At 48.6% G+C, this 121,896-nt stretch overlaps 1 protein-coding gene across 4 annotated transcripts; it reads left to right on the forward strand.

Moving 5' to 3' along the window:
* The first annotated feature begins 13,498 nt into the window (after window positions 1–13,498).
* On the forward strand, window positions 13,499–121,623 carry CARD11 (caspase recruitment domain family member 11). 4 transcript variants are annotated; one of them, XM_082429108.1, is made up of 26 exons: window positions 13,500–13,744; window positions 26,416–26,484; window positions 83,849–83,970; window positions 91,558–91,770; window positions 93,342–93,479; window positions 94,558–94,883; window positions 97,725–97,904; window positions 98,854–99,006; window positions 99,479–99,604; window positions 100,178–100,375; window positions 102,199–102,375; window positions 103,321–103,372; window positions 104,961–105,043; window positions 106,097–106,197; window positions 107,217–107,269; window positions 109,387–109,519; window positions 110,067–110,268; window positions 110,686–110,812; window positions 113,109–113,349; window positions 113,991–114,087; window positions 114,472–114,567; window positions 116,081–116,216; window positions 116,995–117,174; window positions 117,520–117,644; window positions 119,098–119,213; window positions 121,084–121,623. In XM_082429108.1, the coding sequence occupies exons 3-26, from the start codon at window positions 83,964–83,966 to the stop codon at window positions 121,286–121,288; spliced, it is 3,465 nt and encodes a 1,154-aa protein (XP_082285234.1). In that variant the 5' UTR covers window positions 13,500–13,744; window positions 26,416–26,484; window positions 83,849–83,963; the 3' UTR covers window positions 121,289–121,623. The 4 variants fall into 4 exon arrangements, with proteins under 4 accessions (XP_082285235.1, XP_082285234.1, XP_082285232.1 ...); XM_082429109.1 differs by lacking the exon at window positions 26,416–26,484 and having other exon boundaries at window positions 13,499–13,744; window positions 106,100–106,197; XM_082429106.1 differs by lacking the exon at window positions 26,416–26,484.
* Window positions 121,624–121,896: the final 273 nt, after the last annotated feature.

The following is a 121,896-nucleotide window of genomic DNA, read 5'->3' on the forward strand; positions in this document are numbered from 1 at the left end:
GTCTTTCCCTTCCAAGGTGGGCAGCGAAAGGGGGAGGGGGCCAAGGTGGTGGCAGCAGGTCAAGATTGCACTTTGATCCCCATTTCACAGAAGAAAAACCAAAAGAGCTGCAGCTGTGGGCCCAGGGTCACATGGTGAGTAACAGCGGAACCACGTCGTTCTCACGTGCCCTTGCTCCCCCCAAGGGGGTGCGGACACAGCCCCTACAGCACTGTCATCTCGTGCCCTCTGCACACAGGCCCCCGAGAGCACTGTTGAGAGAGAACAGAGACTGCCACTCAGCCGGTCCCCAGCCCATCTCAGTCGACTCAGCAGGCAAGTGTGAAGGGTCTTCTGTGCACAGGGAGGGGAGGGAGACACAACTGGATAAGACACAGCCGTGCCTCTGTGTGATCTGCCGTGCACATCAGAGACAGACCTGTGTCAAAGCAGGGTTCAGACACTGCCGCTAAGTGAGGCGGGCACTGGTGCGCCAGTGGTGGGGCAGTGGGAGCCGTCCGCCCTGGGTGCAGGCAGTAGGGGGCATGTTCTCCATGGAGAATTGTAAAGTAACAGAAAACCAACTGAAAGTCGGTCTGTTTCTATTACCAAGGTGCCACCAGCACAATATAATGCCACAATTATATTGTGTATAATTCTACACAATACCAGTGATAAACTGCTCTCCCCCGAAAAGTATCTTTGGTTGGTCTGAGTTCTAAACAATGACTGCGGTTACTGTTGGTGTTTGGGGGTTTTTTTTGATATTTTTATTGAAGTATAATTGATTTACAATATCATGTAAGTTTCAGGTGTACAGCACAGATTCTTTTCCCTTATAGGTTATTATATAATATTGAGTATAGTTCCCTGTGCTATATGGTAGGTCCTTTTTGGTTATCTATTTTATACATAGTAGTGTGTATGTTAATCCCAGCCTCCTAAGTTATCCCTCCACTCCTCTTTCCCCTTTGGTAACCATAAGTTTGTTTTCTGCATCTGTGAGCCTCTTTCTATTTTAGAAATAAGTTCATTTGTGTGTTTTTGTTTTCATTTTTTTAGATCCCACGTATAAGCAATATCATATGATATTTGTCTGTCTTTATCTGACTTATTTCACTTAGTATGATAATCTCTAGGTCCAACCATGTTGCTGCAAATGGCATTATTTCATTCTCTTTTAGGGCTGAGTAGTATTTCTGTATACATGTACTACATCTTCTTTATCCATTCATCTGTCAATAGACATTTAGGTTGCTTCCATGTCTTGGCTGTTGTAAATGGTGCTACAATGAACATTGGATTGCATGTACCATTTTGAATTATGGGTTTCTCTGGATATATGCCCAGGAGTGGGATTGCTGGATCATATGGTAGCTCTATTTTTAGTTTTTTAAGGAAACTCCTTAAATTGGCTGCACCAATTTACATTCCCATGTTGGGTTTTAATAATATATATGTGAGCTTCAGATTAGCACATTTTTATTACTTGAACTTTAACAAATATTGTACTCTCCTAGGGAGTTAATTTAGTTCTGCAGTCTGCCCCCAATACACACCAACCCAGCTACACAACATGCTCATTTTAAAAGTAAGTTCCTGTGGAACAAGACAAGGATATTTGTCTTGGGTACTTCTATCAGAGGGACTGGCCAAGGCAATTAGGCAAAAAGAAAAAGAAATAGAAATAAAGAAATGAAAGGCATCCAGATTGGGAAATAAAAGAGTAAACCTATCTCTATTCGCAGATGACATGCTCTCGTACATAGAAAATCCCAAGGAATCCACTAAAAAAAATTAGAAGTAATAATCAAGTTCAGCAAGATTGAGAGATACAGGATCAATATAAAAACCAATTATAATTCTATGCACTAGCAATAAACAATTTGAAAACAAAATTAAGAAAACAATTCATTTACAATAGCATCAACAGGAATAAAATACTTAAGGATAAATTTAACAAAAAAGTGAAAACTTATACACTGAACACTATAAAAACATCATTGAAAGAAATTAAACAAGATCTAAATAAATGGAAAGACATCCCATGTTCTCACTTCTTAAACTGATGTATAGATTCAACACAATTCCTAACAAAATCTCCTCCTTTTTTTTGCAGAAATTGACAAGCTGACCCTAAAACTCGCATGGAAATCCAAGGGCCCCAGGGTATCCAAGAATATTTCAATATTCTTGAAAATGAAAAACAAAGTAGAAAAACTCACACCTCCCAGTTTCAAAACTTACCACAAAGCTACTATAACCAAGAAGTGGTGGTTCTAGCATAAGAATAGACATATGGATAATGAAATAAAATTGAGAGTCCAAAAATAAACCCTAATTTATAGTCAATTGATTTTTGACAAAAGGAGTCAAGACAATTCAATGAGGAAAGAATTGTCTTTTTAATTATGGTGTTGGGACAAAAAGATATCCAGGTGAAAGAGAATAAATTTGAACCCCTACCTCATACCATATACAAATATTACATCAAAATGGATCACAGACCTAAATGTAAGAGCTAAAAGTATGACATTGTTAGAAGAAAACATGGAAGTAAATATTTGTGATCTTGGGTTAGTCGATGATTTCTTAGATATTTCATGAAGTACACAAATAACAAAAGAAAAAAATTAATTGGACTACATCAAAATTAAAATTTTTGTGCTACAAACAATACCATCAGGAAAGTGAAATGACAACCCACAGAATAGGAGAAAATATTTACAAATCATAAATCTGATAAAGGACTTGGATCAGAATATATAAAGAACTCTTACAAATCAATAATAAAAAGACAGCCCCACTTTTTAAATGGGTAAATGATTTGAATAGACATTTCTCCAAAGAAGGTATACAAACACATAAAAAGATGCTCAACATCATTAGTCATTAAGGAAATGCAAATCAAAACCACAATGAGATACCACTTCACACCCATTAGAATGGCTGTACTAAAAAAGACAGACAGTAACAAGTGCTGGCAAAGAAATGGAGAAATTGGAAGCCTCACACACTGTTGGTGGGAATGCAAAATGGTACAGCTGCTTTGGAAAAGAATTTGATAGTTCCTCAAAATGTTAAACATGGAACTACCATATGACCCAGCAATTCCACTCTTAGGTATCTACCCAAGATAAATGAAAACATATGTCAACACAAAAACTTGTACATAAGTGTTCATAGCATTATTCATAATAGCCAAAAAGTGGAAACAACCCAAATGTCCATCGACTGATAAACAGATAAACAAAATGTGGGGTACTTATAGAAGGGAATAATATTTGGGAATAAAAGAAATGGCATACTGATACATGCTGTGACATGGTGAACCTTGAAAACAATTTGCTAAGTGAAAGAAGCCAGATATGAAAGTCCACATGTCCACATGATCATAAGCTATAATTTTTGGGGGGGGGGTAAGTACAAATTTTGGTTCATATATGAAATATTTTCCTGAATTTGAACACTATCTTTAATATTTAAATTCATCCTTTTTATAACTGATAATTGTTTCAAAACCAAAACACAAACAAATAATGATTGTTACTGATTCTAGTATAATTATTACTGAAAATAATTCTGAAATATAGAGGAGATTGTTAAAAATGATCTGCTCCATGTGTCAGATAAGCTGGTGCTACTGGGAGTTGTACATGTCATAAACGGTTGAAAGGACACACTTTAAAGAAACTAGCTGTACCCAGAGTAATATATGCAGGCCCAATGGATCTTAATAGTTATCAATAAGATATTGATATATTTGATATATCTAGTCATGTACTTTAACACGTACTTTAACATTATGGACAATTTCATAATTTAATCTCAGCATCCCCAAGTACAAAAACCAATGCTAAAAAAAAAAAAAAAAGTGTATGTATGGAATACATAACTGGCACATGTTGTGTGTGCGTGTGTGGTTATTGGTTGTTCTCGTTTGGTTTGGTTTTGGTTTTGCTCTGCGCGTTCCCCTTCTTACAGCTCTCAGGATGGGCGGCTCACTCAGTATGCCAGACGAAGCCCTTCCACCTCGGCAGTGGTTAGTGTATTTATTTGGTGTGTTTATCTCGTGGCCTCGGTTCTTTGGGCTGAATAGTTTTGAACCTTATTGGTTCTTCCCAACATTTGCTTCTGTATGATCAACCCTAGAGTGGTTCATGCTTGCTCTCACTTCCAGTCATTCTTTCCTTTCTTCAAAGAAAGAAAATTTCTTTCTTCCTCCTTGGAACATTTCCTCCCCTCCTATTTGCTCTCTCAACTAACCTTTTATTAGCAGTGGTGCAGTTTCTCCATGTTCTTACACAATGAACTCAGCCATTTCTGTACAAACATTTCCAATGGACACAATTCTTTGATTAAGAAAATCAAAGGTCAGAGAAACAAATCTTCCAAACACTCTACGCACAGTTAAGTTCCAAGTAGATAACAATGCACTTAATTTTATAGAATGTAAACAATTCGAAGGCTTAAGCTAAAAGGATAGCATATATGCATGGGCAGAAATGCACATAATTCTTCTAAATAGTCGTAACACAATTGTCACACGCTGGTGTCGAGATTGATAAAGTGACAGGTGCTTTTCACATCATTCATGGACGGCTGACTTCTCATTGGCTGGAGTGGTCTTGTGAATGCCGTGCCCAGCTGGACCTTGGGGAAATATACTGAAGTGTGATATGCAGATAGATATTGAGAGATGCCTCATAAACACCCCGACTACTATAAAACAGTTGGAGAACCACTGGTGTGTAGACGACTGTGTTTAAAGCAGCCAATTCTATAAGTTACAACATTCGTATTTTTAATGAGCCCTGAATTTCCTGCTCAAATCGTTGTGTGCTTGGGTGCTTCTAGTTGCTCAGAGCCATTTATATTGCTTAGGTGTTTCTAGTTGCTTTCTCTAAAAGCAAGGGGAAGGGGAAAAAAGCAATTGGCAGGCATGGTGATGGATGAGCAGAGCTAAATATTTTCCATTTTCAAACAGGGGGACCTAAAGCAAATATTGGGCCACTCTTAAGGTCCGTGCAGAGAGGAATGGACTCCTGCTTAATGGAGCACCTTTCAGGCCTCAGGTGACTGAGAGCGTTTCAAAGTTACATGCTGGTAATACAGTCCGTGAAGACAAACAAAGCATCCATTATGTGCTCGATGCCATCACTCACACACATTTCTGGTCATTACTGAGATTATTCATTATTTATAGAGCGCCGCCAGCACATACACCACACTGTAAAATGGATGTAACATGCCAATTACCCTAACGCTGACTAACTGAGAAAAAAAATGGTGGTCAAGTTTCAGAGACTGTCACCCATCCCCTTGGAGAGGAAAAACGTACAGGATGCAGGAGCGTGCAGAGACTGGGGTGATTCTACATTTTCTCGACATCCGCCTCCTGCACAAGATGGCGCCTCCAGGGCCCATCCTGAACCCGCCCTCCTGGGCTTAGACCAAAAAGCCCTAAGCTCATTGCAACAATGGGCCCACCAACATTTTGCACATTTCATGCAGACATGTCTCCCCACCAGTACTGTTTTTAGAGTGAAATTCAAGGTATCTTTCCCCCATGACATATTTAGATGGCTTTCATCATATTTCATAACTCAAGCAATTGAAAACTACATTAGCAGCCTACAGATGGGGGACATTTTCCTCCTGGATTTAAGCCATGCTTAAAAGAAGAAAAGTAAATAAATATGATCCTCATTTTAGAAAGAACTATGATCTTTGCTGTTAGCAGTTATTTATATTTGTTGCTCTTTTGTTCTTAAAAAATAAAACTCACATGAAGAGGGACACCCAACAAAAAAAGAATTAAAAAAAAACAAGTCAAGGGCCATTTAAGGTGTTCGCCAAAAGGTGGACCTTTCGGTGGGTTGTCTTTTATTTGTGTGGGATAATGGATACACTGATGTTTTTCTGGAATCAGCTCTCTGTAGGGAGGTGGCATTAAAAAAATCCGGAACTAAGAGGAATGAGCTTGAAGGGGCAGCAAAAACAATAAGAACATTAAAGTATGTAAAACATAATTAAAGGCCTGGTAGGTTCTGCTTTGCTCTCGATGCTACTTTGCGGTAGGGGTGGGTTGGGGGGGGGTGTGGTATTAATACATAGAATGGCAGTAAGGGGTGGCATCGGGGGAAAAAGCAATATATTCTCAGATCAATAGTTTGTGAAATACGTTTTTGCTGTCCCAAGCGTGTGACTGTTCCCCCGATAAGGAAGGATTTTCTGGGCGGTGAAGGCAGCCTTCACGGGAAGAGAGCGCTCTCTGGAGGGGAGGGGTGGCCGGAGGGGGAGGGCCAGCAAAGGAGGGGTCATTTAAGAGAGGGGAGGACAGAACCGCGTCCTGCCCTGGGCTCCTGGTCTCATTCCATTTTGCTTTCAATGCAACACAGAAACGTCTCAAAATACAGCATTGTGACTGGAGCTAAGATTTGGCTCCGGGTAAAACCCACCTCTCATCTTTCTCGTTTCTGATCTCCTGCTGGGGCTCAGAGAACTCTGAAGCCGCGGTGTACAGCGAAAATTTTTCAGTGGGGAGGAAAACTGAAGATGCGGAGCGTTTGGCAGACATATTGAGACCTACAGGGGACCAAGAGTGAGAAAGCGGGGCACAGCAAACAGAGCTGACAATTCCAGGAACGGAACTAATTTCGTGACCTTCCTCCAATTATGCAGCTGTGACACGGCTCCCTGCTGTTCTGTCCTTTCCGTTTCTGAGAGGCTGGCTCAAGGTGACCCCCTCTTGAGAGAAGCCCTGTTACACACACCTCCCCCTGGCAGCCCTCAGGCAGTGGTTAACCAACCCCGAGCTCCAGTGCTTCCAGAGGGAGCAGGCTAGACTCCAGCTGGGATCACCTTCCCCTTCAGCACTTCCGCCCCACGTTTGGGAAAGTGGGGTCTCCTGGAACTCTCCCAATAGTTGCACAAAGGGGACAGAGAGAGGATACTGAAAGGACATCTCTCTCAGGCGTGGGTGTGGGTCTGCCCCTCGCGAAACCTGATGGCCGCAGCCCGTCCTGCAGAGAGAGACCTGAAGCCTGGGCTTTCCCAAGCTCGTCCCAAGCTCCCCGGTGACAGGTGACACGGATGGCGAGTGAGAGCCTGCTACAGCACTCGAGGAGACCCCAGAGCAGAGGCTGCAGGGGGCCTTCGGGCTGGGTAAGACCATGGCAGATGCTCACCCAAGTCAAGAGGGAAGCAGACCAGGACGCTGCTGGAGCTGGAGGTCAGCCCTGAATTCCCGCAGGGTGAGGGGCACCCAGGCCAGAAAGAGACGTCTTCCTCGCGGTCCTCAGGTCCTCCAAGCCACTTTCCTCCCTCACACTCGGGTGCATCTTGTGGGGAACACAGAGGGAGGGGCAGCTGTAGGAGAGACTAAACATTTTTATTCCAGAAAACCTAAAGGGACTGTTAAGTTACTGGATTGGGCTATATTTTAAGGCACATAGAGCTACAAGTTTTATTTCTGCTACTGACGTGGAGGGGGGCCCAGAAGGAAGACAAGATAACTTCCAGATACAATAGAGGTTTTCTCTGAACGTACATCCGGTGGTGTGAGTGACCCTGCGACCCCAGCAGGGGCTCAGATCATGATAACTTGAACGCAGGGAGACATGGGAACTAAACTGATCGGTTCCCTCCTGGGTTCTCCCACCCCTGTTTCTTGTACACATGATTTATTTTGATTATAAAAGAATTACACAGTACGGAAATACACGGTTTCTGGTATAGAAGGACATCCAGTGAAGACCCTTTGACCCTCCTCGCTCCTTCCTAGTTCAATCCCTTAGAAATGACCATTTTTCACCAAATATGCCTTTCAGATCCATCTGACGTCATACTTTGTCCAATCCAGTAACTTCACAGTGCTTTCCAGTTCTTCGGGTGGCGAGGATCTGACTGAAAGCTCAGCTACATCCTGACTTTTTTTTAGGCCTCCTGCATAGTTACTATTCCTTTTCATTATTTTCATGGATTTATTTTACTCTTTCCTGGATCCCATGTCTTCCTCTTCCCTAGATTTCTTTTTCATTTCATTGTAGTACCTTCTCAAGTAATTGTTCTTCTCCCCTGCCCTGCCCCCTGCAACATGCACAGCCTCCCCCTTTATCAACATTCCCCAGCAGAGCGGTACATGAACTTGCGTCAACAAATCATAGTCACCCAGAGTCCACAGTATACGTTACTGTTACATTCTGTGGGTAGTATACATTCTATGGGTGTTTTTTTTTTTTTTAACCTTTTTATTTTTATTTTTTAAATATTTATTTATTTTATTTTGGTCTTCGTTGTGGCACATGGGATCTTTGTTGTGGCATGTGGGATCTTTCATTGTGGCGCACGGGCTTCTCTCTAGTTATGGTGTTTTCTCTTCTCAGGTTGTGGCGTGGGCTCCAGAGTCTGTGGGCTCTGTAGTTTTCAGCATGCGGGCACTCTAGTGGAGGCGTGCGAGCTCAGCAGTTGTGGCACGCAGGCTTAGTTGCCCTGTGGCACGTGGGATCTTAGTTCCCCGACCAGAGATCGAACCCGCGTCCCCTGCATTGTAAGGCAGATTCTTTACCACTGGACCGCGAGGGAAGTCACTGTTTTGTTTTTCAAGTATCCTTTTCTTTTCATATATATGCCTATATATTTACAGATGAAATTATATGATATTTGGGACGTGACTCAAAATAATCTGGAAATGGAGGGAAGTGTGTTGGAGCATAGACGAGATTGGTAATGAGTTGATAATTGTTGAAACTGACTTAGGGGTACGTGAGGCTTCATTACGTTACGTTCTCTAGTTTTGTTTATTTTTGAAATGTCCCATAACAAACACTTTTTTAAAAGTTAAAAAAAAAAAAGAAAAGTAATTGTGTTTCTGGAGAAGTGCTTGGGGGATAAATTTCCAAAGCCCCTGCATGGCTAAGAATGTGTTTATTTTGCTCTCACACTGGATCAAAAATTTGGTTGAATACAGGACTCTACACTTAAAGTGAGTTTTCGTGAGAACGTTGAAGCATCACTTCATTATCTCGTGGCTCGAAGATAATCCACTGCTGCTGATGAGAATTCTGAGCCCCACCTGAGCCTCGGCATCAGTGTGCTTTTTTCTTCCCCCGCTACAAGGTCTCAGAATCTTCTCATTATCCATCTTTCCCTTTTCTTTCCTGAAATTTCATGAGAATGTATCTAGAGGCAGATCTTTTTTTATTTATCACATTGCTTCTCACTGGACCCTCTCATGGTGGAGAATCTCGTCCCTCTGCAGCTCTGGCAAATATTATTATCATTTCATGATTAAACTCCTCCCTCTAGTTTCTCTTTTCCTGCCTGGAACGCTTTCTAAGCGGACAAGGAACTTTCCGTGTTGATGATTTATGTCTCAACTTTTCTCTCGCACTTTTCCCGTCTTGGTGGGTTTCATTTGTTTTGGCTTCCAGCCTAGGAGACACACTCGACAGACATCTTCCTCCAGCCCTTCTATTAAATTTTATTTATTTTTCCTATGATTTTGGCAATTGTATCTTTAATTTCCGTGAACGGTCCTTTCTTCAGGCAGCCCGTTCCACGGCAATCTGTTCCCGTGTTATGGATGTGATTTCTGCTCGCATCTCTCCGAGGACGCTCATTAGAGGGCTTTTTGGATCATCATACTCTGTTCGCTTCCCATTTCCTCTCCACCCTTGGGAGACAGTTGTCCTATTTGTTCATCTAGATCCCTCACTTTCAAGCTGCTGGTTTCTACCCGTCTCTGCGAAGGGCCAGGGTCACTGATGTTTCCCGACCTCCTCGTCGAGAGGCCGGCTGGGCTCTCAGGGCAGATGCGGTGCCCCAGCAGGCTGCCTTCCCTCCAGGGCCGCACCACGCAAGATCTGGCCCGTGGACCCGTGTCCTCCTGCGCTTTAGTCCTCGACAAGTGCGATGAGAACAGAAATCAAGACTGAGCACTCAGAAACCTTTAGAGCATTTTGACATTGCCACGATAACCAAGCGTGATCAGCGGGCCTGTACCTTGAGCATCTGATTTGTAAATCGATTTTCTAAATTCATTTTTATTATATTTTACGAAAGTATCAGTCTGTAACAGATCAGAATTTTTTTTAAGGCTGGGGGATGGAGGATGTCTTTCACTACAGACAGTTCAGAAAGCACAGCCCTAGGGGGCCCGGGCAGAGAGAGGTCTAGGCAGGCTGCCCTTCTGCTAACTGGGGAGGGGTCTCCCTGGGACACTGCCCTCATTCCAAGAGCCCTTGACCCTCCCTCAGAGCAGGTTTCCTTAGAAATACTTCTCTGGCTTCGCCTGGGGGAGAAGCTTAAGGCGCACAGTGGAAGGTCAGAGGCGGGGAGTGCCCAGGGAACTCTACACTCAGCAATTCCATCCATCCAACATTCAGTGTCTGCCCCTCATTCCACCCTGCCCTACGCTCAAACCCGACAGATCTGTGGGGTTCCCAGTGAGAGAACCACTCCCATCTTTGCTGCCACCTTCTCCCCTGCCCACTCTGAGCTGGGGCTTCTGTTCACCTGCCTTCTATTCACCTGTCCACTCGCTTACTTTCCTGGCACCTGGATTAACTCATCGCCCACTGTTTTTTGCTGTCATTCCAGCAGGTTTCCAAAAGAGGAGGTGAATTTTGCATTTAGTTTGTCATCTCGAACCAGCGTCCTTCAAAGATGTTCGAATCACCTTCGCCCTGGGGTCACAGAAGAATCAAGTTTTAAAAGGGCATGCCTGGGCAGGAGGGAACTTTCTGGGTGATGGTAGTGTTCTACATTATATCCATACTGTCCCATAAAAATATCATGGAAAATTTAAAATTTTCTAGTGGCAACATTAAAAAAGAAACATGAAATTCATTTTTTTTTCACACACACACACACACACACTGTATTTTATTTTTACAAGAGATAGACTGACCCCAAGCATTGTAAATGGATGACCACAACAAAAGCAACAATGATTGCAATTACCAAACACAAAACACACTCATATTATGTCATAATATTGACATTCAGTCCAGTAATCCTCCACTGTAACAGCTCCTTTACTTTGCAGTGAAAATTGATTTGTATATTCTTTGCCTCTGAGTCCTTGTGGGATTTTTTTTTTGAAATTCATTTTAATAATATATTTATTGAACCCAGCATATCCAGAATATTATTATTTCAACATGCAATCAATATCAAAATTATGAGTGAGATGTTCTGCATTCCTTTCTACATACCATGTCTTCAAAGCCTGGTGCGGTTTTTACACTTATAGCACCTCAATTTTCCTTGAAAATACTTCACCTGTATTTAGCTTTCATACAATTTACAGTTGAAAAAGCAGATTAATATACTCAAGATGCTCCCAACATACTTAAAAGTTTTCCAATAACAGAATTGAGTATCAGTTTTTAGATTTTAATTAAAATTAAATGGAATTTAAAATATGGTTCCTTATTCACACTACCCACATGTTCAACAGCCAAGTGTGGGTAGTGGCTGCCATACTGGACCACACAGTTCTATATCTTCACAGGGATTGGGGTTACACGGTGTATACACTTGTCAAAACTCATTTCATGATATCATTAAAATCTGTAGATAAATTTCACCTAAAAAAATCTGTCTAGTTAATGATATGCATGATGAAGTATTTAAAGTTGAAGTATGTTGATGTCATCAACTTTGAAATGCATCAAAAAAACAAAAAAAACAAAAAAGAAGGATCGATGGCTAGAGGAGACAGATGGGTATGCATGTGATAAAGCAAATATAGCAAAATGTTCATTGTAGAATTAGGTGGTGGGATATATGGGTATTCACTATACAATCCTTCTAACTCTTCCGAATGTTTAAAAAGGTCTAATAAGGTGTTGGGGAGGAAAAGAGACAACATGTCTTCAACAAACCATACCTGCATGTAATCCCATGGCTAAATCTGAAAAACATAATATTGAACGAAAGAAGCTAGACCCAGAAGGGAATCTATGGATGGCTCCATTTATATAAAGTTTCTGAACTTTAGAGACAAGACATCTGGCGAAACTGACCTATGCTGTTGGAGGTCAGAAAGTGATTTATCCTTGGTGGTGGGGAGGGGCTGACAAGTAGGGGTGTGTAAGGGGGAGTTCTGGGGTGCAAAATTCTCTGTTTTGGTAACTTGGGCGTGTTCACTTCATGAAAATTCATCAAGCTTTTTTGCAGAATTTCTATCAGTTTTTGTTGTTGATTTAAGGCCTGCCTGCCCTTCGTACCCTGCATGAGGAAAACCAGAGTTCCCCTTCAAAACTACACGGGCTGATTTAAAGGTTCACCAAGTGCAAGAGAGATTCCACCCTGGTCCCCAGCGAGTCACTGGGGATGAAGGACCCGCATGCTGTGGGCCTTGGCATTTATTTTAGGAACTTTCTCTCTCTGCGGTTCCTGATTAAGTTTTTGAACATGCTGTGCAGAAAGCAAACTCATGTCTCCTTTGGTTCCTGGCCCATGTGCATCCGTCAACTGCACTCCTCAACACCGCCAAGATTTTAGTCTCCTGTGCTTGGACCACAGCACATCATTTATTGATCTTCGTGCTTAATTTATTGAACGCCTTTCCCTCCAGGAGCTCAAGGAACTTTCCTCAAAGGACTTACAACACGAAACAGGAGGGAATGTTCTCCAGCTGTAATGGGGGGGTGCAGGAGGGACAGAAGTCAGGGGTCACTGAGGCAGAGTAGAAGGAGAGGTGCACGGGCTGGGGAAACCGGTACATGCGCAGAACCCAAAGTTCTCTGGATGTGCCTGGTTGGCCCAGATTTTTAAGTTCATGATTCAGAAAAACCCTTGGGACCTTCCCCCCCTTGCAGCCCTGTGAGAGAGTAACACACCCAGGGGCCTGGGCCGCAGCTTTGGGGCCAAATTATTAAACCGATGACATCCAGAAGTCACAATTTCCCCTACAGGTGTTGAGTCTGAGAGCACCGGGCGGGGGAGGGTGGGTGCGGAGGGCCAGAGGCAGTGGGGTGACAGACTCTGTCACCATCAAGGGTCAAGGAGGGGTGAGTGCGGCCCTCGGAGGTGTGCTGACCGCCAGGCAAGCCCCAGGAAGCTTCCAGAACAGAGGCTGCGGGAGAGAAGAGCCCTGGGGGTGCCCAAGGCCGCAGGATCCCTTGCTTCCCACTTCTATGTGGGAAAAGCCTCCCCCGCAGGTCGCAGTGACGCCTCCGGGAGTTCTTCAAAACGGGGCCAATTCCTCCTAGAGGGCAGCTGCTCCAACCTCCGTCCCACGCAGAGCCGGGAGCGCCTTCAAGGGGGTGTCCCTTCCCACGGCCGCTCCGGGCCGGGCTCGGGGGCGTCGGTGTCGGAGCCGGCTGGGGACTGCGGCCCGGGCAGGGGTCCAGCCTCACGCGGCGCGGGGCGGGCCCTCGCGGCCCCGGGCCCGGCGCTCCCGCCCCGTCTGCTCGCCGCGCTCCCCGCCCTCCCCGCGGCCGGGACGCAGGCCCCGCCCCTCCCCCTCCCCCTCTTCCTTATCTCTTTTTCGAACCTTTTGCATTTTTTTTAGTCTCATTTCCTGTCGGGTTTTGCATTTCCCTCCCCCTTCCAGCCTGTGACACACTTTCTCTCCTTTTTTCTCTCTTTTGCCTCCTTTGGCCTCCGGACTGCTGCCCGGGTGGCGCGCGGCCCCCTACCGGCCCTGCAGCCCGTGGGCCGGCTGCGCCCCTCGCACGGTCCGGGCGGCGGGGACCGAGGGCCGGGGCCCCGGGGGGAAGACGGCGGCCTGCGCGGAGCATGAGCGGCCCAGGTAGGCGCGGCGGACGCGGGGGTGGGGACACGGGGGACGGCGGGGGCGGCGCGGTCGTGGGGAGGGGGGACGCGGGGGGCCCGGGGTCCTCGGCGGGCGGCGCGGAGTCGGGGCGCCGTGCGGGGGTCTGGAGGGGCTCGCTTTGCTGGTCCCGCGCTGCCGGACCGCCATCCCTCTCTCACCATCTCTTTCCCCCTTTCCCCTCTGGTTCCATCTCTATCTCCCTCTCCCCGCCTGCCTTTGGGAAACTTTATCTCCACTTTCCATCTCCCCGTATCCCGCCTCCGAGTTCCTCTCGGACCGTCTGTCTCTGGGTGGCCCCGCCTGGCAAAGTCCCCAGCCCCTCAGAGAAGAAAGGGATGAAAGGGGGGGGCCGGCCCGGCAGGGCGCCCCTCGGTGCCCCTGTCCCAGAAGGAGGAAAAGAACTTTTCTAAGACCTGAAAGGACAGGAAGTTTCCAGACCACAGCCGGGCCTGACTCGAGGCTCCCGAGAAGGTGGAGCCCCTGGGAGGGGAGGGGAAGGCAGGGCAGGGGGAAGGACAGCCCCTCCCATGGGGAGAGTGTGGAACCAGGAGGGGCCCAGGCTCCCCGCAAAGCCAGGATGAGGTCCCAGTGGCCTCGTGCCTGAAGTCCCCACCCCAGGACACTGCCCAGGCTGGAAGGGGCCCCCGTGGTCTCCTGAACTCTCGGCGCAGGGAAACGAGAGGGCTTCTCTGTCCCTTCAGAGTTCAGAGCACAGTTGGAGGGGCCCCAGGGAGACAGTTCTGGTGCAGGGAGCAGGGCCAGCTTGACGGGTACGTGCGTCTGAGCTCCCAGCTTCCTGGCACCTGGTCTGGAGCGTGTCAGCAGAGGACCATCCCCACAAACCTGGTCTTGTGGACCAAACCCACCTCTGCCCAGCCTGCCCCCAAACCTTTGATTTGTGGTAGGAAAAAATTTCTCCTGACATTTACCACCTCTCCTGAAAGTGTAAGGCTACCAGCCTCCCAAGGAAGGAAAGAAACGTTGGTCCATCACTGGACAATTATTGGGTGCCTCCTCTGTGGTTATTGGGTGCCGGAAGTCCCGAGCTATAGGTTAATGCGAGGACAGGAATTTAGCTACAGTGTTCCACTTCTGTCCTTGCCCTGTGTCTCCACTTCTCTCTAACCCCCAGGCAGCTGTAAAGAAATGATGGTCCCCACTGTGGGCCGGGGCTGATCAGGGGGCAAAGGGAGCCTGGGACTGACTCAGCCTCATCACATCCCAGCAAAATTGTCTGGATGTCTGTTCATTTTATTAGCACCCATATCGAAAAGGAAGTCTGTTAGCCCCACCAGCCCCTACAGTCCTGACTCTGTGTACAAATGTTCCTTTGTGTGATTTTTTTTTTAAATTGTGGTAAAATACACATGACATAAAATTTACCATCTTAACCACTTTGAAGTGTATAGTTCAGGGGTATTAAGTACATTCACATTGTTGTACAACCATCACCACCATCCATCTCCAAACCTTTCCATCCTCCCAAACTGAAACTCTGTCACCATTAAACAACTCCCCATCCCCTTCTCCAGACCCTGGAAACCACCCTTCTACTTTCTGTCTTTATGAATTTGACTCCTCTAGGGACCCCATGTAAGTGGAATCCTGCAGTATTTGTTCTTTTGTGTCTGGCTTATTTCACTGAGCATAACGTCCTCAAGGTTCACCCATGTTGTAGCAATTGTCAGAATTTCCTTCCTTTTTAAGGCTGAATAATATTCCGTCGTATGGATGGACCACAGTTTGTTTATCCATTAATCCTTTATGTGATCTTTTATTTATTTTTTATTTTTTTAAAGATTTAATTTTATTTATTTTTGGCTGTGTTGGGTTTTCGTTGCAGTGTGCAGGCTTCTCCTTGCGGTGGCTTCTCTTGTTGCAGAGCCCGGACTCTAAGCGCGCTGGCTTCAGTAGTTGTGGCTCGCGGGCTCTAGAGCGCAGGCTCAGTAGTTGTGGCGCACGGGCTTAGTTGCTCCGCGGTATGTGGGATCCTCCCAGACCAGGGATCGAACCCGTGTCCCCTGCATTGGCAGGCGGATTCTTACCACTGCGCCACCGGGGAAGTCCTTATGTGATCTTTTAAAATGACTTGTAAACCTAACTCTTCTTCTAAAGGTGGTGGCCCTTGTTTGAATCACTCAGTGGGCACTGTCTGGGTGACACTGTACCAGCTACCATCGGGGACACACAGAAGGAACGAGAGACCCAGACATCCTCCCCTAAATAGTTCAGGCCCTACAGTCGTGTTGCCATGACCAGAGGGTGGCAGAGACTCAAACTAGAGGAAGGGATTGAGGGAAGGAAAGATGGCGGGAGGTGAGTGTGGGCGATGGTGGGACTCAGAGAGCCCAGCAGTCAGTGGAAGGTTCCAGGCTGAGACTGTGCTGGTGGGGCAACATCCCAACTAACTTCACTTTCCGACATGCATTTCTCCACCTTTCCAATGGAAACCTTGCGGTGCCCGGTTTGCTGATTATAGCACTTCATGTAAGAAGGGCCAAATCGAGTCCCAGTGCGCAGGTGATTATGGTGAAAACGGACACCAGATGCTGATAAACAGAGCTCCTCCCATCAGTTTAAAACTGCCTTCCGTCCTCTCTTGCTTTGTCCCCACATTTGGCCTTGAAGACAGTGAGTGCCTCCTGGTAATCGGGACGATGGTGAAGTCCCGTGAGGGCCAGAATGCCCAGATGACCACCCCGACGCAGAGCGTGACCAGATCTGTGAAACTTGGGTTAAAAAGAGGTCAGATCAAGGGGGAAAGGCCTCAGGAGGTCCACGGTCCGCCTTCTGGGTCGGAGGCCGAGGCGGGGGCTGGGAAGGAGCCTCGGGCTATGGCCCAGACGCAGCGTCCAGCCGTGACTGCCCACCTGGGCCGGCCTGTCATCCCTTCAGCTCTCTGGGAGTCATCTCTCCCCAGTGAAATCGGGATATTAATACTGATTATTTTCAGTCTTGTCAGTTACACCAAGCATAAAATGAGAAAACTCGAGACGTGCTATACTCTTCCCGTTGCTGTTATTCCTGAGATCCGGGGAGGATGAGAGACGATGGACGCTTAGGTCCGGACCTGGGGCTGGAGTGCGGCTTTCCCCACCCCGCGCCGGGTGGACTTCCTTTCTTAGTCTCCTGCTCTGCAGTCCTAATCTTCCAGGGCAGCCGAGAGGATTGAAGGAAATCTACCCTGTAGTTGTACTGCATTATCCAGGAGGTCTGGAGCATTTTGAATTGATTTAAATACGGGAACAGAAAGAAAAGGAAAAGACGACTATCAAGGAAGCCCCTGAAAACCGCTTTTCTGCTAAAGAAAAATTAGATTGGCAGATTCCCAGGTGCCAGCCTCCTCACCCGTGCCACGGCGCATGGGAAGAGCATGACCTGTGCACTTCACATGCAAGGAACACGCCCCGTACACCTTCCCCCAAAGTCTCCTTGAGCAGCTCCTGCTTGTGGGTCAATGGTTTTAAGGGGGTGACTATTTCCAGGGGAGGTAACCTTTTTGGTTGTGATTTGTTCAGGGCTCTGAGATTGTAACGGTCGCTGTCAGATGGGTGTAATGGGCCAGTGCCGCGGGGTAACGAAGGGTCCCTGCTCCTGCCTCTGGCAAAAGCGCTCCGTCTTCGCTGGTCCAGTCCCGCAGTCAGGCTCCCCGGGCTCATCTCTTACGTCACGGTCCTCTGGTCCTCCCAGCTCCTCACAAGTGGGTGAGCCAGGGCAAGGGCTCCGTCCTCCCCGGGTGGTTTCTGTGTCAGGGGTGTAACCTTCCTTCTCACCCCAAATCCAACTCTGGAATGTATGTCCTCATATTCGAGTGTGGCGGTGACAAAGCGGGGCCCCAGGCTCTGTCCACATACCTCACAAATCCTGCAGGTACCACAGCAACACCTGTCAGACTCTGCTTTGTACAGTCAGCGCCATCCCCCGGTGCTGGACCCGTCCCCTGAGAGGCAGGTTCCTCCAGGTGGAAAGATCTACGGACTTCTGGAGCCAGGCAGAAAGGGCGTCTGCCCCGGCTCTGCCACGTACTAGCTGTGTGACCTCGGGAAAGTCACCGGTGGCTCTGAGCCTCAGTGGCCACGTGTGTAAAATGAAAGTACCACCCCTAAATTAACATAGACCAAAGTGTTTCCAAATGAGAGTGCTCTGCTTTTAAAGGTGCTTCTGACTTGGTTATTTTTGACAGAGTTGGGGGTAGGAGGTAGAAAAGAGTGACGAATTTGATGCAATACTGAATTTATCTGAGAGCTATTTCCTTAATTTACAGAGAACTCTCAAAATAAATCAGTGAGATGCAGGAATCGGCACACTTCTTCTGTAAAGGTCCAGATAGTAAACACCTGAGGCTCTGAGAGCCAGGAGGTCCCTGTGGAAACGACTCTGCTCTGTCCTTGCCATGTGGCCGGATTTGGCCAGTGGGGCACGATGGGCAGTGCAGGGGTGGGCCCTCCACTGCAGTTTGCTGACTCCAGAATTAGGGAACTCGACCCAAGAGAAAAATGCTTAAAGGATGTGAACAAACAGAATATGAACAGACCAGTCAATTTACAATGAATAAATGCGAAGTAATACAACAGAGAGATGCCTTTTTTTCACTGTCCGACTGGCAAAGATCAAAACATTTGATAAAACGTTATATTGGCGAGAGAAACGGGAAGCAGGTAGTCTGATACGCTGTGGATTTGACAGTAGGTACCAGCATGATAAGTGAATCAACCCAAGAATTCCACTTCTAAGAATTATCTCACAGATAGACTTGTCCATCTTTTTGTGCACGCTAATGTTAATTGTAGCATTGTTTTTTTTTATTTTAATATTTATTTATTTATTTATTTATTTATTTATTTATTTATTTATTTATTTATTTATTTTTGGCTGTGTTGGGTCTTCGTTTCTGTGCGAGGGCTTTCTCTAGTTGTGGCAAGTGGGGGCCACTCTTCATCGCGGTGCGCGGGCCTCTTATTATCGCGGCCCCTCTTGTTGCGGAGCACAGGCTCCAGACGCGCAGGCTCAGTAATTGTGGTTCACGGGCCTAGTTGTTTCGCGGCATGTGGGATCCTCCCAGACCAGGGCTCGAACCCGTGTCCCCTGCATTAGCAGGCAGATTCTCAACCACTGCGCCACCAGGGAAGCCCACTGTAGCATTGTTTTTAATGGGAAAAAACTTGAAACCACACAAATGCTCCTCAAAAGCAAGATCCATCCATCCAGTGGAATTCTGTGAGGCCATTAATGAGACAGGGGCATAGAGGGAGTTTCTGGAAGAAAACACTAGCACATATAAGAAACTGCTCTAGTAGGACGTCTGGGGAATGGTGGCTAGGTGGACGAAGGGGAAAATTCTAGTATTCTTTTTTTTTTTTTAACATCTTTATTGGAGTATAATTGCTTTACAATGGTGTGTTAGTTTCTGCTTTATAACAAAGTGAATCAGTTATACATATACATATGTCCCCATATCTCCTCCCTCCCGCATCTCCCTCCCTCCCACCCTCCCCATCCCACCCCGCTAGGTGGTCACAAAGCACCGAGCTGATCTCCCTGTGCTATGCGGCTGCTTCCCACTAGCTATCTATTTTACATTTGGTAGTGTATATATGTCCATGACACTCTCTCACCCTGTCACATCTCACCCCTCCCCCTCCCCATATCCTCAAGTCCATTCTTTAGTATGTCTGTGTCTTTATTCCCATCTTGCCACTAGGTTCTTCATGATATTTTTTTTTCCTTAGATTCCATATATATGTGTTAGCATACTGTATTTGTTTTTCTCTCTCTGACTTACTTCACTCTGTATGACAGACTCTAACTCCATTCACCTCATTACAAATACCTCCATTTCATTTCTTTTTATGGCTGAGTAATATTCCATTGTATATATGTGCCACATCTTCTTTATCCATTCATCCGATGATGGACACTTAGGTTGCTTCCATGTCCTGGCTATTGTAAATAGAGCTGCAATGAACATTTTGGTACATGACTCTTTCTGAACTATGGTTTTCTCAGGGTATATGCCCAGTAGTGGGATTGCTGGGTCGTATGGTAGTTCTATTTTTAGTTTTTTAAGGAACCTCCATACTGTTCTCCATAGTGGCTGTATCAATTTACATTCCCACCAACAGTGCAAGAGGGTTCCCTTTTCTCCACACCCTCTCCAGCATTTATTGTTTCTAGATTTTTTGAGGATGGCCATTCTGACCGGTGTGAGATGATATCGCATTGTAGTTTTGATTTGCATTTCTCTAATGATTAATGATGTTGAGCATTCTTTCATGTGTCTGTTGGCAGTCTGTATATCTTCTTTGGAGAAGTGTCTATTTAGGTCTTCTGCCCATTTTTGGATTGGGTTGTTTGTTTTTTTGTTATTGAGCTGCATGAGCTGCTTGTAAATCTTGGAGATTAATCCTTTGTCAGTTGCTTCATTTGCAAATATTTTCTCCCATTCTGAGGGTTGTCTTTTGGTCTTGTTTATGGTTTCCTTTGCTGTGCAAAAGCTTTTAAGTTTCATTAGGTCCCATTTGTTTATTTGTGTTTTTATTTCCATTTCTCTAGGAGCTGGGTCAAAAAGGATCTTGCTGTGATTTATGTCATAGAGTGTTCTGCCTATGTTTTCCTCTAAGAGTTTGATAGTGTCTGGCTTTACACTTAGGTCTTTAATCCATTTTGAGTTTATTTTTGTGTATGGTGTCAGGGAGTGTTCTAATTTCATACTTTTACATGTACCTGTCCAATTTTCCCAGCACCACTTATTGAAGAGGCTGTCTTTTCTCCACTGTATATGCTTGCCTCCTTTATCAAAGATAAGGTGACCATATGTGCGTGGGTTTATCTCTGGGCTTTCTATCCTGTTCCATTGATCTATATTTCTGTTTTTGTGCCAGTACCAAACTGTCTTGATTACTGTAGCTTTGTAATATAGTCTGAAGTCAGGGAGCCTGATTCCTCCAGCTCCATTTTTCTTTCTCAAGATTGCTTTGGCTATTCGGGGTCTTTTGTGTCTCCATACAAATTGTGAAATTTTTTGTTCTAGTTCTGTGAAAAATGCCATTGGTAGTTTGATAGGGATTGCATTGAATCTATAGATTGCTTTGGGTAGTAGAGTCATTTTCACAATGTTGATTCTTCCAATCCAAGAACATGGTATATCTCTCCATCTATTTGTATCATCTTTAATTTCTTTCACCAGTGTCTTATAATTTTCTGCATACAGGTCTTTTGTCTCCTTAGGTTTATTCCTAGATATTTTATTCTTTTTGTTGCAGTGGTAAATGGGAATGTTTTCTTAATTTCACTTTTAGATTTTCATCATTAGTGTATAGGAATGCAAGAGATTTCTGTGCATTAATTTTGTATCCTGCAACTTTACCAAATTCATTGATTAGCTCTAGTAGTTTTCTGGTAGCATCTTTAGGATTCTCTATGTATAATATCATGTCATCTGCAAACAGTGACAGCTTTACTTCTTCTTTCCCAATTTGGATTCCTTTTATTTCTTTTTCTTCTCTGATTGCTGTGGCTAAAACTTCCAAAACTATGTTGAATAATAGTGGTGAGAGTGGGCAACCTTGTCTTGTTCCTGATCTTAGTGGAAATGGTTTCAGTTTTTCACCATTGAGGACAATGTTGGCTGTGGGTTTGTCATATATGGCCTTTATTATGTTGAGGAAAGTTCCCTCTGTGCCTACTTTCTGGAGGGTTTTTATCATAAATGGGTGTTGAATTTTGTCGAAAGCTTTCTCTGCATCGATTGAGATGATCATATGGTTTTTCTCCTTCAGTTTGTTAATATGGTGTATCACGTTGATTGATTTGCATATATTGAAGAAGCCTCGCATTCCTTGGATAAACCCCACTTGATCATAGTGTATGATCCTTTTAATGTGCTGTTGGATTCTGTTTGCTAGTATTTTGTTGAGGATTTTTGCATCTATGTTCATCAGTAATATTGGCCTGTAGTTTTCTTTCTTTGTGACATCTTTCTCTGGTTTTGGTATCAGAGCGATGTTGGCCTCGTAGAACGAGTTTGGGAGTGTTCCTCCCTCTGTTATATTTTGGAAGAGTTTGAGAAGGATAGGTGTTAGCTCTTCTCTAAATGTTTGATAGAATTCGCCTGTAAAGCCATCTGGTCCTGGTCTTTTGTGTGTTGGAAGATTTTTAATCACAGTTTCAATTTCAGTGCTTGTGATTGGTCTGTTCATATTTTCTCTTCCTTCCTGGTTCAGTCTCGGAAGGTTGTGCATTTCTAAGAATTTGTCCATTTCTTCCAGGTTGTCCATTTTATTGGCCTATAGTTGCTTGTAGTAATCTCTCATGATCCTTTGTATTTCTGCAGTGTCAGTTGTTACTTCTCCTTTTTCATTTCTAATTCTATTGATTTGAGTCTTCTCCTCTAGTATTCATTTTGAGTCCTTTTCTTTTCTTTGTTTTTTAACCCTGAGCAACTGTTATCATTCTGATTAAGAAAACAAGAAGGAAAAGCCAGGTTCGGAAGAGAACAGCAAGGGTGGTCCCCATGAACTGCTGTCCCGCTTAGTCTTAGCTGTCCTGATTCCCATCCTGCTGGGTTGCAGGAAGAGAGTTCCTCTCACAGTGACTTCTGATTTCAGTTGTGTCCCAGTAAGAGAAATCACAGGGCCTCCGTGCTCCTGTGGAAAGGCAAAACTGATTGGTTAAAAAAAAAAAAAAAAAGGATTTGTTTTAAATTAAGGCATAGCACACACACAGTACACGTCCCAAATCTGAAGTGCACTATGGGGGAGGTTTCACACCCACCCACGTAGCCCATCATCCAGATCGAGACACGGGTCCTTTCCAGGCCTCCAGGGGGTAGGGGTCTCATGCCCCTTCCCGGTTGCTAAGCCCCCACCCCTTTTGCCTGTCCTTGAATGTCACGTAAATGGCATCACACAGAGTGTGCTCTTGTGTCTCCAACTTGACTCATCCATGTGTGTAGCAGTCATCGGGGTTTTTTCCTTGCTGTGTAGTGTTGCACTGTGAGCGTTTACCACAATTTATGTATCCATCCTACCGCTGATGAGCACGCGCGTTGTGTGCGGTTTGGGGCTATTGTGAGAGCTGCTGTGAACACTCTTGCAGAAGTCTTGGTGGCGATGACCCACTTTTTTTAAATCTGAGGGCAAACAGAAACCTTGTGCCAGCATTACTGGAGGTTTAGCCAATTGTTATTTCAGTGGATGAATGCTGATACGAAGTAAAACTGCGTTTTATTGACATTGCTGCTTCGTTCCCTGCCTCTGAGTAAGGATTCGGTCATTCACTGAACTTTTCTAAGAAGAAATGGCTTTTTTGAAAAGGGATTCAAGTGTGGCTGGTTCGGGGGGTGTGGGGGAGTGTGCGGTTGAATAATAATGATACCTTGCACTTCTCTCCGAGTCTCCTGGCTTCAGTTCTCAGATGCTTTTCAAAATCAACTTGTGAAGTTCCGTGGCGCCTGGGGAGCTGAGGCCACGGCCATGCCGGTTTGCGGGTGGGAGGCAGAGACGCGTGGCGATTCCCAATTCCTTGTGGGAGGTCTCCATCCTCAAAAATCGTGTCTTCTGTACTCTTAGAGGAGGTTCTGCCACGGGGCCCTGGAGACGCAGGCGTTCTGAGTTTTGGGAGGTTTTAGGCTGTAAAGGAAAGTGGCCCTAGGAAGGAGAGGGTGGTTTCCTATAACTGCTCCGAGTAGGGTAGACCACCCGACTACAGCAAAGCAGAGGGCTGTCCCCAAGGAATGGGTCAATCTCCTTCCCCCTCAGTTTTGTATAGAAATTCTGTATAATGTTGTATCTTTCTTAACTGATTTAAAAATATGCTTTTGAAACCCAACCATTTATGTCGGACTACCTGGGCCCAAGAGGTTCCCGTGCCCTAAGCTGATGACCATCCTTCGTCCTTCGACCCACCAGCCGCCCCCGGCCTCCCCTGGCCCCCGGCCTCTCCGGGCCCCCGGCCTCCTCCTCCACCCGCCTGGTTCTGCCTCCACGCAGGCACCAGAGCCACCTTGTACATGCAGAGATGCTTCTATAGCGGTTGTCTCCTTTTTCTCCAGTATCATCAACTTTTTTCCTTCTCTCCAAGGATCATTCCGACCAGAGTACAAATATGCTGCAGTTCCCCCCATCTTTAAAGAAAAAAACCCAAACCTGCCTTGATTTCATATTCCCTTGTAGCTGTCACTGCCTTGCTCTGTACCCCTTTTCTGTTAGTCTGTCGGGGCTGCCGTAACAGAGTACTGCCGACCGGGGAGCGGCACGGGGGAAGGGGGGTTAAACAACTGAAGTTTATTCTCCCAGTTCTGGAGGCTGGAAGTCCGCGATCAAGGTGTGGGCAGGGCTGGTGTCTCCTGAGGCTTCTCTCCTTGACTTGTAGGTGGCCGCCTTCTAGCTGTGTCCTCACGTGGTCAGCCCTCTGTGTGCGTGCACCCCTGGTGTCTCTCTGTGTGTCCAACCTCCTCTTCTTACAAGGACACCAGCCCCCCTGGATTAGGGCTCACCCTAACGGTCTCACGTTAACTCAGTCACTCCTTAAAGGCTGTATCTCCAACTACAGGTAGTGGGGCTAGGGCTTCAGCATATGCATTTGGGGGGGTGCAACTCAGCCATCACACCTTTACAGACGGTCTCTTTGAAAGTGTTGTCTACACCGTCTGTCCCCATTTCCTGTCCCCGCATTCTGTCCTGGACCCATTTCAGTCAGACTTCTGCCCCCAGAGTCCCCAGGTCCAGGTCCACTCGTAGTCCTCAGGGGCATTAGCTCAGTCTGTCTACCTCTCCTCCTCGGAATGTGGCGTGGGTTCCCTCTCTTGGTTTCTCCCGCCTTCCCGGCCACTCCTTCCTAGTCTCTCTTTTCTGATTCTTCTGTGTCCCCTGACCTCTGAGGTCAAAGGGCCTCGGCCTCTTCTCCCTCTGCACTCCTTCCTGGATGGTCTCATCTAGTCTCATGGCTTCAAAGCCACCTCTGTGTTCATGACTCCCAAGTTTATACCTCCTGCCAGGCCTCCCCTCCTGAACTGTGCAGTTCAGTAGCCAGTGGTCTTGACTACCCGGACATGGAGTTGATCCAAAACCAAACTTCTGATTTCCCCATCCCTAAGTCCTCTCTTCCATCCTGCCAAGTGCTCAGGCTTTGAAACCTTGGGGTGGTCTTTGATTCCTCTCTTAGAAATAGGAATGTGTCCACTTGCTCAGCACAGAAAACCCAAGTGTTCTGGCTCGGTCACAAAGAATGTCATTCCCATGCCTTGTTGGTGCATCTTTCAGGGGACTTGTACCCCTAGCAGTTGGGGCACAGCGTGATGTGCTGGAGAGAACCCGGGGCTCAGAAGGCAGGGGTGAGATTCGGGTTCTGGGCCACTAACCCATTGGGCCGTCTTGGCCAAGTCCCTTCTCTGCTCTGGGCTCAGTTTCCTCATATGTGAAGTGAGACAGGAGACGGGGCCGGGGACGGCAAATGGGTTTCACCTTGAGGGCCAGCTCCGCGGAAGAGAGTTCTGTGATCGATTGCCCATGTCTGCTGTGGGTGTGAAACTGACAATCGGAGCCCGGGTGCCCCCCATTAGTCATCCCTGCCCTGGCTCCTCACCACCAAGAACCCTTCCAGCTTTAAAAATCTGTGATCGCGCCCTGACCTTGAGCAGATCACTTCACTGTCCCAAGATTTTGTTTCTTCGCAAGCGAGGTGGGGATAAATAATCCCTGCCTTCCTACCACACAAAATTGCTCTGAGGGGCGTGTGAGATAGTGGGTGAAAAATTGCTTGGAAAATAACAGAACGTTATATAAATGCAAGGTTTCGTTGTTATTAACTGACCTCCCTGGTCGTGATTTGTGTTAGTCATGACTTCCTCTGAACCGTCTTCTAGGGCTGGGCAAGAAGCCTTTGCTTTCATTTTTGCCCCTGCCCCCCACCTCGGGCAAGACAGTGCCACTTGGATTTCCCTGGTGGTGATGAGAAAGGGGATCAATGTGGATGTTGGGTGTGGGGGTGATCTTTCTGTGCTTGGAAGATCTCAGCATCTTTCACAGCCCCCGGGGCAGGTGAAACCAGGAAGCCTTCTCCAGAGCCTTTCAGCTACTCAGCACCGTCTTACCCTCCCACCATCACCCCACCACTTTGTGACACTTCTGCACAACAGGTGGGGAAAAATCTTCCCAAAGTAAATTTTTGTCTCCCTCAAGGGTTCATCTGTATTATCCAAATGTCTGGAGTTAAAGTAATTCTCCGGTTGGGCAGTTGGGAGCGGTGGGTCTCCCCGGAGCACTGCTGAGCACAGCTCTGGTTAATTTCTGGAGCAGGCACCTGCCCTGCGGCCTGTGGGAATCCAGGGGAGATACCCAGATACAGCTGTTTTTGTTACCTGATGAAAAAAGCATCCCTTCCCTCAATCTACAATTCTCCCCTCTTTCACCTTGAATGTTGTTAATGCCCCGTGTTTTCTGCCAAAATCCCAAAGAGAGTCTGTTTGCAGCTTCCTGTGTGCATTAACTTGTCCCAGAGACCCAGGGGAGCCATCTGTTCTTACATTATTTGGTGTAAGCAAAGCTTTGGGGCATTTCTTCTTGCCAGTGGTGTGTTCTGAGCTGGTTTCTTTGCTCAGGCTCTTATTTATTGGCGAGCGCGTCTCATTTCCTTCTTCCCTCCTGCAGCCTTTGTCGTGAACAGTGTTCGGCACGGTGTGAAATGAGAAGCATTCAGAACCCTTCTAAGACATAAAGGTTTGATTTCTTTTTTCTTTTTTTTTTCTTAAGTGGCAGAAAAATAAAGGACTTGAGTTTCCTGTAGGACTGGAAACAGTGAATCAGATTTTTGTTTTGCTTAAAACCTGAAAATCTCAGGCAGCAGTTGAGAGTCTCTGGACAGGACTGAGTGCTGTGTTTGGGGGTTTAGGGTGATGTCCCTTCCCCACGGGCCATTCCACGGGAGAGGGGCTGGCCACCCACGGAGACTGATTTGAGAGGGACCAGAAAGGCTACCTGAGTCACAGAGCTGCCCAAGGCAGAGTGGGCACTGACACTTCCTGCCTCGCCTTTTCTGCTCCGTGAGGCATTTCAGTGATTCAGTGCCTGGTGTTATCCACAGATGAATGGGTGCAGTGAGCGTGAGCTCTCCCTCTCCCAGCAGGCGACCTTGGACAAGTCGCTGAAGTCATTGGTGAAGTGGGGATAAGACGGCACCCTTCCCACAGGAAGTTAGATGAGATACCACCTCCCAAGTGCCATGAGGCAGGCAAGACATCCAGGGAGGCACGGTTGGGACAGGTGCACACTCGTGATACAGGTGTGCCATGCTCGTTAGCAGGATGCCCTGGAGAAAGTTCAGAAGGGCCCCTGACAAACCTATAATCTAGCATGAGCCATTTGCTTACATCCCTTGCCTGATCCCCGTTCGTTAACATCCATTGCTACCATAATCCTTTTATTCATCCCTTAACGAGTACCCAGTGCCTGCCACTCCCGGGCACTCCGCTAGGTGCCAGGGATAAACAGATGTAAGCGTGGGTTCCTCACCCCAATAAGCCTGTACTCAGGTGAGGAGACAGTCAGTTGCAAGATAAAGGAGGCACGCATTGAAGACGGGTGTGAGAGAGAGGGGCACCCGGGTCCGCCCAGGGAGACAGAGACCCCCAGGGCCGATAGAAGCTGAAATGAGACTTGGAAAATAACGAGGCTTTTGCCAGGCAGAGACATGGGAAGGGCCCTCTAAGGAGAGAAACCGCACGTGCCCAGCCGTGGAGGTGTGATGAGTGTCAGTGTTGGCAAAAAGACGGGAAGATGTGGGGACGGGGGAGGAGGGGCCACGGAGAGCCCCCAGATGCCTTGCCGAGGGGGCAGATGCTGTCCGGTGGGTGAGCACCAGGTACTGGGGCGACTGAGCCGTGACTGGGAGCCAGGATGGATGCGCAGGTTCGAAAGGTCACACACACCGGTGCGGAGAACAGATGGGAGACTGGGGGCAAGAGGCACGGAGGGCCCCCTCTGACGGGACGTGGGCCAGGATGAGCTGTGTCTTTAAGTAAACTTTGTGGATGCATGACATTCACGCAGGAGGCGTGCACACATCCTAAGTGTGCAGCACGACGGATTTTCGCAAAGTGAACGTACGGTGTCCCCAGTACCCAGATCAAGAAACAACGTGACCAGCTGAAAAATAATATTTTAATGAAAAACAATAATGGCTTTTCATAGCATAGTAATTTTTAGTATAAGTCTGTCCCAAATACTGCACGGGACATGCACGTTCTTCAAAATGATTGGTTATTCAAGATACAAGTCTAACTCAGCGCCCTGTATTTTATCTGATAACCCTGGATGCATCCACGTTGTTGCAGGTGGCAGTAGTTCTTCCATGTTTTTATTGCCAGCAAGAGTCTGTTTTATGACTGTTGCACATTTTATCGAGACTACCACTGATGGATCACTGAGTTGTTTCCAATTTGAGGACATCATGAATGCGGCTGCTCTGAGCACTCTTACACTTACCTTTTGGAGACACGGGCTTGTATTTCCACCCAAGAGTGGATTTGCTGGATCTTAGACTATGTTTATATTCAGCTCTAATAAATACAACCAAATAGTTTTCCAAGAACGTTGTTGCAAACTACACCCCATCAGTAGTGGAAGAGCGTTCCAGTTGCTCCACATCTTTTCTCACACAGCATTGTCTGTCTCTTCATTTAGCCATTCCAGTGGGTGTGCAGTCAGAACAAAGCATTGTGCAGTTTTAATTTGCGTCTCACTTGTGGCTGGGCCGAGTGCCTTTTCATGTATTGATCGGCCATTTTGGCTGTCCTCCTCTGTGAAGTGTCTGTTAGCGTTTTGCCCACTTTTCTGTTGTCGTGTCTTTTTCTTATTGAATTGGAGCAGTTCTTTATATATGAGGAGTCCTTTGTCAGATAAACGTACTGCAGATATCTTCCTCCAGTTTATAGCTTGCCCTTTCGCTCTCTTATTAGAGTCTGCTGATGAACAGAAGTTTTAAATTTTAATGTAGTCCAGCTCGTGTGGGTTTTTCCATCTTGGTTCACTCTTTTTTGAGTCCTGTTTAAGAAAGATATGCCTTATTAGTTTATCCAGTTTCATTACATTTTTTAATGTGGCTACTTAAAAATTAAAATTATATATGTGTGGTTCAAAAAAACAAAAAAGAAAGAAAGATATGCCTACCCCAGAGTGTGTGTTTCCTCCTAAAAGCTTTATTGTTTCATCTTTCACGTTTAGATCTATAACCCATCTAGAATGGATTTTTCCTTTAATAAAGGATAACGTACGTACAATAAAACCCATTTTAAGTACACAGTCCAGGGAATTTTGATAAAAGTATATACCCATGTGACCACAACCACAGGCAAGATGTAGAAGATTTCCATCACCCCATAAAGTTGCTTTATGTCCTTTTGCTTCTCAGAGTGTGGTCCATGGGTGAGCAGCATCGACCTCACCTGAGAGCTGGTTAGAAATGCAGACTCTCGGGCCCCACCCCAGGCCGGCTGAGTTAGAATCTGCATTTTAACAAAATCCCTAGGTACTTTGTATGCACTTTAAAGTTTAGAGACAATCTGAGTTCCTTTGAAGAAAGGTGACAAGTGAAAAATGCTTTTTCTATTGTTATTAATGACATCGCCTGAAGCAAGGCAAGGTAAATGATAGATTATTGAGTTTGGGGAAAAAATGAAAGAGAAGAGAAAGACAAAGTTGGGAAGAAATTTTGAAGTCATTACAGGAGCATCCTCTACTCCCTGGACCACTGCCTCTCCTGGAGACCTGGCCCCGCTGTTGTCCTGCAAAGCTGAGGGACAAGATTTGCCGTTGGGGAGGCTTGGGCTCCTGGGGCAGTGCTTCCTGGTCTGTGCCCTGGACCAGCATGGAGAAAGCCATCCTAACGACCAAGTCCAGAGAGACCATAATTTTTGGTTTGTTGTTTTTTTTTTTTTTAACTTTTCTTTTTTTTTTAAGTTTAATTTTTATCTTTATGTAATACACGTATTGCTTTAAAATATCAAATACTTTCACGTGGCTTATAATAAAAAAATAGCAGTTCTCCAGCCCACCCCTCCCCACTCCTCCGACATTTTAATCACCTACTTTTTGGATGACCCCTTATCCCTCACACTGGAGTCCGGTTTTCCAGTGAGTAAACGTTCCTTCTGCCAGAGCTGGGGAGAGAGTCTGGGGGTTTAACTGCCCCTTTTACATATCTTCAGCCCATCCTCCTGGTGTTAATCCCACCCTGGTTGTCCGCCTTCTGTGGTCCAAGGTACCTCTATTTTCTGGGCTTTTCTGGGATTCTGCAGAGCAAATTGGCTTTTGTTCCTTCCAGCTCTTCTACCATTAAGCACTTAGGTTTTCTCCTTCTCTACTCACATTAGACATTTTTACATTATAAATTAAATTTCTTTTTTTAAAAAATCAAACAAAAGAATATATACATATATTATAAAGAATACTAACAAAAAGGCTTCATATCTCAGTCTGTGGAATTTATTTTTGTGAGTGGTTTGAAATCCAATTAAATGTGTTAAGTTAAATTAAATTAATTTCCAAAGGGCTATCCCAGCCCCATCCCTTCCCCTCTGACCTGCGGTGGCGAGTTTCTCCTGCCATTATATCCCTGGCTCTAAATCTGAGCTCACATTTCTGTTCCTTAGATCTATTTGTCTTTTGCCAAAAAAATAAAATAAAATACCAGGCTATCTTTTTCCCCCTTTGTTTTCTGCCTTCTCAGGTTTTAAATGAGCATTTCATGATCCCATTTTACCCCTCTCAGCATATCAATTGTACTTCTTGTTAAGTTGTTGTTAGTGGTTGCCCTGTAGTTAAGAAAATACATTTTTGACTAATCCACGTCCCCCCTTGAAATGACACTGGATGGTCTCCCATGTAGAGCCAGGCACCTTATAACCCAGTGTTCCCAGTTCCTGCCTCCCGACCCTCTGAGATTGTTGTCCGTCATTTCACTCACCATCCACTATCAGTTACGAGATACGTTGTTACGATGATGACTTTAAAAAACAGTAATCTTGTAGATCAGTTAAGAATAAGAAAAATAAGGAAATCCCTGGCGGTCCAGTGGTTAGGACTCGATGCTTTCACTGCCGTGGTGGCCAGGGTTCCATCCCTGGTCAGGGAACTAAGATCCCGCAAGCCAATGGGCGGGGCCAAACAAAGAAAAGAAAAGATCTTATTTGACTTTTATTTATTCCTGCGCCAATGCCCTTCCTTTCTTTATGTTGTTTTTCTTCTGCCCGAAGATCCTCTTTTAACACGTCTTGCAGGGCAAGCCTGTTGGCCATAAATTTCTTCCATGTTTGTTTATCTGAGAAAGTCTTCGTTTCTCCTTCACGTTTGAGGACGATTTCCCTGGAAATTGACTTCTGAGCTGGTCGTCTTTTCTCTCTTAATACTTGCAGTATTTCACCCCACTCCCTTCTTGCTTGCATGATTTCTGATATGGAGCCCACTGTGATTCTTATCATTATCTCTTCATAGGAAAGGTGTTTTCCCCCTCTCTGGCTTCTTTCAGGATTTTCTGTTCATCTTTGGATTTCTGCAGTTTGGATCTAATGTGCCCAGGTGTGTTTTTCTTGTTATTTACCCTGCTTGGTATTCTCTGAACTTCCTGGATCTGTGTGGTTTGGTTACAGATCCATTATTAATTCAACTATTAGTAACGTTCTTGGCCATTATTAATTCAACTGTTTGTTTTGCTTTCTTCTCTTTTGCTTCTCCCTCTGCTCATCACATTATACTACACTTTTGATATCATCCGATAACTCTTGCTTATTCTGCCCTGTTTTCTTTTCATTCTTTTTTCTCTTTACATTTCAGTTTGGAAGTTGTATTGACCTATACTCAAGCTCGCTGATTTTTTCCCTTGGCCACATCCAGTCTACCAATGAGCCTGTCAAAGACACTTTATTTCTGACACTGTGTTTTTGATTCTCCCTAAGAGCTTCCTTCTCTCTGCTTACGTTACCCTTCTGCATGGGGTCCAGTTTTTCCATTAGCGCCCTCAACCTATTAATCATATTTATTTTAAGTTCTCTGTCTAGAGTAATTCCAGTATTTGTGTCATATCTGAGTCAGGTTCTGATCACTGCTTTGTTACTTCAAAATGTATTTTTTCTTGGTTGTCACTTCAAAATGTATTTTCTCTTGCCTTTTGGCATACCTTGTGCTTTCTTATTGAGAGACATACGTGCTGTGTTGGGTAATAGGAACTGAGGCAAAGAGGGCATTAGGGCTTTAAGTGTGAGGGTATCTGTTAATCTGGCCAAGCTTTGGGCTCCGTTCGGTATTTTTTGCAGCTGTAGGTGCCAGAAGCTTCAGCTCCTCGAGTACCCCTGCTTGTGTCTCCCTTCTTGACCCTGGGCTTCCCTCTGTTCTCCTCCTTAAAGAGAGTCTGGTTTTTTCAGCTCTTGTGGCTGTAACCACCGTGGTACTGGAGCCCTGTTGCTGTGGGGGGAGGGGAATGGTCTATAATCGACGACGAAATTTCAGTCTTTTCGTGGGCTGTGTTTTGGGGCTGAGGCGTTCACGAGGGATTCTCCGGTGATGTGGTTTTTCCCTCTGCCCCTGCCCGCCACTCCCTCCCCAGGCGCAGCGTTCCCAGTCTGTCTCCTTGAAGCCTGATTCTGTTGACTATGGTCTCCCCTGCCGCTCTGGTGAGACAGGAAGGCTGGAGGGGTCCAGAGAAGGGAGGAGCTTCTTCCCCCGGGTGGGATAAGGCTTCTGAATTGCATCTGGCCAAGTCCTGTCCCCTGGACTTTGTTATGACTAAGGCTCTGGGTCTCCTTCACAGTTGTTCGTCTTCCCCTCCCTCTGCCAGAGACACCAGGGGGTCTCTCTGGGATCCTCACCATGAAAACCTGGAGGGGCTCCTGGGGGTAAACCCAAAAAAGTGTGGTGGCCTCCTAAGCCTGTGTCCCCTCCAGTTTTTCACTTTCACGCTAGTCCTCACTCAGCCTCCAGCAATTCATCAAAATCACCATTTAAGTGTTCCTTCCTGTTTATGGCTCCAGCAAATTCTTCTCCCTATAAGTAGATCTCATTTGCTGTATCCCTCTAGATGTCCCCATCTCTCGGGCTTTCAGGGTGGCCATTTGTCCTGTGACCTTAGTTCTCTGATGGGTCCAAGAAAATTGTTGATTTTCAGTTTGTCCAGCTTTTTCTTGTAAGGATGGAAATGATAACTTTCAAGCTCTTTACATGTTGTAGCTGAAACCAGAGGTCAATACCAAGCTGTCTTCATTACTGTAAGATATCAGTTAGGGTCGGCTACGCTGCGTAACAAATAGACCCCCAGATACCAAGGTCTTAAAGAGCAAGAGGTGTATATATTTTTTCTTATGTAAGATCTGGGTGGCTTTCAGGTCAGCAGGATAGCTCTCCTCCATGCAGTGCTTCAGGCACCCAGGCTCTTTCCATCATGTGCCCCACGATGCCTAGGCTACAGTGTTGTTTGCATCCGGGCAGAAGAAAGAATAGGGCAGAAAGGTGCACATATGGGAGGTTTAGTATGGACCTGGCCCAGAAGCAAAGCACAGTACTTTTGTTCACATTGCATTGAGAAGAACTCAGTCCATGCACCCAGAGAAAAAGAGAATGGAATTTCAGGAACAGCTACCATCCTCACCACTTACCGCTTTACATTAGCTCTACCAGTCTACTTGACCACGTTCTTTGTCAGATGTGTCTCGACTCTTTTGGTCCTTTGCTTCTCCTTATATACTTGAGATCCAACTTCTCGTGTTCTATTAAACACTCTGTTGGGATTTCAATTGTATTAAATTTGTAGATCAATTTAGGGGGGACTGGCATCTTTATGATAATAAGTTTTTTCATGTGTGAACTTGGTTTGTCTTCCCATTTTTAAAGGTCCTCTATAATGTTTTCCAATAAAGCTTTAAAATTTTCTCTATAAAGGTCTTGCTTAGTTTTTGTTCAACTTATTCCTAATATCTTTTGGTTTTTTACTGCTATTATACAGAATATCTTTTAAAATTTGCATTTATGTTGTTACTAATGTAGAGAAACACAGTTGATCTTTTTCATATTTAACCTTGGATTCATAACTATACTAAACTCTTTTTAACATTCTGATAATCTCTAGATTTTTTTCATTTTTCTATGTAGATAATATCATTTGTGAATTATGACAGTTTTTTCTTTTTTTCCATTTCTTAGATCCTTTGTTTCTTTTTCTTTTGTTCATTTATTTTTTTACTGTGCTGGTCGGCATCCCCAGTAAAGCATTGAATAATAGCGGTAATTGTGAGCATCTATGCTTTGGCCTCAGTCTTGAAGGAAAAGCTTTCAAAGCTTCACCTTTAACTATTGTGTTTGCTAGAGGATTTTTGTGGATATATTTAATTAGGTAAGAATGTTTATTTCCTTTCCATTCGTAGTTCGCCAATATATTTTATCAGGAATGCACGTCAAATTTTATCAAGTGCTTTCTCTACACCTGTGTTTTTTTTTTACTGAAACAACTACACAGGCACACCTTGGAGATACTGCAGGTTCGCTTCCAGACCACCTCAGTAAAGCAAGTCATATGAGTTTTTTCGTTTCCCAGTGCATACAAAAGTAAATCCTTGTTGCTTATCTATTTTTGGATAGTAGTATGTATCTGTTAATCCCATACTCCTAATTTGTCCCTTCCCTCCTCCCTCTTCCCTTTGGTAACTGTAAGTTTGTTTTCTATGTCTGTGAGTTTGTTTCTGTTTTGTGTATAGATTCATTTGTGTTATTTTTTAGATTTCACATATAAGTGATATCATATAGTATTTGTCTTTCTCTGTCTGACTTCACTAAGTATAATATTTTCTATGTTCATCCATGTTGCTGCAAATGGCAATATTTCATTTTTTTAGTGGCCAAGTAATATTTCCACATCTATTTTTGTGTTGACTAATTCTCACCTCAGGTGTATCTATTCTACTGTTTAACCATCCTTTGAGGACTTTAAAAACCACATGACTAAGGACAATTTCAAACATACAAAATAGAGAGATTCAAATAAGGAACCCCCTCCCTTTTCCCATTGTCCAAATTCAGTAATTATCCACACATGGCCCTTCTTCCTGTATATCTTTTTTTTTTTTAATACTTATTTATTTATTTATTTAGTTGCACCAGGTCTTAGTTGTGGCAGGCGGCTCCTTAGTTGCAGCTCCAGGGCTCCTTGGTTGTGGTATGCGAACTCAGCATGCCTGAGGGATCTAGTTCCCCAACCAGGGACCGAACCCAGGCCTGCTACATTGGGAGTGCGGAGTCTTATCCACTGCGCCACTAGGGAAGTCCCTTCCTGTATATCTTTACACCCCACCACTTCTCCCCTCACAGGATTGCTTTAAAGCAAATCCCAAATTCCACATCATTTCATCTCTAACCATTTTAGTCATAAAGTTTTTAATTTCAGTGATTATAGTTTTTCATTTCTAATTCTGTTTGGTTCTTTTAGAAGTCTGCCTGTTTATTTTGAGCGGTTATTTACTTTTTATGTTTTGGTTCTCTTTTTTATTTATTTAAACATACTAAATATCATAATTCTATATTCTGTGTTTGATCAGCTTCTAATATCTGAATTCCTTGTGCATCTGATGCTGCATTTGCTGTCCTGCTAACTATTGGTTATTGGGCTTTGTTTCATTTTATGATTTCCTTAAAATCGTGAGCTCATGTTCTTTGAAACTTTATCTACAGGAAACTTTGGAAGTCCGATTGAGGGTTTGCTCCCCCCAAAGATGACATGGGTCTGTTCTGCCGATGACTAGGTGTAGTATGAAGGGATCACTGTTTGTTTAATGTGAACACTTTATTGAACTATAACATACATACAAAAAAATACAAATCATTAGTGAACAGCTTTTGTGACCGAGAAACAGAAAGTGATCAGAACGACAGAATTCCCTCTTGCTCCTTCAAGTTACTTCTTCCCCTCAAAGGTCACCACTGTCCTGAGCATAGTTTTGCCTGTTTTCATGTAAATAGAATCATCCAGTCTGTGCTCTTTTTTCGTACCTGGCCCCTTTCACTTAGCCTGTGTCTGTGAGGTTCATCCAGGTAGATGCGTGAGCGGCAGGGTTCCTTTTGCTTTGTTGTATAATATTCCATTTTCACTTAGCCTGTGTCTGTGAGGTTCATCCAGGTAGATGCGTGAGCGGCAGGGTTCCTTTTGCTTTGTTGTATAATATTCCATTTTCACTTAGCCTGTGTCTGTGAGGTTCATCCAGGTAGATGCGTGAGCGGCAGGGTTCCTTTTGCTTTGTTGTATAATATTCCATTTTCACTTAGCCTGTGTCTGTGAGGTTCATCCAGGTAGATGCGTGAGCGGCAGGGTTCCTTTTGCTTTGTTGTATAATATTCCATTTTGGTTATCTCTCTATGGCTGGTGAGCATGTGAGTGGTTCCCACTTGGGGGATGATGGCGGTGCTTCTACAGACTTCCTGTGCACATGTTGTGGGAACATACCATGCCCTCCTTTCAGATTCATATGTAGGAATGGAACTAAGGGTGGTGGGCATCCACAGGATACTTCTGCTTTAATACTCACAGTTTTCCAAAATGGTCATACTAACTTATATTTCCACCAGCAGCACAAGAGTATGGGGTGATTCAAATTAAATCCTCAGCTTGGTGCTATTTGGTCCATGAAGTCAGGTGAATTAAGGTCCTCAAGCCACATGGAAAGCAGTGGCTGCAAATTCAGAGAGAAGACTTTCCCCTCCACTCAGCTAAGGCTGAGACAGATGGGTTTCCTCGCTGTCTCCGTCTGTGGGTTGTGTAATTCATCACTTCTTGAGGAATGCAGCCCTTGAGGGGTCCCATGCCGTAAGCCAGGGTCTCTGGTCTGACTCCCCATTGCGATCTGGCCCTGATCGGTTCACCTGGGCTTATTAGGAGAGGCCTTCGGGGCAGCCTGAGCACCTGTTCCCTCCCTAACTTCTCTGGACTTCTGCAGCCGATTCACTTTCTGCCCCTGAGGACTTCTCTTAGTGTCTTGCCAGGTCAGTTGTGCACTTTAATAAATATTTTAAAGTATTTTATCTGGCATTTTAGCTATATTATGGTGGAAGTGCTTTTAGACCACATAATTTTCCCCAAAATAGTAGTCCCTTTCTGCTTTCCATTTTCCAAAATTTTGCTGACATCTCTCATCTGCTGTGGTCTTCTCCATTCTCTACGACCATGCGAAGATACACACACACACCCCCACACACATTTCTTTACTGTTGAACTGGTGCAGTTTCAGGAGAGAGCAGAGAGAAATGTGTATGCATTTAACTGGAAATTCAGCTAAAAGCATTTTTCATTTTTTTTGGCCGTGCCACGAAACGTGCGAGATCTTAGTTCCCCAACCAGGGATGGAACCCGTGCCCCCTGCAGTGGAAGCGTGGAGTCTTACCCACTGGACACCAGGGATGTCCTAAAAGCATTTTAAGTAATGTTTTTCTCTGTATTTACTGACAACTCCTCTGGTGCTCCTTTCTCTTCTCAAAAATGTGGTCATTAGACCAGCGGCTCTGATGTCTCTTGGATTCTCGTTAGAAATCCAGGCTCCTAGACCCCACCCCAGACTTTCTGAATCATTTCAAGAGCCCCAGGTGAGGGACTTCCCTGGAGGTCCAGTGGTTAAGACCCCGTGCTTCCAATGCAGGGGGCGCATGTTCGATCCCTGGTCGGGGAACTAAGGTCCTGCATGCTGCATGGTGCGGTCAAAAAAAAAAAAATGAAAGAAAGAAAACAATAACTGGGAAGGCAAATTAAAAAAAAACTATTATATATAGAATGGATAAACAACAAGGTCCTACTGTATAGTAGAGGGAACTATATTCAATTTCCTGGGATAAACCATAATGGAAAAGAATATGAAAAAGAAGGTATATATGTATAACTGAAGCACTTTGCTGTACAGTAGAAATTAACACAACATTGCATGTCAGCTATACTTCAATAAAATAAATTTTTTAAAAAAGAGCCCCAGGTGATTCCTCCGTGCAGTGAACTTGGAGAGACAATGGTTGGCACCGAGGGTCTCACCTGGGCCCCTCCCCCTTCCTGCTCCTCCTCCCATCCTGGCTCCCTGCCCTTCTCCACCTTGGGTCCCTGAGAAAGCCGGCAGCTTAGGTGCAGACAGTCTCCGCCTGGAAGTTAGAAGCAGCTTCCCAAGCTGACCCTGCCTGGGCAACACCAGGGCTAGTCACATCCTTATTTGGGACTGGGCTCTGAACTTGGTACTGTAAAAGCTTCACAGGAGATACTAAGGTATACCCAGGAGAGGCAGAGGTGGTGAGAAACGGCCCTTGACCTTAAGACATTCTCAGCCTGGATCTGGGAGAACATTCTGGAAAATCAGAAACAGCCCCGGAGGGCAAAGAGTAGATTCCTGCACATTTAATGTAAATTACACGCTGTTACACTAGCACTTTATTGTTTTGGAGTCAGACGCCTGGACTTGTCATAAAAGCCCCAGAACTTTGTTTTCCTGGGATCCTGGGTTCAGTTGAAGCTCCCAGTGTTTTGCTGGCCAAGCTCAGGCCTCAGGTGATAATGTCATCCCACTGAACTCCATCCCTTGATCCAGGAGCCGCAGGGGAACCCAGGACGGATGGGAAGAAACACGAGACAAGGTGCCGTCGAACTCCATTCCCTCATGGTCCTTCTCCCCAGACACTCTGGCCTTGCCCTCGGTGGCCTTGTTTGATCTCAGAGGTGGAGGGGCGTCTCGGGTGATGTGAGTTGGGTCACCCCGGCCCCTCAGGTAGAACAAGACTCTGGCCGCCTGACATTCCATATCCTTCTAACGCCGCATCCTAGCTTTACCTGTTTCTAAGAACCAGGCCTTAACGTGCCCTAACGTTACTAAGTGGAAGACGGGCACTCGGAGAGTTCCGTTCTCGAGGACCATTGCTTTCTCGTCTGCCAGGTGGATGAGTCACCTCAAGTTCCACCGAGATTCTGTGAGTTTTAACTAATGGTGCTATGAGAGTGGTTTGAGATTCCTGGATGCAGCCTGTGGTGTGTCAGTGCCTAATGTTGGTATTTTAAGTATCAGAGTCTCAGTGCCCTTAATTACTTCCCTGGGCAGGCTCTGGAATCAGAGTGTGGAACCTGCTGCCCACAGAGTCACCTGACTCAGCCAGGTGAGGAGGGGGCTGGCCTGGGAGCCACTCCATGCCGAAGGCCCCTGAGCGGGGGGAGTGCTATGGACTGAATTGTGTCCCCTCCCCAAATTCATGTTCAAGTTCTAACGGTGAGTACCTCTGACTGTAGGTGGAGATGGGGCTTTACAGAGGTGATTAATGTAAAATGAGGTCACTAGGGTGGGTCCTAATCCAATAGGACTGGTGTCCTTATAAAAAGAGGAGGTCAGGACACAGACACCCGCCCTGGGCGCCAGAAATCATGGTGCAACGTTAAACACCGCAGCTGGCCGCAGTGCAGCCCCTGGGCTCAGCGGAGATCTTTGTCACGTATCTACAGCCCTCGGGTGCCCAGAGCAGAGCCGGAGGGTTGGCTGCAGGAGAAGCATTTAAGGTTCAGGCCGTCCCCTCAGCCCCCGCTGCCATTCCCAGTATTACGGAGCACCTCGGTGGGCATCGTGCCGAGCTAATTTTTTTTAAATTGGCTCGCCCGACCCTCTGTGGGAGCTTCTGGGAGTTCATTTTAAAGTCAGAGAGAGAGGAAGCGGGAGCTGCCTAATTCCCTGGTTCAGTCACACACGAAATCTAGTTTGGTATCATCCCCAAGTGACACGTCTCTTTTATGACATTTGGAAGTAGATGACAGCTCTGGGTGCCCTGCTTCTGCGCTGAGGGGTCAGGACAAAAGAATGACCTTGTTACGAGGCCCACCGCCCTCCCTCCAGGCCTGTCTGCCTCTTATTGCAGACTTCCCATTATCCACTCAGAGGCAAAGGGGCACTGGTGACACATGCCCGAGGCCACCTCTGCTGGAGGGCCCTCAGATCACCAGTCAAGTAAGCTTTCTAGACTCAGTGTGTGCACTCAGCCCAGCTGGTCGCCCAGACGCAGGCCCCGCCTGCTCCCACCTGCAGCTCCGCCCCCCGGTGCTCCCTGCCCTCCTTACCACCTGCTCTGCCATCAGCCGGGGCAGAGCCCACCTGTCGTGTGCCTCACTTAAGCCCCATGAAACCTGTTGTGGCTTTTCCTCAGCACTGCTGCCTACCTTCTCTGAATTTCCATTGCATTTTGTGATTGAAAAAGAAATCATGGTGGGAACGTAAAGTGGTGCAGGCGCTGTGAAAAAGTCTGGCAGTTCCTCAAAAGGTTAAACACAGAATTACGATGTGACCCAGCAATTCCACTCCTAGGTAGGTACCCAAAAGAAACGAAAACAGGTTTTCAAACAAATCCTGCACACGGATGTTCATAGCAACACTATTCACAAAATAGTGGAGAAGCCAAAAGGTGGAAATAACCTAAATACACATTAGCAGACGAATGGATAAACAAAGTGTGGTAAAGCTGTTATTCAGCCATACAAAGGGATGTTGCAATGACACAAGCTACAATGAGGAGAAACCCTTACGCTCAGTGAAAGAAGCCAGACACAAAAGACCACTTATTGTAGGATCCCACTTATATGAAATGTCCAGAATTGACAACTCCAAAGAGACAGAAAGCAGATTAGTGGCTGGCAAGGGCTGGGGGGGAGGACCTGACTGCTGAGTGGGTTTGGGGTCTCCTTTAGGGGTGATGAAATGTTTGGAATTAGGTAAAGATAACGGTTGCACAGCATTGTGAATTTATGAAATGCCACTAAATTGTACACTGAAAATGGTTAATTTTATGTCGTGTGAATTTCACCTCCATAAGAAGGAAGAAACGGTGGATTCTTAGAGCTGGAAGGAACTTTGATCCAGTCCAACCTTGTAGGGGATGCAGGAGGACACTGTAGGGTGTCCCCAACGGTCTCCCTACCTAGTGACCCGTGATGTATGAGAGGTGACACCTGATGAGGAGAGGGGGCCCAGTCAGGTGACAAGCATTCAGGTGTAGGCAGGCGGCCCTCTCCTCCTTTCCCTCCTTCCCTCCCCTGTTCAACAGTCGTGTGGAACATTACCAGTTCTTATTTTAGCCTTTGGTTTCCCAGCAACGGCAGGCAGAGAAGCAGCATGATGCAGTGGCTACGTTTTTTCAACTTTGGGGCTGGACAGGTTCGGTTTAAATCTGGCCTCTGCCAATAGGAGCTCTGTGACAGTGGGCAAATTCCCAACTTCTCTCTTAGCTCTGGTTCCTCTTCTGTGAAATGGGGGTGTCATCGGGCTCTATCAGATACATTTAAGTAAGACATCAGCTCTGTGGGGCTCAGGGCCACGCCTGGCACAAAGCACCCGAGAACAAGGTTAGTCATTGTTGGTATTTGTGATCCCAAGTCCCTCCACTGTCCTTGTTTGGGTTTTCATGTTAGTCACCAACTCCATCTTCTCCTGGGTAGTTAGGGTGACCTTATAACTTACTGTCCAAACCAGGACACTTTTCGTCTTAACTAACGTATAGAGGATTGACTCCCTTTAGTGTGTAGTTCTATGAATTTTGTCCCATATATGGATTCAAGTGACCACCACCACAATTCAGATTCAGAACAGCTCCATCGCCCCAAATAACTCCCTGAAGCTGCTCCTTTGCAGTCCACTCTTCCCTCATCGCAACCCTGGCAACCACTGATGGGTTCTGACACTATAGTTTTCTCTTCTTTAAGAATATTGTATAAATGGAATCATTCGGTATGTAGCCTTTTGAGACTAGCTTCATTCATTCAGCACAATGCCTTTGAGATTCATCCATGTTATCGTGTGTATCAATAATTTGTTCCTTTTTATTGCTGAGTAGTATCCATGGTATGGATGTACCGTGTTTGTTCACTCATTGGTGGATACTGGGGTAGCTTCCATTTTGGTAATTATAGAGAGCTATTATAAACATCCGTGTACAGGATTTTGTGGGAACATAAGTCTTCATTTTTCTAGGGTGAAATATCTAAGAGTGGGATTGCTGGGTAAGTTTATATTTAACTTTATAAGAAACTGCCTAAACAGTTTTCCGAAGTGGCTTGTATGTGCCAGTTTTCAGTCCCATTAGCAACGTGTGAGAGTTCGATTTGCTTCACGTCTTCACAGGTACTTGGTACTGTCGGTGATTTTTATTTTAAGGATGCAGAGAGGGGTGTCGTGGTATCAATATCTCATCATGGTTTTAACTTGCATTTCCCTAATGGCTAACAATACTGATGTCTTATCATGTGCTTATTTGGCATTCATATATCCTTTTCGATAAAATGTCTAAGTCTTTTGACCATTTTAAAACTGGGTTGTTTTCTCAGTGGTAACTTCTGAGAGTTCCTTTTGTGTTCTGGATCAAGTCCTTTGTCTGAAAGGTGATATGCAAAAATTTTCTACCAATCTGTAGCTTGTATTTTCATTCTTTTAATAGTGTCTTTTGCAGAGCAAACTTTTTAATTTCCAAGAAGTCCAATTTGTCGATTTTTCCTTCCATGTACTGTGCTTTTGGTATCTTGTCTAAGAATTCTTTGTCTAACCCATTCTCACAAATATTTTTTGTTTTCTTCTAAAAGTTTTATAGTTGGATGTTTTATATTTAAACATGTGATCAGTTTTGAGTTAATTTTTATATAAGGAGTAAGGTATCTGTTGAAGTTAATTGTTTTGCATAGGGCTGTCAGTTATTCCATCACCATTTATTGAAAAGACTGTCTTTCCTCTATTGAGTAGCTTTTGAACTTTTGTCAAAAATCATTTGGGCATATTTCTGTGGGTTTAATTTCTGAACTCTCTTCTGTTCTTTTGATCTATGTGTCTATACTTTCACCAATACTCTGTTGATGACTATAACTTTATAGTAGTTTCAAAATCAGGTTTTCAAAATCTTTTTGATTATTCTAGTTTCTTTGCCTTTCCATATAAGTTTTTAAAATCAGCTTGTCTTTATCTACGAAAAGTCCTGCTGTGATTTTTATTGAAATTGGGTTAAATCTGTAGATCAGTTCGGCGAGAATTTACATCTTGTCCATGTCAAGTTTTTAAATCCATGAACATGGTATATCTCCCCCTTTATTAAGGCCGTCTTTGATTTCTTTCATCAGTGTTTGTTCAGTAAATAGATCCTGTTCCTGTTTGGGGAGATTTTTACCTAAGTTTTTTATTTTGAGTTTTGGTTGTTTTTTGTTGTTTTGGGTTTTTTGTTTTTTTGTTTTTTGTTTTTTGTTTTTTTGGATCTCCTTTAAATCAAACTTACTCTTAAGACTAAGAAGAGGCACTGTTAATAATTACACCAGGGCAATAGGCATAAGCCAGTGTCGTCCTGGGCATATTGGGAAGTATTCTGATAGAGCATGATGCTCAGACTGGACACAGAACTCCAGATGTTTTCTAACCTCCCAACACACAGTGGGGCTGTTATCTCTTAGGACCTGGGCACTCTACTCCCACTGTTATGAAGTAGCCAAGATTGCATTGTTGTTTGGGTTTTATATATATATTTTTTTTTTTTCTAAAAACTCATACATGAAAACATTCTTTTAAATTTTTCAAGTAATGTAGACAAAGCTCTTAGGTTTTCCTTTACAAGCATATCATCAGTGCTGGTACACAGCCTGAGGAGGGCTGTCAGTCTGGTGTGGCACCTTCCAGACCTCTCTCTAGGCATGTGTATGTAGCTACAGAAATACATGTTTTAGTTTAGTGGTTTTTGTTTTGCGAAGTAGCGTCATACAATACTTATTGTTCTGCAACTTGTTTTCTTCACTTAAAAATACATCTTATAGATCTTTCCATGCTAGTGTTAGTGCCACCTCATTCTTTTTGACACCTGCAAGGTCTTCTGCAGCATAAAAGCATTATGTTTAATGTAATCAGCCCTCTATTGATGGGCATTTAGGAATTTTTCCAGTCTTTGCTCTTCCTTGTCTGCACATGCCTCCTGTGCAGAGAGGTGAATGTTTCTCTAGCTTAGGTGCCAACATGGAATTGCCAGGTATAGGGTACATGTATTGTGTGTCTTAATGGATGTTGCCAAATTGCCCACAAAAATTGGCTGGACCAACTTATATTCTCACCAAGACAGTGTGAGAGTATTTTTTTCCTCACACTCTTGCCAGAACTTTATTTTACCAAAATTGAAATCTTTTGCTGCCCAGATTGCTGCAGTGTGCTAAAGGTAATCATAGCTAATGCCTATAGATTGTTGATTATGTTCCAGGCACTGCCCCAAGAGCTTTGCTTGTATATATTGACTCATTTAATCCCATAACAATCTTTTGAGGTGGGGTTTTTTTATTGTTCCTGTTTTATAGCTGACAAAACTCAGGTGCAGAATGAAATCTTATTGTTTCAAATTTTTCCTCTATTATTCCTGAGCCAAAGTATTGCTTCATGTTTATTGATCACATAAAACTCTATAACTTGCTGGTTCATTTTCCTAATTTCCTTTTCTACCATATTCCTTGTCTTTTTCTTATTGTCGTTCTGCACATTAATCTTTATTTCACATATTACAGATGTTTTCCTAGAACACAGCTTATGCATTAACTTTGTTGCACTATTTTCCATCACACAGAAGTTTTAAATTATGATGTACTCACATTCATCAATCTTTTCCCAAATGACATTAGCATATTATGCCTTGTTTATTTAGGAAGGCCTTTCTTATCCCAAGGTTATAAGCATATTTTAAATTTTGTTTCCTATAAAACTTTTGGAATTCATTATTTAATTTTTAAGTCATTGATCTATCTGCAACTTATTCCTGCAAAGGGTCAAAGTAGGAATTTAATTTTCTCCAAATTGTTAGCAGATTATCCCAACAGTTATTGAATACTCCTTTTACCTCTGTGTTGATTTAAAACGTTACCCTAATCATGCACTAAATTTCTACCCATAGGTGTGTTGTTTACCACGCTTTTGTTCATCGATCCAATTATCTGTTTCTGTACCACTATAGCCTATTGTTTCTCAATATGTTTTAGTATCTGGAGAGATATAAGTTAACTTGTATTTAGCCACCTTACTGAACTCTTATATTCTAGCAGTTTATGATCTCCTTATTGTTCCTTTAAAAATAACTTTTAATTTATGTTTTTATATTTCTTTGCTGTATAGATTGGAGATGGTATTCTGCAATTTTAAAAAAATTTTATATTTTCATCAGCAAATATGCCACATGTTATTTCTGCTTTTCATTATTGCTTGAATTTTTTGTGGCTAATACATGGTGAATTTTTGTAAAATTTCCCCATGTATTTGAGAAGAATTTGTCTTCCCTGTTTGTTGGGTACAGAGTTCTGTAGGTCCATTAGGAGCAAACATCTTAATTATTTTGAATCCTCTATAACCATGCTTATTGGTCCCCTTCTTAGGGGCTTTATGAAGTCTCTTACTGTGACAGTGTCTTTGCCAATTTCTTCTTGTATTTCTCTCAGTTTTGCTTTATGTGCTTCAAAGCCATGTTGTGAGGCACATAAACATAGTTGATAGTTCCTCTTAGTAACATAAAATCTCCTTTGTCCCTTTTAATGTTTTCCCTCTCAATTTTCTTGTTAACCCTTTTATAATTGTTGTAATTTATGATGCATTGGACTTATTCTTAATACCTTATCTTGTGATTTTTTTTTCTCAAAGGTTTTTTTTAAGCTTCTTCCCTTTTGCAGAATAAAGCAAGTTCTCTTTGTTCTACTTTTTCCTGTAACTGTTGGCTCATCATTGTTTCTTATTGATCATCTGTCTAGTTGTTCTATTCATTATTAAAAGTGGGTTACTGAAGTCTCCAACTATTACTGTAGAGCTTATATTTCTCCCCTTAATTCTGTCAATTTTTGCTTCATATATTTTGGGGGCTCTGTTGTTAGATGCATATGTGTTTATAACATATTTAATCAATTGATTGACCCATTGATCAATATATAAAATCCTTCTTTGTCTCTTGTAACATTTTTAACTTAGAATCTATTTTGTTTGATATTACAGTCACCCCAGCTCTCTTTGGTTACTATTTGGATGGAATATCTTTTGCCATCCTTCTTAGGACCCCATCCTAACGGCCTCATTTTAACTTAATCACCTCTTTAAAGACCTTATCTTCAAATACACTTACATCCTGAGGTACAGGGGGTTTGGCTGTCAGCATGTAAATTTGGGGGACACAATTCACATCATATCGGACAGGTACCATTGTTTCTTATATCCTATTTTTTCCCCTTGGAATTTCTTTCCTCCTTACTAATGTGCATCATTTGGTGATTGTTTAATTAAAGGTATGTGGATGGTAAATATTTTGAGTCCTAGGATATGTGAAAAATATGTTTTTTCCCTATTTTATACTTGAGTCGTTGTTTAGCAGAATATAGATTCTAGTTTAAACATCATTTTTCCTCAGAACTTTAAGGATAATGCCCCCATTATCTTCTTGTATCTGGTATTGCCAATTAGTTGATCTTATTCAATTTCTTTGTAGGCAGTATATCTCTTCCAGCTTTTAGGACTTTTCCTTGTGAGCCTTGTGTTCTGAAACTTCATCACAATGTGAATAGACGTGGTCTTCTTTCTCGGCATCTTGCCTGCACTTTTGTGTGTCCTTTTAAGCTTTTTTCAATTCTGGCAATTTTTTTTCTTAGAATGTCTTTGAGTTTATCTTCTCCATTCTTTTCATTTTCCCCTTCTGAATCACCTATAGGAGAAATGTTGGAACGTCTGGGATTCCATTCTCTTGACTTTTCTTTCATTCTGTCCAGCCTTTTTTTTTTTTTTTTTTTTCTGGATCCTGGGAGAATTCCTCAGTTCAGTCTTCCGGCTCAGCAAGTCGGTTATGGGCTGCATCCATTCTGCAAATTCAGTCCACCTGCTGGCTTTTGTTCCAGTGTTCTTTCTCCATTCACTCTGCATTGGCTGAGCCCATATTGCTTGCATCTTTCTGGGGACGTTCAGTGTGCGTGGTCTAGTGATTTGTTGTGCTGGCTCTGTGAACCACTTCCCTGGTGCAGGCTGTTTGTTGCACGTGGTTGTTCCTCTGTCGTGGTGTTGACTTGCCTTGAATGTCTGGTGTTTCTTGGTGAGGGGACTATATTTACATTGGACATTTGTTCTCTATAAGCTGTCTGCCATGGCTGCATCTGTTCACTGCAGCCTTTGTGTGAGACATGATCCCAGGTGTGTTGTGGGGAGAGATGCTTCAAGAACGCCGTTTCTTGGCTCTGAGGCCGCCTGTTCCTCCTGGGTTTTACCTGCACACCCTATCCCTTACCCCAGATACTGCCTTGCCTCTCTGACCCCCAAGCCCATAGTCACAGCTCTCACCTGCGGGAAGATGGCCCCAAGGTTTGCTGCCTGGCCATGGGAGGTGGAGGGGTTTGCAGCGGGTCAGCCAGCGTGGCGGCTCCTGCACTGGGCTGGGTTCTAACTCGTCACCCTAGGGCCACTGCTGTATCTGGCACTTTCAAGCTTGGAAGTGACCTTTTCTGCTGCCATTTGGACTTATGTTTTCTCGTTCAGTCTTCTAGTTATCAAGAGATTCTTCATAATTTCTCATCCACTGGGTTAGGGATGGGAGGAAAGGGAGAAATTCCATCATGTACAGAATTTTCCTTCTTCATACAATCTTACATTATTTTCTAAGTACCCGTTTTACATTACTGTGTCACTTTGAACATTAAGTTAATCCAAAGAGCCCAGGATGTTTCTTGCTTCTTTTTTTCTTTTTTTGTCACAAGTCTCTGCCGTGCCAAATCTCCCTTATCCTGGCCTTGTACACTTTTTCAGGGCAAAATTCAGCACTGTACATCTATTTCTGTTGAATTCCATCTTGTGGTTTGGGCCTTATAGTCTTGGCTGTCAAATCTCTTTGAATATTGATGAGAGCATTTATCATATTAACTATCTCTTCCAACTCTGTGTGACCTGCAGAACTGATAAGATTCTCCTTTATGTCTCCACTCCCATCATTGGCAAAAATGTTGAACACAATGGGGCTAGAAATGAGCTCTTTGGTGTCACCGATTGAGACCTTGCCCAAGGTTTATTTATTTATTCAACAAACATTTATAAAGACAGAGCTGTTGTCAGTACCCCTTAGGTAATGCTGTTCAACAGCTTGTGAGTTCACCTATCAGGAAAAACAGTCGATCCAAATTCTATTATCTTACCTTCAAGGTTATCATGAAAAATTAGTCAGAAGCTACCCTCGGACCGTACTGGTTGTTAATCCTAGCAGATTAGCATGAAATTGTCTTGCTGTTTCCCGGTTGCTCTGGTGTGTTGGTTTGCCTTCCCAGATGGAGAATGAGTTTCGTGGGGAAGGGTATTGATGTCATTTCCTGGGGTGGGGGTGATGTAGAGTTATGCACACACACTCATTCTGACATGGAAGCCAGGGCAGCCTACGCTTTCTGCGTATTAGTATTAATATTAGTATTAGTATTAATTATTTAATTCACCACACCACGGTCCTGGAGATGTTATGATTTCGATTTTATAGGTGGGGAAGTACCTTGCATAAGTTACCCAGCTGGTTATAGGGGAGTTTGTTGGACTGTCTGTCTCCAAGCCCAGGCCTCTGCGTTGCACATGCTTCCTCACGATTTGGAAAGAGGTTCAGAAAATGCCATCCTCGGAAATTCCACCTGACAGGAATTGAGGCAAAATGAACAGAGGTGATCCCCAGCGGGGGTCACCCACCTAAAAGGTCAATTGAGCTGGCTTGCTGGAGTGACTGGCTCCTTCCCCCACTTCCCCAACAAGCACCAAGCCAAGTTGTCACTGAATGCAAGGTGATGTCATGCACTGAGCCTGTCCGTTACCAGTACGGCGCCGTAACAGAAGCGGGGCACTCTTACCTAAGAGTAAGAATTGGCCACGTGCTTTGTACCTGAGCTGCCCTGGGGAGGCCATGGCCTGAGGCTACTGACAAGTTCCCACTTCCCAAACAGACGCAGAAAGGCCTGGGGAGGACCTGAGTTCATCAGGTTGATCGATGCGTGTCCCGAGATGGTGTTTCTCAAAGTGTGTGCCGCACAACGCTAGCCCTGTGAGTTGTCTCATGAAACAGAGATTCCACGGTCAGACAGCTTGGGGAAGGCTGAATGCTGCGCCTCCCTCAGGGAGAGTCACACGCAAAGGCTTTGAAAAGTCCTGCAGTAACCCAGGTTTCCAATCAGTTGGACCATATCACATACTGGACTCCTCGCCTTTTTTTTTTTTTTTTTTTTTGGCTAAACACACTTTGAGGGATGTCCTGACCCTGAAACCTTCCTTTCTTTACTCTCATTTGAACTTATCCATTGGGCAGGTACCCCCCTCCTTTATCCTCTCTCTGGCATAACAATTCAGTTTACTTCCTTCTGATCTCTTATCACAGTTTCTTAAGATGGGCTTATTTCTTTCATGCTAGTGCACCACCACTGGACCGTAAGCTCCATGAAGGCATGAATCACACTATTTTACTCACCACTGTAAACTTAGTGCCAAGCAAAGTGCTGGCACATAGTAGGTCCTCAGAAGGATGTGTTGACAGAGTAAACGTGTTGCTGAGTTTCCACGTGGCAGGACCTGAGCTAAGCTCTTCCTACACGTTATCCGTTTACTCCTTGCAGCCATCCTGTGAAGCTCATACACTGTCCTCGCTCCCATTTTACGGGCAGCACCTTCGAGGCTCGGGGAGTTGAAGCCCTTTTCCCCACTCACTCAGCTAACAAGCAGCAGAGCCAGGTTCAGACCCAGGCCTGCCTCACTCCGAAGCCCGCTGTGTTGTGCTCCCCTAGGGGAAAATGACCACGTATAATGATAATAAAAATAAATTAGTGTTTATGAGTCGGCCCCATAAGAGTCCAGTGGTCCAGATGACCCAGAATGAAGGGGAAAGTATTAAATTCCTCAAAACTGAGCCCTACACCCCAAGGGGAAGGTGACCCCACGAAAGCATCACCAGCTTCCTGGTCTCTTTCTGGAGATTTCACTTTCCTCTCTGTGGTCAAATTTTCCTGCCAAAAGAGACCTAGCATTGGCACTAGGCATGTTAAAGCACACCGTAGACAGCTGCAGAAGCAACAGTTGAGATTAGCCGGCATGAGTCCTTATGTGGGAAGGCCTCTGGGGTCTTCATGGCAGGCTGGGACGACGAGGGAGCTGCTCACCTCTCTCCCAGCCCATACTTGTGCTTTGCAGTCAGCGTCTGATTTCTTTAGCTGGCTGGAGTTTGGCCGTCGGTTACCCTCAAAACGCCCAAGGATGCTGCCCTCGGCTGAGCGTGCTCCCAGCAGGTGATCTCAGCTGTTTCTCCTCTTTTGGCCTCTCTTGCAGTTTCTTTCCCAGACCGTTTGGAGCTTTGAAATCTCCACTCCAGCTGGTCCCGGGTCTCGCAGCCCCTTAACCCATAACACTCATTCACCCGGCAACTCTGTGAATGTCCTGTCCCCGTGGGGACCAGACATCCCATCTCCATAGCAGCCTGCAGAAAGCTCGTGATGGCCTGGGACCTGGAGTCCTTGGATGTGGCCTCTCCCCACAGGGACCCCAGTTGGAGAAGAAGTGATTTGGGGAGTGGGGAAGAGGAGGTCCCAGTGCCTTCTGGGGCAGATTGGAGGCATCCTGGAGGTATCCTTTCCTGTTCCCTTCCTGACTTTGCGTTCTTACCAAAAACACATCATGGAGCTGATGTGACACTGGATTACGGCTAGTGAGAGGCCCTTCAGGCAAAGATTCATTATTAATAGGCCAGGCTGTGATGATTAGTCAGGCAGGAGAACAGCAGACCACCTGGGGAAGCTCGTGCAATCTGCTTCAGTGCATACGGCCTCCATATGACTGGGGGCTCAGAAGCAGGTAGGACTCTGCCAGCACTCGGTGACTGTTTAATGAGGTCTGGGCCAGGCACTAGGGAGACAGAGGTGAGTGAAACGGACGAGGTCTCCAGTATCAGGAAACCTTCGGGGTGGCAACAGCAGTAACCTCTTGTGTGTGCACACCATCCAGTACCTTAATAAGGTCCTTCTCCTCCATGGAAACGGTCAGCCCTTCCATTTCCACTGCCAACATCCGACGTCCAAGGTAACTATCATCCTCTGCCTCCCAGGCTGTCCCGCCTCCTCCATTCTTGTCTCCCCAGAGTCTGTTCCCCACCTGAGCCTCTTCAATCTGTTTCAAATGCAGGCCACATCCTGTCACTCTCAGACCCGAAACCCTCCAATAGCTTCTCCAGGGTCCTTCCCGAGACCCTCAGGGCCCCCCTGACCTGGCCCTGCCGCCCATTTTGATGACACATCACGCCTCCTCTCCGTGTGGTCCCAGCACTCCAGCCCCACTCACCCTCCGACAGGTCCTCCCTCTGTGCCGTCCAGCACGGGGGCTGCTCCCCAGCGAGGCTGTTGGGCACTTGAATATGTTCTGTCCAAACCGAGATGTGCTGTACGTGTGAATACACTCCGGGTTTCAAAGTCTTAGGATGAAAAAGAAAAAGGATGCAGAAGATCTCATCCGTGTTTTTTATACTGATCACATGTCCAAATGATCATATTTCGGTTATATTAGGTAAAATACAATATGTTGTTTAAAATTAATTTTACCTATTTTTTTTTTACTTTCTTTAACATGGCTGATAAGAAAATTTAAGATGACATCTGTGGCTTGCATTCCTGGCCGACGTCTTCCTATTGGACGCCGCTGTCCTGGACCACTGCAGGCCCTTTTATTCTGTATCTTTGTGCCAGGATCTCTGGCCCGCTGATGTTTCATTTAGTTGGTTCCTCCTCACCATTTGGGTCTTGAATTAAGACTGACACAGCCCTCCCTGACCTCATCTAAGTGCCTGCACCTCTGTCAGCACCTGTTTGTTTCTTTCCTGGCACTAGTCACACTAACTGTTGCAATTTATTGTGTCTGTTCCCCAAACACACGATGTGCCAAGCACTGTTCTAAGTCTTTTTTCTCAGGTATTCAATTTCTAAAGCCTCACCACCACCCATTTTACAGATGGGGAAACTGAGGGATCCCCACGCAGGGGTCTGGCCCCAGAGCCTGCTGTTCTGACTTAGCGAGGGCAGAGACCCCGCCTGCCTTGAGTTCCCATTTGGCACATGTTGTGCAAAATAAGTGTTTGTTAACAATCCAAATGTCCATCAACAGATGGACGGACAAGCACACTGTGGTCCATTCACACAATGGAATACTATTCAGCCATAACAAGGATGCGGTGCTGATGTGTGCTACAGTATGGATGGACTTGGAAAACATTACACTAAGTACAAGAAGCCAGATGCCAAAGGCCACGTATTGTAGGATTGCACTGATGTGATATGTCCACAGAGGGAATCCATAGAGACAGAAAGCGGATTAGTAGCTGCCAGGGGCTGGAGGAGAGAAGGAATGGGGAGTGACTACTGATGGGTATGGGGTTTCCTTTGGGGGTGGTGACAGTGTTCTGGAATCAGATGGTCGTGATGGTCGCACAGCCTTGTGAATAGATTAAAACGCACTGAATCATACACTTGAAACGGTGAATTATGACATGTGAATTAGAGCTCAATTAAAATAAACAAACATATGAATCGTGTGTTGATTGGATGAATCGTCACAGAGGCAAATGGGAAAACCCAGGGTTCATCACCTTTCTCACGGAGCCACCAGGAAGCTGTGCAGATGCAAAGAGAAGTTGTACCCGAGTCATTGCTCATCGGTATTTCTCCTGCATCTGCAAGGATGCCGGGCACTTTGCCAGGCATCATGTGCCCGCTTCGAATAAGACAGATGGGGTCCCTGCCCTTTGGGCTCCTGCAGGGAAGACAGGTGGTTCTATGAGTGCTTACAAGGGAATGGGAGGAGTGGGACCCCTGGGGCAGGGTTTCTTAACCTGGAGCTCAAAGGCCCCCCCCTAGGGATCCACAGATAGAATTCAGGAGACCCGTGAACTTGGATGGAAGAAATTACATCTTCATTTTCACTAACTCTAACGAAAATATGCCATTTCCTTCAATTATGAATTCAGGTGACAAGCCATAGTAGTATCAGAGGCACTTTTAACTTTGTCGCCCACAGAAATCACAAATATTTTCTTTCATATCCCATTACGGTTTTTGCAGATACCTCAGGATATTGTTTGTCTATCCCTATTTCAGAATCGGGGCAGTTGCTAGGCCTCAGTGCTAGATAATATTTCATGCCTTAATAAGGAGGCACACATATTAGAAATTCACAATTATTAAAGTATTTGATAACTCTGTTTCAATATACTAATTTGTAATCCTCTGTATGTTCTTTCATGTATTTAAAAACATTATTCTGGAAGTGGTTCCAGATACCAAGTGGATTTCAGAAAGTTAAGAAGCGCTGCCCCTCAGGGACAGGCTCCTTGTTCTGTAATGAAGGGAGGAGGCAGGCCTGAAAAGGCAGAGGACTGACAAATGAGGGCCCACCCAGGTGGCCACACCAGGGCCCAGAGGCGTGATGCTCGCATTCTAAAAGTGGCCGCAGGGCAGAATGGACCTTGTCATGTCTGGTCCTCAGTGGGCCCCAAAGAATGTGAGTTGTCATGTGTTGACAAAGGACAAGATGGCCAGAGAGTTCTGGGGTCGTCGGGCAAAGGACAGCTTCTTCAGAAGGAAATTGTTCTTCTAACCAGCCTTGGGTTGTAGGGTTTGGCCTTTGTTGCTTGAAAAACACTTTGAGGAAGTGTAGATGGAGAAAGCTCCAGGGAACTTCCTGAAATACACAGTCAGGGTTGGCGAGCCTTTGTCCACTCATTCCAGCGTAAGAGGGGAGCCTCCACTTCAGGACGGTGATGAAGTGGTCCCACGTTTCTGTTGCAGGAACGGCAAAGGCAAGGAAGGCGCATTACGAATGGCACGTCAGCCATAACTCTGAGTTTCTTGGTTTTATTGGTCTGTGTCATAACCTTAACGTTACTTAAATGTAATTTGGTGGTGTTTTTTAGTACGGTTTCCCCTTCTTTTCCTCACGGCCACTAACATTTCCTGTCTCAGCTCCCCACTCTCCCTTGTCACCATTATCCATTACTGCCACCGCCCTGCCAGGATGTCCTTGGAGGGGACTCTTAATGGAGCTGTCCTGGTTAAAGAAATTCAATGTGATTGAACTGCAGCGAAGAATCAAAATCCAAATATCTGAAAGGGATGAATAATAACTAGGTATTAAAGCATATTGGTTATTTATTACTGGCAGAAGGCAGGAAAACATTAGCATGTAAAAAGCTGTAAATTAATCACAGCTGGGGATAGGAAACCTGAAAAAGTCACCTCTATCTTTGTTAACTCTGTTTTGTTATTCTTGACGTGTTCCCACGTCCCTACTTCTGTCCTTCCGTGATAGATTTTCATCCCAGCTGGCTAGCTGCAGGCACGAAGAGGGGAGATTAAACCCAAAAAAATGGTTAATCTCATGTCACCTGGTGTTGAAAAGAGGGCGGCCGGGGGAATGTGCGTCTGTGAGCTGACCTAGATTCAGACCGTGGCCACACTGCTCACTAACTGTGACCTCGGACAAGTCACCTGACCTCTCCAGACGTCAGGTCTCCAGTCTGTCAAGTGCAAATGATTGTAAAACCTTCCTCATAGCACTGTCATAGGGATTAAATGAGATCCTGCCTTTATGTGTTTAGTCCCGTGTCTAATGACTGCTGTTGGTGACAAAGGGACAAAGGCCTTGCCAACTCAAAATGCTATCAGTGGTCCCGCGTTGCATTAAAATGCCGATTCCCAGGCCCCACCTCTGGCCTCCTGTATTAGAGTCTGCATCCGACAAGATCCCTGGGCGAGACAATTAGACCTTAACGTTTGAGAAGCCCTGACACAAGTGTTCTTGTACATATAAGGAATTTTTTCGTGAACTGGAGAAAGGGTGTTCTGTTTTACGATAAAACCAGGAAAAAGATTATTCACGTTCAAAGAATGCATTGACTATTGGAGCTGAAAGGTACGCTGGAAGGCTTTGAATCCTGCTGTCTTTACCACTGAGGACGTTGAGGTCTGGAGAAGTGAAGCATCTGTCCGAGGCCACAGAGTTGGTGTTCTGGTTAAGTGCTGTTGCATAAAAACCACTCCAAAACTGAATGACTTGAAACCACAGTGATAATTTATTTCGCTCACGAATCTGCATCGTGGGCTGAGCTTGGCTGGAAAAGCGTGTCTGCTCCACGTGCCAAAAGTTTGGGGAACCAAGATAGCGCGCTCCATGGCCGCGGGCTGGGAGCTGGGTCTGGGGGCTGGGACCCTCCCTTCCTCTCCAGGGGGCCTCTGCCCGGCTGCTTCAGCCCCCTCATAGCATGGTGGCTGGCTGTTCAGAGTGAGTGTCCCAAGACCCAGGCCGTGGGAGCCGCCAGTTTCTTACTGCGTGGGTCCAGGCCCCGGCTGTGCATCCCTCCACTTGTTTGTATGGATCAAGGAGTTGGCAGAGCCCAGGTCCAAGGGAGGAGATATAGGCCCCACCTGTTGATGGGAAGAATGGCAGAGAATTGGGAGTCATATTTTAAAGGTGCCACAAGTAGCCGTTAATAGAACTGGGATCCAGCACGGAGCTCTTTCTACAGTTCCAAGTTCAAACTTCCCTCCTGATCTTTCCTTGGGGAAAAGTAGACCCTGTCAGCTTGCTTTTGCATGGGAACAAAAATAACTCCATCTTTTCACTTTACAGTGTGAGCTCAGAGCCCAGGGCCTAGACCATCATCCTGTTCCTAGACAGAGCCCCCAGGAGCGGCCATGGGGGATGTCTCCGCTCTGGGAAGCTTGTTTTTCACGGCACAGGGAGGCGGCAGCAGTTGCCTTCCCTGCCAGGGGCCTGCTGGTCTCAGGACTGACTGAGTTAACACAAGCCCCCAATAAGACGTGGCATCAAACTTCGGCTAGTTCTGCCCACCTGCACCAGCCCAGGGCTTTGCTCCTCCCTCCCACGCGGGTTGGGCTGCAGGGAGCTTCTGGGCTTCCTGACTTTGTTCTCCCTGAGAAAGGGTGCGTGTCCATCTGCCTGGTTTAAGGTTTGGGGGTGGGGCTTTGTGTGTGTTGTTTGGTTTGCATCCAGTGAGCCTTTGTTGGAGCTGGGATTTGAGCTCAGCTTCACCTGCCCACAGCTCTGTCTACCGTTCCAGACCATGACGTCATCTGGGTTCCTTCAAAGTGGTCTGTGAGACAAGGATTTGAACTGGGATCACAGAGCAGGGAAGTGGGACAGGGAAGGGAAGGCAGCTGATCGATGAAGGCCTTGGTTCCACTGGTGAAAAGAAGGGTCTCCTGCCTCAAGGGCAGATCCTTGAACAGAGAAGGCACGTGGGCAGAGTACAACCCGATGTGACAAACGCTGTTCTGAAAGTTGCGTTTTGGGAGACACGAGGGAGAGAGCCACACTGCTGCTGGGGGGATTCAGGCAGTGGTGGCTCTGGGCCCTGACGGGTGTGTAGGAGTCTGCCAAGTGGACACAACAGCAGAGGCATGGCTAAAATACTTCGGCACGGCTGCTGTGTGGGCTCTATACCTTTTCCAGGGATGATGTCACACACACAAAATGATTGTGGAGTCCTCTCCTTTTGCAATTGTTTTTCAAGCTTTAGGACTGTAGCTTGTAAACTCACTGAGAGCGTCTCAAAGGAGTTTCCATCAAATTTGTTGAGCAGTTGCAGCGTTGTTGGAAAGACTGTCTTAAAGGACTGTGTTCATTTGGGTGTCATCAGTGAAGTCTCCTTTGTTTAAAAAAGTCTATTTTGGTTCATACATCCCGTCATGTTGGGGGAAGAGGAGGGATGTTTAGTTACTGCTTAGGGACTGAATTGTGTCCCTCCCTAAATTCATACATTCATGCCCTAAGCTCCAACCTGACTGTATGTGGAGATGGGGCCTTTGAGGAGGCAGTTAGGGTTAAATGAGGTCATAATGGTGGGACCCTGATCCAGCAGGGCTGGCATCCTTATGAGAAGAGGAAAAGACACCAGGGGTAAATGCACCCAGAGAAAAGGCCATGTGAGGACACAGTGGGAACAGCCGTCTGCAAGCTAAGAGAGGCCTGCCCAGAAAACAACCCTGCTGGCACCTTGACCTTGGACTTCCAGCCTCCAGAACTGTAAGAAAATCAGTATCTGTTGTCTAAGCTGCCCAGTCCAGGGTGAGCTGACCAATACAGTTACCAACAGAGAACTCAGCATGTTTAAGAGGGGCATCTTTACACATTCTTGCAGACTTCTGAGCTCTGTCTGGCATTCACGTGTTGACACCATTGCAGCTCAACCCTTTACACATACGTTTTCTCGTGTGTAAACAGTGTTCTGTTTTTGAGGCCCCTCCTTTTCTGGAAAAGTTCTGCCCCTCCCCCACCAACACACACACTCAGATCCCTGATGTTTGAAAACCCTCAGTCAGGCATAGCTATTTTCATGGTTCAGGAACAGGTGTTCATAGAAGAGGTGACCAGCTGCTGAGCCAGACGTACCTGAGCGGGGATGGGGCCTGGCCAGTGCCCACTATGTTACTTGGGCAGGGAATCCATGTGAATTAATGTGCACAGGAATATCTGCATCCCGGGGGGTGGGTGTGAGCCCGTTCCACCTGGAGAAGGCAACTGGTAGCTCTGAGTCTCCCCTCTCCATGCCTTTCCTGAGAGAGGGTCTTGATGGGACAAGATTAAAGAGACATAAGGACTCTTGAGTACTTGGTGGATAGAACGGGGGCTCTCCTGCCTGGAGAAGGAAGAGGGGTGGGGTGTTGGGGTGTGTCAGGGCAGGTTTACTGAGAACCAGCTCTGCAGCCAAACCTGCAGGAGGTTCCCCAGCTGAGGAGCAATTATTCACCCTGCGAAGGTTAATTCCTCTATGGCGAAAGCAAATGGCCTTAACTCCTTCAAAGAGAAAAGGTAAAGGCAACTCCGACCAGAGCAAAAGGCCCAGCCTTTGGCTCTCTCTCTGTGGATGGGGGCTTCTCCCCGGCACAGCCCACTCCTCTTTCCTGCAGACTTAACAGATGTATGTTTGATTTTATGAGAACTGCCAAATTATGTTCTGAAGTGGCTGTACTATTTCACAGCCCCACCAGCTGTGTTTAGAGTTCCAGTGGCTCCGCGTCCTCACCGCGTTTGATGTCATCAGTTTAAACGTTTTAGCCATTCCGCTGGTTTTTTGGGGGTATCTCATTCTAATTTGCGCTTCCCTGATGACTAATGATCTTGAGCTCGTCTTCATGTGCTTATTAGCCATTTGTGTTTCTTCCCTCCTGAAGTGCTCATTCAAGTCTTTTGTCCTCTTTTTATTAACTTGCTGCTTTTAGTTTTTATTTGTGATATTCTTTATATGTTGTGGGTACAAGTCCTTTATCAAATATTTATATTGTGAATATTTCTTCTATGACTGACCTGTTCATTTTCTTACTAGTGTTTTGTTTTTTTTTGAAATAATTGGGAGTTTAGATTTTTTTTAATTAATTAATTTATTTATTTATTTATAGCTGTGTTGGGTCTTTGTTTCTGTGCGAGGGCTTTCTCTAGTTGCGGCGAGCGGGGGCCACTCTTCATCGCGGTGCGCGGGCTTCTCACTGTCGCAGCCTCTCCCGTTGCGGAGCACAGGCTCCGGACGCGCAGGCTCAGTAGTTGTGGCTCACGGGCCCAGTTGCTCCGCGGCATGTGGGATCTTCCCAGACCAGGGCTCGAACCCGTGTCCCCTGCATTGGCAGGCAGATTCTCAACCACTGCGCCACCAGGGAAGCCCCTTACTAGTGTTTTTGATGAGCAGTTTTTCATTTTTTAAGTTTTTTTGTTTTGATGAAGTCCAATTCTTTTTTTTTTTCAGTTTTGTATTTAGTACTTTCTGGCTCTTGTCTAGGAAATCTTTGCCTACCTCAAGGTTGTAAAGGTGGTCTTCTTTTTCCTTCTAGAAACATTGTAATTTTGGATTTTATGTTTAAATCTGTGATCTACTTTGAATTAATGTTAGTGTCCTATGTGACATCGGAGTTGAGGTTTATTTTTTCCCATGAAACGGATATCCAGTTGTTACAGCACCAACTATTGAAAAGACTTTCCTGGCACCTTTGAATTGTTTTGGTGACTTTGTCAAAAATTAATTGACTATATAGCTGTAGATCGATTTCTGGACTCAGTCTTCTGTTTCATTGATTTATTACTTATCTTTACACAAAAAGCACACTGTCTTGATGACTGTAGTTTTACAGTAAACCTTGAAATGGGTACTTATATTTATATATAAAATATTTATAATATATAAATGATAATATATGTAAATATATATAATTAATACATATATTAACATGTATTCCTCCAATTTTTTTTTTCAAAATTGTTCTAGCTATCAAAGTCTCTTTCATTTCTATATAAATATTGGAATTTGTTTATACTATACCAAAAAATCTTGTTGGTATTTGATTGGAATTTATTGAAGTTCTAGGTCAATTTGGACCTAACTGGCAGTAATATTGAGGAGTCTTCCAATCCATGAACATGATATATCCCTCCGTTTGAGTTAGGGCTTCTTTAACTTTTTTAAGCAATTCTTTGTAGTTTTCAAGGTAGATATTTTACACCTCTTTCATTATATTTAAATCCTCAGTATTTTTTGTGGTATTATGTTTTTAAAATTTTTTGTATATTGACCTTGTATCCTGTGTCCTTGCTAAATTAGTGTATGATAATTAGTAGTTATTGATTATTACTGATTCTGATAGTAGGTTTCTTTTTTATAGATTCCTTTGGATTACTTTTCTATACACAATCATGTTGTCTACAAATACTGACAGTTTTACATCTCGCTTTCCAATCTTTGTTCCCTTTAATTCTTTTTCTTGCCTTATTGCACTATCTAGAAACCCTAGTACAGTGTTGAGTATAAGTGCTTAGCATGAATATCCTTGCTTCATTCCGAATCTTAGAGGAAAAGCATTTAGCCTTTCATCACAAAGTATGAGGATAGTTGTTGCCAGGTTGAGGGCAATCTATTCCATTTTGCTGAGAGTTTTTAAATATGAATAGATGTTGAATTTTGCCAAATGATTTCTGCATCTATTGAAATAATCATGTTGTTTTCTTCTTTATTCTCTTAATATGATGAATTATATTGGTTGATTTTCGAATGTTGAACCAGTCTTGCATTCCTGGAATCAGTCCCACTTGGTCATATGTATAATCTTTTCTCTATACTTCTGAAATTTTGTGCTGAAATTATGTTAAGGATTTCTTTGCATCTATCTTTATGAGGGGTACTGGTCATACTTCTCTTTTCCTGTAATGCCTTTGTTTGGTTTTGGAATCAGCATAATGTTGGCCACATAAAATGAGATGAGAAGTATTTCTTCTCCCTCTATTTTATGTAAGAGTTCATGTAAAATTGGTGTTATTTCTTCCTTAAATGTTTGATAGAATTCACCAATGAAGCCATATGAGTCTAGAGCTTTCTTTGTGGAAGGGTTTCTGATAATAACTTCAAATTCTTTAACAGAAAAAGGGCTAACTCAGATTTTTCTATTTCTTCTTAGGTCAATTTTGAGAATTTGTGTCTTTTGAGTAATTTCTGTGCTTATCATCAGTGTTGTAGAATTTATGGTCATAAGGTTTTTCATGATATTTCCATAATATCCTCTCAATCCCTGGTGGATCTGTAGTTATAGCTCGTCTCTCATTTCTGATATTAGTGATTTTGTTTTCTCTGTTTTTCAATCAGTCTAGCTAGAGGTTTATCAGTTCTGCTGATCTTTTCAAAGCTTTTGATTTCACTGGTTTTTCCACATTGCTCTTATATTTTCTATTTTATTGTTTTCCACTCTTATCTTTATTATCTCTTTTCTCTACTTACTTTGGCTTTTCAGGCCTCTTCATGTAGAAACTTAGATGATTCATTTTAAATCATTCTTCTTTTCTAATATTAGCATATAAAATTATAAATTTCCCTAAAAGCATTGCTTTAGCTGCATGCTAGAAAGTTTGATATTTTGTTTTTATTTGTATTCAGTTCAAAACATATTCAAATTTTCCTTTTGGTTTCTTTGATCAATGGGTTATTTAGGACTGTATCATTTAATCTCCAAATATCTAGGGATTTTCCAGATACTGACATTTAATTATCAATTTCTGATTTAATTCCCTTTTGTCAGAGAACATATTTTATACAATTTTTATCCTTTTAAAGTTATTGAAACTCATTTTATGGCCCAACCAAAAGTCTTGGTGACTGTCCCGTATTCACTTGAAAAGCATATGTATTCTGCCGGTATCCTGCAGTTGTTAGCTGGAGTGTTTTATAACTGTCAGTTAGTTCAAGTTGGTTGCTTGTGTTGTTCAAATCTTCTGTATTCTCAATTTTTATCTACCTGTCCTAACAATTACTGAGAGAAGAATGTTGAAATCTACAACTGTAATTGTGGATTTATCTAATTCTTTCCGTTTTATCCATTTTCGCCTTATGTGTTTTGAAGCTCTGTAATTAGGTGCATTCAGCATTGTTATATTTTCTTGGTGAATTGACTCCATTATCATTATAAAATGTCCCTCTTTATCTCTGATAATACTCTTTTTCCTGAAGTCTGCTTTTCTGGTATTAATGTATCCATTGCAGTTTTTATGAATAGTGCTTCCATATTTTACTTTATCTGTGTCTTTATATTTAAAGTGAGTCTCTTATAAACAGCATATAGTTGAATAATGTCTTAATCCACTCTGATAATCTCTGCCGTTTAATTGAAGTGTTTAATCCATTTACATTTACCATCTAAGTGTTTTCTTTTTGATGCGTCCATTCTTTGTTTTATTTGTTCCTCCTTTTCTGACTTCCTTTGGATGAATCAAGGTCTTTTTTGATATTTCATTTTATCTCCTCTTCTGACTTGTTAGCCTATTTCTTTGTTTTATTTGTGTACGTGTGCAGTTGCTCTATGGTTTATACAATGCACCTTTAACTTACCACTGCCTAACTTGTATTAATATTACATCACTTCGCATATAGTGTCAAGACTTACGGCAGTATATGTTCACTTAACCCTCTCTCATCCCTTGTGTGATTATTGATTGTCATGTATTTTATTTCTACATATGTTATAAACTGCACAATAGATTGTTGTTAGTTTTGCTTTAAGCCATTAATTATGTTTTTAAGAAATTGCAAATGGAAGAAATTTTATCTTTACTCACCATTTTGGCACTCTTCAGTCCTTTGTGCAGATCCAAGTTTCCATCTGGCTTCATATTTCTTCACTCTGAAAAATATCATTTAACATTCCTTATACTGCAGGTCTGCTGATGATGGATTTTTTTCAGCTTCTGTTTTATCAAACAAAGAGCCGTTATGTCATCTTATTTTTGCAAGGTATTTCGCTGGATAAAGAATTCCAAGTTGGCCTTTTGTTTCAGCAGTTTAAAGATGTGGTTCCATTGTCTTCTTTCTGACATTGTTTATTATGAGGAGTGACCAGTATTTTTATCCCTATTTCACTGTATGTAATGTGTCTTTTTTCCTCTGTCTGCTTTTAAGATTTTATTTTTATATTTAATTTTCACCAGTTTATGATATGCTGATGTACGATTTCATGTTTATTTTGCTTAGAGTTCATTGTATTTCTTGCATCTGTGAGTTGACATTTTTCATTCAATTTGGGGAAAAAATTAAAGTGATTTTTCTTCCACGATTTCTCTTTTTCCTCCCCTTCTAGGACTCTAACTACATGAATGTTAGACCACTTGATATTATTCCTCAATTCACTGATTTTCTGCTCATCCTTTTTAGTCTTTTTTCCCCCTCCATGCCTTAGGTGTGTACTTTCTATTGCCCTTTTTTCAATTTCACTGATTTTTTTCTTCTGCAATGTCCAAATGGTTGTTAAGCCCATCTATTGAATTTGTAATTCATATATTCTACCTTTTAGGTTTAGAATTTCCGTTTGGTTATTTCTTGTTTCACATCTTTTTCCTTATTCCGTTCATATTTCCCTTAAATCTTTGGCATACTTATAATATCTGTTTTAAGGTCTTTGTATGCAAAGTTCAACATTTCTGTAATTTCTGGGTCCATTTCTATTGACTGGTTTTTCTCCTTGTAATTTGTTGGCTTATGCACATGTATATCAAAAATTTTTTATTGAATTCTGGTCATTGTGGATGCCAAGTTTCTGGATTTTGTTGCCCATAAGTTGTGATAAATTTTGATCTGGCAAATAGTTATGTGTGAATAGGCTTGATTCTTTTGGAACTTACTTTTAAACTTTGTTGGTTACATCTAGAGTGGTCCATATTCTGGAGTTAGAGTAGCCCTGCTCTTCAGGCGTGGACTTTCTAGGTCTCTGAATTCTCAGGGGACCCAGTGAGGTCTTCCAAGTCTGGCTAATTGGAACCCCAGCATTTGTCTGTCTTGGGTCATATGAAATCTCTCGGTTCACAGCCTCTTGGTACTTGTTCTCTGCTCAGCTCATGGAGTCTTACTTGCGCACGTGCAGTTTAGTATTTAGCCAAACACTATTTCTCCGTGTACTTCTCTCCTCTTGGTACCCCTCCTCCCAAATTGCAGACCTCAGCAGCCCTGTACTCTGGACTGTCACCTCAGTTTGGGCTCCACCCCTCTGCCCCGTGGTATGTAAAGTGCATCCAGGCAAAAAGCCAGTGATCATGAGGCTTACCCATCAATTTACCTTCCATCAGGGTCATCCTGAGCCCCCTGTTGTTCAATGTCTACAAACAGTTGTTTCAAATATGTTGTTCCATTTTATAATTGTTCAGTGTTTTCACTGTTGTTCATAACATGTTACTTTCCACAAACCTCACAACTGATCTGAATTCACCAGGCCAGGTAAGAGGCTATCATAAAAGACTGGCAATGAAGTAGGTCTCGTTGTATGAAATATTAGATTTTTATAAGAAATAATTGTGAGGCGTAATTCTTACTTTGCAGAAGCCTTCACTTTACAAAAGGGCTAGCTGCAAGTAAACAGTGTTTTTCCTTAACCCATTTAAGAGATTGGAAAATGACTGTTGAAAGCAGAGCTAGGTGATTGGCAGCGGAGCCCTCAAGCCTGTCCTGGAAGTTGCTTCCAGGTGGAGCTGTCAGGAGTGGAGTTAACGTACCATTGAAGTGTCAGCGTGTCCAGGGATCTGGGGCCCACTAGCAAGGCCAAAACAAAGTGAGGGGCACCGCGGGATGAAGTATGAAGACCTGGTCCAACTTGGGGCTCGGCTACCCCCAAGGATCTTGAGTGTGTAGAGCCAAAATGGGAAACACCATCAAAGACCAGGCAGGGTGTGAGCCAGGAGAGACCAGCATGTGTCTAGAAGGTTCTAGGAGCTTAGAAGGGGGTGAGCAGCTAAGTCAACAACCGATATCTCTGCCAACAGTGAGGAATGAGAGCAGTGCTTCTGTCAACCACCGGGAGAGCTTGTTAAAGGGCAAGCTCTGACTGAGAAGGTCCAAGGTGAGGCCTGGAATACTGCAGGTCCAGCAAGCTCCAGGTGGTGCTGAGGCTGTGGGCCCGCAGACAACACTCCCGTTAGTGAGGACTTTGAATCTGTGAGCCAGGGCTCACCCAGGGAAGCTCCTCCCTGAGGAATCAGCTGATGCTTGTGGCACAGGGGAGACCCCGGTGCTAAACCCAGTAAGTGGAGAGAGGAGGGTTGGATTTACACAAACTTAGTTTATCTGTAACATTTCACCCTTGAAGTTGCCTGTACCTGTTGGGGCTGACAGTTATACGGGAGGGGCATCAGGCATCCCAGAAATCTCAGCCGTGACCCTAGGAGAATTCCCCATAGAGCCACAAGGAGCCAAAACACATGCTCTTCTTACTTGTTCAGGAACCCAAATGCCAGCAGAATGGCAATAATCTTCCATTTAAAAAAAAAAAGAAAGAAAAAAGTAAGGAAGAAAACAACCCTCAAACTCTCTTACCTCCTGCCATAAACTTTTTTGTAGAGTGTAATCTCATGTGCCTTGAGTACAGATGAGGTCCAAAGTTTGATGCTGCAGACTCCATCAGGAGAGGGTGTGGCCCTTTCTCACATCTAACAGGTATTCGTGTTTGGGAGTCCGTGCACCTGCTCCCGTGTCCTGTAAAGGGCACATGTCACACCATCCACACATGCTTGGATTTTAGACACTGTAATGCAGAACACACTTTTGTTGATGTTAGCATCGTTTCACCACCAACCATACGGACTGGGTTCTTTCCCCATCATGTTTAGGAAATTAACAATCACGTTTTAACCTCAGCTTCTTGGATAATACTTGCAATAGTCCATTTCTTCTTAATAGGGCGTCAGATGTTAGTAAGTTCTCGACTTTGGGTTTAACTAATGAACTCGTACACGGATGATAATGATGAAAGCTCCCATTAATTGAGCATCTACTATATTCCAGGCAGGTGCTTTAGAAACGTGTTTAATCATCACTAAAATTCTGCCAGCTGTGGGCATTATTATTCCCGTTTTGTAGATAAATTGTTTATACATTATTTATGGGTTCCTATTTATAGAGGAACCGAGGAGGGGCAGTTGGAGGAACGGGGTGGGTGTCGGGTCTGGCGTGTTTTGTGAAGTGTGGGCACCATGAAGTCACTCACCCACCAGTGTTGAGCATCAAGGAGAGTCACTGAGCTCTTTCAAAGCTCTAGTGGCTTTTCCTTCAGCTTCTTGGCAAAGACTCCACTTTCTTCCCAGCCCCTTCCTTCTGCCGGGCAGACAAAGCCGGGCCTCTGACCGGGCCAGCATGCCCGGGAACTTCTCACCAACCCAAGGAGGAGACATCTGAGCCCACGGCCACATCCAGTCCTCTGCCTGAGTGAGCCCCTGGCCCCCGTCCTTTCCGGCCGAGACGACCTCTCTGCTCTCCAGGCCTTGCAGGGGGTGAGGGGCAGAGGGAGAGGCGAGAGTTAACGGGAGGCCGGCTCTGTTTTACACGGGATATGCTCTCTTCCCCTGTCTGTTTCCACGGCAACTGCTAATTAGCAAGCTGCTAATTAAAGTTCATATTTATGATCAGAAAATAAAATCATTGGACCTTTCCGAAATAGGATTTTATGAGTTTTGGCTCCAGCAACTGAGTCAGCAGTGAAGGGCCTGTGCTGTTCAGGACCGCGGTTTCAAGGCGGAGATAAATAAGCAAACAGCGCGGGGAGGAGGCTGAACCCAAGTCCTTGGGCAGAACTGGGCCTCGGCGGGACCGCCGGCGGGAAAGACGGGGCTCTGGGACGAGGTTCCTACACCGAAGCCGTCGGTCCACGTCGGCTATGTTCCGTCTCCGGGGTCACCGAGCTCCCGTGAGGCGGTTTTCTACTGCACAGCCAGCTGTTTTTGTTCTTTTCTGTTCTCGCCGTACTAGAAAAATCATCACCCACAAGCTCAGACTCGAACCTCCCCAGGTGTGTGTGCAGGAAACTCTCAATGCCACTTCCTTTCACATGTGACTTGGTTACTGCTGCTTCTCCGAGGGGTCTCCGGGCACCCTGTGGCCTCGAGTAACCCCTCTTCCTGGAAGAATTCAGCTCCTTGGGCCCTTGGATGTTGGCTTCATCCCTTTTGTGGGCCCTTGACGAGCCCAGTGGGGATCTCCTCACCCAGTCGTGGAAAAATTCTGCCATCTATGTTTGGTCTCTCTGACGGGGTGTGTTTCAGAATCCCAGAGTTGGAAGGGACTTCGAGGGCATCTGGCCACCCCCCCAGGAACATGGCTGCACGTCCTTTGCCCTGAAATCTCCCCCAAGACTGGGCAGCTTCCCTCCACTTGCCTTTGGCGATGTCATTCTTGCTGCCTGTCCTGCCCGAGCTTGGAAGGATCAGCTTTCTCCGAGGGGAGAAGAGGAGGGTGGGGGGGGGGGGTGATGGAAGGTCAGTGTGCCGGGCTGTGAAGACCACCGTCAGTCCCTGCTCCTCCCCGCACCCCTCTGGGGGGTCCCAGGCCCGGCGTTCGACGCCTCCACCTGCAGCCCGTCTTCTGCAACACGGAGGGCAGAGGGCCCTGTCCCACTGGGGTGCGCGGCAGGAGAGAACACGATGGAGGGCCCAGCAGGCGCGGAGCCGTTCTCGCAGGGTTGTAATTCGGCCAGTCCTTCGTGTCACCTTGGCCCTTTCCGCTCCCTAGCGTGTGCGAGGCGGTGCTGGTGGCTGAGACGGCCCCCGAGAACCCTACCAGCTCTGCAACTCCATTAGTGTGGGCTCGGACCGTGTAAGATTGAATCTTCACGCTGTGCTTCCCTCCCATTGATTGGCTCAGGGAGGCGTCACTCTGTTGGCAAAGTCCCGGTGATGCCTACAGCACAGCAGGTAACGAGGGGGCCCTGAGCCCACGGGAGGTACAGCGAGTCCCCCCGCGTCCTGTGCAGAGCCAAACCGGCAGCACTTCCCGCCGCTTCTCACGGGCTGTGGGCTGAACGCTGGGCCCCCGAGTTCACATGTTGAAGCCCAAACCCACAATGGGATGGTACTTGGGGGCGGGGCCTTCGGGAGGGATGAGGGTTATTTGAGGTCTGGGGGGGGCCCTCGTGATGGGATTAGTGATCTTAGAAGAAGAAGAGACAGCAGAGCTCCCCTGCCCTCCACGAGCTCAGGAAACGTGAGGACAGAGCAAGAAGGCGGCCGCCTGTGAACCAGGAAGGGGTCTCTCACCAGACACCCACCTGCCAGCAACCGGTGGTGGGAAGGCAGGGTGACAGGGCCACTTCTTCGGGAAACAGAGTGGGGACTTCTTACAGAGTTCAGTGTGCACCTCCCAGACGGCCCAGCAGAAGACATGACAACGTGTGCCCCCGCGAAGATGCGTACAGGAATGTCCCAATAGACAAATGGGGCCAACAACCTAAATGTCCGTCAGCAGATAAATGGATACACCGTGGTCCACACATCAGTGGACAGAAAGGGACAAGCCAGACCCTAGAGAGAGCTGGCCGTGCCAATCCATTTTCCTGAGGTCCAGAAAAAGGGAAAACTGAGAAAGCACAGTCGTGGTCGCCTCTGGGGTGGGCGTGGGGAATAGGATGAAAAGAGCCGTGAAGGCACTTGCTCGCGTGGTGGCCGTGCCCTGTTTCTTGATCGGGGTCTTGGTGACGGGGTGTCTTCTTTGCAAAACTCATTAAATTTAAGATGCATGCGGCTTACTGGTCATACTGCAATTTTTAAGAAAAGGAAAGGGAACAGAAAGGCTACAGACTGGGAAATAGAGGAATTAGGCAGAGCTGGTAGGTCTGGGCTCTGTTGTGTAGGGCCGCGGAGAACAGCGTGAGAAGCTCCTGTCTAGCTGTGTGGGACCAGAGGGGCCTCGCAGGCTTCTAGGAAAGGGGAAGGGCCAACCTTTAGGGATCACCTACTTGTGCAGGATGCTCGCACAGGCCAGGCAGGCAGGCGACTGTCACCCGTCACCTCAATCTAACTTGCGCTCTCGCTGAGCGTTTGCCAACCCGTGCTCCTCCAGGCATCTATACTGCAGGGCCTGCCCGTGGTGGGTGGGGTGGTCCCAGCCCTGCTGCAGCTCGCGGTGGAGGTCCAGCTGGATTGGACAGAGAGAAGACACGGTTGTCAGAGGAGCTGGGTCAGTGGCCAAGGCGGATGCGGGCAGGGGAGTACGAGGTGTTGGAGGAGAAAAGAGGGTGATGGTGTATTTGGCTCTGGGAAGCCCCGCGTGAGGCCCACTGGAGCGTCCTCCCCGGAATGTTCTAGGCCCCGCACTTCCATCAGCTGGCCTTCCTCTTCGGTGCAGTTCAAAGTCAGGACCGTGGTCTCCGGGGTGAGGGCCGGCAGAGCTGCGGGGCAGCAGGATGGGCGGGGCTGAGCTCCTGCCCTCCCATCCTCACCTTCCCCCACGGCGGACGCGGCTCCCGCTCTCTGCAGCGCGCCCCCTGCCGGAGAGACCACAGTTTCCTCCTCTTCTCCCAGCCTCCGCCTCTGCAGAAAGTCACCCACAGCCTCTGCTCAGAACAAAAATAAAAAGGGAAGTATGGCAGCCCACCCCGGCCCACACCTCTGCCCCTGCTAAAAACAGAGGCAGCCTGTGAGTGGGGTGTTGCGCCAGCTTCCGGGGGGGCCGCTGCTCCCTGTAGCATCAGCGCTTTCTGGGGGCCTGGCAGCCACTGTGCTGGAGGAGAGGGAATTTGAGAGGACCACGGAGAGACCCTCTAGCCAGACCTGGGGCCGAGCTAGTTTGCAAACGTGTGAGTATACTTTCCAACCGGCTGGTCCTCTTTACTCTGACACAGTGCGCGCAGCTGGTGAATCCACATCCTCGGTCAGGGAGCGTCTTCTGTGGCAGGTCTGGGGGCTGCCGTGGAGCCCGCCACCCCCCTCGCCGATCGGTCGTGCTCTCATCTGAAGCCTGAGCTCTCATGGCTCCACGCGTGTTCTTTTACCATCTTAATTTCCTAAACAACACGGGAGACTCGACAGCGGGTGCTGGGGCAGCTATTTTATGCTGTAGCTTTGATTGCACAGAGCGTGGACTGGAGCCCAGAGAAGACTTTCAGTAAATGCCTGATGACCGATTTGGACCAGAACGCTCTCATTTTTACGTGCTGGGTTTTTTTAACTAACTTTCTTCTGAGGGAGGACGGTGCAGAGGGCCCAGGAGTGGGGGCGGGTGCCCAGCGTGTGTTCCTGTTGAAGGAGTCAGATGCCCGCAGCCCAGCTGGGTGGAGGGGAAGTGTGTGTGCATCTGTTCCCAGAAGCTGGGGCCCTTGCCTTTATCGGCAGCTCGCAGCCCCACAGCCTTGCCCTCTCTGGGGTTCCTGCCCTCCCCGGGGAGCACCTTTCAATCAGTTCCTCCGAGGTTTATTGAGGTTCCGTACACAGAGAAACAAGCCTGTTGCTAAACGTTGTACAACAGCTAGCGCAGGCCCAGGCCCTGCCCGCAAGCAAAATGGCATGAGAGAGAGAGAGATTGCCAAGCCAGGCCAGGCAGGAGACGCGTGATCTAGAATCCGGGGAGGAAGGGCGCAGTGCGGGGCGAACGGCTTACCAAGCAGGCAGAAGGACCAGGCTCCCAGGGGGACGTCGCCCCTGCAGTACCTCTTGGAGGCATCTGACAAGGTTCCTCATTTCCTAACGACATGCTTCAGGAATCCAGTGAGTTCTGGGAGGCTGAAGAAACTTTTGCAGCAGTCCCTGGGGGTCTTTTGCTTATCAGAGACCGGAGTCTAGTTTTCGGGCGGGGGGGGGGGGGAGTGCAGGGGGGAATCAAACTGACGTCACTGGTTTGAAGAAGTCAGCTGGGTCGTGGGGGCGTCCTGTGCAGACATGTCACCGCCTGCCGGTGAAGCCTGGGCTGGCTCACAAGCCTGGCTTCCTGCGTGGCCTCGTTCAACGATCACAAAAGCAGCGGGGTCCCCCGACTCCCTTGCTACCAACATCCCTAACAGCCTCAAGTCAGTAACCGGCTACAGTGTCTGGGTGCCGTTTTGATGGGTGCCTTAATTACTGGTGATTGTGTCATTTGGTACATGCCAAAAAAAAAAGTCTTTCCAGTTTGCACCTTGATTCATAAGCTTTCGCTTCCATGGCAAGAAGCTAGAGCTGATCTCTGAGCGTAAAGATTCCCGCATTCCTATCACTGTTACTTTCAGAGACTGGGTCAAGTTCAAGTTATTTCCATCCCAACTGTGTGGGAAGGATACAACATCAGAAAAACACGGGCTCATATTTGCTGGTGCCTGGTGGCAGAGAAAGCGACAAAGAAACGCCCACCACCCTCCAACCCCGACAAGTTCCATCAAAGACACCTTGTCACAGCAGACCATTCAAAAAGAGGCGGTGGACACCAGCCTTCCTCAGAAGGAAAGTCCGCGTGTTTGGAGACGTTTTGCGACGTTGTCTTCTCTTCCTGACTCCCCTGATCTCGCACGGCTACGTGGAAAATGTGAGTCTCGGTATTTGTAGGTTTCGAGCTCGCGTGTGGCTTCAAAACAGGTGAGCCGGATTACAGGAAATTGCTCAGTTCACGTGGGCGGCGCTGGGGAGCTTCCAGAGGAGGGATGTGACTGACACGGATGCAGAGACAGGGGCAGTCCTTCCTGGCTTCCCCTTTCCCCAGCTCTCCTGGTGCCCGGCCCCCAACACTCCTCCCTTCACGGCGGCGTCTTGCTTCATTTCTCTGCCCTTTTCTCGGCCCCGCACCTGCGGGTACTAAATAAAGGTCTGAGTTCCGGTTCCCTTTTCTCAGTCCCCAACCTCTAAGCCTCGCCCCACCTCCCTCTGCTGCCCCCTCTTCTCTCTCGCCGTTTCCTGGACACCGAGGCCCTCAGGAGCCTCTCGCTGGATTCCCAGTCGAATCCGGAACCGGAGGTTTAAAAGCCGGGTGGAGAGAGACGCGACGAGCATGTGACTCCCCGACTCCCCTCCCCGCCGGGGTGTCCCCTCCCCTCGGCCGCAATTTCCTGACTTATTCATCAGAATTGATGGTTTGAAGGGTTCGTCTTGGTTGGCGACCCATCGTAGCTGTTTTTATTGACGCGATGTGATTTGATTTGAGGTGACATTTGCATATCAAAATTCACCGTTTTAAAGTGAACAGTTCCTTGGTATTTGGCACATTCACAGTGTCGTGCAGCTGCCACTTCCGTCTAGTTCCAAACCATTCTCGTCACCCCCAAATAAAACCCCATACCCGCCAGCGGTCACCCCCTCCGTTCTTCCACCGCAGCCCCTGGCCACCGCCAGTCGGTGGATTTGTGTCTGCGTGGATTTCCCTGTTCGGCACATTTCGTATCAACGGAATCTTACAATAAATGGCCTTTGGAGTCTGGCTTCTCTCGCTCAGCATAATGCTTTCGATGTTTGGAGTCTGGCTTCTCTCGCTCAGCATAATGCTTTCGATGTTTTCGTCCGTGTTGCAGCGTGGGTCAGTACTTCGTTCCTTTTTTACGGCCTAATAGTATTCCACTGTGTGTAGAAGATGTCTTTGTGTTTATGGGGTCTCTGGTGCTGAGGGTTCGTGGCTGGCAGGACTGGCATGGGGGCTGGGCAGAGGGACGTGGGAGAAGCGGGAACTTGGCCCGTGGCCCCCGCCCACCCCCAGGGCGGTTCCCTCCTGTGGCCGTGACAGCTCCGAGCCGCCCCCTTGAGGGGCACGGGGGAGGAAGGTGCAGCTCTGGCCAGCCTTCCCGAGCTGCGGTTCGGCTATGCTCCTGAGGACATTGTAACGGTTAATTACAGCCAGCCCTTGATTATCCGGAGGGGTAGCCCATTGAAATGTGGGGCCACAGGGGTGGAAGCAAGGGAGGGGGCCCCGTTCCGTGAGAGAGCCGTGTATTTCAGAGTTAATTTTGAGTAGGGAGACCCTTTCTGAGTCTCTCTTCCACCTCCCCCCTCCCTCCCCCTCCCCCTCCCCTCCCCCTCCCCTCCCCCTCCCCCTCCCCCCTCCCCCTCTCCCTCTCCCCCTCCCCCTCCCTCTCCCAAGCCTGCCGCTTAATCGAACGCGCAAGCCTGTTTCGCTCCCATCTTAGCGGATGCTCCACGAATGCGTTAGAACTAGCCTCCTCCCTTGCCATCTCTTTGGCAGAGCATCTCAGGATAGAAAATCAGGTTTGGATTTCACTTTCCTCGCAGGGAAACGCTTATTGTTGTAATAGCAGTGGCAAAGAGAGCACTGTATTCTTCTAAAAATGCCTCCAGTAAACGAGGATGCTGCCGCAAGACGCAGAGATGAAGTGGAAATAGAAAAAATCAGGCGTCTGGAGCCGCCCCAGGCTGGGCCATCGGTCCCAGAAGGATTGGGAGACGGTCGTTGTCGCTCTTCGCAGCTTGCCTGTGAGTCCTTTCCCGAACCCGCGGGTGTGCTGGGTAGTGAGGTGCCTCTCTTGTTTTCCTGCCCAGTTAAAGACTAAAACTCGCTGCTGTGTTCTGCAGTTTTCCATCACCGGCGTCTTGATTGTCCGTTCCCTGCCGGAGAGCAGGGCCGCGCGGTCTGGAGTCGTCCTAGCTGAGGTGCCAGCGCACCCCGCGATCTCGTGGAGGGCAGGCCCGCCAGCTCTTCGCCCTCCAGCAGCCTCGTCTTAGATCTGCCTGCTCCGTCCGCCGGGGGTTTTGTTCCTGAGTCACTCTGTGCCCTCCTCAGATCTGGAGCCAGTGCCCACTGGGTGTCAGGCAGCCATGGCACAGCAGGCCCTGTGCCTGGGGTCCAGCAGTGTTTCTTCCGAAGGTCCGCTGGGGACGCGGTTTCTGTCAACTTCCTGTCACCTCCCACAGTGAGGGGTGACGCGTGAGGCCGACTCCCCAAAATGCCGGCTGGTGTCGGGTTATCCGTTTTCAGAGAATTAGGATTCCACAAACGGAACCCCAGCGCCCCAGTGGCTAGAACTGGGTCTCCTTGAAAATGCAGCAGGTGCTTCAGACTCCAGGAGCGCCCCACGGATGGAGCACATTGCAAAAAACCGGTGGTTGCCGTAACGCTGACGCGATGTGTTGGGGAGAGGGAAGGCTGGTGGAGGGTTCTGCCCAACAGGATGGAGGACCCGCGCGGGCGTTTCTGCGTGTCACCCGGTGGAGATGGTTCTTGACAAGATGTCTCTGTCCCTGTAGATCGGAAGCTGGAGGGATGGGTATTCTATTTTATTTACTTATTATTTTACTAGAGCGTGGTTGCTTTACAATGTTGTGTGAGTTTCAGGCGTACAGCAGAGTGAATCGGTCATACACATACGCGTATCCACTCTATTTTAGGTTCTTTTCCCGTACGGGCCATTACAGGGTATTGAGTAGAGTTCCCTGTGCTCTCCAGTAGGTCCTTATTAGTTATCTGTTTTATATGTAGTAGTGTGTATATGTCAAACCCAGTCTCCCAGTTTATCCCTCCCCTCCCACCCCCTGGTAACCATGAGTTTGTTTTCTACGTCTGTAACTCTATTTCTGTGTTGTAGATAAGTTCATTTGTACCCTTTTTTTCAGATTCCCCATGTAAGCGATATCATATGGTATTTGTCTTTCTCTGTCTGAGGGATGGGTATTCTAGACTTCCAGCCCACGACTGACTGAGACTACAAGATAGATTGGCGCTTAGATCTGAACTGCAGGCACAGCAAAACCAGTTGGGTATGACTGAAGGGCATACGATCCTGTCAGCCAGCTGTCACGTGAAAACCCTCCCCACAGCCACCGAGAGAAAGGTCTCATCCAGTGAAGAGAGGAAACTATAACAAGAGAGCCAGCACTTATCCATTGGAAATCAATCACTTTATAAATAGTAAACGCCTATTTGTGAAAGATACTTGCTAGACCACGGGGCGTACAAGGAAGCAGGAGATGGTCCTGCCCAGAGGATCGTAAGCAATATGGCAGACAGATTCTCACAACACCAGGTGGGAGAGTCGCAAATCAGAAGCCCAGACAGAAGGGTTGAGGACAGACCTTTATAAAGTTTTTCTCTAAAATCTGTTTGGTGTGGAAGTAATTATACAGAACGCCAAGGCAGAGACTTCTCTCCATCTTGAGTTTGCCACGGGCTTCCGAAAGGGTGGACTAAGTGATAATTGATTAAGTGCCTCCCTGTGTGCACTGCAGCAACCCTAAGATGTAGGTGCTCCGTGTCCAACTTTACAGAATGATTAATGGGGGCTCAGAGAGGTTAAGCAACATGCTCGAGGCCACACAGCTGAAAAATGGCAGGATCCAGGACCATATCCTTTCCTCTAGAACACAGGGAAGCAGAAGCTGCTGGTTTTCTCTCTTGATGCAAAGTTTTGGTTTGATTCTTTTTGTTTGATTAGAGTAGAATTCCTGCAGTCCTTCTCCCACAGCCCCCATCTTTTTTTTTTCACGGGGCCGTGGGGAAATCCATGTCAGTTCCCACCCACAAACACAATGTATTTTAACCTCTGGAGGGCAGGAGTTACATCTTGTTGTGGGGGGAGCGGGGGGGGCTTCACTTGGAACCTCAGTCCCCCAACTCTCTAAGCCGACAGCGGAAGGAGTCTTCACAGAATCACTCTCCCCCAGCCTTCACCACCTCCTGCTTTGCTTTCTTCTGCTGCCCGGAAATCTGCCCAGGGGACTGAGGTCTGAGAAAGTACAGTTCTGACCTCAAGCCTTGCACACCTCGGGGTGTTCGCGGAAGTCTGAGATCTACATAAAAGCCTGGTCTGCTGCTTCCTGCACCGGCGTTTTGACCGGCCCCAAAGGCTTTTCTAGAAAGAGGCTCTGGCAGCCCCGTGCAGCCAGGGACAGCCAGAGCCTCAGGCCTCCTCCTTGGCTTCCCTGCTGCGGCCGGGGTGACCTCCCTGATTTCAGCAGTTGGTATTCTCCCCGGATGGTGATGGGAGAATCAGAAACACCCCACCCTCCAATACGACCACCCTGTGGCCATATAAGAAAACCTGGAGTGTGCCTTTTTCTAGATCCTAGCTTAGTTGACTGAAGTCATCGGCAGCATTGTGTTCAAACACATGGAAATGTGTTTAGGGGTGTTACTGTGTTTACCTGTCCCCGTGACATTTCAAAAAATAGACGGCCCCACGACTAGAAATGCGTTTTAAATTGATCGCCGTATCGATCCTAAGTAGATTTTCAGTGTGCCTTATAAACGCAGAAGGGAGAGAGCTTGTTCCGTGTGCAGCCTGTTCGCCCCGAGTCCTCAAAGGATGCAGCTCTGGGCCCTGGAGGTAACTCCGTCTGAGCTGCAGGCGGTAACTCGACCGACCTGCATTCCCCAGCCCTCCCCCTACGCGCTGCACTGTGCCTCTGATTTGCATTCTCAGAGCTAACGCTCACCTTTAAAATAAGGGCCAGGCCCAGCTGTGGTCCAGGCTCCCTGTCCTTCTTTCCCTTCTTCACCAGTCACTGCTCCCATCTTTCTGTCACCTCTTCTTCCGATGAATCTGCGAGGCTTTCTTACCTTTGTTCCTGCAAGTTTCTTTCTCTGCCACCTTTGCTCTGCTCTGAACATCCCTAAATGTGTCACTTGTGTCTTATCCTCACTTGTCCTTATTTTCTTTTCTCCTGAACCTTCTCATAGTCTCTTTCTTTTTCTTACTCTTCTGTCGTTCTCTGCTAGTAATGCTTGTTGAATCCAATGGGTGGATGGGTGGATGGATGGGTGGGTGGATGGGTGGGTGGGTGGATGGATGGGTGTGTGGATGGATGGGTGTGTGGATGGATGAGTGGATGGATGGGTGGATGGATGAGTGGATGGATGGGTGGATGGATGGCTGAATGAGTGAGGCTCCCACTCTCCTGCTTCAAGTCTACTCTGATGTATCCTCGTTACCAGACTCTGCAGACGTGCCCCGGTAGACGTCCAAAGGCCTTGGGCCCCCGCCTGGTTTCCTTTTTTAACCTTGTCCCAGGCTCCCATGGGATTCCTGTGCAGCCAGGCGAGACAAGCAGGAGATAAAGGGGGAGGTTTAAGTCTGCACATGGCTCCCACAGAAACTGCCAACTCTCATTTTTGGCTGCTCTAAGAGTGGGCTTCTTATTTGATGACGCTGGTGACCTTTCCTACGAAATGCAAGGACCCAACCTTTTCACTTAGAAGATTCTCGGGGCCGCTGGGCTCACCCCACACTCTCGTGCCAGCCCCCAGACTCCCAGGAGCAGGACTTCGTGTCAGTGCCCACGTTTAGGGCTGTGCCTGCCCCATGTCCAGTTTTGTCCCTTCCAAACTGCCTCACCCAGACCCCAACCCGGAAAGGAACTCATGGTTTCCACCCACCTCTCCTGTGCTAGAATTTAGCTTAGATGAAGCCAGCGGTCTCTTTTTGAAAGCACAGAGGGCTCCAGAATGGGAACCAACTGGTGGTCTCGGTGACTTGACATCGCCCGTGGCCAAGGCGGGCTTGCTGACCAGGCCTGGAAGGCACCCGCAGGAGAAAACAGTGTTTCATTACCATCAGGGCTGGCCCGGAGCAAAGCTGCCCTTCCGGGAATGAGAGAGGATGACCTCACGCTGGGCTTTGGGTTTGGCAAAGGGGTGTCCAGCCACGGCTCACGGAGACCATCGGAGCTGTCAGTTTGCTGTGTGCGCAGCTCTGGAATCTAGACGGAGCGAATGCTTGTAAAGAGCCAATGTGATAAATTGATACACATTTCAGAACAATTTAAGTCTGTCATTCCTAATTCTGCTTTTCACAAAAGCTTCTCTGCAGTAGTGGTAGAAAAATGAGAGCTGGAGGGGGGGAGAGAGGGGGAGCAATGTCCTTTGGTCGTGCACGAGGTGTACGCCCTTCCAGACTTCTCTGCCCTGATAGGTGCAAGTCAGAATCCTGTAGTGACAGGACATGTCTGGATATGTGGCAGGGCCTGGGGAGGGGGAGGGCTGGTGTTTGCCATGTCCCCCAACCACCCCCAAATCCTGACTGCCCAAAGATGCTTCCTCTTTTCCCAAAAGCTATCAAGCTGAGACATTTTCATGCCACAGAAGCCATTGGCCCTTTGCCCGGGTCACCTGGAAGTGGATGGGTGGAGCAGCTTGAGGAGTGTCAGGTGGAAATATTACCTGGTGGCCTGGTGCCCAAGGAGATGCCCCGGGGGTGGTGGGCAGTGCCCTAGGCTGAGGGGCCGGACATGCCTCGGATGATGGCTGAGAAGTTTGGCTGTAACTCGAGTTGGGGGGAGGGGTGCATGTGGAATAAAGAGGAGTAAAGAGAAGAGATGGATTCCAGTGGATGTGATGGAGGCTGGAGACGTGACCAGAGATTGGCTGAAAAGTGAGGGGCACGGCTCCGGATTTGAGGCAGGACCCAGCGGGCAGGATAAATCATCCGGCGTATGCGCTGGACAATGGTGTGGTGTTAGTTATCACTTCCTGGGCAGTGCCCCATCTCCCTCAGGGTCACGCTGTTTGTTTCTGTCCCCTGCAGGCCTTTGTACATGGGCAGTACTTAGTCCTTATTGATTGCTTACTCTGGTTTTGTATCTAGAAAAAAAGGAACAGGAACAAATAGATAAGGAAGTTGCTCAGATTGTAGGGCTTAAGAGTGTGTGGCTGGGACCAATGTGATTTTCTCAAAAGGCTTAGATCTTGTTTGTAATGTGTATCTGCTGGGATGATTTTTGGCTGCAAGTTGTAGAAACAAAATCACAGTTTTATACATACTAGGGATTTTATTCTTCTCATGAACCAAGAACTCAAAGGTTAGCTTGGACCCAAAGTCCGTGAAGCATCCTATGCAGCCATACTTAGAGTGTGGACTTTGTCTTCATGCTCACAAGATTGCTGCTCTTCTTCCAAGCATTGCATCCACATTCCATGTAGGAAGACCGGGAGAAACAAAAGGTGCTTCTCACCTGATTCCTCCTCCTCTACAGACCCTTCCTAGATGTCTCAGCCAGAAACTTCCACTTACATGTCATTGGCCAGAATTGTGTCACACACCCACAATTCTAGCTGCAAGGGAGGCTAGAAATACAGTTTTTTTTTTTTTTAAGGTGGGTACAGTAATGCTCCAAACAAAATTGGGGCTCTGTTGATAAGTAAGATATTGGGTCGGCAGCTGGCAGTGTCTGCCACTACACTGTGAATTTAAAATGATAATTGCTGCTTTCAAAATATGTATCAGCGAAACTCTCCTGATTACTATACACATGTTAATTCATGGAAAATATTATCATCTCAATATTTCAGTTGAATGAGCTGAGATAGACAGAGGTTAAAAAGTTAACGGGTTCCAGAGAAGAATTTTGCAGGAGGAATTTTCTAGCTGCTTCTCTAAGTGCCCTTTTTGTAGGAATGAAACGGATTGTAGGGCAGGAGACACACAGGAAGGGCTGCATCTGGTTCTTTCCCACTAAGCTTTCATGTCAGAGCCGTAAACACAGTAGACATTGCTGGTGTGTACCGGCGTCTCCAGCCTGTTCTCACAGGCAGTAGATCATCCTTCTCAATAATTTTTCACCCGTTTTTATGCCAGAAGTCCTTTCAATTAAGTGGAGGTTTCATTGGAATAATTAAACCCTCCATCTCAAGCCTCTCACTCCAATCATCCAGACAGATCAATTAAAACCAGAGACGCATTTATCTAACTGATGGTTGACCCCCTTCTTATTCCAGAGCTTTTGCGCTGGGGCAGCCCGCGGAGAGGAGAGATGTCTGTCCCATAGAGACAGCTCATTTCCAAAGGGCTTGGCACTCCCTGGATCTGAAGTCATTGCAGCCTCGTTTATTTTATTCAGGTTCTGACTTTTATTTATTCACCCAACAAATATATATTGAGCACCTCCTAGGAGTCAGACCCCGTGCTGAACTTTACCGGGGAGGCGGGAGTGAGGGGGGGATGCAAAGATAAAGCAGACATGTGACAGGTAGCTGAACCCCTCTGAACCCACTTCCTCTTCCATAAGTTGGGGACAGTAGTGGTATCTACCTCATGGGGTTGTTGTAGTAAACGAGGTAATCCACATGGAGCATTTAGCCCAGTGTCTGCTTATAGCAACTACCGTGTCCCTTTTCCTAGACAGCTATTAGAGGATATGCTCCAGCAAAATGAGGAAATAAAGCAAAAAAAGAGAAAGATACGGAGCCCAGGAAGCAAGGAATCTGATTAGTTAGATTAGATGCTGTGCTTCGTCAGTGTTAGCTGTGATGATGGCGAGTTTTAGACCAGGTCATGCTGAGTCGGTGAGGGTTGACTTGGAATCTCCGCTCTGCCACTTAGTGGCTGTGGGATCTCACTCCGTTATTTAACTCTCTGATCTGACCTCCTCGTCATAAAACGGGAATCCTAAAACCGACCTTGTCAGGCTCCTGTGAGTGTTAAGCGAGGCAGCATCTGTGACGTGCCCAGCACATAGTCAGCGCTTCTGGTTTAGGAAGGGGTGAGCTGTCTGACAAGTTTTACCAAAAGTAGACTATAGTACGTGTTCAGAGAATGGAGGTAACTGATTGATTCTTTATACTGAAATGCCTTAAATGGTTCCAACTATTGACATAGGTAATTTTTTTTAGCATGATAATACATATGTCATGCAGAGATAAAAAGTAAAGTAGAAAAAAAAAAAAAAAAGTAAAGTAGGCTTGTCATGAAAAACATCCATCCCCAGCCCTGATCCCCAGAGGCAGCTACTTCTAACTCTTTTTCTCCATGTCATTTTCTTCTGTTATTTACCTCCTTATTTCTAAATAATATGCTTACGTTGCTATTTATCAATATGTCGGTTTTAAGACATTATTTATTGACACGCCTTTAGGTGGATGATAATTTAGCTCCCTTTTCCTAGTTCCCCACTCCATGCACTTCGCCCCCCGCCCCCACCGCCCGCCATCATCTCGGTGCATTTAGATCAGTTTTACCTGTTACATCATCGTGACCAGGTAAATATTGTTCGTGTTGAGGCAAGTTGTATGCTGAGATTATGTTTCCTTTCCTATCTTTTTGTTTTTTCCAAAGTTAATATTGCCTCTCTTTTTTTTTCACTTACTGAGGTTTTTTAAATGTACCTATCCTCAATTTTTTTCTTTCTGATTCTCAGACCTGTCATTTGCCTAATAATAATATTTCCTAAATTATGAAATATATCAGATAATGGTTCATTATTTTCCCCCTGGCAGTCTGCATCTAGTGGGCCCTCCATGATCCTGCCAGAATCTTGGCCAGCTACTTTTTACTGCATCCCTCTCATCCTGCAACTTTCCTTGCTGCTCTGTTTCCTGGCCTTCATACCTTCTTTCTTGTTTTATTCCCTCATTTTACTGGAGCATAGCCTGCAGTAGCTTCCTAAGAAAGGGTGCGTGGTATCTAAATGTTTACAGTCCTCACCTTTTTGAAAATAGCATCATTCTCTTTTCACATGTAATAGTTTGGGTAGGTATAGGATCCTAGGTTTAGAAGTCTCTTCCGTTGGAAATGTGAAGGCATCACCCAGCTTCCAGCATTACTACTGAAAGATCTGATGCCAAACTTACTTCGAGTCCTTTGCACATGACCTGAGCTTTCTCCCAGGAGGATTTTAGGGTCTTCTCTTACTCCCTGGCGCCCTGAAATTTCAGAATGATATTCTGAGAAGGTTATTTTCCACTGAGTGTACTGAGCACTCAAAGGACCCTTTAAAACTGAAGACTCGGGACTTTTCCTGGTGGCGCAGCGGATAAGACTCCGCGCTGCCAATGCAGGGGGCCCGGTTTCGATCCCTGGTCAGGGAACTAGATCCCACATGCATGCCACAACTAAGAGTTCACATGCCACAACTAAGGAGCCCTGGAGCCTCAACTAAGGAGCCCACATGCTGCAACTAAGGAGCCCGCCTGCCACAACTAAAACCTGGTGCAACTAAATAAATATTTTTTAAAATAATAATAATAAATAAAAAATAAATAAAACTGAAGACTCATGTTTTTACATTTGAAGAATCCTCTAATACTATTTTCTCTGATAATTTCATCCTATAATTGATATTGTATCCCCACAAGATATACAGGAAAGGAAGCATAATTTCTGCATAATTTCTATTTATTGGATATTAGACCTTCTAAATTGACTTCATTTCCCTCCTTTCTTATTTTCCGTCTCTTAACTTTTTGTTAACTTTCGGGGCGATTTCCTCAACTTTATCTTCCAAACTTTCTATCGATTATAAACTCCGGCTACTTTATTTTAATCATGAAGAACTCTTTCTTGTCCTTTGCTCCCTTGTCAAAGCACCCTACTGTTGTTTTATGACTGCAATATCTTATCTAATCTCTTAATGGATTTTAATTATTGGATTGTGTTTTTTCCGTTTTCTCTTATTCTGTGCACTGTCTGCTTTCTGCCGTTTCCCTGTATCAGTTTGTCTCTTTCGATCTCTTCCTTTCATGTGGAGACTTTGCTTAAACATTAAGTGCCCCTTGCCTCTCTGTTTATTCTTATGTGGGAGGGAACAAAAACTGTGCATGCAAGTTCTGCTTGCATAATGGGCTTCCCTGGAACGTGAATAATCACTGGCTGACTGTGCTTTGAATAACACCAATGACGGGGAGCTCATAACTCACCAAGCAATTGACTCCTCTTTTGAGAAGCAGGAGTTATTCTTTTGAACCCTGAGCCAATATCTGCCATCTTAGAACTTGGTTTTAGTTCTGTCTTAAGTTTGTGTGTTAAAGTGATATTTCAGGGAGATTTTGTACATACACTTTCTGGTTAGAGTCATTTAAAAGGTAAACTTTTTTTAAAAAGGCAATTCTAGGGGCTGTATGGTAGTGATTAAGTCCAAATCCAGCCTTCCATGCTAATCATATGACTTTGAACCTCTCCCAGGTTTGATTTTCTTGTCTATACTGTGGTGATGACGGTGACGACGGTGATGACGATGGTGGTGGTGGTGATAAAACCACCTGTCTCTTGAGCAGTTAGGCTTAGCCAAGTGCCTGGCAGGCTAAGTCGTCTATAAACACAGGGATGATGTGTCCACCAGTTGAATGTCGTACCTATGAGTCAATCGCTCAGGAGACATAGCCGATACATTTTCCCCGACCTTAGGACCAAGTTTTCGAGGGGGAACTTAAAATTCAAAGGGCAGAAATAGAAAGTTCAGCCTCATTACTGGGTGTCTTGTGCCTCAGTTTTCCCAAACTACATTGACACATCATCGGATAGTACAAACCTGCTTTCCCTTTCCTGCAATTAAAACCTCTCCTACTATGAATTTTCTTAAAGCTTCTTCTTCTGATTATAAAAGAGGAAAAATGCAAATGCATTCTTCTTTGTTTAATGCAAATACAGAGAAGTATCATTTCCCTGGGCCTCCCTGGGCCTTGGTTTGTTGGGCTGAGGACGGCCCTGCCGATCTGGGCTAGGGCACCTGGCCTGCCCATAGATTTCCTGCTCGCCCAGCCCTCGCCCGGGGCCCCACAGCCGAGGAGACCAAGAAGACAGTGTCCTCCAGAGAAGCATGTCACCGCCACCTCCCCAGGGCTGAGGGTCTGAGACAGCTGACTCCGATCCAAGCTGACACCCAACAAGAAGAGCTGCTGTCAGCCCTGGGAGATCTGGTGTCATCTATGATTAATCCTCAAAGCCAAAACCCAACAAGTTTCTGATTAAACGATGGCATCCCAGGGTCCCCATCACCCCTGAGTGGAGCTGTGGGTTTGGAGCAGCCATCTGGAGCCCCCACCAAAGGACCCTGGCAGCTGCCAAGACAGGTGTCAGGGACTTCCCTGGTGGCGCAGTGGTTAAGAATCCTCCTGCCAATGCAGGGCACCCGGGTTCGAGCCCTGGTCCGGGAAGATCCCACATGCCGCGGAGCAACTAAGCACGTGCCCCACAGCTACTGAGCCTGCACTCTAGAGCCCACGAGCCGCAACTACTGAGCCCGCGTGCCACGACTACTGAAGCCCACACACCTAGAGCCCGTGCTCCGCAACAAGAGAAGCCACCGCAATGAGAAGTCCTGCACACCGCAACGAAGAGTAGCCCCCGCTCGCCGCAACTAGAGAAAGCCTGCAGCAGCGAAGACCCAACACAGCCAAAAATAAATAAATAAATAAATAAAATTGCCATCTCTCAAACCACTAAAAAAAAAAAAAAAACATTTAAAAAAAAAGAAGACCGGTGTCGTCCCCTCCTCACCTTCTCAGGGTCTGCGCCTCCCCCTCCCCCTGCCCCCTCCTCTACCGCCCTTTCTCCAGAAGGAGAGCTGGCCCGTTCCCTCAAAACCCACAGTCCCAGCCGGGCTCCTGGAGCAACTGGCTGGGCATGACGGCCTTGTCAGTCACCATAAGGAACGCCGCCCTGGGCAAGTGACGGCGCGTTCCTGCCCAAAGCCACGGCGAGCAGAGCTGAGACGTCATTCACAGTGAAGGGAGCGCTTCTGGACTCAGGAGTGTGGTTTGCTGCTTTTGACCTGATGAATTAGTAGCTGATTAGAACGTCTCCACTCTGCAGATGCTTCCATCAAAGACTTCTAACGACCTTCCACCCGGCCACGGGCAGCCCCACAGTTACCATGTGGCCTTCTCTCCACTCCCAGAGTCTTGGGACCTGGGGCCAGTGGCCTTCCCGCTGTCCATCGGTGGGAACAAAAGCCCGTCTCCCCCAGCAGCTCCAGGCCGTGGTCCACTGCATTCCCATCACCTGAAGAGATGCGGGCCCTGGGATTGCGTGGCCTTTGCTTCCAAAGCAGCGGGCCCCTTCGCCACTTGAATGGTTCTCTCTCTTCAACCTGTGGCCTTGTTTCAAGTCATATTATCTTTCCTCTTACAGATCCTGCCCATCACACCTCCACATCCAGAAGGAAACTGGCTCAGGGAAGGACCAGCCCCAGCCAGGAGGAGTAAAAAGAATAAAAGTCACCTCTTGTCTACTGAGTGCCGACTCTATGCCAGGTACTTCACGTGTGTCTACTTTATGTAAAATAAATAGAAAGCGAGGTCACCTGAGACCTGCCAGGGGAGCGGGGAGGGGAGGGTTCCAGGCGGAGGGAGGTGCAGGAAGCAGGTTCTGAGCAAGCGGGCACCTGGTGGAGAATCAGAGACCGTCAGGCGAGATGCGACCGTGGGGGCTGGCGTGGGGGTCAGCTCGGAGGTCAAGACGGAGATGCTGAACTGTATCATAGCAGCAGCTGGGGCCACACGGTCCATGTTTCCAACGAATGGCGGAGGGACGTGAGACCAGCAGCTGCCATGGAGTTTGTCCACGGGCAGGTAGCCTCCTTGGCCTGTAAAAACTTGAGCAAAATAGCCCTTCCTGTAGAATGTGGCCCAGGAGCCTTGAACCTGCTTTTTCTGGCTGTGTGTAGAAAGACAGATGTGGTCTAGGGTTTGACTCAAGACCAAGCCAGACCCTGCTGAGGGTACTGTCCGAGTTGCCATCAACTCTGGCTACAGTTGAGGGGAGGGAGGACTGTCCAGCCTGATAGGCTGTTAAAGCTCAGGGCCTCGGTGTCTAAGAGTGTGTTTCCGAGCAGATGTTTCATCCAGCTTCCTCCAGGTGATGGGGCCGAGTCAGGCTGAGTTACAGGGAAGCGTCTGAGAAGAGAAATACATTTGAAATTGTGGTCAAGGTGGGTTTTTTTTCTTTTGAGCCTAGCTACACTATCCAGAGTTCCTGCCCATGAAATATTTCATACGTATTTATACACACACACACATAAAAATGTATACGTGTATCTATCTATGAAACAAAGAACAGTAAAATGGACACGCGTGTCCCCAGCTGAAGCAGTATTTCCAGGATCACCCAGGTCACCTATGTGTCCCTCCACGTCACAGCCGTCCTGCTGCCCTCACCCTTCTGACGTTTATCAGACCCCCGCTCTTCAGTACAGGTTTGCAGTATATCCTCAACCGTATAGCTGAGTTGCGTATGTTTGGGAAATTTCGTGGGCACTCCCCTATCGCACGTAATCTTTCGCGATTTGCTTTTACACTCAGCGTCACCTCCCCGAGGTCCGTCCGTGTTGACGCACGAAGCCATAGTTCTTTTCCCCTGCCCTGCTGTAGGGTACGCCATCGTTGAATACGCACATTATTTACCCCCTCTACTTGTGTCGGGACGTCTGTATGGTGTCCAGGTTTTTTGGATACACGGTGCCTCTGTTGAATATTCATGCACGAGTCTCCAGCTCAAATTAATGGGGAGATTCTTGAAGGTCTGTAGCAAGGACCAGACATCACACGTGGCCAAGGCTTACAGGGCTGGGAAGTAGAGTCATACGCCCAGAGGGAGGACTCTTGCCACTTCTCAGGGGCCCTTGGGGGTCTCACTGCAGCTCCGCCTGGCAGACCAGCTCCCTCCGCCTCCATAGCCTCGAGCTGCCTGGGGCTCTGCTTTACTGTGGCCAAGTTCTAGCCTCCACTGTGGCCACCCTGATGCCACCTCCTAGCTAATTCCCCACAGCACATTTACCCGCCCCACTGTCTCTTTGGCCCATAGGAAATTCCCAGGTCAAGGGATTGGGCTAGTGCAACCAGCCTCGGGATTGGTCCTCTTTGGAGCAGGTCACTCGGCTGTGGCTGGAGGGTTTATTTGGTACAGACAGGATATCAGGGCTGTGGCCATCTGAGGACGTGAGCAGGAAGGCAGATATTAGGTATTGGCGTATCGATTTCCCTAGACTTGGTTGTCATCTTTGTTCATTTTTCTTTTTCTCCTTTTTCAAACTATACACATAATACATTGACACGTGTGTGTGTTGTAAACACTAAAACAGTATAGGTAACGTCCAAGTCCTCCTGGCCAGTAACTTCAGAATTCCTCCCTCTTCTTAGATAGAATCAGTATAATCAGATCCTCTCAAACTTTTCCCCTCCCTCCTTCTTTCCCTCCCCTCCCCTCTCCCTATTTCTCTCTCCCCTCTCTCTTTCACTCACACACACACACACACACACACCCCTACCTATATAATTACAGGCGTTGCATTACATGAATGATTTTATACTGTGTTGTGATATTTTTTCTGACACCAAAGGTATAGTGTTTTCTTGACACCAAATACGTGTCATTTTTTCACACATCCACCAGTTCTCTGACACCAACTGGGTGTGTCCAGCAATCCAGTTCACTTCTGACACTAACTGTCCAGAGGCAGCAAAGATGCCACAGGCTAAGGGCTCAATCCCACAAGCCTGCCCCCGCCTCGGATGCCGGCCCCAAACCCAGGGCCACCTGCCCTCTGACTGAGCAGCTCTAAATCAGGGTCTCCCACAGCCTCCTCGCCAGGTGCAGTAATTTGCTGGAATGGCTCACAGAACTCAGGAAAACACTATACTTACTATAACGATTTTAAAGGATACAAATGAAAACACATATGAGGAGGTCAGGAAGGGTCCCGAGCACAGGAGCCTCTGTTCCCATGGAGTTGAGATGAGCCACTCGCCCAGCATGTGCTTGAATTCAGAAACTTGGAAGCTCTTTGCCCCTCATCGTTGAGGGATTTTCATCAAGGTGCTATTACGTGTGTGATTGATTAAATCATTCTCTGTTGGTGATTGAGTTCAATCTCTAGCCTCTCTCACCTCCCCTGAGGCAGGAATGTGGGGCTGAAAGTTACAACCTTCTAATCACTTGCCTGGTTCTTCTGGCATTCAGCTCCCATCCTAAAGCTACTAGGGGCCCCTCACCCAAGAGTTATCTTGTTACCATACAAAAAGCATTCACACCCTCGTCACTCTGGAGATTACAATCCGTGCTGGGAACCCGGGGCAAAGACCAAATATATTTTTAAATTATACCACATGTATGTGTGTACGTATTTACTTTTTTATTTTTATTTTTTTTAACATCTTTATTGGAGTGTAATTGCTTTACAATGGTGCGTTAGTTTCTGCTTTATAACAAAGTGAATCAGCTATACATATACATATATCCCCATATCTCTTCCCTCTTTCGTCTCCCTCCCTCCCTTTACTTTTTTAAATAAACGATGTCTTGGGCTCTTTTTATGTCACTACATCCTTTCAAAATGTTATTCTATAGTGCAAAAGGATCATGGAGTATCTGCTGAAGAATGTTTGGATTGTCTACATTTTTTTCCTATTATAAATAGTGCTAAATTTTCAAGTAAAAAACTGGGGGGAAATTAAGTATCCATTATAGGGAAATGAAGAAATAAATTATGGTATATTCTTGCAATGGAATAATACATCCAACAGTTAAAAATGAATAAACCAATAGAAATTAAGGGATTGCCAGATTAGATTGAAACAACAAGATCACATGTATACTATCTACAGGAGAAAAACCTTACATCCAAAGGTACAAAGAGGTTGAAAGTAAAAGGATGGAAATATAGACTATGCTAAAAAGAATCATAAAAGAGCTAGAGTGGCTTATATCAGACAAAATAGACGTTAAAACAAAAGTGTTACTAGAAATAAAGAAGAGATTTCATAATGATAAAAGTGTCAACCACCAGGAAGTTATAACAGTTATAAGTATAATTTAACCCAAACAACAGAGCCTCAAAATACATGCAGCAAAAACTGACAGAATTGAAGGGAGAAATGTAAAATTCAACAATAATAGATGGATGGAGATTTTTAATACTCTACTTTCAAAAAAAAAAAAACCTTTCAATAATGGATAGAACAATAGACAGAAGATCAACAAGGAAATAGGAGACTTGAACTTGGACTTGTCTATAGCGCATGCCACCTAACAGCAGAATAAATACTCTTCTCAAGCACCCACCTGGAATGTTCTCCATATGCTGGTCCATAAAACAAAGTTCAGTAAGTTTAAAAGGATTGAAGCGATCCAAAGTATGTTTTCCAACCACAATGGAATTAAATTAAAAAGCAATAACAAAGTAATTTGGAAAGTTAACAAATACGGGAAATTAAACATCGCACTTCTAAATAACCAATAGGTCAAAGAAATCACACAAGAAAATAGAATATTTACTTTGAGACAAACGGAAATGAAAATGCAACATACTGGAACTTAAGTGGTGTCACTAAAGCAGTGCTCAGAAGGGAATTTATAGCTATAAATGTTAATATTTTTAAAAGATCTCAAATCGGTAACCGAACCTTCCACTTTATGAAACTAGAAAAAGAAGAGCAAACTAAAACTGAAGCAAGCATAAGGAAGGAAGTAATACTATTAGGACAAAAATAAATGAGTTAGAGAAGAGAAGAGCAATAGAGAAAATCAGTGAAACCAAAAGTTGGTTCTTTGAAATTTCAACAAAATTGACAAACCCTTAGCTAGACTGAGCAAGAGAAAAAGAGAGACGATCCAAATGACTAGAATCAGAAATAAAAGAAGGGACATTACTACCAACCTTACAGAAATAAAAGGCAAAATAAAAATAAAGGCATAATATGAACAGCTGTTTCCAATAAATTAGGTAACTTACATGAAATGGACAAATTCCTAGAAAGACACAAATTACTGAAACTTAAGAAAAACAGGAACCTACAACAAGTAAAGAATTAGTAATCAAAAACCTAACTACCAAGAAAAGCCTTCCTTGGTGACCTCTACCAAACAAAAGACAAAAGTATGCCAATTCTTCATAAACTCTCCAAAAAAACTAGAAGAGGAAGAAACACTTCCCAATTTATTCTAGGAGGCAAAATTTACCCTGATGTCAAAACCAGTCAGACATCACCAGGAAAGAAAACTACTAACATCTCTCATAAGGTATGGATGCCAAAATGCTCAAAAATATACTAGCAAACCAAATCCAACAAGTCCATAATTAACTGGGATTCACAGCAAGAATGCAAGGTTTGTTTAATACCTGAAAATTAATGTAATATATTAATAGAATCAAAACTAAAAACTATATGGTAGTTGGATGCAGAAAAAGCATCTGACAAAATCAGACATCCTTTTGTGACAAAAATACTCAGGGAATTTCCTCAGCTTGATAAAGAACGTCTGAAACACACACACACTTAACCAGGTAACATCATACTTAACAGTGAAAACTGAATGCTTTTCCCCTGTGATCAAGAAAAGGATATCCATTCTTGCCCCTTCTATGTAACATTGTGTTAGAAGTTCTAGCCTGGGAAATTAGAGGGGAAAAAAAGAGAGAAGGAAAGAAAAGAAAAGGCGTCCAGATTGAAAAGACAGAAGTAAAACAATGTAATTGCAGATGACATTATCTTACATATAGGAAAATCATATAGAAAAAATCCTATCACAAGGAATCCACTAACAAACTATTAGAACTAATAAATGATTTCAGTAAATTTGCTGGATGGAAGAGCAATATCAAAAGTCATTTATTGCATATCCATATGTTAACAATGAATTTTATTCAACAAATAAAATTAAGAATACAGTTCACATTTACAATGCCATCAAAAAGAATAAAATACTTAGGAATAAATTTAGCAAAAGAAGTGTACACTGAAAAACTACAACACATTGCTGAAAGAAATTAAAGAAGATCTAAATTAATAGAAACACATCCCATATTCTTGGAGCGTGACACTTAATTGTTAGGTAGTAATACTGTTCAATTTGATCTACATATTCAATAGATTCACTATCAAAATCCCAACTACTTTTTTTTGCAAGTATTGACTAGTTGATCCCTAAAATTCATATGGAATTGCAAGGGGACCTGAATAGCCAAAACAGTCTGAAATGGGAAGAACAAGGTTGGAAGACTCATATTTCCCAATTTCAAAACTTACTGCACATTTACAGTAATGAAGACAGTGTGGTACTGGCATAAGGATAGACATGTAGGTCAATGGAATAGAATTGAGAGTCCAGAAATGAACACTCACATTTATGGTAAATTGATTTTTGACAAAGGTGCCAAGACCATTCAATAGGGAAAGAAGAATCTTTTCAACAAATTGTGCTGGAACAACTGAATATCCACATGTAAAAAACAGTTGGACCCTTACCTCACACCATACACAAAAATTAATTCAAAATGCATCATAGGCCTAAATGTGAGAGCTAAAAGTATAAAACTCTTAGAAAAATAAATAGAAGTAAATTTTTATAACCTTGAATTAAGTAATGGTTTCTTAGATACACACCAAAAGCACAAGTGAAAAAAGAAATTGGACCACATCAAAATTAAAAACTTTTGTGCTACAAATAATACCTTTAAGAAAGTGAAAGGGTAACCAACAGAATAGGAGAAAATATGTGCAAATCATATATCTGACTTGTATCCAGAACGCATAAAAATTCCATATTAAAGACAAAGATCCAATTTAAAAATGGGCAAAGGATTTGAATAGGCATTTCTCAATGCACAAATGGCCAATGTGCACATGAAAAGATGCTCAACATCATTAATCAGTAGGGAAATACAAATCAAAACCACAATGAAATACCACTTCCCACCCATTCAGATGGCTGTACTAAAAAAGATGGACAAGAATAATTGTTGACAATTAGAACCTCATACATTGCTAGCAGGAACGTAAAATGGCGCAGCCACTTTGGGAAACAGTTTAGCAGTTCCTCAAAATGTTAAGCATAGAGTTACCATATGGCTTATCAGTTCCATTTCTGCATATCTGCTCAAGGGAAATAAAAACATGTGTTGACAAAAAAATGTGTACATGAATCTTCATAGTAGCATAATTCATAATAACCAAACAACCCAAAGTCATCAATGGATGAATAAACAAGATGTGATATATCCATACAATGAAAAAGTATTCCTCAACAAAAAGAAGTACTGAAACATGCTACATACAACATGGATGAACCTTGAAAAGAAGCCAGTCACAAAAGACCACATGTTATACAATCCCTTTTAAGTGAAAAGTCCAGAACAGGCAAGTCTATAGAGACAGGAAATAGACTAGTGGTTGCCTAAGGTTGGAGGAGCAGGTATTGGAGGGAAATGGGGAGTGACTACTAAAGGGTATGAAGTTTCTTTGGGGGGGGTGATGAAAATGTTCTAAAATTAATTGTGCTGATGGTTGTACAACTCTGTGAATATACTAAAAAGCATTGCATTGTACACTTTTAAAAGGTGAATTGTATGGTACATGAATTATATCTCAACAAAGCTGTTTTTTAAAAATGAATGAATTAGGTCTGTATGTATCAACCTAGATACATCTCAGTAAATGCAGAGAGAAAAAAGCAAGTTGAAAAAGGAAACAGGAAAGCATATAGTATGATGCCATCTATGTGAAACTGTAAAACAGAAAGTACAGCATATATTGTTTCTGGAAATATAAATTCTTAGTAAGATATAAAAGCTTGGAAGGAAAGGATATACTCCAACTACAGAATTCTCCCTCTCGCCCTATAATTTTTTTTTAAATTTTATGGCTTATCCGTCCATTGTTTGTGTTCAGTACATAAAGAAATATATGTCTATTCATATCCCTTCCTTTCTCAAATAAAAGGAAGACTATATATGCTTTTCTCTACTTTTTTTTCACTTCACAGTGGATACTGGCGATCTCTCCAGAGTTTATAGAGCTATTCCAGTGAGGCTCTTTTATTAACCTTGTTGGGTTTCTGTCTAAAAGGAGGAGCGCCAGAGATGGATGACTATATGGAGACACTGAAGGATGAGGAGGACGCCTTGTGGGAGAACGTGGAGTGCAACCGGCACATGCTGAGTCGCTATATCAACCCAGCCAAGCTCACCCCCTACCTGCGCCAGTGCAAGGTCATTGACGAACAAGATGAAGATGAAGTGCTTAACGCTCCCATGCTGCCGTCCAAGATCAACCGGGCAGGTAACCTCGGGAAATAACTTACCGTTAGCTGTAGCAAAATGAAGTTTCTCTCAGTCAGGGATGTTTAACTAGAGTCCACAGACCCCTCTACCCACCCCTGGTCCCCCACCAAACTGTCCATGGGGTAGAGAGGGTCTATTAACTTGAACAGGGGGAAATTACATCTTTACTTTACCAACCTAAGACTTAGCATTCCCTTCAATTATGGATGCAGGTAGGCAACAAATCACAGTGATTAGCAATACTTGTGTCTTTGTCCACAGTAAACATTACAGATATCTTCTTATCGCATTACAGCTATTACAGATTTCCAAAATATCATTTACACTCATCTCTCCCTTGAAATTATAGTAGTCATTAGACCTGCCAAGAGATTGGGTTATTTAATGCATTAATAAAGAAGCACATTTATTACTGAGTCACAAATTTAATATTTGTTAACTGTATCTTATTATAATTGATTCCCTTTGTAATCCAATGCATTTTATCTGTTTGAAAATGTTATTCTGATAAAGGGTCCATAGGCTTTTCCAGACTGCCTAGGGGTCCATGACACTTTATCACATTCATTAAAGGTAGGTAGTGAGTGTGGTTTGTGAACATTGTTTTGGTTTTATATACATCTGTGTGTGTATTCACACATATGTTTGTAGCAAAATATGTCTTTGTGTGTAAGCATGCGGTCACAATGTAAAATACATTTCTTTCTGTGGTTCAGTTTTAAGAGGTTTGAAACTCACTTGCCCACAGTATGACTGGTGATAAGTAGCTCATATGCTATGACTCTCTTTTGCATACGTGACAAACATCACTCATCACAGCGTGTTTTCCTACTGAGCTTGGATGTAACTTTAGAATCCCTCTCAACACAGTGCTCCAGGCAGCTTTGACAAACAATCAGTTGACACAAGATGAAATTTATTTATTATGTCTACCCTAGGGGAAGGATTGAGTTTTAGGACCTCAAGGGAAGAAACAGCTGAAAATAAAATGTTTAAGGAAGGGGCAAGAAAGGTAAACAATAAGTGGAACCAGTAGGATAAAAATTGAAAACTGCCAAGGAAATTACACTTAGATTAAAAATGTTTCCAGACTATGTGATAATCCCATCGAAGAACATGGAGCTATTCCTGCTTCCTGTGACTTTTCCTAGCTCCCCACCCAAATGCTTATCTTCCTGGTCTGAATCCCAGAGAACCATATATTATTCTGTAACCACTGCTGTACATCCGTCCTCCTTCAATCACAGATGCGCTGATGCCTGTATGGTTAATTTTAGCCCTGGTCAGTTGGGAAGCTCTTTAAGACTGTTGGTTTCCTATGGCTGCTCTGGTTCTACCAGTCTTTTGGAGAAAGGAGACTAACACTCACATTCCCAGCTGAGGGCCTGGCACTTTGATTTACATTATCTGGACTGTAAGATATAACTCAGGAGTGACAGGATGTGGTGAGACTATCTTCTTAAGAGTGTCCTGACGGATGTGAGCCCAGCATAAGACTGGATTTGGAGACTTGCATCCAATCAGACATGTACGTTTCTGCCCACTTGAGTGATTTGGCCTTTCCTCTAGGCCGACTGCTGGACATTCTACATACGAAGGGGCAAAGGGGCTATGTGGTCTTCTTGGAGAGTCTGGAATTTTACTACCCAGAGTTGTACAAACTGGTGACTGGAAAGGAACCCACTCGTAGATTCTCCACCATTGTGGGTAAGTGGCTTTACCATCAGCATTTGGACTGTGATGGGAGGGGGGTGTGTGTGTGTCCAGTGGTGGGACAGTTCTAAGGTTATGGATCTGTGACATCAGGACAGTGCCCCAGTGGCACTTATGAACTGTCAACCACTTATTTCTGCCTGATGATGAAATGTAGGTGACAGAGGAACAAACTGAATCAAGAGCCAAGAGAAGTGGGTGTTTACTGAACATCCCCCATGAATGTTGGTGGGGTGGAACTCCCCCTACCCTCTGGATCTTGTCCTTGCCCTGCCTACCCTCCTGCCAGTGTCCCCTGAACCAGAGCCCATGGTCATCTCATCTTAATTTTCCTTCCTAAATATTCTTAAATCAGTCTTTTCTCCATATACACCACTATCCTAGTCAAGACCCATACAACCCTATCAGCTCTTTATATCCATTCCTGCTCTGATCCAATGAGTTCTCTACTCCTCATGTTACCCTCCGCTACTTACCTTTCAGTGGCTTTCCATTGTTTCCATCTAAAGACCCCAGTGCAGCCCACAAGGACCCTACGTGGTCCAGCCCCTGATGATACTCCCAGCCTCACCTTTCTGCCTCTCCCTCTCTCTAAGCTCCAGCCACTTTGGTCTTCCTTCAGTTTCTGAAATGTGCCAGGTTCCTCTTCCCTTCCCATAGGACCTTGGCAATGTTGTTCCACCTTCCTAGAATGTGTTTTCTCTCCTCAATACTTGAGCTCATCCATCAGGAGCCTTCTCTAATGCCTCTGTCCACTCAGCTGGATCTGGTCCCCCCCACCCCATTACACACTCTCATACCTATACCTTTACTTTGTGCAGTCTTCTCAATCTGTAGTTATATTTGTGTGTGATCACTTGCTTTTTTAATGTCTGTCTCCCTTACCAGACATAAGCTCTACCGGGACCAAGGCTGTCTTGCGCACCCTGAATCCCCGGTGCCTAATGGGTAGTAAGAGCTCAGTAAAATGTTGCTGAGTGAATGAGTGAACGAATGACACCTGCCCCACGTCTGGAACCCCCTTCTTCCCCTCCCCAGTCCTCAGGCCTGACTGGGTGCCCCCTCTCCACAGTGGAGGAGGGCCACGAGGGCCTCACGCACTTCCTGATGAACGAGGTCATCAAGCTGCAGCAGCAGATGAAGGCCAAAGACCTGCAGCGGTGTGAGCTGCTGGCCAAGTCGCGACAGCTGGAGGACGAGAAGAAGCAGCTGACGCTGACACAGGTGGAGCTGCTGACCTTCCAGGACCGGTACTACAAGATGAAGGAGGAGCGGGACAGCTACAACGACGAGCTGGTCAAGGTGAAGGACGACAACTACAGCTTGGCCATGCGCTACGCCCAGCTCAGCGAAGAGAAGAACATGGCGGTCATGCGGAGCCGAGACCTGCAACTCGAGGTGAGGGGCCCGTGGCGGCGGCTGCTGGGCCAAAGTGAGTGAGGGGGACGCGAAGGCCACTGGGGCAGGGACCACCAGGCAGGCAAGGGGCAGGGTTTAACACTTGGCCAGGTGAGGAAGGAAGGAGGACACAGGAGTTCTGGGGGCCTAGATCCACTGTGCGCATGCCAACCCAGTGAGGCTTGGCGCCGCAGTTTAGCGCCCAGAGCCACTGCGCACGTGTGCACAGGCGCACACAGACCCAGCGAGCTTGACGTCCTGCGCAGGAGCCCTCTGGGCCATTGTGCGCATGTGCAGACTTGCGCACCTGGACCCGGTGGAGCTTCCCTCTTGCTCCGGAACGAGGACCCACCAGGCGCCTGAACCAGAGATGCACACATGGGCCGAGCACATGCGCCCTGCACCCGTTCTGGGTGAGGGGCAAGATGGAGGATTCAGGGGCCTGCCCAGCTGTATGGCCCTCGGGAAAATCAGCGAGGAGGTGGGCACAGCACCTGGCCCGTGGATTCATGAGATCCTTGAGGCCAGGACTCTGCCCTTCACAGCTGTATCCACAAAGCTTAACATGACACAGTGGAATAGTCACTTATCAATGAACAATCCAGTAGCCAAATGATAGACGTCACTAATGAGTTTACCTGCAAAAGGGAGATGGAGAAAGGAATTGGCTTAACTCGTTCATTCCTTTTATTGTGCACTGCCTTGCACCAGGCTCTTTTCCAGGGATACGTAACTCAAAACCAAAGCCCTGCTGTCATGGAGCTCACATTCTAACAAGAAAAAAATGCATCAATAGCTGGTAGTAATAAGCGCTATTAAGAAGAGGGAGAAAAGAGCTTAGGGATAGTGCGTGAGGGGTGCTGTTTTAAATAGGATGGTCAGGAAGCGTTCCTGAGAAGCAGACACAGGAGCAGAGATCTGAGGAAAGGGAGGAGCCAGCCATGCAAGTCTCAGGGGAAGAGCAAAGAGCGAGTGCAAAGGCCCTAGGTAGGGGCCATGCTCGGTGTTCTTGAGAAACAGCAGGAGAGCCAGTGGGGCTGGAGCCACATGAGCAAGCGGGAGATGGCCAGGGTCCAGATCCTGGGGGCTTGGTAAGAACTTTGGAATTTATTCCAGTAGTGATGGAAGCCACTGAGGGATTGAGAGCTGCGAGTGACAACTGATGTATATCTAGAAGGATCACTCTGGCTGCTGGGTGGAAAATAGACTCTCAGAATATTTATTAAGCACCTGCCATGTGTAAGGCACGGTGCTAAGCACTGTGGGGGACATAGGCATAAATAACCTGATTTGTGCTCAGGTCACTCACAATTTAGTTGAACCAGACAGATCAGTAAACAGTCCACTAGAAATCAGGTGAATTGAGTCAGTGGCATAGCAGGCAAAGAGCAGAAGCTTTTAAATCCTTTGGATTTGAGTTCAAATCTGACTTCTGGCTTCTGGCTTTACCACTTAGTTAGTTCTTGGCCTCAGTTTCCTCATTTGTAAATGCCAATTACATGGAAATGAACATAATACTATGCCCTAGGATTGCTGAGATACTGAAATATGTCTTTGGCAAGATGGCTAACCTAGTAAGCACCCACTTTGTGTCCACTTGGATGGGACTGGGGATCTAGACCCAGAACAGGTCACTTGGGTTCATCTTCCAAGACTCTGAGGAGGATTTTTTTTTTTTTTTTTTTTGCGTGACCAGGAAGCAAGGTTTCTGTGCTGTCTCATCTAAGATTTGGAGGTGTTAACCTGTGGCGGAGCTTTAAAACTTTCTCTCCTAGAACTTTCTCCTGTTTTATGTTTTTCTGGCCATATAGTAACAGTGAGAAACCATATCTAGAACTTGAAAGAACGTCTGGCCAGCTGAGTCCTAGGCCATTTCTCAGGCCCAGGCTGCTTCCCTGCATTCCTCTTTGTTCCTTCCCTCAGACCACAGGCGTCCAGCCGAGGTCCCTTGCTTGCTAAAGCCACCACCCTCTACCTGCCAGATTTCTTGAGATGTTCCCCCCATAAGCCTAGAATTGAAAAAGGACACTCACCCATTTGGTGCCCTCTTCCTTGCAGACCTTGAAAACAATCTTCTTATTCTAGGTGTTTTGCCAAGGCTGATCAGTTTGGGGAAGCAGACAGGCTAAGTCACAGAGGTTTAAGAAGCTGCTTCCTGGGTGAAGCTCAGCACAACTGGAGAAGTTGTCCCATTTCCAAGGGTAGTAACTGCCTTCTCCTCCAGGAAGCCACTCTTTCTTACACACTAAGTCTGGGCAGGTCCTTTAGGCCAGAGATCCTGTCAATGGCAGCAGTGCCATTTGTTCAACTAAAATCTTGTGTGAAACACAAGAGGCCAAAACATGTGCATGCAGAACTACTCTGGGGTGTGAAGTCGGGGTGGGGCCCGGATCTCCCCCCCTCCCCATCTCTTTGCTCCCTTCGAGAACACGAGGGTTCTTCAGGGAATCTTGACTTCTGAGGCTCAGAGTTTGAAACCTATCCTAAAAGACCTTTAAAATGGATAACATACCTCAGGGAAACACCAGGTTGGGTACCTTTTATCCTAGTCTGTAATCTGTTCCACCCCACAAAAATTGCCTGAGGGAGTCTTCCAGGGGACATAACTGCTTTAGAACTATTCTAAGTTAATGGATCAGGACCTCTTCCTCAGCAAGGAGGGGGTGGTTTGTTTCACTGGAAGAGGTTTCTTTGAGGCCTTCTCTGTCACCAACTGGAGGAAGGAGAGAGGGGGGCAGAGCACAGGTCATTCTGGAAGTCCAGTAGGATCTGGGAGGCACTGCCTTTTCTGAACGTTTCCTGCCAACTGCATTCTCCCCTCGGCACCTGTGGGTGTTTCAGATCGACCAGCTCAAGCATCGATTGAATAAGATGGAGGAGGAATGCAAGCTGGAGAGGAACCAGTCGCTGAAACTAAAGAACGACATCGAGAACCGGCCCAAGAGGGAGCAAGTTCTGGAGCTGGAGCGGGAGAATGAGATGCTGAAGACCAAGACCCAGGAGCTGCAGTCCATCATCCAGGTGAGGGCCCGCGCGGCACAGTGGGCGGGAGGGAGGACAGGGGCCGGGGACGGACGTGCCTGCCTGGCCGTGAGTCCCAAAGCCACCACCTGCTGACCGCAGGACCACAGAGAATTCATGTCGTCCTTGGGCACCTTAGTCCCTCCTCTGTCAGCGGGGGTGACCACACCACCCACTTCTCAGAGACACGACATTATGTGAGATAAAACTTGTGACGGTGTTCCCTTGGCTGAATCACTCCGTGAAAATCACCACTCACACAAAATCACTGCCCTGGGTGCTGTGAGAAAAGTACATCCGAGAAATCTTCTTGCCTTAAAGATTCCAAGAAACTCAACTCTCAGCTCTGTGTGATTTGTTAAATCTTCAAGAGCCTCCCCACTTTTGCCATCACAGAATCATCTGTGGGTACAGAGGAGTAATATCCCAAAATACACCTGCAGGGAAAGAAAAAAGGCACCTGCCCCTTCCCACAGAATGATTCCCCCCGGCCCCCAGGATTGGCTGCCTGGCGTGGAAGGCTCAGGTTCAGAGCAGAGGACGAGTCCCGGTTTAGTCGGAGAGATTAATTGATATTTCAGGGGAGGCATCCGGAAGACAGATCAGCCCTCTTTTTGTCGTCACCTGTGCGGTGTGTGGAGAAGTAGCAACTGTTCCTCTGAGCTCCGATAAGAGCTGGGGCAGAACAATAGGCATCGGGTTATTTCTGAGCAGAAGTGGGTTTTATGCTTCTTTCCAGGTGATAAAATTCATACATAATAAGCTGCTTAAGGACCCCAAGAAACAGCGACTCTTGCCTCTCTCTGCTTCCCTGGCACAAAACCGTCTGCTTGCTCAGTGTGTCGCTGGCGATTTTGTCTGCCGCCTTCCCGGGCCCCATGCTCCCTGCCCTTCCCCTGCCCCCAGCACCGTTAAACGTTACCCCCTTCCGCATCCGCCACCCGCCCAGGCCGGGAAGCGCAGCCTGCCAGATTCGGACAAGGCCATCCTGGACATCCTAGAGCATGACCGCAAGGAGGCCCTGGAGGACCGACAGGAGCTCGTCAACAAGATCTACAACCTGCAGGAGGAGGTCCGCCAGGCGGAGGAGCTGAGGGACAAGGTGGGACCCCCATGGGCGGCCGGGGCAGCACCCACCCAGCTGGCACCCTCGGGCCGGGAGCCCCTGTGCACTGATGTGTGTTAGTGGAACCTGCAGAGCCCACGCTCTCTTCCAGGGACCAGGTCTGACCCCTGGTGTAAATTCCCGGTGCGTCAGCACCTGCAGTTTCTTGTGAATTACTAAGCGTCAGCACGGCACCTGTCTTGCCCCCTGGCTGAAGGCCACAGGAGGGCACACGTGGCGTCCGCCCTGTCTCCCGCTCATTCCCTGGCACATAGTAGGTCCACAGCAAATCTCCGTTGATGGACTGGCCTTTTACCTTGGTCCCTCCTGGTCAGAGAGCTGACTCTCAGAAGGTCAGGCCCTGTGGGGAGGGGCCGGCCGGCTCTGGGAAGACACAGCTGGAAAATGGCTCTCGGCCCCGATGTGCTGACGGCCTGACGCGTGTGTTGATTTCTCCCTGTGCTCGCAGTACCTGGAGGAGAGGGAGGACCTGGAGCTGAAGTGCTCGACGCTGGGGAAGGACTGCGAGATGTACAAGCACCGCATGAACACCGTCATGCTGCAGCTGGAGGAGGTGGAGCGGGAGCGGGACCAGGTACGGGCCTGCCCCGGGGCCGTTGCGCCGCAGGCCCGCTGCGCCGCAGGCCCGCAGGCTCCGAGCCGTGGGGTCCCGCAGGATGTCGTGTCCGGGGCAGTGTCCTTAACTCCGCCGGAATCACGCGTGAATCCATCTTTCCTGCTTCCGTTCCCAGAATGAGTTCTATCCCAGTTCATTTGACTAGCCTGGGGGCCTGAGCTGGACCCCAGTGGCCTGGGCTTTAGAGTGAGAGGGCCAGGTCCAGACCCTGTCACCCTTCAGACGCGTGGCTGCGGGCAAGCTGCCACTCCCTGGAAGCCTCGTCTGTGAAATGGGAATAATGATAATAATAATAATAGCGCCACTCGCTAGGGCGGAGGGTGGGCTCCAAGAGACACAGCCGGGGCTGGACAGACGGGGGCTGTGGCGTGTTGCTAAGGATGGTATCGGCTGAAACGCCCAAGGGTCAGGGTCCAGAAAAGGGCCGGAGTCCGTGTGGCTGACCCGGGGGCTGGGGGGCGGGCGTCTGGGTCTGACTTCGGAGTGTCGGGGCAAAGAGCCAAGCGGCCTTCTCCGCCTCCTCCCGGGCAGGCCTTCCATTCCCGGGACGAGGCGCAGACCCAGTACTCCCAGTGCTTAATCGAAAAGGACAAGTACAGGAAACAGATCCGCGAGCTGGAGGAGAGGAATGACGAGATGAGGATCGAGATGGTCCGGCGGGAAGCCTGCATCGTGAACCTGGAGAGCAAGCTCCGGCGCCTCTCCAAGGACAGTGGCAGCCTCGAGCAGGTGGGGCTGGCCGGGCGCGTGGGCCCCCGCGAGGAAGCACACCTTTCCCTCCCACACCCAGCACAGCCGTGCCCCTGAACCGTCGTGTGTCTGGGTCGTGATGAGTAGAAGCCGCTCATTTTGAAGCTAGGAGAGGCGGGACAAAACCCTGGCCTGGCCGCTTGCTGGCCGGGTGATCTCGGGCAAGTCGCTTCCGCGGCCGTTAGCCTGCCGCTGGGTTTCCTTAAGCCCCTCTGGACGGTCATCGGGTGTAAGATGCCCCACTTCCATTAAAGTCAGTAGGGTCGATAAGGAAACCGTCATTTATCTCGATATGAAGTTCAAGCACGTGTCACAGCAGGGCCCCAGGCGCTCCGAAGTGAACGATGCCATGGTGAAGGCAGATGGTACTATCACTCTCGTAGCTGTGGGCTTGGGTGCCGTTGTCTGCAGGTACTGTGCTAAGTGCCTTCTGTGCCACGGGACTGCCCGCCAGGACAGTAAGATCGCTGTCTTCCTTTGCCAAGGGTAGAATCCAGAAACAAGTAGCTGAGTAACTTGCCCGAGGGCATCGCTAGTCAGTGACCTGGGGAAACCAGGATAAGACCCACCCTCCCAGCCCCTTGCCCAGAGGACTCAGATCTAGTGCTGGCCGCAGATCCAGGAGCGTGACATTCCAACGCAAATGTTGTAAATTACGCGTCGAAGGGGTGCCGTAGGCGTCCAGGGGAGGAGGCCTCCATTCTGTCAGGGTTCCGGGAAAGACCCCCTGCAGGAGAAGCCAGCCTCGGGACCTCCATTTGGAGTGCTGTCCCCGGACTTCACCTGGCCAAGTTCTGACCCCCCTTCTGGGGTTGGCTGAAGTGTCAACTTCCTCAGCTAGGCCTTCACTGGTTCCTAATGGAAACCAAGAGCCTCTGTGTCATGCCCTCAACTTTTGAGCGTGTCCCACAGTTTGTAATTACGCAGAAGCTCCGTGTAGGCCGCTCTGTTGGTCCAACACGTAGCATCGTGCCAGGCTCAGGGTGGACCCTCGGGGAACATCTGCTGAATTTATGAACGAAAGCTGTGACGGCGCCTGGCTAGGTGAGGAAAGATGGGGCTGTATTCCAGCCCACGGGGACACCACGAGCAAAGGCCTGGAGGTGTGACACCCGCGGTCGGCAGGTCCGTCATACACGGAGTGGGAGGCGGGGCCGGCAGGAGGGGGGCTGGAGCGGGTAGCAGGAGGGAGCGGAGGGGGCCTGTCGGCTAAGGAGCTTGGTCGTGAGTTATTCTTGGACGTGAAGGATTTTGTGCGGGGAAGTAAGGCCAAAAGCTTTGGGTTTGGAGGCAACGTAGCATGAGGGCGTTACGTGGCTTTGAGGGGATCAACCAGAAGTTACTGAATACTCGTGCACCTCAGCTTCAGATAATGGCTATAAATCACTTAGGACAGTACTTGGCACTGTGTTTATCGTTATCCAGTCATTCAGCAACATTTCTTTTATCTGTAGCTTAGGCATAGGGCTAGAAATTGTGGATTTGATGCTGGTGTATCAGATAAGGGGCCAAGACCATCTGGGAGGCAGTCCGTCTACTACTGTAAAGAACACAGTACGAGGGTCTGCGCCAGGGCCCCGGCGGGAGGGAGATGGGGGCGGGGGTCTTGAGAGGAGGAGAGTGGAGCTAGAATGATAGGTCTTGGCATCGAAGTGGACGCGGGGGTCAGGAAAGAGGAGGAGGCCATCCTGAGCTTCAAGCTTGGGTGCCCGAGGGAGTGATGGCGCCATCAGAGCTTGTTTCTGCGCGTGGCAGCTGCTCCTCCGCGCTCCGTCACGGACACGGCCTCTCCTTGTCTCCAGAGTTTGCCCAGGAACCTACCAGTGACCATCATCTCTCAGAACTTCGGGGACACCAGCCCCAGGACCAACGGTCAGGAGGCTGACGATTCTTCAACCTCAGAGGATTCGCCGGAGGACAGCCGCTACTTCCTGCCCTACCACCCGCCCAAGCGCAGGATGAACCTGAAGGGCATCCAGGTGCTTGCACGCAGCCGGGGAGGCGCCAGGGCCCTTGTCGGGCCATCCTGGGGCGGGGGCGGGGACCGGGGAGCTGGGGGCCCCCTGCAGGTGGGCGAGGAGGCAGCAGGGCCTCACGTGGTCCTGGGGCGGGTCTCAGACCCCTGATGCGACTTGACCGCCGTCAGCCCTCTGAACGGAAGCCGTGCCAGCTTGTGCTTTTTGCTTGTTTGTTTTGGCTAATTCTTTCATCTCTTACGGATGTAGTCCAAGTTAAGAGAGAGGAGAGAGAATGACATAAGCGTTATCTCCAAATTCATTTGTTTATTCAGCGAATAGGTATTGAGTGCCTATCGCGTGTTTACTGACGTCAGTGGCTTGCGATGGAGCTGGAGTTACAGCACTTATCCTATCTGCTTTGCTCTGTCCCTAGTGCACTCCATCAGCCGAGGAATGAATGAATGTGAGTGAGTGAATGAGACGGTCTCACACGCGCAGCCTGGCAGTGCCTCTGTTGTCCCCGCCCTCGCACACAGGGAGCGGGAAGGCCTAGGGCAGCACCTTGGAGGCCAGCCTGGAACCGCCAGCACCTAATGCCAGGGGTGGCCGGGGCCGCTGCCCGGAAGCCTCATCCTTTCCTGAAAATTCCCCCGTGCCGTGTAGCCAGTTCTGCTCAGCTTCACAGTACCACCCCACCTCCACTCTTGGCCCTTGTACCATCCGAGCCACGTGGCACCGCCTCCCGTGGGGCGAGCGTGTCTGTACCAGCAGCTGCCTGCGCTGGGCCAGGGGAGCCGCGGCCGTGGAGACGGGCATCCTGTGCCCTCCGTGGTTCCTGCAGCCACGTGACGAGGGCGGCGTGGGCTCGCCTCAGTTTCTTTCTTTCCTTAGCGCCGGTGACGTGTGTCTCAGGCCTTGTTTGATTCGTGTCCTCTGTCTCCTTTCTTCCCCTCGCCTCCCTTTCAGCTGCAGAGAGCCAAATCCCCCATCAGCCTGAAGCGAACATCAGATTTTCAAGGTTAGTGAGACGCCCGGATCCGTCTCCTGTCTGTCACTCTGACTCTCGGTCCATCTGTTTCTCCCATCGTAGGCATCGATCCTGCAAGGTTAACCCGGGAGGGGTCTCGGGGGCCCTAGGGCGGCAGGGTGTCCAGATGGTGATTACGGTTCGCTGTCATCGGAGAGGGCGGGAGCCCTGACCACGGAAACGTCACATCTGAGGTCCTCTCCCCGTGGGTCCGTCCGGAGCCCCGATACTTGGCCTCCCTCCCAGACTTCCGGCCAGGCAGTCCCCGGCGTGGGAGACCAGTTCACCCCTAAGCCCCGGGTTCTCCGAGGAACACTGTCCTCAGAATTCCTCTCACTCAAACTCAGCGCCGCTCTGGAGCGACAACTGGCTAGCGAGGGTTTGCCTGGGTGAAACCGGGCACCTACTGTGTGCCAGGTGCTGGCAGGTGCACGTAGATGCTTCCAGAGCCCATGTACTCGGGCAGGGCCATTGGTGAGGAGGTGGAATGTGGCTCTGGACACCCAAGAGAGCGGTTGGAAGAAGGCTGGAGAAGGATCTGTCAAGAAGGGCACGTGTAGACGGGGCCTAGAAAAGGGAGAATTGAGGCTACTGGGCACGGCCTCCGGAAGGGTCCCCCGGGGCGGAGCAGGAAGCAGAGACACGGACGTGCAGCCTGGAAAGCGTGTGATACAGAAAGCTGTGCTGCCTCCTGGGGTCAGAGCAGGACGGCGCCGGGAACGAGCCCGCAGAGGTTGACGGCCAGGCCCGAGTTCACGGACTTCATCCCTCCAAGGAGAGCAGGGCAGCCAGGGGTCCAGATCTGGGCTGCGCCTGGTGGGGACACCGGGGGAAGGGGAGCCCTAGAGTGGGGGCCGAGCCACTTCCCTGGTGGCTAGACCAGGTGTTTTAGGGACCTTGTACAGAAGGGAGGTGTAAAGGGCCTGGGGCCTGCAGAAGTGGAGAGGGCGTTTGTGCCGAGGAGAGGGAAAGGGGTGCAGCGGAGATGGAGCCTTGCCGGCTGCCTGACGTGGGGCGCTGGGCCAGGGAGGGAACTGTGGTTCGTCCCCTCGAGGGCGCCACGGACCGGGGTGCACGTGTGCGGCTGGCTGTGCACGTACATGCACGCACATGCACCAGCGCGTGGGGCTGTGGATGGGGGAGCTGACCGCTCCCCTGCAGCAAGACGAGGGCCGAAAGGAGTGTGCAGAAGCCCCCAGGCAGCCTCGAAGGAGCACAGGGGCTGCGTGGGAGGCAGCACACCCCGCCCATCGGCCCCGGTCCCCAGTCGGCCTGTTGAGTGGGGACGTTACGGCCCCAGTTCCCGCTGTTGCACACGGAGTGCCAACCGGGATGCCCACCTCGGTCCTCAGGACAGGGCATCGTCCAGCCTTGATGAGGCCGCCCTGGGCCTGGGTGGGGGGAGGGACGTGGTGGTGAAAAGACCCGGCTCTTCCTCAAGCAGAGGGGAGAGGAGGCCGCCCCCCACCGGACAGGACGGCCCCCAGGGGCGCAGTGCCTCAGGCTCTCACTGACCCTTCCCTTCCTGTTCTCCCCCGCCCCTTCCGTCTGCGCCTCCTGCCCGGTTCGCCGAGGACAGGGAGGGGACACGAAGAAGATGTCATGGACGCCAGCCCCAGCTCCTCCAGGTCGCTGCCCGTCACCACCTCCTTCTCCAAGATGGTGAGCAGGGAGGGCCTTCACCGCCGCTCCCCGTTCCGGCTCGGAGCTTGGGCCAGGCCCCCCACCCCGGCCTCGCCCGCCCCGCGGGCCCGGCCCGCTTGCTTTCCTCTCCCGGGGCTGCAGCCCAGGCCCTGCTCGACGTCTCCTGGCCTCACGATGTATTTACACCTTTTTGCCGCTTCCTTTCCCAATTTAACACTCGGTGGGCGGAAGAGACGGGCCTCCGCGGGGCTGCGGCGAATTGCGCAGGCGGCTGACGACCCTGCAGCCGCTTCTCAGCACCTGGCGACTCCGGCCGCTGGAGGGGGGCAGCCGGCGGGGGCCGGAGCGGCAGAGCAAGGCCTGCCCGGCACCCACGTGCCTCCCTCCAGACCAGCTGCGCGGAGCCGGGCAGGGTCGCCGCCGCCGCCACTGCGGTGTCACTCCCCCCGGCCAGGCAGCAGGAGGCATGGGATTAGAAATTCTAACCCCGAGGGGAAGCCCTGGGAAGCTGGTCAGCTCAGCTCCCAACATCAGGCCCTGGAGGAGAGAGATGTGATAAGGAATGGCTCCTGTCTGAGCCCAGCTCTGGGAGGGGAAATCCCAGGCTCTCATTTCAGGCATTTCAGGCTCCTTGCCGGGAGCCAGCGGGCCTCGTCTCAGAGCGCCACCCTCCAGCAGCCGAGCTGTCTGGGGGGGCATCCGCCAGCCCCAAAGGTCTTCCTCTCGTCCAGAGCAGGTGTCCAAGGCTGGGCAGCTCTGGGGACAGAACTCAGCCTGTGCTGGGCACAAACAAGGACCGCCTCTCGGGTTCCCAACCGCCTCCCCGCTTCCTGTTCCTGGGGCAAGCAGTTGTGCACCAGGCTTGGTGGCTCCGGCCGCCCCAGGCCGAGCACGAGCCTTCTCCGGCCAAGGTCGCTGCTGAGAACCGGCTTGCGGGCCCACACTGCCTGTGTAACAGGCGGGGACGCATCTGAGTTAAATTTAGTCTGTGTGTATATAATATTTATGCCCGCGGAGGCGCAGCGTATAAATATCCAGCTCCCCGTAACACATCTGTGTGTGTGTTTGAAGCAGCCCCATCGAAGCCGTTCCAGCATCATGTCAATCATGGCCGAGCCCCCAGGAAACGACTCCATTGTCAGACGCTATAAGGAAGATGCGCCTCATCGGAGGTGAGTGACAGGTGGAAGGAGGAGGTGGGACATTTTCCTGGTGCCTGTTGTGCCGCTCGACCCTGAACTAACTCGGCAGTCCTTAAGGGAAGCTTGAAATATAGGCAGGATGGTGCCCATTTTACAGATGAGGAGGCTGAGGCTCAAAGAAGGGACATGGCTTTCCCAGGGACGCCCAGCTAGCTAGCAAATGATGAAACCAACATCACTTTGCCCCCTGCTACCGAGAAATCAGGTTTCTCCATCCCATGGTTCCAGAGCTTGGCTTTTTCTGCCAAAGAGTGAGGGACCCTGCGAATGTCCCCCTCATTCCTACTCCCTCTCCCCTTTCCTCACCGCTTGGAGACCATCAGTGTCCCCAGTGTGGAAACCACAGTAGCGATATGCCTGGGCATCCAGATGTTTCCAATCAGCCGGATATTTCGCATCTTACGTTCGGAGTCAGAGGTTGGTGGTGGTTCCTAGAAGGGCCAGACCAAGGAGTGGCCGGCGGGACTGGATCTCCAACTTGGGTCCTGCCAGCCACCTGGCTGGGGCCTCATTACTGCGTCGCAGGAACCACACAGGGACAGCTTAGAACTCTTGGAACACACATCTCACCCCCGTCCAGTCCTGTCCGAGGGAGGCTCAGCTCTTTGGGCCCGTCACACGGTGCAGCCCGTCCGAGTATAAACGCTATTAAGCGCTCTGCGTCCGGGGAGAGGAATGAGTGGGAAGGAGCAGGTGGGGCTGTTGGGGACTCTGCTCACCAGGTCTTCGTGTCCGTCCTCACACCAGCTCATGTGGCCTCTGCAGGCTCCGGGGCCGCCCTGCCCTCCCAGCAAAGCACCCAGCCTCGTGCAGCCCTCTCATGGCCCACAGCCCTCCACCCACCTGCTGACCTTCCTCTCCCGCCCATCCTGCCCTCTCAGAACCAAAGCCTTTCGGACAGCCGGAACGTTCCGGAAGCTTCGCTCTCCCTTGCCCACCTGCACACACAGTCAGGAGAGCTCCCCTGTCCCCCCCCTTATGTCTTGCAGCACAGTTGAAGAAGACAATGACAGCGGTGGCTTCGATGCCTTAGACCTTGACGGTAGGTTCCCAGCAGATGTGAGAGGCGCCACAGGTGTGGCAGCCTCGTCAGCCACATCCTGACCCTCCAGCAGGGCCTGCCTGGGGCGAAGCCTTGCGCACAGTAGGTCCTCAGGAAACTCGTGCCGAGTGGATTCCGAGAGGGCTGTCTGTGCACAAGGAAGCCAGGCCTCCGCCCGCTGAGCGGCTTGGGCCGGGAAGCGCCTGAGGAATCCGGCCCAAGGTGTGCAGACAGCAGGAGCCATCCCGACGCTGGGTGTAGAAGCAGAGTTAGGTCCGGGTTTTTAAGAAAGCATAGCTCTCGTGATTGTAGCCAAGCACTGTGGTTCAGTTCCAGTGACTCTCAGCAGCTGTTTTCAGAGATGCCATAGTTGTCCTCGTTTTGCAGATGAAGAAACAGAGTCTTTAGGGAGACTAAGGAGGAGTGTGGTGGAGGAGGGACCGGAAGCAGGGAGACCTCTTGAGAAGCCAGGTGTTAATTAAGCTGTTAACCAACCTCAGCGAGACGAGTGGCAGGCCTGGGGCCGGGGCCCTGGGATGGAGATGGGGCGGCAGTTAAGGTTGGTTTTCATCCCCTGAAATTGTAGGTGTGGGGCAGGCAGGCACTGGGGAGACTGGAGGGGGTGTGGTCGCCCTGAACCCGCCCCACGGGCAGAGCTGGTGTGATGGAGGGGATATTTCCCTTGGCCCAGCATGTTGCCACGCAGAGCCGGAAACGAAGGCTCTGTCTCCGGGGAGTAAGCATGCACGCAGCGCCCGCCAGCCACCGCCCCTCACAGCCGCGAGGCCCAGCACACGTTGAGTTCCTGCACCTCACCAGGCCCTGTTACAGCTGCATGGGACACAGAAAGCTGTGTCCCTGAGTTCTTGCTGTGGCAGAGACTGTGGTGGCATAGTTGAGAACCAGTGGGGAGGCCAATGCAGATTTGCAGACCTGAGCTGGTGCTTTTTTTTTTTTTTTAATATTTATTTATTTTATCCTTTATTTATTTTGGCCGCACTGGGTCTTAGTTGCGGCATGTGGGATCTTTTAGTTGCGGCACGCAGACTCTTAGTTGCAGCATGTGGGATGTAGTTCCCAGACCAGGGATCAAACCTGGGCCCCCTGCATTGGGAGAGTAGGGTCTTACCCACTGGTCCACCAGGAAAGTCCCCAGACCTGAGCTTCTGACTGGATGGACGGGAGAGAGAAGAACAGGAAGGGTTCCGGCTTCTCGGGAGATGGCTCGGCGCCTTGGGATGGTGGCAGCGTCCTCGGGCCCCGTGGAGCTGGCAGCATGGAGACAGGCTCAGAATCCTCCGGGTGTGGCCTGCCAGCCCCCTCGGTTCCAGGGCCCCCGCCAGCCTGCCTCCACCCCCCGCCAGCTCAGGCTGCCAGCAGATAAAATGAAAGATTAGTGGCTCTCCTTAATTGGGGACCATCAGAAGCTTTCAAGTGTTAAAGAGAGGTCGGCACCTAATCGAGGCTGGGTAATGGGAAGAACTCAAGGAGTTTGGAAAGGGGAGAGCTGGGAAGAGAATTCTGGGCAGCTGTCCAGAGCGTTTTGCAGTGTCGGGACAAATTCTCTCTGCAGAGAAGCCTTTGTTATCAGCCCAGAGCAGGGCTTGCGGATCTCCAGTCCCAGCGGCCTGAGCTGTGCGGGGTGGGCGTCTTTCCCTGGGGGGCTCGGGGTTCCGCTGAGCTGGGAGGAGAGGGGGCTTCCTTACTCCGTCCAGACGCTGCTCCTGCAGCTCCGCCCCAGACCCATAGAGGCCGGTAGATGGTGGTTAGACCTGAGGTCCCCAAATGAAAATTTGGACCCCGATTCCAAAGCAGAACAAGTGTCTGCTAATGGCGACCCCTTTCCAGATTCCCCCCTGGAGGCGGAGGAATGACTCTGATGGAGAGGATGCCAGGACTGGACCCTATACCCCCCAGGGTCTCCGGGACCCAGCTGACTGAGGCTGCTTCCTCATCCGGCGGGGGGGGGAGGGAGGATTTGCCAGGAGGCAGAGAGGGAGGAGCAGGGGCTGGAGGGCCCGCCCAGACCCCCCTCGGCCATCTCAGGAAGTCCATGGGCCGTCCTCCCTCCTCCATCGACCACTCGGGGGCCTGAAGGGTCCGTTGCTCCTTTGCAGATGACAGTCACGAGCGGTACTCCTTTGGACCCCCCTCCATCCACTCCTCCTCCTCCTCCCACCAGTCTGAGGGCCTGGACGCCTATGACCTGGAGCAGGTCAACCTCATGTTTAGGAAGTTCTCTCTAGAAAGGTACCGAGGTCACGGGAAAGGGGAGGCTGGGGTTGGGGGCAGGGATGAGGGGAAGGCTGCTCACCCCTCGATCCCCTGCAAAGGGGATCGTCCACATCACCCGTGTTCTAGAATCAGTCTGGGAATCATAGTGTCCCAAAGTCAGAAACCACTACCCCGACCCCCAGTCAGGCCCATGTAGGAAGGGGCTTGCCCGGGGCCACACAGCCTGGTAGAGGCAAGGAACGGGACTCCGATGTCGGACCGGCCCCGGGCCCCGCCGGTGACTCCCCGAAGCGGCCTTCCCGGTGTGCGAGGAGGGGCCGGCAGCCCTTGCACCCGATGCAAGCAGCCGGGGCGCGTGTGACCTCAGTCCCACGGTGGCAGTGTCTCCCGGGGCCCCTGCTTCTGGTCTGTGCTGTGACCGCAGGAGCCGGTCGCCAGCTCTCTCCTAAGGTGCCTGCTGCTGTGACTCGCGGGGACGCCGCAGCCCAGGCCCCGCTCTCCGGGCGTCCCGGCCGGGAGTCCTAACGACAGCTGCCTAACCCCACCTTATCTCCCGACCCAGACCCTTCCGGCCGTCTGTCACGTCCGTGGGGCACGTGCGGGGCCCCGGGCCCTCGGTGCAGCACACCACGCTGAGCGGCGACAGCCTCACGTCCCAGCTCACGCTGCTCGGGGGCAACGCGAGCGGGAGCTTCGTCCACTCGGTCAAGCCGGGCTCCCTGGCCGAGAAGGCCGGCCTCCGCGAGGGCCTCCAGCTGCTGCTGGTGAGGGGCTGGGGCCGGGGGAGGCGGCAGCTCTGATTCCTCCGCGCGTCTGCGGCTGACAGCGCAGGGACCCCCACCCCCACCCCGACGCCCGCGTTAAGCTGCGGATTCCCGGCCGGGAGGAGGGGCTGCCGGGGGGCGGGCCTGTCAGCTCCTCTCTGGAAGCCCCTCCCCGCGCCCTTCTCTCCACGACTCTTTGCTCGTGTTTCTAGAGCCCGTGCGCGCGCACACGTGCTCCGGGCGGCGGACGGGAGGCACGTGAGCCCCATTTCGGTGCGATGCTTTCTTCCCGCAGCGGCGCTGAGCTGGTCTTTGTTGGGGAGAGGCGCTTTTATTCCCGGCGGGGCAGTCTCACCCCTGCGGCTCCGCTTGCCTCGCCGCGGAGCCCAAGCAGGACAATGTGTCTTTGATATCTAGCTGGAAGGCTGCATCAAAGGCGAGAAGCAGAGCGTCCCCTTGGAGACGTGCACGAAGGAGGAGGCGCACTGGACCATCCAGAGGTGCAGTGGTCCCGTCACGCTGCACTACAAGGTCAACCAGGAAGGTGAAGACCCCAGACGGGGCGGGAGGTCCCTCCCCTCGCTCAGCTGCTCAGCAGGAGGAGGGCAGTCCCGGCCCCGCCAGGAGGACTGAGGGGGCAGGTGTGGGGCGGGAAGGGCAGACGCGGGGACACGTGGGCACACACCTGCCCCGGCATGCCTCGGGCCTCTGCCCCGCTCACGGTGGAGACGGCACGTCCAGCCACAAGCGGACTGCTGGCCAATGGCCACGTCCCTGCCTGGCCAGCCCCTCCCTCGCTCTGCAAGGCTGAGGTTTGTCTTCTCTCTCGGGCTTCCCGGCCCTGACGTAGGCAGTGACTCTGGGGTGGCCGCTCCGGCACCCGCAGGCCCACTGAGCCACACCGCGGCCAGGCCGTCTGCTGCGGGACAGCCGGGGCTCACCCCCTTCTCATCTGGCCCCCCGGCAGCTTTCTCACGGTGTCTCCTCTTTCTCGGCCCAGACTCCTCGGCAGCGTCTGTCTTCTCCCAAACTCTGAGTTCTCCTTCTCACCTCTGGGTTTCTTCTTGCATGATTATCTCTGCAGCTGGATCTTATTTTTAACCACCAGGGGCTCATGAATGTTTCAACAGAGCATAAAGAGCCACTCTCTCTCCAGCCGTTTCCCACTGCCGCCCGCTTGCCCGTGCCCCTTCCCGGCAGTGCCCGGTCAGTGCGGAAGATGATGATGCTCTGTCCCCAAACACAGGGCCCAGCCTTCTCCTGCAGGCGGGCTCCTCCCCTCTGCCAGGCTGGCATCCCAAAGTCTCCGGGCGCTGCCCTGCCCTCCAGCCCCAGTGCCGTAGAGCCCAGTATGAGCAGCGCCCCCTGGCTTTGTGTAGCAGCAGCCCTGCGTCTGGAATTCAGTGGAAGAAGGGTTCCCTCTGGCAGGATCCCGTTTGTAGGGCCTTTCCTCCCCGCTGGTGGAGCGCTCAGATGGTGACTGGTGTTAACTCCGCCCAGGTGGGTGGGAAGGGCCCAACCAGGAACTCCATGAAAGGTGATCAGACAGGCCTGCTGGCTCAAGTCTCCCTGGCGTGTGAGGTGTGGCCTGTGAGAAATAGCATTTGAGGAACTGTTTCTGGGCCTGGCGATTAGGACTGCTTTAGCTTCCACTGTGTTATGGCTGTCTGCATGTGGGGCTGATTTCAGGATTTATATTATGGATTTATGTCTTGGACGTTTGCTGAAAGTTACTGCATTTATTGTATTCACAGTTTTATGACTCCAAAAGGAGTCATAAAGTTTCACACTAAAGGGCAATGGCGTTAACTAAGGTTAAAACGTGTGCCGTGGTCCTACCACTTTGGAAAACCATTTGGCAGTATCTACTAAAGCTAAATGTATACACGATCAGTGATCTAGTAATTCCACTTCTGTGAATGCATCCAAGAGAAATGAGTACATACGTCCACAAAGGTATAAGAGTGTTCATAGCAGAGGTATCCATAGTAGCCGAAAACTGGAAATGGGATAAATGTGCACACCAGGGAAAGGATAAATCAGCACCGTGTGGAATACTCTACAGCAATGAAAAAGAACACACGGGACTTTCCAGTGGTTGGGACTTCTCCTTCCAATGTGGCAGGGTGTGGGTTCGATCCCTGGTTGGGGGGCTGGGATCCCATATGCCTCGTGGCCAAGGAGCCGAAACATGAAACAGAGGCAATATTCAATGGGGACTTTGAAAACGGTCCACATCAAAAAAAAAAAGAACACACGATGCTACGTTGCAGCATTGCGATTGAATCTCACAGGCGTGACGTTGTGCAGTGAATGCCAGGCACGTTCTGGCTGGAGAGCACGTACCGTCTGCTTCCACTTACATGAAGCGAGGCAGAGCTCACCTGTGCTGCTGGCGGTCAGCATAGAGGTTACCACTGCAGGGTTCTGACATGGGCATGAGGGAAGGTTCTGAGTGGTGGTTACCCAGGTCTAGACATTTGTGAAAATCCATCGTGTGGAATGCTTAAGGATGATGGGGTTTACTGCATGTAAGTTATCTATCAATTAAAGAAAAAAATGATAAAACACAAGCACTGTGTTTCGGTAGGGAGGGACATGAAGATCGCAGCAGAGGTCCTAGATTTGCTGCAACTTGGCACAGAATTTCTCTCTGAGCTTCTTGGCAGCCAAGACAGAGAAAGCCATCAGTAACTCAGCGGCTCACTCATCGGGGAGGACAGACGTTTCCCTAACCACGCCCCTGTGATGGGAGGACCGCATCACGGGGGTGTCATCCGTGGGGAGCCCAGCAGTGGAAGGCCCTTCACCGATGGCTTTTGCGTCTTCTCCTTCCACAGGGTACCGGAAGCTGCTGAAGGACATGGAGGAGGGCCTGATCACGTCGGGGGACTCTTTCTACATCCGGCTCAACCTGAACATCTCCAGCCAGCTGGACGCCTGCTCCATGTCCCTGAAGTGCGATGACGTCGTGCACGTCCGCGACACCATGTACCAGGACAAGCACGAGTGGCTGTGTGCGCGGGTCGACCCCTTCACGGACCACGACCTGGACATGGGCACCATCCCCAGCTACAGCCGGTGAGGCCAAGGGGGCCATGCAGCTCAGCAGAGGGGCTCACGGCGGGGAGCCTTTGCCTGCCGACCGGTGACCGCCCCCCATTCCCTCCTCCTCTTTGAAGGCCCCCAGGAATGTTGCTCTCTTAAATCCCGTTGCTTCACTAAATCCCAGAGCGCCATCTTTCCATCAGTACTGGACAGCTTAGAGCCTGAGTTTATGCTCCCTGTGTTCAACAGTCATCTCTTCCGTAGCCCATCTCCCCAACATCGTTCTGTAATTATATAGCAGTAGTCGCCAAGGGCTGAGCATCAGCCTGCCCCTGGTTAGACGCCCCGGGCATCTATAAAGCATCCAGAGGCTCTGACTCTGCTGCCCAGGCCAGCCCTGCAAGGCCAGCGTCAGTAGACCCGATTTACAGATGAGGAAACCGAGGCTCAGAGAAGTTAAGCGACTTTGCCTCAGTACCACGAAGAGTCAGCGCCAGAGGCAGGATTCAAGCCCCGATGCTCAGTGCCCAGTCCTCCCTGGTGTATCCTGGGGCTCAGAGCTCACACCCTGCATAGAGCCCCCTGCCCGGGCCAGGCCCCCGCCGGCTTCCCCAGCCTCGGCCCTGGGGTCTCTCCAGCCCCTGAGGCTCTGCCCTCCCCTTTCCCCTCCCCAGAGCCCAGCAGCTACTCCTGGTCAAGCTGCAGCGCCTGATGCACCGGGGCAGCCGGGAGGAGGTGGACACGGCCCACCACACCCTGAGGGCCCTCCGGGTAGGTCACCCAGCACCCCGCCGGCTTCACACCACCTCCCGGGCCCTTTTTGGAGGGGATCCCGAGTGGGAGCTATCCGTCTCCGTGGGATGGTGGATTGCAGGGAACCGGGCTCCTCAGGGAGGGGCCGCCCCCTCCAGAAGGAGCCCCACCTCTGCACCCTCCCCAGCTGCGGTGCACGCTCCCCTCGGCCGGCTCTGGTCGTTGCTGGAACAAGTCCCGAGGCCCCTCTCACCCCCTGAGCTTGCTCTCCTGTCAGGAGTGCTTTGATGCACGACGGGTGTTCTCCCGCCGTGAGCACGGAGCGGGGCTGGGAGCCGAGAGTCTCCCGTTCTCAGCGGCATCATATGCCAGCGGGTCTGACCGTTGATAAACTGATTTCAGAACACCCTGCAGCCCGAAGAACCACTTCCCACTGCAGACCCCCGGGTCAGCCCCCGCCTCTCACGAGCGAGTTTCCTTCTCGGCCAGCTCCTTCAGGTAAAGCTCTCGGAGCGCCTGCTGACCTTCAGCCACGTTGTGCCACAGCCCTGCCCTCTCCCTACCGAGAAGAGGCTGTATCAGAACAGCAGTGCTCTGTGTTTGTCCCTCACTTGCAGCTTTTCACGGCACCTTACATCTCCTATCCCATTTTATCCTCACAGTGACGGGTCGGTAGACAGTCTGCACCTGTTGGAAGCAAACTTCACTTTCATAAAAGATTTGAGCAAACTTAGGGCTAAAAGAAAGTTAAACATCTTAGCTGCTCAAGTATTAATGGAAAAGTGAGGAGAGGAAAACAAACGTTCCAGATATCCAGGTCCTTAGACTGAGCATTAAATTTATTTCTGAGCATCCTAGCAGCCAGGGAAGAAAGGGAAACCCAGCAGAGTCTTTAAATCTTATCTGGTGCCAAAACGTTTTAGCTCTTTGGGACCAGGAAAAATTTTTCCCTTGTACTTGATTCTAAGAGGTTTTTTTTCTTTTTTTCTTGGCATGGATCGTTATACAAGGAACATTGAACAGCCTCATGGGTGATGTGTTCAGAAGTGATTTCACATAAACGCAGAAGCATTCCGTGCAGCCTTTTTCTCTATCACCAGTTGACAAAAGCTGAGAGTACTATTAAGATGTAGCCCCGCAAGGATGTTCCTGTGTTGGCGCTGTGCTAATTAGGCCCCAGCAGAGCTAGTGTGTCACTCCACTGCTCCATCCTAATGTTGGAATATAGGAAACCCAGAGAAATGGTTCACAGTGTGACCCTAAAACCCAGGCAGAGGCAAACAGGTAGCAGAAAGACACGGAGGTGGAAGGGAACCCTGGTGAAGTCCGAGGCACCCCTGAAGGCAGGACCACGTGAGGCCACACGTTTCTGTGCCCACACGTCATGCATGAGTCCAAAACCCTGAGTTTTTGGGTGACTTGCTCGAAGGCCGGTTAACAACAGAGCAGGGCTGACATCCCGGCTCCCTGGACCTTCCTCCCCGCAGAGGGAGGGCGTGGAGAGTCTCAAAGTAGCCCAGGGAGTATGGTGCCCACCGCTGGGCATCCCTTTCCGCCCTCCAGGACTCAACTCTGAATGGTGGAAGGGCGCAGGCACTCCCCCGGAAGACTCGGGGATGCCGAGGCAGGGGGTGAAGTCACCTGCACCCCCCGCCAGGTGGGCCGTTTGGGGGCGGCCAGGGGTCTTCCACAGCCAGAGCGCTCCAGGCCCCACAGTGCCCGTGGATCCCCTAGATGTGGGTGGGATTGCAGGGGGGCTCCACTGAGGGCCTGCTTGGGACCAGCCCCCTGGCAGGTTACGCCCAGCCGGGGAAGAGGGTGTGAGCATTTGTTCGCTTACTTGCCTGCTGACGGCGTCCCAGACAGCTAAAGAAGGTGTGCCACCTGCTAGGTGTCCGCTGTGCTGAGCGGGGGCGTGACTGACCCAGGCGCCCGGGGCGGAGCCCGGATCTGAACGGGGGTCTCGCGAGCCCGGGTTCCCTGTCCTCCACCCGCTCCCCTCTGTCCGCAGTTCGTCAGCAGGTCCGAGAACAAGTACAAGCGGATGAACAGCCACGAGCGCGTGCGCATCGTCTCGGGGAGCCCGCGGGGGAGCCTGGCCCGGTCCTCGCTGGACGCCACGAAGCTCCTGACCGAGAAGCAGGAAGGTGTGGTGCCGACCGCCCCGCCCCGCCCCACGCACGCCCGGCGGCCTCAGGGCTCTGGGTGGGCCGCGGGGGCCCCCGAGAGTGGGGCTGGGGTGGCTGCTCCCTCCAAAGCAAGGGTACCGCCTGGGGAGGAGCTGCCCGGCCTTGACCAGGAGGCCTGACAGCCGCCCGGGCGCATCCTGCCAAGTTCCCCCGACCGACGCCCGCCGTACTTGGTTTGAGCCCAGACGCTCGTGTTATTTGGAGCTGTTTGCCGTGGAGCGTTTACTTTCTGATTCTCTCCCCGCTGAACACCGACTGCCGTTTATCGTGAAGCCAGCGAGGGGCCTCCCGGTGCGCAGTCCCCTGTGGAAGGCCCTGCCGGCGGCGAGCCAGCCCTCCCAGGGCCACGCTGGCCCCGGCGCTGACGGTGACGAGGGCCAGGGGCGCCTCTCCACCCCAGCCTCAGCCCAGGCCCTCCCTGGACAGCTTAGCGCCTGGAGGGCGTTACGCGCTTCTTGCCGGCGCCTCCTGGCCCGTGAGCAGGGCCGTCTCCCTGGCTCAGCGCTGTTGGCCCAGCTCCCGAAACAGCCCGGTCCACAGGTCACTCCGTAAACTTGCCTGGATGGCGGAAGGGCGTCCTGGGCCGCTGGCTTGCGTCGATTTGTACAGCGGTTTTTGAACTAGCTTCCGGTGTCCCGTCCCCACTCTCAAATGGTTTTCAAGGCTCCACGGAGCCGAGAGGGCACCGGGCTGCCCCTGCCCCAGTCAGTGCCCGCCCTTCCCTGTCCCCTCCCAGAGCTGGACCCCGAGAGCGAGCTCGGCAGGAACCTCAGCCTGATCCCCTACAGCCTGGTGCGCGCCTTCCACTGCGAGCGCCGCCGGCCCGTCCTCTTCACGCCCACCATGCTGGCCAAGGCGCTGGTCCAGAAGCTGCTCAACTCAGGGGGCGCGATGGAGTTCACCATGTGCAAGCCAGGTGGGCTCCCCGCTGCAGGCTGCCCTCTTCCCCCTCCTCGTTCTCCCCCTCCCCCTCCTCGACCTGTTCCTCCTCCTCCCCCTCCTCCTGCATCAAGGGCTCAGGAGCGGATGGAAGGGTGTGGATGGCTGGCTGCCGTGGGGACTGTAAAGTGTGACCCTGACCTTACCCTCAATTGAGACGCCTCGGGGTCTAGTGGAGGAGACGAGATTCAATTAAACGTGGCCAGAAAGGGGTCAGACATGCAGCTCTCACGAGCCCAGGAAGCAGGGCGGAGGAGCCTGGACGGGACAGTCGGCCCGAGACCACCGGTGCTGCCCTCAGGACTGGGCCCTCTCCCCACAGATGTTGTCACGAGAGACGAGTTCCTTAGAAAGCAGAAGACAGAGACCATCATCTACTCCCGAGAGAAGAACCCCAACTCCTTTGAATGTGTCGTTCCCGCCCACATCGAGGCTGTGGCGGCCAAGGTGAGGCCGGCTGGAGGCTGGCAGAGCTCGTGAGTCACGTGCGCCATGGAGAGGGCGATGCTGTCACCTTCCCGCGGGGAACCTTCTTCCTCTCTCCCTCTACCGTGTGCTGACACCTCCAGGCCCTGTCCTGCGGCTCTGCCGTGCGTTTATATTTGGAACCTCCTGTATTTCTGATGGCTTCCTGGTGCCGGTCCTCTGGTTCGCGTTGTTCAGGGATGTGTGCGCGCCTGGCTGTGATAACGGGGGCCAGAGATAGCGAGCAAGCGGGCGACAGGCACCGTGTTTGCCAGATGGGGGAAGTGGGCCATCAGAAGGGTTCTTGGCAGTGATGCAGAAAAGGCGTCTGCACGCAGTTTGGAGTCTTCTGGAGCCAGGCTTTGAGACCCTGGCCGGCCCTGAGCGTGGAGTTCTTCCTCGCGCCAGGGCTGGGTGAAGGCGGGGCTCTCGGCCCACGAGGATGGTCACGGCCCCGGAGTCTGGGACGGTGACCTGGGGGACGGCAGGAGCAGGAGTGCAGCCGGAAATGCTGAACTTGCCGCCCAGCTGACGGTCACTCCCGCACCGTCCCGCGTTATCACACGGATCAAGGCACGGGCAGAGCTGTCAGCCAGCCTGGAAGAGTTTGTTGGGTATTAAAGCTTAGGGAATTGTGACACCCGGACCGGATAGACAGTGAGTGGGCAGGGCTGGAGCTGAGAACATTTTAGCTGCGAAGGGGTTACCAGCCAAGAATCTGTGCTGTTAGAAATCCCGCAGTGGCTATGCTGGCGAGACAGAGGAGCAGTGACCGGGGGCACAGGGGCCTGGGGCTGGCCATCTCTGCCACTGGACCTGGGTGCTGGTTCCACCGGCACGTTCACTTTGTGAAAATCCACTGAGCTGCAGGCTTAGGAGAACGTGCACTTTCCGACATTCAAGTTCTGTTTCAGTGCAGAGGTTTAAGTGGCACCTTCAACAAAACAGGGATCGTCCTTCTTCAGAAACGATGCACTCTCGGGCCTCAGGGAGTCGTGCTTGAGAACCCTTACATCCTCCCGGGACCATCCAGCTGCCTCACCTTCCCTGTGTTTTCCACCCCCCACCCCCACCCCCCCATCCTAGTACCAAGAGCGCCTCCGCAGGCAGAATAGAGTAGCAGGTGTTCTCCGCACTGACTTGGGTTTTTATTAAGACTCACGCACACTGCCTGATTCACCCCGGGCTGGGTGCCGGGCCTCTGCCAGCACCCATCCCTGTGCAGGGGGAGCCAGGTGTCTGGACGGGGGGCCTTGTCTCTCAGAGGCTGGGTTCCGCCTGGGTCGTTCTCTTGTTCAGCGGGGCGCACGCAGGGCTGTCTCGCCCCCGGCTCTGTCCCGTGGAGCCAGACCCTGCCCGGTGGACCCGCCCCAGGCACCCACACAGGCCGAGGAGGCAATGGGCCCCCGCCGACCGCCGGCCACTGTGTCCGCAGAACAAGCACTGTCTACTGGAGGCCGGGATCAGCTGCACCAGGGACCTGATCAAGTCCCGCATCTACCCCATCGTGCTCTTCGTCCGGGTGTCGGAGAAGAACATCAAGAAGTTCAGGTAGGGCTCTGGGACCTGCCCGCAGGGACCCTAAAGCAGCCGTCCTCTCACCCGACCTCACCAAGCCTCGGGGGTTCCCGCCAAGAGCAGCTGGCTGTGTTGGGCCCACCCCCTCCCCCAAGCATCCCTTTAGTGAATCCTTATTGAGGGTCAGTCCCCAGTCCAGGGGGACATGGCCCTGACCCCTCCAGTAACGGAGACAGTAACACACACACACACACGTAAAACACGTCCAGGAGGATGGGTGCCGGGAGGGATGGGGGCGCCCTGGGACCCAGGTGGTCCGGGAAGCCAGCATTGGAGCAGGACCCACCACAGCGAGGCCAGGCCGGGCAGGTGCAGAGGGCACAGCTGGCGCCCAGACCCCCAGGCGGGGATGGCCCAGAGGAAGCCAGTGTGCCGGGCAGAGTGGTGAGAGGTGCCTGGGGCCGAAGGGGGTCCAGACCACACCGGGCCGTGTCGGCCACAGAAGGATGTGACGTCTCCTGAGTGAGACGGGAGCTACTGACGGTGTTGAGGAGTGACTTAATCTACTAAGGGATGTAAAGGCCCCGCTGGCTGCTGCATTGAGACACAGGCATCGTGACAACCCACACGAGGGGTAGCGATGCTGGGACCACATCCTGCCTGGCGGGCGATGAGGAAAGGCCCGATTCTGGGTCCGTGTTCAAGGTCGGGCCTGTGTGATTGCTGAAGGGTTAGCGGTGAGATTTGATAGGAAGAGGAAATCAGGGTGATGCTGAGGTTGGGGAGGGGCGTGGCCTGCCTGTCACGTGGCACCATCTCTGATCCCCACCCTTCCTTGCAACACAACTGCAGCTGACACTGAGAGAGGTCAGGCCACTCCATTCTCTCCCCAAATGTTTACCGAGCGCCTGTTAAGTGCCAGGCCCGGGACCCCACGAGTGAGCAAAAGAGCGCGGAGTCCCCCTCTCACCACCTCCCACACGTTAGGACGGCTGCTGTCCACAAAGCAGAAACTCACACGTGTTGGCCCAGATGGGGAGAAATTGGAGTCCTTGCGCACTGCTGGTTGGGAACGTAAAAGGGTGCAGCTGCTGCGGAAAACAGTAAGGAGTTTCCTTAAAAATTAAAGTGGAACTACCATGTGATCCAGAAATCACACTTCTCGGTCTATACTCAAAAGAATTAAAAGCAGGGTCTTCAAGAGGTATTTGCACACCCATGTTCACAGCGGCATTATTCACAGTAGCCGAAAGGCGGAAGCAACCGAAGTGTCCACTGACAGATAAGTGGATAAACAAAATGTGGTCCATCCCTACGAGAGAATATGATTCTGCCTTAAAAAGGAAGGAAACTGACACATGGTGAAACATGGCTGGACCTTGAGGACATGGTGCTCAGTGAAACAAGCCAGACACAGAAGGAGAGACGCTGTGCACTTGCACTTCTGCGAGGTCCCTGGGGGAGTCAGATGCACAGAGACAGAAAGTAGAGGGGTGGGTGCCAGAGAGGGAGGGGGAAGTGATTGTTTAATGGGTAGAGTTTCAGTTTTGCAAGATGAGAAAGTTATGGAGATGCACATCGCTGCGAATAACTTACCGCTGCTGAACTGCACACTTACAAGTGGTCAAGATGGGAAATTTTATTTTACGTGTACTTTACCACAATTAAAAAAACTTTTTTTTTTTTTTAAAGTCCCCACCTCTTAGGATTCCCTAATGAACAGAATAAAAGGGGACAGTGCATAAGGTGCTAAGTGGTAGATGCGATGGAGAAACAAAACAGGGAAGGCAGTGTCGGTGGGGTGGCCGGGGGGTGGGCGGCAGCACAGGGGGGTCCCGCAGCGCGGGTCCGCCCAGCTAAACCATGCCCCTGTGCGTCTCCTTCGCCCTCCGCCCGCCCGCAGGAAGATGCTGGCCCGGCCCGAGACGGAGGAGGAGTTCCTGCGCCTGTGCCGGCTGAAGGAGAAGGAGCTGGAGGCCCTGCCGTGCCTGTACGCCAGCGTGGAGGCGGACATGTGGGGCAGCGTGGAGGACCTGCTCCGCGTCATTAAGGACAAGATCGGGGACGAACAGCGCAAGACCGTCTGGGTGGACGAGGACCAGCTGTGAGGCGGGGGCACCGCTGAGTCCCAGCGGGACTCGGGAGGGGGTCCGGATCCCGCGGGGCCGCGCCGAGGGGCGAGGGGCGTCCTGCTGCCTAGATGGCCTGGGGGCTCCGTCCTCCCGTTGAGGGAGACCCTCCAGGGAGCCCCCCCGGGGGCAGATGCTGGTCGGGAGGGAGCAGGGAGCGGTCCACTCCACCCAGGGCTGACCCGCCGAGTTGGCCAGCCCTGCGGGCGTGAGTCGGGAGACAGGACCCCACGAAGGACACAGAGCCAGGTCGGAGGCCAGCGGCCCCTGGAAGCCGGAACAGCAGTTGAATGTCACGCGTGGAATAGGTGTGCTGCCCGTAGGGAGGGGAACTGAAAGCCAGGCATCCCCCAGCCCTCGGGACAGAGGATATGCGCATTCCCAGGCAGAAAGGGAGGTGTGCCGTGCTGTTATTTTTCTTGCATTAAAATTTCTCCAATTCCTTGTTTTCAACCAATTGTTTAATAGTTTGCAGAGGCTTTCGGCTCTTGCACCCTTCCTCACCTACAAACCACCCCCAGCGAGCTCAGTTCAGGCCCCGTGTCATATGCAGGGTGAAGGCAGGGTGACCGTGCATCCCAGTTTTC

This window comes from Balaenoptera physalus (assembly GCF_965194825.1).
Source record: "Balaenoptera physalus genome assembly, chromosome: 16".
NCBI lineage: Eukaryota > Metazoa > Chordata > Mammalia > Artiodactyla > Balaenopteridae > Balaenoptera > Balaenoptera physalus.

Coding starts and splice junctions, on each gene's coding strand:
- CARD11 (XM_082429108.1), top strand. Junction 91,771..93,341: donor GTCCAAGATCAACCGGGCAG/GTAACCTCGGGA, acceptor CCTTTCCTCTAG/GCCGACTGCTGGACATTCTA. Junction 99,007..99,478: donor CGGAGGAGCTGAGGGACAAG/GTGGGACCCCCA, acceptor CTGTGCTCGCAG/TACCTGGAGGAGAGGGAGGA.